The sequence below is a fragment of the Dunckerocampus dactyliophorus genome, chromosome 3 (genome assembly GCF_027744805.1).
Source record: "Dunckerocampus dactyliophorus isolate RoL2022-P2 chromosome 3, RoL_Ddac_1.1, whole genome shotgun sequence".
NCBI classification, from domain to species: Eukaryota; Metazoa; Chordata; class Actinopteri; order Syngnathiformes; family Syngnathidae; genus Dunckerocampus; species Dunckerocampus dactyliophorus.
In genome coordinates this window covers 28,523,274-28,667,452 of record NC_072821.1, presented here as the reverse complement: position 1 = coordinate 28,667,452, position 144,179 = coordinate 28,523,274, and the positions used below count along the sequence as shown (strand labels likewise).

The 144,179-nt window shown below is 39.9% G+C and overlaps 6 protein-coding genes and 1 long non-coding RNA gene across 14 annotated transcripts; 3 read left to right on the top strand and 4 right to left on the bottom strand.

The window, feature by feature from the left end:
• Positions 1 to 124: 124 nt before the first annotated feature.
• mex3b (mex-3 RNA binding family member B) lies at positions 125 to 7,656 on the bottom strand. The gene is made up of 2 exons (XM_054771986.1): positions 7,139 to 7,656; positions 125 to 5,822 (listed from the first exon to the last, which is right to left on the bottom strand). The coding sequence occupies exons 1-2, from the start codon at positions 7,356 to 7,358 to the stop codon at positions 4,525 to 4,527; spliced, it is 1,518 nt and encodes a 505-aa protein (XP_054627961.1). The 5' UTR covers positions 7,359 to 7,656; the 3' UTR covers positions 125 to 4,524.
• Positions 7,657 to 23,497: 15,841 nt separating this feature from the next.
• efl1 (elongation factor like GTPase 1) lies at positions 23,498 to 56,285 on the bottom strand. The gene is made up of 22 exons (XM_054771906.1): positions 55,860 to 56,285; positions 54,501 to 54,568; positions 54,179 to 54,263; positions 53,067 to 53,200; positions 50,552 to 50,689; positions 50,140 to 50,351; positions 44,533 to 44,656; positions 41,683 to 41,762; positions 41,474 to 41,610; positions 41,275 to 41,397; positions 40,177 to 40,276; positions 38,913 to 39,046; positions 38,324 to 38,487; positions 34,324 to 34,459; positions 33,906 to 34,037; positions 33,068 to 33,215; positions 28,530 to 28,659; positions 27,630 to 27,756; positions 27,202 to 27,406; positions 25,687 to 26,192; positions 25,400 to 25,584; positions 23,498 to 23,717 (listed from the first exon to the last, which is right to left on the bottom strand). The coding sequence occupies exons 1-22, from the start codon at positions 55,948 to 55,950 to the stop codon at positions 23,529 to 23,531; spliced, it is 3,348 nt and encodes a 1,115-aa protein (XP_054627881.1). The 5' UTR covers positions 55,951 to 56,285; the 3' UTR covers positions 23,498 to 23,528.
• Positions 56,286 to 57,973: 1,688 nt separating this feature from the next.
• LOC129178213 (lamin-L(III)-like) lies at positions 57,974 to 89,203 on the top strand. 4 transcript variants are annotated; one of them, XM_054770223.1, is made up of 12 exons: positions 57,974 to 58,573; positions 60,541 to 60,697; positions 62,478 to 62,603; positions 62,697 to 62,867; positions 62,954 to 63,079; positions 66,717 to 66,937; positions 67,024 to 67,246; positions 68,958 to 69,062; positions 70,592 to 70,708; positions 71,763 to 71,858; positions 71,940 to 71,996; positions 74,059 to 75,507. In XM_054770223.1, the coding sequence occupies exons 1-11, from the start codon at positions 58,200 to 58,202 to the stop codon at positions 71,973 to 71,975; spliced, it is 1,752 nt and encodes a 583-aa protein (XP_054626198.1). In that variant the 5' UTR covers positions 57,974 to 58,199; the 3' UTR covers positions 71,976 to 71,996; positions 74,059 to 75,507. The 4 variants fall into 4 exon arrangements, with proteins under 4 accessions (XP_054626198.1, XP_054626199.1, XP_054626197.1 ...); XM_054770224.1 differs by having other exon boundaries at positions 71,940 to 72,000; XM_054770222.1 differs by lacking the exons at positions 71,940 to 71,996; positions 74,059 to 75,507 and adding an exon at positions 86,823 to 89,203.
• On the top strand, positions 77,908 to 80,511 carry gjd6 (gap junction protein delta 6). The gene has a single exon (XM_054770227.1). The coding sequence runs from the start codon at positions 78,172 to 78,174 to the stop codon at positions 79,318 to 79,320; it is 1,149 nt and encodes a 382-aa protein (XP_054626202.1). The 5' UTR covers positions 77,908 to 78,171; the 3' UTR covers positions 79,321 to 80,511.
• Positions 84,526 to 105,857, bottom strand: sh3gl3a (SH3-domain GRB2-like 3a). Of its 2 annotated transcripts, XM_054770228.1 has the most exons (11): positions 105,642 to 105,857; positions 103,616 to 103,684; positions 102,040 to 102,112; positions 101,779 to 101,922; positions 98,206 to 98,339; positions 96,427 to 96,585; positions 96,130 to 96,233; positions 91,258 to 91,382; positions 89,891 to 89,923; positions 89,445 to 89,501; positions 84,526 to 87,078 (listed from the first exon to the last, which is right to left on the bottom strand). In XM_054770228.1, exons 1-11 carry the CDS (start codon positions 105,684 to 105,686, stop codon positions 86,876 to 86,878), a joined length of 1,146 nt encoding a protein of 381 aa, XP_054626203.1. In that variant the 5' UTR covers positions 105,687 to 105,857; the 3' UTR covers positions 84,526 to 86,875. The 2 variants fall into 2 exon arrangements, with proteins under 2 accessions (XP_054626203.1, XP_054626204.1); XM_054770229.1 differs by lacking the exon at positions 89,445 to 89,501.
• A 3,132-nt stretch (positions 105,858 to 108,989) lies between these two features.
• LOC129178888 (histone-binding protein RBBP7) lies at positions 108,990 to 126,944 on the bottom strand. 4 transcript variants are annotated; one of them, XM_054771543.1, is made up of 12 exons: positions 126,781 to 126,944; positions 125,780 to 125,924; positions 121,386 to 121,531; positions 116,892 to 117,068; positions 116,699 to 116,814; positions 115,850 to 116,010; positions 115,659 to 115,785; positions 114,033 to 114,110; positions 113,202 to 113,278; positions 112,862 to 112,919; positions 112,481 to 112,591; positions 108,990 to 111,218 (listed from the first exon to the last, which is right to left on the bottom strand). In XM_054771543.1, exons 1-12 carry the CDS (start codon positions 126,794 to 126,796, stop codon positions 111,150 to 111,152), a joined length of 1,281 nt encoding a protein of 426 aa, XP_054627518.1. In that variant the 5' UTR covers positions 126,797 to 126,944; the 3' UTR covers positions 108,990 to 111,149. The 4 variants fall into 4 exon arrangements, with proteins under 4 accessions (XP_054627518.1, XP_054627519.1, XP_054627520.1 ...); XM_054771544.1 differs by having other exon boundaries at positions 116,892 to 117,065; XM_054771545.1 differs by lacking the exon at positions 126,781 to 126,944 and adding an exon at positions 120,590 to 120,671 and having other exon boundaries at positions 116,892 to 117,065; positions 125,780 to 125,926.
• On the top strand, positions 126,477 to 140,708 carry LOC129178890 (uncharacterized). The gene is made up of 3 exons (XR_008569863.1): positions 126,477 to 126,503; positions 130,444 to 130,652; positions 140,633 to 140,708. It is a non-coding gene; the product is annotated as an uncharacterized LOC129178890 (long non-coding RNA).
• The last annotated feature ends 3,471 nt before the right edge of the window (positions 140,709 to 144,179 follow it).

Here is a 144,179-nt window from a genome sequence, read left to right as displayed (position 1 = left end):
ACCAGTCCAGGGTGTACCCTGCCTGTCGCCCGAAGGCAGCTGAGATAGGCTCCAGCAATCCCCCGCGGAGGAGAGGAGAAGCGGCATAGAAAATGGATGGATGGCCCTATAATGATTGGGCTGATATTTATCGTGCAAGCCTACAACAACAAACGATTAACCAAATACCAAAATAGCTGTTGATTAATTGCATAATCAATTAATCACCGATTAATTGTTGCAGCTCTACATGATACACATCTATTTGAAGGCCAGGAAAATTTTGCTCCCCTCGCTTTAGGGTTAGCGGGGTGAGGGGTCAGGGTTAGGGTAAAGGTTAGTATACAGGCGAAATTATGCTACGGCAACGTCAGTACGTCTTGATTCATTTAGCTCTTGACGTACAATTCTCTACTAAAATGCTACGGGCAGCATTTTCCTGATTGACTAGCTACTTTTCGGTGTAGGCGATATTTGCATTGAACAAATGTAACGACATGTTGGTGTGGTGACATTGATGTTCTGAATTCTGTTGTTCACGAATGCACCTCACTGTGAATGTTATTTGTCACGTAGCTGCGAGAGTGGAGAGGAAGAGACGTGTGTGCGAGCTGACTTGTGTCGGAACTGCACTACTGTTGGCGTGAAGGTTGGTGATAAAACTGAAAAAGAGCATCAGACTGGGTGACTATCAGGGTGCTAAGTATTTTGTAGGAGTACCCGCCTCAACTTGCACCATTTCTTTTGTTATGGTGGACATTTTGGCGGTTCCTCAAAAGGGAAAAAAATGGAAGTGATGTATGAAGAAAAGCCGACCAAATCACAGCTCAGCAGTCCGTGTTGTCGTCAATACAATTTTTTGGGCGTGCACGTCAAGCTCGGTCGGATGTAGCATAATAAATATCAGTTCGCCTATAGGGAGAGGATGCAGTCTCCATGGCACTTCACACAGCCCTGACCCACTTGCAGCTTCCTAACACCTGTGTGAGGATGCTGTTTGTGGACTTCAGTTCAGCTTTTAATAGAGTGTGCCCGGACAAACTGACATCGAAGCTTCATAACCTGGGACTGTCCACATCGCTGTGTCACTGAATTGGGGACTTCCTCACCAAAAGGCCTCAGAGGGTGAGAATGGGAGACAGGACATCATCCACACTGGTCCTGAGCACATCCCAGCCTGCACAAACCCATCTGTGAAGTTTGCCTATGATACCACCGTAGTGGGTCTCATATCGGACAATGATGAGACCCACTCCAGCACGTTATTCAGTGGTGTTCAGATAACAACCTTGTTCTGAACACCAACAAGACCAAGGAGGTCAGTGTGGACTCCAGAACGACAGAGCACACTCCGCTCCTCATCAAAGGGGGATCAATGAAGCGTGTTCACGAGTTTCTGGGTATCCACATTCCATCTGACCTGACCTGGTCCCTGAATACAGCTCACCTGGTGAAGAGGGCTCAACAAAGACTCTTCTTCCTCAAGAAGGTGAAACGTGCTCCTGGCAAACTTCTACAGGACCACAATAGAAAGCATCCTCTGTCTTGGTCAAACAGTGTGGCACGGCAGCTGCACAGCTCAGGACAGGAAGCATTTATACCAGGTGGTGAAAACAGCACAGGGGATTGTGGCAAGTCCTCTTCCAGACCTGGACTCGATATACACGGGCCGGGTCCAGAGGAAGGCCCGACGTATAGCCGCCGACCCCACCCACACAGGAAATAGACTGTTTGTTCCGCTTCCCTCAGGGAAACGGTACAGAAACATAAAAACTCTGACCTCCAGACTCAAAAAGTTTTTATCCAAGAGCTGTCCAATCCATTTCCCCCTTTCCACTGGACTGCACTTTACACTCATCCTACTGCTCATGTGCACTAAGATTGTTTACATATTTATATCTTCTTAGTATGTTTTTATTTTATTTGTACATAGTGTACCTTTTTTATTTACTACAGGGACCCAATCTTCACCGTCTGAGCAGCCTACGACCCACAGTAACATGAGGAGCACAGAAGATAGCCACCTTGCAGCCAGACTATTAGAAACACGTCTTCCTGTCTGGCTGCTGGAGTTCAGGAATTACACGTTTGTGGCAATTCCACGAGATGCCAACACTGAAGAGCAACCACCAAAGTCTGGAATAAATAGCCACCTTTCCGATGTACCGTTTCTTTATTTGACTCGTATAGAAATACTTAAAAAAAACAACAAACAAACAAGAAACGCAACAACAAGTAGCACCATTACTTATCATGTATACTTTAAAATGTCAGAAAAATAAAACTCTTGATACATTTTCAAATCTCAGGAAATATTACCCATGAGGATAAAGGCCCTTTATCATAAAATAAAATATATTCTGTTCTTAAAATTTGCTCAATTAAGCACATTTACACTAAAATAACTACATATATGTAAACAAGTGGTAAATAAAGGTATTAAAATAGAAATACTAAAGCTGTCGTGGTGCAACAGAAGCCTGTCATTCCCACGAAAATGTCATTCATAGAAAGTTTGAAAAAGCATACATTGTTTCTTTGTCTTCACCTTACTAAGATTTGTACATTTGGATGTGTTTAGAATAACAATATAGCACAAAATATGCTTTCTATTACTGAATATAAAATATGCCAAGTGAAGCATATTCAAAAGCCTAAAAAAAACACAATCATCCCATCACAACACAATACTCTCAAATTCAATACATAACTTCTCTTCCTCACCCGGGTGTTATTAAAAGAATACAGTGATCAATTACTAAAAAATAAACGCCATTTCAACGCAGCTACAAAAAGTTCACTGAACTCAAAATATCTGTAAACATCTTCGCAATAAGAAATACAACTTTCAAGTCAAAAGAGGATCAAATACTTCTATCTTGTTGGCGTTACGTCAAACCTTTGAGGAAATGCATTCGATACGTGAGCGTGTGGGATAATACTCCCTCGTGTGGTTTGTAAACAGGAGCCCAGCTAGTTTTGTATGTCCGACCATTAGCTTCGTGTGCTAACAGTAACTGCATCCTGTGACATCAATATAAGGTACAAGCCACGAGAGTTGTTGATTATTGTTTAGACATATTTAAAACATGCATTTACAGGGTGCAAATATTCCCCCAAGCTACAGTACAGTCCTTTATTCAGTTCAAGACCCAAAAGGGCAGGGGTGTCCGACATGGGCAGAAGAATGCAGGGGGGGACGCTTTTGATGATTTTTTCCGCCCACTGTGTTCAAGGTTTTTCTTTAAATCACACTGTTTTTTCTTATTATTATCATCAGTATTAAACTTGAGGAATGAATGGACTTTCATACAAATAGTAAGACTGAAAACAATCCATCAAGTCAAAAACATGGTACGGGAAATGGAATGTCTTGACTGTGATTGCAGTATTTCCTAATTGTGGTGGTGGTTTGCGGAATCACCACTCCCGAGGCGAATTCAGTAATTAATTGGTTCCAGAGCCGACCATGATAAGTGAATTTCCACAAATTAGGATTCCTTCTTGATCAATTGAATAGTTTTGTAGTTTTTACTGTTTACAACCTTCTAAATAGATTTTTTTAACATTATTAGAGACCTTTAGAGATGAAATAACACCCCTATAGTCACCTTTACACTCGGATTACCTAATATAGTAGACATAATAAGAGAAAATAAGACATAAATAAGACTCGTGCTCATGTGTCTTGCTGTAAATGTGTTCCTGTGTTGGACAGGAAGTGACGTTGGGGATTCACAGTTGAGTCTTAGCATGACGTGGGTTACAGCCGCAACAGTAGATTACAGATTATTGTGTCTGTTGTGAGATCATTCAAACCCGCAATATAAATCTGTTGTTCCGTCTGGTGCTTGTGTGTCTCATCCAACATTACAGTAACATTACTGACACCTACTGACCAGGGTAGAATACTACACATCATCACAACATCTTTGCATGTGTCTTCTAAATGCCTTATACTTTTAATTTGACTTCATTTAGCCGTTTTTACGATTGAATGATTTGAGTTTAGTCCAAAAATATGTACAATTTGCTTCAATATTTTTTTGCTAAAACGGTGATAGAATGAAGACATGAAATTGGAATCATGAAGCAGCGAGGGATTACAGTACTTTGCCTTTCGTGACCGCTTACATTTGATTACCGCGTAGTCCAAATGTAACGCTGTAAACCTACGAGAAACCCTGCTTTCCTGTTATTGGATGAAGTACTTAGTGGAATTTCTTTTTCGCTGTCTTGCCCCGGCCCAATAAAAAACATGAGCCACGATGGCAAATGGCCCCCGGGTGTAACAGGAAAGCTCAAAAGTACATTGGTAACCTCACTCCTTGACGCCTTGAGAGAGCCGTGCTGGACGAGTTGGACGACTCTCACCTGCGGAGCCAGGTTCTATCCCCGGGCGTGCGCAGGGGCAGACCAGTTGGGTTACATTTGGACACCTCAGCAAACGGGTGTCTGGTACTGCAGCCTGGAACATAACTGCACGTAATGCTATGTACACTTGATGATTAATAAAACCATATCAAGATCTTTTGTTGTCAGGTGTTATGAAAATATACGTATGGCCTGAGTGACGCTGGTTTGGCAGATGGGGCATTTGGGCTGGCTTCTCTGGCAGATGCGGTTGGCACATTCCATACAGAAGAGGTTGTGTCCACACGGAACCAGCGCTGCAATGACCTCGCTTTCGAAGCACACCGAACAGTCACGACTGCTTTTTCGGCTGCTAGACGAGGTAGAGGAGGACGAGGAGGAGGCGGAGGAGTCGTATGGAAGGTGAGTGGTCGTCAGAGAGGCGAGGGTGTTGCCGGGAAAACCCAGCAAGTCTCCAGCCGCCGCCCGTCGGGCTAGCAGGTGCTCGGTGGTACCAGCGTGGAGGGGCGGTGACAGTCTGGACTCTCTCTGGTCTCTGTTAATCCGTCTTTGACTTGCCATCACGCCATTGGCGTTGCTGGGGTAAAAAGCGGGCGTGGAACTCGGAGAACTAGTCGAGGAGGGGGCGATTCGGTTTTCATACTGGGACCAGAAACTCCCAGTAGGGGTTGGCATGGTTTCGAGGCCTGGTGGTGAATCAAAAGTCAGGTCGGTGCCGTCAGAAGAGATCACCTCATTTCCATAAATGTTGCCGTTTGTGTTATCACTGATGTTGTTGTTGTTGTTGTTGGTTGTGTAGCTTAGGGTGGGGCTGGGGGGGCTGTAGTCTGCCATGCGGGAGCCAAAGTAGGAGTCAGTGGACGCGCTGCCGAGGGAGGACGACGAGTCGTTGCGGTATTTGGAGAAGGGCTTGGGCATCATCCCAGCGCTTGGCTTGGACCACGAGGTAGGGTGTCCCTGCAGGTCAAAACCAACATCTGTCCCATTGGCATGGAAGTCATTTTCATCCTGGAGCTCGATGACGCCTCCTGTTCTCATGGCAATGTGGGCTTCAATCTCCTCACGGGCTCGGTCCACATTCTCTGGCATCCCCGTCACCTCAAACACCGGCTCCTTGTCCCGACTCGGAGTCACGATATAAGTGTGGGTTTGCTGCTGGATGCGCTTGATGGTGGCGCCCTTGGGGCCGACAACAAGACCCACGACACGGTAGGGTACCCGCACCTGGATGGTGGTCTGTCCGGGGAGGTTGGGGGGGGCAGGAACTGGAGTAGCACTCCCATTCAGGCTGGTGTTTTTGTTTCTGGAAGCTCGGATCATGGAGAAATGCTCTGCCGCTGAGATGATCTCTCTTCTGGCCATCGCCACATCCTCCCTTCTGCCCGTCACCACAAAAACTGGCTCCTCACCTCGGACTGGGGTCTTGATGTAGGTGTTGGTCTTTGCTCGCAATGCTTTAATCTTGCAGCCTGAGAAAGGGAGGAAAGTGTGAACGTGAAGTTCCAGAAATCACAGCTACACCATTTCTTGACACACATGCTAGCTGTGTTTCGGTACGTAACGGTACGTGTACTGGTAGTCACAGTACACATTAAAAGTGAGGGACAGGAAGTGTTTATGACATCTACTCGATAAACAAATACAGTGCAGTCTGGCCTTTGGCTAACAATAGTGCCAAGGAGAAGCCAGAGCTTGAAAAGCCTCTTCCGTGTTTAAAGTCTCCTCTTTGGGAACACTTGGCCTTCCCGCTGAAATACGTAAATGGACAATGCCCCAATGCCAAGCGGGTAAGACGGCGAGCGGGACTATAAACTGGAACTATTAATACTACACGTCAACCAATAAGAAACTTTACTAGAAATAAAATAATCTTAATGTAGCACGTTCATAAAAGAAACACCTGAATCTTTTATATATGATTTCATTTGGATTTTTTGGGGGGGAGAATTGTATTTATTGGAGAATTATCTGACAGCAGTTTGTGGGTTTTTTTATGCTTTAAAAAATCATTAAAGTTGTTTACACAAAAGCTAAGCAGCTTTGTTTTGCCTTTTGTTTGTACCCAAAATGAATCGTCACCTCAAATACCAAACCGTGATGATGGTGTACTGTTACACCCCTCGTGTTTCTTATTCTTATTGTTGTCTCTCAAATTGTTGAAGGCCTCAGGAATAGTTTTCTACTATGAATATGTATATGAAACACTGCAAAACATGTAGCACAGGCAATATCTTTACTGATTCACAGCAATGTAAACGCTAAAGCTTTGTGATTAGGTCATAAATTGGTAGCACGGTAGTAAAGAATCCATTACAAGTCAAATGATGACGGATATCGCACTAAGAAAACACAAAAATACTACTAACTCATGTCAAAGATGGGTTGCATATATGATACATTGTTCATACTGGGCATATTTAAAATTCTGTATAAAAAAAACATTCGCCTGCTTTGTGCTGAGGTTAGATCATAAATGTTGGCCCACTTTGATCATCCTCCTCGTTTCGATACCATGCTGTGCAGTATCGCCCACGTTGTTGTGTTAATTAGACTAGCTAGTCTGCCCTAAAAACACATTAAGTGAAATAAATAAAAATATAAAACAATATAAGGTGTTTAATGTTAATGTAAATATTGTGTTTAAGTACACGACAAACTTCCGGTATTGGATGGATGTGTCCAGAAGAAGACGGAAGTTGAAGATGCGTTGACTTGCTTGTCTTGGGGAACAACGAGATGCGTTCAAGTACCACCATGGAGTGAATAAAAGTGTCTTCACACGTACCTTGCCTGCCCACAATCTCGGCCACATGCTCGGAGCTGGGCACCGGGACGCACTCTGTCATGTTGACACTTTTAGTCCGGGGCTCGTCGTGGTCGCACAGCGGGTGGTCATCGGTGTCCAGCCCGAGGAGAGAGAGCTGGTCCAGGGCGACCTGCAAAGCTCTCTGCTCGTCCAGCGCGTCTCCGTGGAGGCTGCCGTCGGTGAACAGCGAGCTGGGCATCTTCACCGACGAGGAGGAGGAGGAAAAGCAGCTTTTTCAAGACGAGAATCAAACAATAAGAAATGTCTCCTTCTGGAGGACAGGAGCACTGTCAACATCCAACCCTTTGTCTTCCACAGGAGTGCGTGAAAAGTCCCGTTACAGTCTCAGCGATTCAGCAGAGAAAATGCGTCTTTCCTCAACTAAATGCAGTAAAATAATACATGTAGTCCAATAATACATGTGGTAAAAAAAAAGATAGAAAACATGTAGTAATCTTCTGTCTGAGTCCTTCCACAGCCAGACTGCGAGTCCTGGACATGACGTCATCGCCCGGGCAGGGACTATGCGGCGCTCTGTTTTTTTCTTTCTGTAAGGTGATTGGTTGTTGGGCGGGGCTGGTGTAATATTTCTGCAAGGTGATTGGTTGTTACGTTCATATCGGGCGGGGCTTGTTCTAATTGGACGCCCATTCTTTGTTCTCTTTGTTTCTTATTGATTGCGTCTATGTTTGCTTGGTACTATAGTGGTATCCGAAGTGCGGCCAAGGGGCCATTTGTGGCTCACAGCATATTGTAAAATTCCAATTAAACAAGAATATTACAAAAAAGAGAGCAAAAATAGGGGGGGGGGGGGGAGAAAACCCCTAAAATGTTGATAATAATAACACTACTAACGCACTTTGTCAGCAATCATATTTTTAAAAAATAAAAACATAATTGTTTTAAATTAATTAACTCTTAACTAAATTGAACTTTTCTAGGGATAATATATGTACTTATGTGTATTGTATATGTCCAGACAAACAATCATTCACACTCACATTCATACTTATGGACAATTTTGAGTCTCCAGTAAACCTCACATGCATGTTTTTGGTACCCGGAGAAAACTCACGCACGCACGGGGAGAACATGCAAACTCCACACAGAGATGCCCAACGGAGATTCGAAATTCTAACATTTTATTACATCAAATTTGTTATCTATTGTACATTAATGATTTTTGGATAATGTATGTATTTTATGTACATATACTATATGTCTACAATTTGGGGTCGCGCAGTACAGTTTAACAAGAAAACTACAAAAAACAACAGCAAAAATATGTCCTATACAGCTTTGTGCTTGAACTCATCAAGTCCCTACAAGCGACCTTTTGGAGTGGTTGTCATGTGACAGTCATGTGACAGTCCCAGGATATGGCTTCCCCAAAATCCCCATCTGCATTTTTACGAGGGGGTTCTTGGTTACGGGGGGGATGGTGGGGGCGTCAATTGATCGCCACAAAGAGGATTTCAAGGCTGTCCGTCATGCAGCACAAAGGCGATGCTAATGAAGGCTCATTGAGAGCTTGTTAATATTTGACACCTCTCATGGCACCCAAGCCTCCTTCAGCCAATCAGAATTCATCTACAGAAAATGTGTTCCTGTCGGAAAGTCGCAAGCAGTAAAACAGCAGAATAGAAGCCAGGGCACAAGCAAACTTTTACATAACAACTACTGGCCCGCGGGCCTAATCCGGCCTGGGAACGACGTCAGACCAGCCCCCCGAGTCCATTTTAAAATGTGGCCGCGACTACTTGGCAATATCTTCTTATATGGCACGGTGCTCCTGTCAGATAGAGGATCTTTGACTAGTGTTTTTGCAGTAGGTGCTTAAAACCGGATTACTCCTGTTGTATAGAGGATCTTTGCCTTTTCATAGGATCTTTGATTAGCGTCAACAGTTTGTGTTTTATGATTTATGATTTATTTATGACTACAGTAGATGATGCATTTGAAGGTGTGGCATAGAAATGCATTTTTAAGAATAACAGTGATCTTTGTTTTGTAAAAATATTGAGCTGAATATGTATACTGCATATATGTACTGTAGGTGCACTGTGTCATAAAAAAAAAAGGTTGGGTGTGTTTGGTTCTTGTCTTCTCGTCTTTTCGCTGATGCCACCTCCCAGATTTCCCAACATCTCTCCTGCCTGTCGAGCCGTGCCTCCTCCTTTTCTCCTCCCCTCTTTGGTGCAACGCTCTTCCACCCTCCCACCCCCCACTCCACATGACACACTGAACTGAAGTGGCATTGCTTCCTGCACTGTCATTGGCTGCCTGCCAGACGCTGGCTGAGCCGACGGCCCTGAATGCACCACGACCTCCTCCCGCATGGAAAGCACATGCATCCATATCACGTCGCATCTTCTTCGCGTGTTTTTATTCCCTGCAGCTGCCCTGGAAGCACCACATGGTGTGCATGAGCGTATCAGTCAGTTGTTTTGAAAGAAATGTATTTGATTTGATGTATTTCACTAGTATTCACACCAGTGCTTCTGTTTATCCACCTTACAGTTGGCTTTACAAGAGAAGGCCAACTTAAGAAAAGAGTGTATATACTGAATAATGCTACGTTCACACTGCAGGGTATGATGCCTAATTTGGATTTTTTTGTTAAAATCCAATCTATTATGTGGGCGTTCACATTCCCCCAAAAATGTGACTTGTCAATGTCAATGCAGAACATCTGGGAAGTGACGCGCATGCGCAAAAGCGCAAGGTCACACGCTTTCCCAAGTGTTTACGGAAGTCAATTTGCACTCCCCTTGGTGCATTTGTGGCAGTTTCAAGGATTTTGTGCAATGGGAATCAACATTTTGATAAGATTAAGAGGGAAGACGGCAAGACTTTTGGCTTCACACTGCAGGGTTGATGCCCTATTCAGAATTTTTCTAAAATCCAACCTTTTTTGTGGTCGTTCACATTACCAAAAAAATGCGACCTGTAAATGTGAACACGACGCGTCCGGAAAGTGACACTTCACTGACAACTTTTTTCCAGTAGATCAGATACATATAGGATTGATACAGTATGTATACATACGAATGAAGCCGGAGTCGCATTTGAAGAAATCGGAATTGTACTGACCACATAAAAGGTCGGATTTTAAGAAAAAACTGAATTGGGCATCCTACCCTGCACTTGGATCAAGGATTTTGGAATTACAATTTGAGCTACGAACTATGCCGATGCCCCTCAAACGGACGGACTGGCTGACTGACGTCGACATAACCAAAAGCGAAAATAGCAACTGCTGCTAATTTATTTGTGACTTTGTCCACAGACAAAAGGAGAATGACTCACAATAAAGGAATTTTATACCTGTCAACACTTGCATTAGAAAATAAGGGACATTTTCCTGGAAAAATAAGGGAAATTCTGATCTTACACAAGAACTGTCGTCCAAGCGGACTGGAAGCTGTGCTGCTATGGCAGAACCGGAGAGGATTTTTAAAAATAGGGGATACTATTAGAACAGGAGGGTGCCGGGTAAGAAAGGCAAAATACGAAAGGTTTGACAGGTATTGGATTTTTCAATTTCAATTTCATTTTTATTTAATTGAACTTTTTACATTGAAATTTTAAATGTCAATACAATTTCTGCATATATTTATTTAGATTTCAAAATAAGTCTTTCTGTAATTCTCTTGTATGTCTTGAAACCCAAAAACCAACAGTAAGAAACACCCAAAGTCCAATAAAACATAGCAAACCCCCACTCTGCTTTGTACCAAAGCCTTGTGTTCTTGGAGCGTCTGTGACACAGTCCCTTGTAATGACATGTACTGTATATCAGTGCAAGTAGTTCTCAACTGTTTTGGCTGTGGGACCCACCATCATCTGTCAATGACAAGCGGAAATTGCGGAAATTGTTTTAACGTTAACTTCTCAAGTTTCTTATTTACTTTATAAATAACATTTTTACATTTCAAATTGAAATGTAAAAACATTGTTTGCAATGCTTACGTGGCTGCCGAAAGGGTGCTAACTTTTGATCGTGTTGGGTTGAATTTGAGGTAGTGCAAAATAAGACGTTGTCAGCACAAGACAAGTTTCATCAGCAGTTCAGCAACAATACATTTTTATCTACAAATTCATAAAATGTTTGAAAAAAAGTGCCTGTAAATGTTTTGAGTGCATGGTCTGCAATGCATCTTCCAGGGAGTTCAGAGTATTTGCACATGGACTTGGATGAGAAGTGAAACAAGAAAGTAAAAATCAGCGAGACCAGTTGCTCTGATTCAACACTCAGTAGGTAAGTTTAATCATAGGAGGACCATTTATTCTGTAGACCACCACTGTGCCTGGACCAATAGATCAAATTGGGCATTAAACAGTACCATCATACTGTACCTGGTAGTCTTCATCGTGGGCCGAATTTCCCCATGTAACACAATGTGAGCTTACGCTTTATGCCGTTCTCTTCTCCAGTAGATACCGAGCTGTTTGTCGGGCGGACGGCGCCTGAAGTCCACACTCGGCCTTTCCTCTCCCGCTCAAGCTTGACCGCGTCACCCATAAACATGGCTTGCACCTCGTGGTGGCGTAGCAAACGAAAAGCACAGACGCGAGGTGAATTTGCGTAATTCGGAGCATTACACTATTTTTTTTGGCAAAGACCTCGTCACCCACTCAAAATTGCTCGGACACACCAGTTGAGAATCACTGCTCCAGCTTAGGTCAAACTCCATTGCACCGTGGGCCAAAACTCAAAGCCTACTTTAGGTTTGTGGGCTGAACTGGACTCCGACACCGACACTCCAACACTCCGACTTTGGATCTTTCTTACTATTTATCCATTTTCAACACTTGCATATTTAGAAAGTGCTTCTTAACTGATGAATGAAGCACACTCATATGCACACACAGATGCTCGTTTGAAGTTGCCAACATGACAGGACGTGCTCCAATAATCCAGGCTGAAAACATAATACCGGTAGTTGCTATGGTCAGATTTTCACAAAAAGGTCTCATTAGCACGGACAAATCGATAAGTAAGCAGCCTACAAACCTTTGATCCCGGTTCCCCGTGCGTGCAGTGCTGGAATTGGAGCACACAATATAATGCAGCCTTGTGGTTGCGTGTTTTTACGTGGACATTCATTTTTTTAAAACTTCAATCGTGCGCATGAACCTACATTTTATTTTATATCGGAGTGGGAGAATGTGGGGGAGTGTCAATTTTTTCGTGTCCGTTCGTTCCTGCTTGAAATTTCTACTTTGTGATAGTCTGCGGATATGCGACTATGGTTGTTTTGGTGTGGTTGTTCGTCTCGATTTTTGATCGACCGCTTCTTCTTCATTCTCTCAACATCCGGGCAAAAGCTACAGTATTTTATATCAACACAAAACCATCACAATCCATGAGACATGAAACCTGGAAGAGTTTGCAGCTGTAGAATGGGAAGGATAGGCTTTTCCCAGCATGCTTTGCTGTAGTTAAAATGATCACTTTTGATTGTCTTATGCCTTTTTAAAGTGTCATTTTGTACAGACTAGGTGTAATAGTTAAAGAGTCTCATAATGTTGATCTGAATCTGGCAACCTTGTTAAAAATGGTTGTGAATTTTGTGCTAAACACAATATTGTTTCCACTTTTAAAATTAAAATGCCAGAGGAGAAGTTTATACCGGAGGAGTTGCTTAATTACGCAGATGGATCAAAGCACTTTGTTCATAAGGTCCATAAGGCGGGCCGACTCATTGCTATTTCCAAATGGTTCCATGGGTCGGATGAAATTGCAGCGCGGGCCGGATTTGTACCTCGGTCTTGAGTTTGGAGCTTCTTGAAGTGCATGACCTCCTGGTTTGTGGATGAAGGGTGGAAGGATCATCCCAACGGCGCTCCATAAAGGCCCCAGACAGAATGGACTTTGTCATGTTTCCATGGCGGAAATCACATCCTAATGGATTGGAGGATGGCACCAGTGGGCGACTTCCTGCCGCGCGTTGCTGGAGCACCAATGTGCATTAGCGTGTGAATGGAACATCAGTGTCATGTGATGCTTTTTTGGCAAGATGTCAAATCATAATGGAAAGATTACTAATGCATCCATTTTCATATTGTATGGGTGCATTATGTACATGAACAAGGTTAGCTTGTACAGTATTCATAGAAATACATCACACAGACAGTCATTTGTAAACAAAACATCTTACATCTAATTGCTCAACGCTTCTATGGAAAATACACTCATGTCAAATGTGGTATTCTTCCATCAGATGTTTGTTATCCAGGGAGAGACAAATCTGGGCCAAACTATGGTTTAACTAGCTAAAACAACCCAGTCTGAAAAGGTACTGGGTAAGGTTGATAATCCTTACAAGGTATTACCCACTTATAACCCACTTAAGGGTGAATGAGATCTGCGATTTACTGGCGACCAGTTCGGGGTGTACGCCGCCTCTCACCTGAAGTCAGCTGGAATAGGCTCCAGCATACCCCTGCGACCCTAGTGAGCATAAGCAGCATAGAATATGGATGGATGGATGGATGGGTGAATGAGATTTCACCCATCCTCTTGAGGAGTTGTGGCAACAATGTGGCACCCGAGGACGGATCCAGGTCGTAGGTGAGCGTCTTGGTCAGTGAAGCATCCATGTGTGGGCACTGGGGGCAAGGTGGGTGGAGTATAATGCCGTGACTGTGATGGAAGAAGAGCGATATGAACCGCGACCCTGTGGTTACCGGACGACTTGCTGTATGTTCAAGCAAGACCACGGAATGTGCTCGATGTCTGAGTCGAGCAGGACATTAAAAAGTCCTTCCCGCACTCAGAAAAGCTTGAAAAGTATCCTCCTCAATTTATCCATGACCACCAATGTAGTGCATTTGATCTGTTCCACTGGAAATACGACTTTCTACTACTTTCTTACTTCTTTTTTTACTACACGGTCGAACTAAAACCATCCACTAATCCGTTTAATGGTAGATGCTGTTTGTAGCGTGATGTTGTATTGTGTTGTGCGCCTTAAGCATCCAGCCGCTGAGTTGGTCAATAACTGCTTTTGGTTTGGACATTTTCTCTACTTGTTTGTATTTTTACTTTGGTGAGGACACCCTTTGTTGAAATAAATATTTTTGTTATTCGGATCCTGCCTCTGCATCTTGGGTTCCAGAACCGGCTCACGCCGTTCTTGACAAGATCAGTAGAAAATCGAAATGTAACGCGTATCATGGACACTATGCCATATTTCTTTTTGAATCAGTGTCACTTTTGTTATTGTCTGAATATTGACAAAAAATGTAGAAATAAGCCAGAAATACTCTGAAGTTCACATTGTGCGGACGTCAGCATACCTGCAACATTACGTGTGGATACGCGGTTTACGTTGAATGATGTGTAACGTTTTGCCAGAGTTTGGTCAAAGTACATGTTTTGGTGCACAAAGAGGTGTTACACTTGGGGAATCACGGCGGTTGAAACGTAAGTTCCACCGTTTTGTGTTATTTATTTAATTGTCTTTGTCACAAACTTTTTCATGGCCCAAAGTGACGATGAACAAATGGGCTGAAAGTGACATCAGGTAGTGTTTCATACACAAAAGGCACGGAGAAACTACTCAATCGTGTAGAACACAACACACACAGCGCGCCGCACCTCTCCCCACTGGGACAAAGAGACTGAATGACTGACAGGAGGGTTCGCTCGCTCTGTTCATTCCGCTATAGAACCGACGCGCCCAGGCGCCCCATTAATTGTGGCTTTTTGTCATCTATGATTGGTCCTGGAAGGCAGCCCCCACAAAGAGTGGGTATCTACTCTACATTGTATTGGTAATAAAGTTACATATCATGATTATTTTTCGAAAAAAATATAGTGACATAGTTGCTAAATTGGCACCACTCATTTGATGCAACACAATATGAACCTCTTAAGCCTTTACATGGATGATCTTCTGCTATTGTTCAATCAAAAATGTATTGTAAAAGTATCAAGCCAAAGCGTATTGAAATGTTTCCTGACTGAGGCATAAATGCACGATGTCAGGTGCAGTGTGGGAGAATAGAGGATGCAACCACAATCATCTTTTTTTCCCTCCACTTTCCATTTTAACAGCACTGTGAGCTACATTTGCAACCCCAACCTCCTGCTTCCTTTCTGTATTCAATGGCCTCCTACGCACCCACCCACCTACCTAACTGCCCGAGCACGCACACACACGCACACACACACATATGCAGGTACAGTACTTAGAAAAAAAACACATACTGAAATCCCGTCTGGCGAAGAGTAATGATCCAGAAATGAGAATTGATAGAAAAGTCTCATTGAACATCAGTTTGATATTGTTTGATATGATTAGAGTTCATTTTCATTTATCCTGGAATTTATTTATTTATTACGAGACAGTTTTTTCCATGTTTTAATCTCCCGAGATCCTGTGACTCCCTTAATAAATGGACAAAGACAAGTTAACAGGCGCATTTCCTGTGCACATATAGATAAAGTTTCTGATTGTCCCCCTAAACGATTCCTAGATCCCCGCCTGTAACATGCTAAGGTGCCAGGTCAAGAGAGGAAGTGGAGCTATGCCAAAAAAACAATCAATAAAATGCTTGACGTGCCAAATATTCTGCATCACACAGTAGCCAAAAGAGCCTCTGGTATGATCTACCTGTACACCCAGTGTGAAGGTTGGACTTGGAGAAACAGACGTGGGTGTTGGGGTATCACAAGGGAGAATCCACATTGCCACCTTGCCTGGGGATAACAATCTCAGCTCGTCTGAGCTCATTTCTTTCTCCTGCTTTCAGACGTGGGATTGGAGAGAGCACAGACAGATAGGAGATTGGAACCCTTTGGCATTTTATTGAACATTTCCGCTATTTATCCAACATCCGACACAATCATAGCGTTCAAAATGATGTACTACCATCATCAGCAAATTAGACAATACGCACTTAGTGCACCACTCAAGCTTATGTGGAATTTCAAACGCATTAACAACAAAACATTTCACCTTAACGTATTGATGTATGATATTTTCTTACCTTTTCAAAGCTTATCTACATAAATTCACCTAAATATTTATTATAGGTGGCGCTGAAGGTGTCAGAATGTTCAGTATTTGAACTTGACAGGGACAAGTACTATTAATCTCTTGTTGGTGATCATGATTTAGCATGTTGGCCACACAGTCACAGCCCGGAGATCGGGAAGACCTGGGTACGAATCTCCGTTGGGCATTCCTGTGTGGAGTTTGCATGTTCTCCGCGTGCGTGCGTGGGTTTTCCCCGGGTACTCCGGTTTTCTCCCACATTCCAAAAAAATGGATGTCAGGTGAATTGGCGACACTAAATTGTCCATAGGGATGAATGTGAGTGTGAATGGTTGTTTGCCCTGCGATTGGCCGGCGACCAGTCCAGGTTGTACCCCGCCTGTCGCCCGAGGTCAGCTTCGACCCTAATGAGGAGAAGCGGCATAGAAAATGGATGGATGGATGGAAGATCTCGCAGGATTAAAACATGACGAGATGTCCCGTGGCCACTAATTATTCCCGCAATAAAGGAAAATGAACTTGATAATATAATGATAATACAGTATATTGCCATGTGCATGTGTGTCTGTTTTCCTCGTCTCTCGCCTCCAAACAGGCAGGAAGAGATTTTACTCTGTGCATTGGTTTCAGCACCTCCATAGAACAGCGGCATGAACGGAGTGTGCCCTTTTGTCAGTCATGCAGTGTCTTTGTCTTGTTGGGTGGAGGCGGGGCTGGTAGCATACACATAGAGTGCAGACGAGCGTAATGTAAAAGAAATTAAATGAATTTTCATATATTTTTTTCATTGTGCTTTTCTTAAAAGTAACGTTAAGATCTCGTCTCGTCCTCGTAGACCCAATCTTGTATCATCTCGACTCATGGAGTGTCTTGTGACACCCCTAGTAACCGGAAATGTCGGAACCAAAGAGACACAAGATTGCGAGTCAGCGCTGTGCGTTGGGCCCTGTGATTGCTGCATAAACGGAATCGACTGTTAAATGCGGAATCTCATGGAAATTGATATAATGTGAATGAAATGCTGTCATTGTGAGGAGAAAGAACATTGGTGTTGGGAAATATATCAACAGCGGATTCCTCATTCGTGACGGTATTTTCTTATCAACACAAACCTGCCCCTCCCTGAAGCAGCCACCTGATAACACTAGCCTCAAATCAACTCATTAGCCTGTACCGTTTACTTAATTAGCTGAGCTAACGTTTTGCACCGTCGTTGTTGTAGTAGTAGTAGTCGTAGCAGCAGTGACACTGGCAGTTGCAAAGTTGGATGCTTTGCGGAACAAAAGCAACACGTCCACGTTTTTTTTTTAATGTAAAGTGCAAATAATTCAATAACTCGTACTTGAATAAGCAGTCGGTGCATCGATGCGTAGCAGTTACAAACCAATGCACAGTTTTCAGGACAACACCTTTCCTCATTCGGCAGTTACTCCATTGGTGTCCAAAGTGTGATCTGGGGGCCATTGGTGGCCTGCAGCTCCGTTTTTATTGGGCCGTAGCACATTGTAGAAATGTAATTACATTTTTAAAAATCCCCAGAAAAGATGAGGAAAATAGAGATAAAGGCATTATGCAAATATGCAACTGTTAACAAATAACACAAAGCTCTGTCCTTAATTATTCTGTACGTTTTGCACGTTGAACCTTTTATAAAATACATTTTAAAAAGTGCCCCGTGCATCCTTTGACCTTTCTGTATGCAGCCCTCGGTGAAAAAAGTTTGGACACCCCTGATGTAGCGGTACAGGTATTTTTAGTCAGATTTTTCGGTACCAAACTTGTGTCTGTGTTGCGTTTATTGCGTCTACTCGGTGAACAAATACAGTGCAGTCTGGCCTTTGACTTTTGATAGTGGCAAAAATATTCAGAGCTTGAAACGCCTCTTCTGTGGTTAATGTCTTAATATGTACAAGGATAAAGACAAGTGGATAATTGAAGTCATTAAAGCTGTTTACACAAAAGCTAAGCACTTTTAGGTTTTGCATTTTGTTCCCTTACTGTACCCGAAATGAAACAACCGTCACCTTCTGAGGTAAATAGCAAAATGTGACCAAGGGTGGATCCCCGCATATTTGTGATTCAGTATACCCTGCAAATTTGTGGATTTGTGGTTAAAAACTTGTGTTTTTATTTTAATTTGGTAATTTACTCCTCTCTGAGCTACAAGCTTGTCATTGTGGAGGAGTTTGTGTGTCCAATGATCCTAGGAGCTAAGTTGTCGGGGGCTTTTATGCCCCTGGTAGGGTCACCCATGACTAACAGGTCCTAGGTGAGGGACCAGACAAAGAGTGGCTCAGCAGACCCCTGTAAAGAAAAAAATAATTGGACCAGGTTTTCGAGAGGGGCTGGACTTTATTCCACTCTGGCGTTGCCAGCAGTGAGAGGCGACGGGCAGGGGTGGTAATTATTGTTGTGTGATGCTCGTGGGCTGTACGTAGGAGTTTAACCCGGTGAACTAGAGGGTAGTTTGCCTCTACCTTCGGGTGGGGGGGATGGGTCCTGACTGTTGTTTGCAATTACGCGCCAAAGTCCAGAATTACCCACCCTTTGTGGAGTCCCGGAGGGAGTACTGGAGAGTGCTCCCTCAGGGGATTCCCTTGTTCCGCTGGGAGACTGCAGTGCTCACGTTGGGAGCGACAGTGAGACCTGGAGAGGCGTGATTGGGAGGAACGGCACCCCCCCGGTGTGAATCTGAGCAGTGCTGTTATTGGACTTCTGTGCCCGTCACGGATTGTCCAAGACGAACACCATGTTCAAGCAGGTGAAACAACAAGCAAAGGTGAATCTGAGAGAAGATGGAAAATCAAAGAGAACCATTGCACAAACATTGGTCGTAGCCTCTACAACCATTTGGAATGTCGTGAAGAATAAAGAAACCACTGGTGTGCTAAGTAACAGACGTGGAACAGGTAGACCAGAGCAGTTGATGACAGAAACATTGTGAGGGCTGTAAAGAAAGATGCAGCAAAGACATCAGCATCAATGGCTACACCGGAAGATGCAAAGCACTCAAGCAAGAACAGGAAGTACAATTAGTATGAATAATACTGAACGCTGAGTAACGCTAAGTATTTGAAGAGATTAGAAAGTAATTGTAAGAATGGGTTGATCATTTATTGTCAGCGTTGCTTGCACATAGCATACAATGTAGTCGTTTTTGAGAACAGCATCGTAGTTGCTGCTCGCTGGCTTGTCCCACCATTATAGTCGATGCTCCCCCTCGCCATCCTCACAAGGCTTTGTCTTGTATCCCCCAAGCAGCGACTCCTTTTCCGCAAAATGTTTGCAGTCGACCTTCACACAAGCATCATGGACTGGGTGGATCTCCATGCAGTCCACATAAATGCTGCCAGGGCCATCAAAATCAGCCACAGAGTCACAGCTGGACTCACTGTCAAGGAATTCATCCCACCATCTAATTTTATTGTTGTCGCCCTTGTCATCTTCATCATCCTCACTTGACCCCCTGCTGGATCCTCCAGTGAGGTCCTCTGACGGAACCTCTGTGTTGTCTTCCATGGTGACAACGTTATTGTTGGTCGGGGTGTTGCTGGATTGCTGGATTGTGAGCTGCTGCAAAAGCTGCCTCCTGCCACCAAAGAAGCCATCCACCAATCCCACATCCACCAGGAAGCCAATGGGCTCCAAAACTCCATTCACAACCGGATTGGCTGGCGGTGCGTCTCCATTGATAATTAATCTTGGATACGGGTTTAACTGCGGGCCTGCAATATTACATCATAACTACTTATTATTCATAAAGGTGAGTTTTCTAATAACGACTTACCCTCTGCAAAATTGGTGCTTCTGTCACCTCTTCCATCCATTTTGACTAAAATGTGAAAAAAAGAGATTAGCTGAACGTATGGCAACGCAAGAAGTAAGCTAAGCATGCGATTTCTGGAGACTGATACTATTTATCTGCGTGGGATTTGAATTCCACAAATGATACTTTCCAGTTCACTTCACCAAATTAAGACAATCTAACACTACTTCACAACTGCATGGTATCACCATGGAATGAACCAATGAGCTGATCGGCTTACAGGCTGACTTCCGAGAAACCGATCGGTGAAACTGTGGATTGCCTGTTTCCAAAAGCAGAAATACTTTCTTACATGTTGCAGATACTGCAGCATGGTCGTCAAAATGGATCGGCTTGAATGAGGCGATCTCACGGCCCTTGGGGGTGATGTCATTACTCTTCGTTCTTTGATGATGTCACGACAACGCATGATCAGCATTTTGTTTTTTGTAGTCGTTACGATGTCACTGTTTTGTCATGTCTTTGTGATTCATTGGTTAGAAATGGGTGGAGGGGTACGAGCACATGTATATCGTACTTCTTCTTGAAAAGCACCTAGTTAGGGCCCATGATGGATGTACGCATCCTTAAATTGTTTACTTATGCTTCAGAAGGACAGTGTTAGGATTAGGATTAAGAGTACACCTAGGGTTGGGGTTAGAGGGCTAGGATCAGGGTATCTTTAAGTTGTTTACTTATGCTTGGGAAGGACAGTAACGGGATGGCACGGCTCAGGTGTTCAAGTGGTCATCTCCAAACCTGAAGGTTGCAGGTTCAATTCCCGTGATCATGTCAAAGCACCCTCGAGGAAGATACTGAACCCCCAGTTGCTGCGTCATCAGTAGATGACTTGAGGTTGTCAGAGAGCTATGAGTGCCTTGAAGGTAGAAAAGTGCCAAGCGGCTACTCGGCTGTAACACTTCATGTTTTTGTAATCTGTGTTTCCTGTCCGGTACAAAGGCGTACTGATTTCTCACATGGTGCACATTAAGTGAGGGACAGGAAGTGTTTAAGGTGTCTAGTCTGTAAGCAAATGCAGTGCATCCCATCCTTTTGCTAGTGGGAGTCATGGCTAGCGATAGCCAGAGCTTGAAAATCTTCTTTTTTCGTTTGAAACACTCGGCCTTCCTGGTGAAATACGGAACTGGACAAAGACAAGTAGATAAGGTGAGCAGCTTGCCGCCATTGTTCAGTAGAGATGAGGAACAGGTCTACAATATGGAACTATTAATGCTGCACTTCAATAAGGAACTTTGTCATGTTCAGTGTTTGTCGCTCTGCTGCCGCCTGTCTGCCATGTTGTTGCAGTGCATGCTGTCCTGCAGAGGCGGAGCCTTTGGTGCTCACCTGCTACTGATTACTCACCTGGCCTTCATTAGCAGGGCGACTGCGCTCTACTGGCACCAGATTGTTCCTCCCTCGTGTTTGTTGGCGTTCTGGCCTTTGCCTTCCTGTTTGTGAGTATTTTGTCCTGCTCGGCTACCCTCAGCAGCACTTTTTGTTACCCACCTGTTGTGTAGTTTTTTTTCCCTGCTATATTTTTTTACCAGCAGCACTTTTTGTTCTCTTTCTATGGCCGAGCCATATATTTTGGTTATTTGGACTCTATTTTTGTATGCCTTTTTACTCTTCAGATGACTCTTTTGGTATTAAACCTTTTGTTCACTATTTTTGTGTGCTTTCTCTGCATCCTGGGATCCAAACATTATGACACTTTATGTGAGGGATTAGAGTTAAGCAGGGGGATGGCTGATGGAAATAAACAGTCACAGAACCTGGTGGGTTTAGTCGGGAGGCTCGTGTTGTGCCTTCCAGAGGGGAGTTGCGCAAGCAGCCTGTATGCTGAGTGAATCTTGGCAGATATTAGTTGAGGCCACCGGCGATGCGCTGGACGGTTTTCACCACCTTCTGCACCACCTTCCAGTTGGTGACAGAGCAGTTCCCATCCAAAATGTAATGATTGGTAGGGATGAGCGAGTATACCACTATCTGTATCTGTATCTGTTCACCCGTCTAAATTATCAGTGTCTGTACCATGAGTGGGCGGGACATAAACCGGAAGTGGGTGTGGTTTAATCAGAAATTGGTGGGGTTTAAATCTGTACATTATTATAAGTCTGAAATTGACATGGATTGATCAGAAGTTGCTATATTGTTTATTATTCAACTATATGTGTACTGTGTATGTGTGTAAGTCACCTGTAAGACTTATCATTTACTTGATCTGTGATCTGATCTTGATCTGTTACTTGATCTCTGATGATCTGTGTGAAGTTGGTGATTCATGCAAACATCCACTGATGGCAAATCTGTCAGCCTTGTTCACTGTATTTTTCTCAAAATACGAGTTCAGTAATACAAGCCAAGTTTTCCAACCAAAGTTTTCCAAGTTTTATCACTAGCCAAATAAGAAGCAAGCAAACGAAAAAAAAGTGACTGACACACGGCCCGTATACAGATGTCTTGTGAAAAGCACCGCGTACGTTACAAAACAAGTTTAAGATTGCAACGTGTTGAGAGAGGTGTAATATTTGACCACTCTTATGTGTATAATGTAGTATGATAGCCATACAGGCACAATGTTTGATGCAGCTCCTTTACTTACTACTGTGCAGGTGTACCTAATGTTGTGGCCAGTCAATGCAGGTTACTTACCACTGTCTGTGTACTGATAACTGAAAATGAACAAACTTCTTATAATGTAGGCAGCACGCCTGTTTTATGACGACTTCATGGAAGGAGACAAAAATACATTTCAAAGGAAAAAAGCGTCATGCTACCACAATTGAGTTGCATAAGTGATTGACGCAACACAAGCCTGCACAGCGCTGTCTTGTCAAATGCACCGCGTACTTTACGAAACAAGTTTACCAAGTAACTTTACATACAAACCGAAATAGAGGCGAGCTGGCAACGCCACACAAGCTGTTTTCAACTTGCCAACTGCACCGTGTATGTGAATGAGGCAACCATCAACTCCTCTGTGGCTGCAGCCCGCAGAGTCTGTCTCAGGAGGGGCGGTCGCTGTGTGCGACTGGCCAATCACAGAGCTTGAAGAATGAATGCATAGTGAGGATTTTCTTTCATCACGATTACGGATAATGACGAGACGTACGCGTTTCATGCTCGCATTCGGCAAAAATGCATTATTCGGAACGGATACTCGTTAGGATGCTCTCGATGGTGCCGTGATTGAAGTTCACCAGGATGTCTGAAGACGTTTGTTTACTCCGAACCCTCAGAAAATTTGACTTAAGTCATTCTTAAACCTTGAAATGAAAAGATGGCAAATTAAGTAACTAACCAATTAACAGTCTTCCCCCAGTCCTGTTGCTGCAAAAGGCAATGACATCCATACCAAAATTCCATCCAATGTTCATTTATTATTTGCTATTAAATACATGACTTTAAACAAATAAAATATGTGTTTGCTTGATTTGGTTGGAGTTCTTGACTGCAGGATGGACACTGACAGATGAGTGCTCCTGACATGGTGGTCCCTGCAAACGTCCCCCCCCCCCCCAATCCGGTGTGTCAGAAAGATCATTTTGTGTGCTTATTTGTTCTTGCTTAGGGTTCGCTGTTTTTCTGCATGTTCAACTATCTTTTCCTCCACAAAGAGGCCCTTTCGGCGGCGGACAGCGTTCATGTATTTGAGCGCCTGGTTGGTGGAGTCGGCTTTCTCTCCAAAGTGCAAGTATTCTTCCTCAGTGGTCGGAACCCAGTAGGGATCGCTGCTGATCACCTGAGAGAAAGAGATGCCACAGTGTGTGATGGTACAAGACAACAGTGGACGTTTATGCTAAGTTTAATACGTTTTAGTTCAAATCAATGTCCTTTTTCATGGCATCACGCGGGCATGTCCATGCACCCTCTAAACACTGAGACTAAAAACTACTACGTTATGCGCTGGCACATGAATATAAAGACACTGCTGTTTCCAAAGTAACCTGAACAGGCTACTTGCATGGAAGCAGTAATTCTACCTCTATAGAAGTGATATAATGATAAAGACGTGTCATTAAGTAATGAGATCACTCCTCTCGACTATGAAAGCTCTGATGGCTGCGGACATAGAAGACATTTTCAAGAAATGGTGACAAACTGAGCAGCGGTCGCAGGTTTTATTCACAGGAAACCACGGAAGACAATTTACTGTCGAAGTAGATGCAGCACAGGCGGATTACAGGAAAAGGAGTCTGTTTCAAAGTTGTTGCTGTTCATTGACGTGACATGACGTAGTTACGCCTGAACGGTCCTACATGTTCCTTGTTCAGCGATTTCCTGTGGCAGGATGACACATACTTTCCTCTTTGGTTTAAGTCAGGGGTGCTCACACTTTTTTAGCCTGTGAGCTACTTTTAAAATGACCAAGTCCCAAAGATCTACCTACTACTATAAAAAAAAATATGAGTAGGTATTTATGTACGTTATACACTGTATATGTATATCAGGAGTGCACGCACTTTCTCAGCATGCAAGTACAAGTCAAAATGATCTACCTCTTTCTATAAAACATATAACATATGAAAAATGTAACCAGTAAACTCTGAAATTCTATTGTAAATATTAATGATTAGTATTTCACATTCACATTTTCAAAGTTTACAGGTAATCAAAGTAGTTGCTATCACAATTCACTTCAATATGGAAATAAAGACAATTCCACATAACTCCTAAATAGTTGTGTACATAACCTGAGTACTGCTAATATGTCGGTCAAATTAGCTATGTAACGTTCATTAGGGCACACAGTTCATGTATTACATCCACTTAGCATTTGCTATCAAACATTACCCATATACAAGAATTTAAAATGATTATGCAAAGGACAATGCAGCCCAAGTCAAGGCAACATATTGAAAAGGTTTCACCAATGGGCACATTTTTACTTTCATCATGAAATAATAGTTTAAGAAGCGAACGTGTAGAAAACACTGATTTCTGTAGGAGAGTTCATGACGCGAAGCAAAGACAGTAAACAATACACTTTTTTTCTACGTAACTCGCCGCTACAAGTGAACAGATAACTTTTGTTATAGATATGGACGTCTTACCGCAGAGTTAGTTCATCCATAATCACAATAATAAAGATGAAAGTTGCATCTTCGTGTGTAGCTTGAAACGCTGCGGGGGAGCAAGCCCGAATCAGGAGGGGAGCTTAATGTCAGCTGACTGATGTCATATGACAACTATAAAGTGATGTTTACGCGATCGACCCAAATTACCTTGGCGATCTACCGGTAGCTCGCGATCGACGTAATGGCCGCCCCTGGTTTAAGTTAAGCAGCTCGTGCTAAAGCTTGCTCCTGTTGTAGAAAAGTTATGTTTGCTCCCCGGATAACTTAGCTTGACAAACCAAGAACAATATGGTGCGAGATCACTCACACTGCAAATAAATGAATCAGGGGCTAGTAGGTTAAATACCTCCCAATGACTGAAGACCAGCTGCGGGCTGGCCAGTCCACTGGTCCTCTTGCGAATTTCGTCTGCAAAGCCAAAACTCTCAGCGACAGGAAGAACAGCCTTGATGATGAACATGTCTGTCCCTTCCTTCATTTCTTCGTGGAGGACGCGTCCCTCTCGTTTTCCGAGAACACCATATACTCGGCCTGTGAAGTGAACACACGAAGGCCAGCATTTGGTGAGAATCATGGTGTCATGCAACATCTGGGGACATTCAGCAAAAACACCACCAGTGAGCAACAGCTTACCCAGAACGTCGGCCGTGGCCATGATTTCACAGGTGTACATGGCGGCCATAAGTCTCTGGGGTTGTGCCTGGAAAGCATGGCGGCATGCCTCCTTCATGGCAGCAATCAGCTGGCCTGACACGGGCCCGTAGCAGTCTGCAGAGGAAGCCTCTTGCCGGCGCTTGCCTTGACTCTGCGCTGATGCATCAGTGTTCTCTGGTGCTTTGCTAGCTCCCAAAGCCTCTTGGGATGTGGCATTTTCTTCTGCAGTGTTGTGCTGATTTGGGAAGTTTGAAGACTGGATATCCCATCTCTCAATAGAGAAGCAGACCCCCATCAGGGGCTCTTCACACATTGGCCCTGACAGCGTTGCGAGCTGAAAGCCGCTCACGATGCTGTTGTCCAACTCACGTACGATCCGTGCCTGAGCCTCCGCTTCCCCAGATTTATCTTCCCTGCACAGACACTGCCACAGAGAGGGTCGCCGATAGCCCTCCACATTGTTCAGCAGAATGTTTGGGCCACACCTTCAAGCAGCGACAAGAGAAGCTTTTACTCATTTTCCAAGGTCACTTGGCATAAAAACAAAAACAACACAGCTTTTCTTGCATGTCAGCAACACTTTGTAAGTGTTGAAAATGTGTCCTATACGACTTTATGTGACTCATTAAGTCCCAAAGTGACGTAGTAATCCCTCGTTTATCATGGTTGATTGGTTCCAGACCAGACCGTGATAAGTGAATTTCCACGAAGTAGGTTTCCTCCCTTCCAAATCTGGTTTTAACATTGAGCCATCTCGACATGACTTAGTCATCTTTACACTTGTATTACCTAATACAGTAGACTTGATAAGAACAAGTACGACATTGAAGACATAAATAAGACTCGTGCTTGCGTGTGTTGCTGTAAATATGTTCCGGTGCTAGGGGAGCTAAGTCGGGGGGGCAGACAGGAAGTGATGTCAGGGGTTCAGAGTTCAGTTTAGCTTGGCGTGGGTTGTATTATCGTATGGATTATTGTGCCTGTTAAAAAAATAAAAAAAACAAAAATAAAAAAATACAAGCCTTTTGTTACGGTGATCAAGTCTGGTGCTTGTGTGTCTCACCCAACGTTACAGTAATATTACTGACACCTAGTAACCAGTGTAGAATATTACATATCATCATACCATCTTTAAATGAGTCTTCTGAATGCCTTTTATTTGTATTTTTCTTCATTTAGCCATTTTTATGCTCCAAATGCTTTATTTAGGCAAAATTTATGGTAACATTTCTTTAAATAGGCATGTCTGTTTTACTAATACTAGGCCGTATACAACCACAAACAGCATGATTTATTTATATATTTTTGAAAAAATATGATAGTGTGAAGCTGTGAAATCCAAAGCGTGAAGTGGCGAGAGATTACCGTTTATGAGATATTTCAGAGTGACAGTCATGTGATTACGGCAAGATATGGCTTCCCCTAAATGGCAGTATAAGCTTAAATGACTTCTGTTGCTATGTATAAAATACAATAAAATGATCCGTGCCAAACCTGCGAGGTCCAAAAGCCCAGATGTAGTCCACAGCATTCCTCCACTTCCTCCCTTGCAGCATGCTCCCCAGCTGGGCCTTGAGATCAGCGATGGCTTCCAAGGTCCTGACACTGACGTCTAGATTTCTCCCCTCCTTCAAGGACATGTTGACTTGTTCCAAAGTCCGAATCAGCACTGAGCTATCTTCCAAAAGACGAGTGACCTCTGAAATGATAAGGCAGAACTGAGACATCTTTTGCTCCTTTCCTCACTGCGCTTGCAATCTTCCCAGATGTTGTGTGTCAACATCGGAACATGTACTTTTTCCACTGTGGCTATAATTACGTTCACATTTTAACATGCTCTTATGTGTTAAAACGACTCTTCACTTCAAATGAGTGAGGGCTATGGAAAGCGAACCGATACTTGGTGTGTCTTCATGTTTTACCTGGTGGCAAGGGGATTGCCCGAACGCTGACAGTGGCCAGTTTGTTGGGAGTGGTGAGCGTGACCAACCCGCTGGCATCGACATGAAGTGTCTCTGAAGAACAGCCATGAGAACCTTCCTCCTTTACCTGACATGTACGTAACACATAGGATTATCACTATTGTGTTAAACAGCTTCATTTTAACAGAGAGAGAGACAGAATGTGTAAAAAAAAAAAAAACATGAATACATTAGATAGGGGGTAAAAAAGTGGCAACAAGTGGCTTAATAGTGGTACAGAAAGCTTGCTGGCAAGCACAGAGGTCAGACATTTCTTGTAGTTGCTCAGCAGGGTTGCCCACATCTCAGGAGGGATTTTGCTCAGAGAAACTCCAAAGCAACGTTCAGACGGGTCTGTACGTACCTTGCGGGCACTGCAGGATCTCAATCCCTGACAGCAAAGTATCTTACTAATGCTTTTCTTGCTGACTGTGCTCCCAACTCCCTTGATTAGCCAGCTCCTCCCATGTCATTCTGGGCTGCTCTGTCACCTTTCTCACATTCATCCTTCCCCCACCAGGTGAAATCTTGCACGGAGCTCCAGAGCGAGGGTGATTGACTGTTATCCTCAATTTCCCACCAAGCTTCTTGTTGATACTCTTGTAGTCCATTGCAGTCTTGTGCAGGTCTACAATCTTGAGGTCAGCTCTTTGGTCTTGTTGTGGAGAGGTTTGAATGGGCGAGAGTGTTCTGTGACTTTGTCTTTTATCCAAATACTGAGTTGAGTTTAGGAGTATGTTCCTCTCCCCTACCACGGGCAAGACCAAAGAGCTGATTGGGAATATACAGTGTGTATATAGACGTGGCCCTTTTAGTGGCTGACCGCTGCTGTGCACGATAACGACGAGAAGGTTCACTCACCTGGTGAATGATGGCAACTTTTTGCTGTTTGCCAAGATCTTCATTCACCATGTCCACTCTGGGAGGGCGCACCACTGTTTCTCGGAATGGAATAATGGGCTTTGATGCGCTGATCTCGATTTTCGCAAACCTGTAAAAAAGCAGTTGCTGTTACGGATGTGCTTATTGCTGGCAAGAATTACAGTTGATGAAGTTAATATGTTCACCCGGAGCGGGACAATACTAAAATTTATGAGACCTAAGATCTTTATTGTCACTTTAAAGGCTGACTTATGGCCAGTTATCAGTCCTGCAATGGTGCCGTCGTCAGAAAACGTGAAGATGGTGTTGGTGGGAGAGGAGGGGTCTGAGAACACACCTCTGTGGTGCTCCAGGGTTCAAGATGAGAGGTATAATGTTGGGGCAAACACCATCTTGGATATTTCTCTCACTAATAGTTCCATTTAATAACTGAAATCTTAAATGTGTACAAAATATTCATTATTTTTCAGAAGCACACTTTTAAAAAATAACATTTTAGAATGTGTGGTCGACCTCTTATATTGTTTTATACCCACTGTAAGCAAACCAAGTGTGTGAATGCCCCTTAGTATACAATGTCATTCTGCACCAAAAATAATTCTATTCTTATTTGAAAACATTTAGCTCATTCAGGACACCCAGACTCTATTTTCTACTTTCATCAAATTCAGAATTTTCCTGAAATTCCACATTTTTCAAACAGAAATGCCCTTTGATCTTAACAATTCTTACTAATTCCACATTTCTCAACTGTCTCAAACCATTCCAACAACAAAATATTAAAAACACTCATTAAAAACATTCAGGCTATCTATTTTCCACACTGGAAAAAGTTCCTGCTTTTTCTGGAAATCCACATTTTTCCAGTTCAAAAATTCCCACTGAAAGGAATGTATTTGTAATTTCACATTTCTCAAACCATTCCAGCATCAAAACATTCAGGATAACAATTTTCCACACCCACAAAATTCCTGTAACTACACATTTTCTGTACAGCATTTCTGTTCAGCTTCAGCTTTCATACGCAATTTCTACACAAATCGCCTTCTTTAGTTGTTGTAGTGGTGACTGGATCCCTAATTCAGATGCTGCTTGTCTGGCTAGCTTATAGGCTTTATTGAGCTACACAGATGCTTCTTTGCTGACCTCGGGGTCACTAGGCCATTCTTACAAAGAGCTGTTTGTCTGCATGAAGGTGGCGCAGACAGGGATTAGACAGCATGAACTCAAACGAACACATGCGGGGACATGGCTGTCCTGTCCATACATTTCCTACCTTGTTCTCGGATTTAATATTTGTCATACTCATGACAATGAATTCTAACTTTAATTTGGTGAATACCAAAATCTATGAAAATGGTTCAGGTGTGTGAAGTATATGCATTCCAGAGCATTTGTAAGGGGGTTAGAGAGAGAGAGCAAGAGAGAGACAGACAAAGGTCACAGTGGAAGAGCTGCAATCTTTACGCTTGTTAAGACTGCTGACCTCAACTGACAGGCAACGGGGTCAATTTAGGAGGCATCAGCCTTCCTGATCCTGCAGTCGGCCTTGAATCCATACAGTACAACCAGCCACCCTGTGACCTCAGCAGACCTTCAGACTCTTCCTGTCCTCCTTTGTTGTCTTTGTGCGTCTGGTTTGACTCTAAACATGGCGGTGGTATTTACACTAAGCCTTGTCACCATTGCGGACAAAAAGAAATTGCAACTTGTTGTTGGGGAGATGCTTGTCTGCTTCCAGACTACTGTCAAGGTGCCCTTGTGCAAGGTATCAGTATAATAAATACATGTTTAAAATGAATTAAATTAACCTAGAATTTCACAAATACATAATAATAAAAAGTAGGGGTGTAATGTGACACATTTTTTATACAGAACCTTTGGTTTGTTAGAGTCGTTTTTTCAGATAAAAATGAATAAATCATGCATCACACTGCAGGGTATGATGCCCAATTTGGATTTTTTGTGAAAACCTGATTTTTCATGTGGCCGTTCACGTTACCAAAAAAAAAAAAAAAAATACGACTTGTGAATGTGAACACAAAGCTTCCGGGAAGTGACGTGCAAAAGCATGACATCACATGCATTTCCATGTATTTACGGAAGTAAAAATTGCTGCAGTGTGTGCTCTACTTAAGGCGTTTGTCGTAATTTCAATGATTTTGTCCAACGGGTGTAAGTATTTTCTTAACCAAATGATTCTGCGTAGGAGATTATAAAGAAGGACGGCAAGAATTTTGGCTATGGCAATTTGTGAAGAACTTGCTGCAACGTCTGGAGCGTGTGGGTGGCTGTCGGAGCCAAGAGTGGTGGGATATCGCCCTTAACCGCTTCACTGACACTTTTTTAAAAATCATTTTCAGATGAGAAGAACTTTTCCTCCATCACTGAGGATTCACTGTACTGAACAATGTATGCAAAAGTTCTTCTTGTCACCTGAAAATGATTTTGCTCACAGCACCCCTGTCCCGCCACTCCTGCCATCCACACACTCCTCCGAATACATGTTGCAGGAGGCCTGTCACGATAACAAATTTTGCTGCTCGATAAATGTACTACAAATTATCGTCGATAATCAATATCATCGTTTTTTGACACCATTTTTTTCCATTGTCATGAGGTGTAAGTCACATTTGAACCACTAGATGATACTGAAGTATAGTGTACCTGTGTGAGCCACATTAGCTTGACATAGAGGTTGCCTGTATAGACCCTGTCTCTGTTAAGAAAAAAAACCCCACTCCAATAAATGCACACGCACACACACAGACGTACTGTAGTTATATAGTGTATCGTTAAACTAATGTAGGGGGTCATATTTGAGCTGGCCCACATATCTGTAGTGGCGGAGTAAAATGCAATGTTGCTGATTGTCCTTAAACACGTCTTCTTTCAGTCGGTTATACAGTTCAGGAATTGCTGTTTGTGACATGTGCATGTATGTTCTTCCAGGCAATTCGTACTGTTTGTCAAACATTTCTAACATTTCTCGATATGTTGGCTTTTCAGCCGTATTGAAAGGTTGCATTTCTTTTGCAATGTAGCCAGCGACATTGTCTGTGACCACACACCATTTTGTGCTGTTTCATTTTATATTTACTTTGCTGACCAAACGCCTCAGTAAGCGTTGACTGTCGGGACAAAGGCTCTGCTGCACATCCACACTGGGAGCTGTGGCATTCGCTTTTGTGCCTTCATTCATTTTAGCATTTGCTTGCTAACTTGCTTGCTAGCTAGCACTCCGTCTGCGTATCCACTCACTAGTAGGAGGGTTCACTCTCTCCGTTCATTCCACTATCTATATGACCAATGCACACAGACAGATGCAGAGTGAACCCTCTTGTCACCCAGCCTGTGTGGTACAGCGAGACGAGGATAAGGAACAGGCATATATGCACATGTCAATTTATCAAGGCCGTCAAAATGATCAACCTCGTTTTTTTTATCAATCGATTAATCGGATATCGGGACAGACAGTTGCAGCAGGTTGTCCAAGAACTGCCATGGCCAACATTCTTGCCATCTTTGTTCCTAATCTCCTACGCGGAATCATTTGGTCAAGAAAATATTGACTCACATTGCACAAAAGTCTTGAAACTGCCACAAACGCGTTCAGGAGCATACACTAGTGATGTGTGGATCGATACTGAAATATCGATACTTCCGATACCAGATCTTCATGCGCCAAAGTCGATTTTGAAATGAAAATATAAATATTTGTGCTACTTCAGATGTGATTTTGTCCTGTTTTTCTGTTGTATATTAGATTGGCTATATCGTAACTCGCCCTGCTACCGCAATATACTGTACTTGTCTTGTATTCTTTATGCTATGATTTGAAATACTAGCACACTACCTTTTTAAATTTAACAGACTCATTAGGTGCATTTCCACAAAGTATTGGTATTGGATCTGTATCGCCTGAATTTTACCCAGCGTTGGATCGGAAATTAGATCAGTGTTATCACACATCAGTAGCGCATACACTGCAGCAATCCATCCATCCATTTTCTATGCCGCTTTTCCTCACTAGGGTCGTGGGTATGCTGGAGCCTATCCCAGGTGACTTTGGGCAAGAGGCGGTGTATACCCTGGATTGGTCGCCAGCCAATCGCAGGGCACATATAGACAAACAAACATTCACACTCACATTCATGTCTATGGACAATTAAGATTCTCCAATTAACCTAAAATGCATGTTTTTGGAATGTGGGAGGAAACCGGAGTGCCGGGGAAAACCCACACACACACGGGGACATGCAAACATGCAAACTCCACACAGAGATGCCCAACGGAGATTCGAATCTTCCCGATCTCCTGACTGTGTGGCCAACATGCCGCTGCAGCAATCCTATAGAAAGGTGTGCTTTTGCGCATGCATGTCACTTCCCAGACACTTTGCGTTCACAACCACATAAAAAAAAAAAAAATCGCACCGCAACCTATGCCTAAACAATGTGTGCGGTGCATAAGACTCTAGTGGACAAGACTTTCTGATGACACAGGGTGGCACTGACCGGTCTTTGAGGTCGTCAAGGCAGCGCTGGAGATGAACCTCTCCCGCCGTGACCAAAACATGTTCCCCCGTCTCCTGTATTAGCACTTCAGCACAGGGGTCTGCCTGGTTCAACAGTCGCATCCCACGCACCAGCTTTGGCATCTCACCTTATGCATACAGAAAAAGAACAAGGACATCGATATATTGTAGGTTGTCCCTAGGCCTGGGCAATAAACCGAAAATGTACCGTTACTGAAATTTACTACGATAACCGACATCATGTTGCTCATGTCGATAAATTTGGTGTTTTAATAAAAAAGAAAAGAAAAGTATTTTTTGTCTGTTTTGACTGTGTGTGCTGGTATGCTATGTTCATTCCCCTTTAAGACGAGGTACAGCGTGTGTAGTCACGTGACTCCACCCAACCAGCCTGAACAAGAAGGGAAACAGACAATGAGGGAACAGGTGATGGTTGAAATGAAGAAGCGGTTGTACAGTGCCAGCATTTCACTTGCATATGCGCCTAGAAATAGACTGTGCGAGTAGAAAAAATAAAAAGGGAGCACACGTGCGACTACATTTTCAGCCCTTTAATTCGCATTTTGCTCCTGAAATAAGTCCATACAAAGTGAAACAAACTAGAGTTACATTCTGACGCATCTGTGTATAAAGAGTAGTTTAGTTGTATCAGGCATTAAAATGAACAAGAAACTGAAGAAACAAGGGTGTTCTAATAATTTTTTTACATAACTGTATATGCATTTTTTACTTTAGGGACCCGCTGTACAAATAAGAAAAAGGGAGGAAAAAAACATGAAAAATACTGTAATTGTGTGTGTGTTCTTTGAAAGACTTACTTGGGTGTTTTGGTTCTATCGCTACTCGTACAATGGGCGAGGCTTCAAAGTTGAGTGGGGTGAAGGGTGGGCAAGCTGGTGAAGTGGAAAGGGTCGCTGACTTCAAAACAAACTCCTCCAAACCTTTAATGCCTAGAAAAAGATGAGTGCAATCCCAAATTAAGTAGTGAGCAAACACAAATACAAACTAAAAGCACATGCAATAAAAGAAGCACAAATTCTTGTATGACTGGATAAAGCACCACTGCATATACAGTACTGAGACGATGTTTTGAATTCAAATAACCTTCATAAAATAGGTGGGGGTTTTTTTTCAAACTTTTTTTTAAAGAGAAGAAGACTTAGTGTTTAGCAGAGGTTCCTATGCTGTTTGCCTCATTCAACAGGCAATAAAGAGTGAGCCAATATTCTACTGTACCCAGCACATTGCCGGCGGGCACCTCCTCTTGCTCTTCCAGTTCTCTGCCCATCAGCAGGTAGACGTTTTCAATGGAACAACAGGACAGATGAGGAACCTCAGGCACGCAATCAGAAGCACTGCATCCTTCTGGCAGCTGGGAAACGCAACATAAGCAAAAAGTTGAGGGGCCTAGGTAACTTAACACAATATTTTTAGATGCAAGAATAAAAACGAATTAATAAGTGTCAATTTAATGATCGTGTTGACCTGGTTGATAATGTATAAGACAGTATTTTTCCCAAGACAACAGTTAAAAAAAAACAAAAAACAGGTTGTCTTATACGGGTGTGCTCATGGCAACAGCATCTTTAAAAGTATATCTTTGAAGCTTTTTCGTCAAATCTGAGCTGTGAGAAGTAGCAGGATATATTAATAAACAATGAGTAATCCCTCGTTTGTGGCGGTTAATTAGTTCCAGACCTGACCGTGATAAGTGAATTTCGGTGAAGTAGGATTCCTTATTTATAAGTTGAATATTTTCATAGTTAGAGCATGGAAAACCTGTTTAGGACCCCCAAATAGGCTTTTTAACATCAGAGCTCTCTAGACATGTAATAACACCCCTATAGTTACCTTTACACACCCATTACCCAGTATAGTAGACATAACAGAAACTATGACATACTGTATAAGACATAAATAAGACTCATGCTCGTGAGTGTTGCTGTAAATGTGTTTCGGTGCTAGGGGAGCTGATTTGGGGGTGGACAGGCAGTGACGTTGGGGATTCAAAGTTGAGTTTTAGCTTGGCATGGGTTGTGGCCGCATCATTCAAACCAGCAATGTAGGCCTGGCAATCAAGTCTGGTGCTTGTGTGTCTCACCAAACATTAGCATAACATTGCTGACATCTAGACAACGTCTTTGAATGTGTCTTTGGTTAAATTTTTTTTTTTACCAATGATAGGCTTTATTCAACCACAAAACAGCATGGTTATTAATTAATATATTTTTGAAAAACACTGATAGAGTGAAGCTGTGAAATTCAAAGCGCAAAGTGGCGAGTATATATAATCCTCCATCTTGGCGGTCAAATTCATTCAGCAGAGCATAAAAATGTCTTGCACTTGACTTGCTTGTAAATCTAGCTCTAGCCGGCACTGCTGTTTGTGCATGTCAAAGTCCCCCCCCCCCCCCAAAAAAAATGCTGTTTTTTCCCTCTATGGAAGGACGGCAGTGACAAGCACCTTCCAGATCATACACGCCCCCTTTAGAATAAAGTGAGTATTGCACGTGTCTGCTGTAGGACATTTCTATGTATTATATTGTGGGATTAGGAAGAATAATGATGTCACACTTTCATGAAAGACATTACACAGGCTGTGTAAAGTCATGGTGTATGATAAATGCTTCTGCAACATTATATTATTGGCCACATGCTGACAAACAGAAACTGGCAGGTGCCCTGATGCAACTAGTGCACTCAAGACGGTAGGCAGGGCTTACACACTAAGATGAGAAGAGACGCTCGCGGCAGCATCATCTTAGGTTTCTGTCCTGTATCTGATTGATTTTAGAAAATGAATAATAAAATGGACAAATATTTATGTTATCATTATTTGTTTTTTTAAAACATTTTCATCATACCTGCCTCCTCTGACTGCACATCATTGTCTACATTGTCTATATCTATACACACACACACACACACACACACACACACACACACGCATATCCAAACATACATACATATATATAACGATTAATCACCATTTGCAACTATGTCTGAAATATGCCATTTTCACTGTTTTTTATTAACACAATGATAAATGGCAGTACACAATTATATGTATATATATTTATATAACATACTGTATGTTTATTAAACGCTCTAAATGAAATGAACATTGATATCAAGCTAACGCATACACTCCTGATCAAAATCTTAAGACCACTTGAAAAATTGCTACAATTTGCGTTTTGCACATTTGGATCTTGATGAGGTTTTAAGTAGAGTTACAATATGCAAAAGCAAGACGTAATTTATTGAAAACAATAATTAAACTGAAATAGGCTGTTTATCAGCTGATCAAAAGTTTAAGACCATCGCTCAAAAAATAACAAAAAACTCTCCAAACCAGAACAAAAAATGTTCTCAGTAGGACTCAGTAATGAGTAGCTCCACCGTTCTTGTTCATCACTTCAAAAATGTGTTTGGGCATGCTTGATGCGAGTGTTTCCAGGAGGCTAGTGGGAACATTGCTCCAAGTGGTGAAGATGGCTTCACGAAGGGCATCAACTGTCTGGAACTGATGGCCATTTTTATAAACTTCCCTTGCCATCCATCCCCAAATGTTCTCTATGGGATTTAAATGAGGGGAACATGCAGGATGGTCCAAAAGAAGAAGGTCAAGCGAGCATTGTGAACTGCAGCGTTGTCCTGTTGAAAAACCCAGCTGTTACCACACAGACAAGGGCCCTCAGTCATGAGGGATGCCCACTGCAACATCTGCATCCGTTTGACGACCCTGCACCACCTGAAGCTCCAGTGTTCCACTGAATGAAAAAGCACCCCAAACCATGATGGACAACCTCCACTGTTACGGGTAGAAAACATCTCAGGTGGGATCTCCTTGTCATGCCAGTAACGTTGGAAGCCATCTGGACCGTCAAGGTTACATTTTTTCTCATCAGAGAATAAAACTTTTTTTCCACCTTTCAATGTCCCATGTTTGATGCTCCCTGGCAAAGTCTAAACGGGCAGTTTTGTGGCATTGAAGGAGAGATGAGGTCTTTGAATTTGTTTTTTAAACCCTTTTCCCGTAGATGGCGTCTGATGGTTATTGCGCTGCAGTCGGCACCAGTAAGAGCCTTAATGTGGGTGGAAGACCGCCCTGTGTCTTGATGGACAGCCAATCGAATCCTCCGGCTCAGCGCAGGTGTGATTTTTTTGGGTCTACCATTTGACTTTTTTGTTCCATAATGCTCAGGATCTTTCAAAAAACTTAGAATGACTGATTTCCTGCACCCAACCTCAGCAGCAATGGCACGCTGCAAGAGGCCTTGCTTATGCAGCTCGACAATCCGACCACGTTCAAAAAGAGAAAGCTGCTTAGCTTTAGCCATCAGGAGGGCATGACAGTGTGAATGCCTGACAGAAAATTATCATTTTGAGCAGCTTTTGGCTTTTATAGCCTGTGGTCTTAAACTTTTGATCAACAGATAAACAGCCTATTTCAGTTTAATTGTTGTTTTCAATAAATTACTTTTTCAAAATGCTTTTTGTCTCTCTCCCCCTTCTTGTTTTTGCATATTGTAGCTCTACTTAAAACCTCATTAAGATCCAAATGTGCAAAATGCAAATTCTAGCAATTTTTCAACTGGTCTAAAGATTTTGATCAGGAGTGTACTACACACCATAATATACTTTCACTCTCTTCAATTCTTCTGAACTAGGCTATGGGCTATGAGCTGGAGTTACAGGTATTTAGAACAATTTACAATGCAGCAAGAATAGTAAAACTAAAACTTTTATCCTCCACAATTAAACTGCACCATCTGAGCCATCTGTGTGGAAAATAGAACATTTCTTGTGTAAGGTAAGTGACCCTTATTTTTGTTCAATGTAGCAGTCAGACAGGATTTAACACACGCACCACTGTTATTGTGAGACAAACACATTTTGATAATAGAAAGCTTCCAAAATAATCCACAAAGTCAAAATGAAAACGTGTCATTTCATGAATGCGATGGTTTGTAGATGAGCAGGTGTTATATTGTAAATGTAAGCGTGTGAGTTTGATGATTTTGTTTCTAGTATTTTTAGTGTATTTGATGTAAACTGCCAAACCACACGTTACACAAATGTAACGTTCCAGGAAGATGGCAGCATTCCAGCCGGTATATTATTGTCAGATTTCAAAAACTGCTTTATGTTCTGTTCAATAATTCTTTGATGAAGCAATAGTTCACCTCAAGACACGACATCATCATGACAAGTATTTTCTAGGAAGGCTTACCATGGCCAGACCCTGCGCAGGATCATATTTTGGTCCAAGTATGAATATTCTCTGTCCTTTCTTCACCACCCCGCTGTACACCCTGGCAAATGCGATGAAGGTCTCCTTTTTCTCCTCTGCCTCCCCTGGTGTGGACTCCTCCATAACTCCAGTTTCCATCTCATCTGCCAAAAACGAGAAATGATGAAAATGTTCCTCTGAAAGTTCACTTAGAAGTTAATTTATACAGTATTATTTTTCTGGATTTTCTCTCGCTGTTAAAATGAATCTACCATGAAAATGATGTGGTGCTCATAGCTTTGGAAGGGAGGAAATTTACAACATCAGCAGGGGATCAAATACTTATTTTCATTCTGGAGTAGAGCAGTCAGAGCTTCCTGACAGGAACCACACTTTTCCTCTTGCTCTAATGCTCAACACTGCCCCCGGCTGCTCAAATTAAACTCAAACGCAACTGTCCTATCAACCATGTAAAATTTAAGAGGAACAAAAGCACATGACCTATCCAAAATTGAAGGAAGACGTTTGTTGCAGATGAAATCACATGTACAACTGGACATCCATGAATGCTGCCCCCCACCAAACAAACCCTTGTTGAGTGCTTCTGGCTGACTCTGGAGTGACTTGTCTTGATGGTCTTGTGGTCCTGATGCTGCCAGCTTTTCAGCGTGTCTTTGTCTCGCCACTTGTCTGCGCTGAGCAATCTCTTCCTGAGTCAACGGCCTACATTTTGACAAAAACAAACAAAGTTGCGTCAAACAAGGAAAAAAGCAAATGTATTGCCATAGCAACTAGAAATGCATGGCTGCAGACGACCGCCGTTTTCACTCATCAGAGAGGCAGTCATGTCACAACACGCTTTGCATTATAGAAGCACATAGCGGTCTACCAAATTAAAAAAATAACTCATGGCAAAACAGCAGGGTGGTGTCCGTGTTGCTCTCGCTGCCACATCGTGTCTTTGTCAACAATCATGTCTTCAGTGAAGGTAAAAGTAATCTAAAATGTTCATTTATCCCTTTCATCCATCACTTATATGTATTTATACACATTTAGAATTATTTTATGCATGTAAAACTAAAAAACTGTGTTTTGTGTTGACATTTCTGAGACTTGTGGCATACAGTAACTGTGTTAGTTAGCGAAGAACTACAGTCAACCGCTGATGATATCATATGCGGCCGACGGAGCTGACTTCCGCTCCATGTTTCCATGTGTTAGCAAGCTAATAAACGCTTAAGGACGTTTTGTGATGAAAATACATTAAGAACACAGTTGCACTAACGTGGCGTATTAATAACACGACAAGGCGAGTGCCACATTGCACGCTAGCCGGAAAATATACACAAACTGAGGCAAAATTTTGGCAATTTTTACGTTAACTAAAAAACACGCTAACCGAGGTTCCACTGTGTAGTTTTTGTGTCATGTTGATACCATAGAGTGAAATTCAGCTTGTAGTCCCTAATTGAATGGTGTTGTTGGAGAAGTAGTACTGTTTGGGTGTTTTGTTTCCTCTTTAAAGAAGAAGGGAAACAGATACGTGGGATTTGTAATCATGTTTAGGGAAAGGTGTTTTCATTGTTTGAATGGCTTTGTTATGCCTTTTCATCTACTCTTTCTGCTTCACACATTTTGTAATGTTGGATCAGATCCAGTTCATGTAGTTTATAAGTCATATTCCACTGGGGCAAAATGTTGGTGTAAAATTCCGACATTAACCAAAAAACACGCTAACCGAGGCATACGCTAACAGAGTTTCCGCTGTAGTTAAATTCAACACCAAATTTTCAAATTTGATCAGATTTGTTTCAAAAGGTAAAATTAAGTAAAGGTTAAACATTCACACTTACCTTTGTCTGTTCTGAGGTAAGGCCTTTGTGTCCACAGCAAACATCTTGGATACAAAAACTATCACAGGAGCATTTTCATTGCTGGAGCATTGGAGAAATGCTGGGGGGAAAACACAAAGAGTCAAACAAAAACAGGAAAAAAAAAACCCAAACCATGTGGTCACTAGGATAGAAAATACACATTTTGGCCCAAAGCTTTAACCTCTTAAAAGCACAGGGGGCAGCGAGGTTGCATTTGTGTTGCCATGGTAACTTCTAGGCCATGCTTATACCCATATACACATGCTATACAACTACAATACATCCGCAAGAACGTCAGCTAAACAACAAAACCAATTTTATAAGAACAGAAGACAATTTAAGCTAAATAGCTAGTCACTAGGACCTGTGGTTGCTCACGCTCAGGAAAACACTGCCCCCTAGCTTTTTGGCAGAGAACTGCAAGCTAACAGAATCAAGGCACTGTCAGAGGGGTTGTTACTAAGATGGTGCTGAGAAGAACGTGGTGGACCTGCACTTGATGACTTGAACAGGTTGTCAACATAAACAGGGTGAACTTAAACGGGCTCCACTGTACTAATAATACATTTCACATTTTGCCCGCTGGTTGGGGATCCCTGTTTTGAATCAAAATATGTTTTAACTCAACATATGATGATAACGATGATTAAGCCATTAGGTGTGATGACAGGCTGGTGGTTTCTGGTCTACGGTAAATATTTAAAAATAATAATAAACAATAAATTTACAGCAACACACACAGTAAGGAGTCTTATTTATTTCATATTTTCTCTTATCATTTCTACTATATTAGGTAATACAAGTGTAAAGGTGACTATCGGGGTGTTAATTCATGTCTAAAGGGCTCTAATAATGTTAAAACCATATTTAGAAGGTCATAAACAGGTTTTCTATGCTCTATGTAAATATTAAATTTATAAATAAGGAATAGTACTTTGTGGAAATTCACTTATCACTGTCGGGTCTGGAACCAATTAACTACAATAAACCAGGGATTAATTAATAACCAATTGCATTTTTATATTTGATTAAAGAGGAAAAAGCATAATTAAAAAAAAGGGACGTAATCACACGCACCATTTTTCAATTCCTGCGTCCTCTCCGGCAAGGCATCAAACCGCCGCACTCCTACGCTCATCAGCTTCTCCACCCTCTCTGCTGCTATGTCCAACGGACTGGGAAGCTTGCGACATACCATGGCTGCAGTGTCAAAGGAAAATATTCATATCACAAACACAGCATGAAAATGGAGAATATTCCACAAGAAAAAGCATACAGAGGACAGCGTGAGACACAGGTAACCACTGGCTGCATATCGCAGACAGCAGGACTTTGGGGTCGGAGTGACGAGAATCCCTGGCCATCACCTTCACTCCGAGTGATGCCACCACCTTCTCAATCTTCTCCTTGTCTCTGTTGAGGAAAAGAGAGTCAATGAGGTACATGCATGGCATGGATGACAGCAAAGCACTTTTTTGGACGCACCTCCGGGTAACAACTGCATCATATAAACTCCAAATGTTATCCAGCACAAGCTGCACAAAGACAGGCTTCTTGCCTTTGGCCTGGAAAAACAGGAAGATAGAAAATACATTAGGATATGTGAGAGTGGTGGAGACCATCAATACTCATCCATGCATCTCTACATGTATCCTTTTTAGCTGTACTTTAGGGGCAGAAGTTTGAGCAAAGGAGTTTGGCTTATTCCTGAACATCCAAACCAATTTCCTCCATCTGAGACCTTCTTCCAGACCCCAGCAAAGTGGTGAGATACAAATAACGTGTACAGTAGATACCCGCTACTCGTGGGGGTTGCGCTCTCCAACCGCGAGTAATTGAGGCGCCACTCTAATTAAGCCTGGGTTATGTCTATGGCGCTACTGTACATACTGTAGCATCACTTTGCTCTAATAACTACTGTCTATTTGCAGTGAATTAGCTTCATATTTTTAGTAGGGGTGAAGTAACACATGTATCCGTATCGAACCGTTCGATACGCACTATGAATCGAACGAACTGTAACCCAAGTCACAGATGTCACCCAGGAGATGTCGCAACATCAATCAGCTGACATCAAAGTCCCTTCCTGATTCGCTGTTGCTCCACCTAGCAGGTGGTAGCATTGTTATTGTTGCTGTTGTTTTTTTATGGTGAATTGAAAAAGTCTTCTTATGACTTGAGTTTTTTATGTATTGCCTTGGCCTCGGCTGTATTGTCATTTGGATAATTGTTTCAGTTTGTGGGAGTAATGAACGCTATGTAGTTTGAATGAAATAGGGTGGAACCTTGGTTAATGTTAATTCGTTCCAGAAGGTCTGACTCTAACCAAAACAGACGCTAATTGAATAAATTTTTCCCATAAAAAATAATGTAAATCCATTTAATCTGGTCCAGAAAACCAAAAATGTTATCACAAAACACGTTTTTTACAGTTTTACAACTATAGCTTGACAAGTATAGCTTGACATGCAGAAAATAATTCTAAATGAACAAAACACATACAAATGATGAATGAAAAAAAAAATGAATTAACATTTAAGGTTACTTTTACGTTAATTGAAGACTGTCTCCAAAGACACAATGTGGCAGTGAGATCAACCACAACTACCTTCCTGCTTTGACATGAGTTGTTTCTTGAATTCGATAGTGTTTCTCACCTCAATACTGCAAAAAAATGGAGCTAAAGAAAGTTGCAAATGGAGCTAAAGAAAGCTGCAAGTGGCAGCATTTTGATAAAGAAGGTGAAAAACACTATTGAATTGAAGAAATAACTCACGACAAAACAAGAAGGTGGTGTCCCTGTGGTGTCTCGCTGCCACATTGTGTCTTTGGGAACAGTAGTCTCCAATGAAGGTAAAATAACCTTAAATGTTCATTTAGCCCTTTCTTTCGTAATTTATATGCATTTTTGTTAACATGACATTATAGACGTTCGCTAGCTAATAGGATTCTCACAAGGAAGAACATTTCTGATAAAAAAAAAAAATATATATATATATATAACAATACAGATGGATTCATGCAGTGTATTAATTACACGACAAAACGAGCGCCAAACTGTATGTTAACTGGAGAATGCACGCAATGCAAACCGAGGCTAAATAATGGCGTAACCAAAAAACACGCTAACCGGGGCAGACGCCGAGGTTCCACTGCAGTTTAAAAACATTTACTTATTTAATCTTCTGTATCTTTCATTTGTCTCCTTGGGGAAGTAAACAGCAAGTCACAAGGATGCGTTTAGGTACCAAAATGTGGTAGTTTGATTTGATGAGCAACGGAATTCGATCGGTATCAAAAGTTGCAAATTCGGTGGCCATCCCTACTCACGGTACAACCAAAAATAACACATGTAGAAGACACAATGTAACTGCACCACATGGGTTCCGCAGATATTGAAATAAATGCTTACACACTAATATACATGCAAAACAATATTATTTTGTACTAATTTATAACCAGCAAGGTAAGTTGGGTAACGAGGCGAATGGTGCCTTTTAGAAATGTGAACGAGCTTACTCTATCTCCTCAAGTGTTTCACACACAACGAGCACATAATACAAAAAAACAAACACACTAGAAAAACACTCAGACAGCTCAGACCGCCGCCAAGCGTCATACAGTAGTTACACCCATATTGTGATTTACACCATAAATATTAGTCCTACATTTATTTAATCTACATATTTAGATTACTGGTGTTAAACGTTAGCATGCTAACGCCTAGCATAATAGTGGTAAGTGTTTATATAAGAGTCTACCTACAAAAATGGCTCAAAATGCAACTATGTTAATGTTAACATGTCAGCAACGCTAACATGCTAGATAAAATTAGGGCTGTTAAATGCTCAAATTTTGAAAATCAGATTAATCACAGCTTTCACATGAATTAATCATGATTAATCACCATTTGCAACTACTACAAAGTATGCCCATTTTTACTGTATTTTATTGAAAGAAAGATAAAAGGCAGGACAGGATATATTTGTGTGTATTAACAGCTCCAAATTAACAGAAAATTTAAAAGATAGCACACATGTCTGAAAATCTAATGACCTAACGCTAGTTTATTTTACAGCAGCATAACATTTGAATCACACTTGAACAGTGTTATTATGACCAATAAGGGGTTGCATTCAAAGACACCACGTAAATTAAGTTGAATTCACATTTTTGGAGTTTATTTTCTAGGATTTTCAAGCATTCTTAAATGCAGCAAATTGTACTTCGGCATTAAGAGTTGCAAAGTGAGTGATAAGAATATCCACTTATTGTTTTGTTGAAAAAAAAAAAACAGAGCGCGGGTTTAAGTGAAATGAATGTTAGTGACATTACCTGAGCTCCCTTCATGATCTTCTTAGCTTTTGCATTGAGGTAGAAATCTCCCCAGAGGGTTTTGAGAAGCACACCTGCATTGATGCCCATCCTCTGGCTGTAGATGTGGGCAAAGTGTTGGATGCTGCCAAAACACATCAATGCACTTCATGAGTGAGGACTTTCCATTAAAACTGCAAAAAGACACTATCTATTTCTCCAATAAAAGTTCAAAAAGTATTGTGACACATTTTTTCTGTGGTTCAGTAAGTGGACTACTTTTGGATTCATGGATAATGATGTAAGACTTTGGAACTGAGTCCTGCAAACTAACACACCTAAACTAAAATTTTTTAACACAGCCCACCTAACTTTTACTAATTATTTTTATTGAAACACCAAAGCTGTAGCAGGATTTGCAATTTTTTAATTACCATAAGTCATGAACCATTATTTGTGCAATCACAATAATTCAATCTGTTTCTGAGATGCTGCACTTTCATTACGGTAATCCAAGGGACAGCAGCTCTGAGAAGACAAGGCTTTAATACAAAGCAGAGTGGGGGTTTGTGAGTCTGTGTGACGAAGATGAACGGAGAAGCAAGCTTTATGTGACAAGGTTCTGCAGAAAAGTTGTATTTTATCATTGCATTTGTCGTTCACCGTGCTACTTGTAGACCTGCCAACCTTGGAGAAATGTTATGAGCACATTGTAAATATATGATTTCATGAGTAAACAGCAAAATTTTTTGGAAAATTAGGTTGCGGAAAATAAAAAAAAAACAACAGCAGCAGAAATGGAAAAAGCAGCTGTAATTTTACGACAAGGGTGCCCAATATGACGATGGCGAGCTACCGGTCGATTGCAAAGTTAGTGTGGGTCGATCGCATAAACGGCACTTTGCAGATGTCATATGACATCAGTCACCTGGCATTAAGCTCCCCTTCTGATTTGCTGGTGCTCCCCCGTGGTAAAGATTAAGTGGCGAGCAGACGCCTCAAGCTACACACAGAGATGCAACTTTCATCTTTATTATCCTGAATACGAATAAATATTTTGACTAACATATTACCGGGACTCATGTTTCGTACACAACAATTGAGGATTTGTGTGGAATTATCTTTATTGCCAAATGAAGTAGGGAGATTGTGCAGTTAACATTAGCCACATACCACTGATTAATAAATGAGCTCAATCATGAGCAGACGTTAACTTTGGATGTCTCTATTGTTTCACAGTCATTTTTATTGGCTACACATTGCTCCCTAGCCTGTGTAACATTTGCTGCTGGTCCCGGTTCCCCTAAGTCTGGTGCTGCTTGTAAGACATGCGTGTCTGTTTTACTCATCTCATGCCTTCAAACAGGTAGAAGTTGAAAACCCAGCATTTCGAGAAATGCTCCAAACGTTTTACAAACAGTACGAATTGCCTGTGATAAAATACATGTTGGAAATGACTATTCAACAACTTTACAGAGTGAAAGATGACATAAAGGAAATATTGCATTATTATGATATATTATTAGATATTATGATCATAACATTAGTGGTTTATTTGGTGTCAAAAATGCTTACAATAATATTATTTAGCGTCACTTTGTGGGACAATAAACATTTCAAACCGGGCCTGCATTGTTTTGTGATTCAATTCAATTTAAAAAGTTTGTTTGTCCAGTCCAGACATATTTTCATTATATTAAAAAAAAATTATGTTAAAATCTCGTATACAATCTTGTGCATCGTCTCGTCTCGTCTCGTGAGTCGGGTGCCATGTGACACGTATCAGCTACTTCGATTACCAGTAAACTTTGAAACTGTGAAAGTGAAATAGTAATCATTAGTATTTTGAATAGTAATTTCAGAGTTTATCTGTGAGATTTTACATATAGTCATGAAAAAAAATGATTAGACCACCCTTGTTTCTTCAGTTTCTTGGTCATTTTAATGCCTGATACAACTAAAGGTACCTTTGTTTGGATAAATATAACAATGACAACAAAAACAGCTCATAATAGTTCAAAGCTATAGCTATTCATGTAAGAACTTAAGTGATTTTGGTTATCATCAAGAAAACCATGGAAGTTGCTAGATGTCAGCTCTTAAATTAAACTCTTATGAGCTATATTTGTTATCATTAAATTTGTCTAAACAGTTGTACCTTTAGTTGGACCAGGCATTAAAATGGATCAATAAACTGAAGAAACAAGGGTGGTCTAATCATTTTTTCCATGACTGTACATTGGTGTGAAAAAGTGTTTGTCCCCTTCCTGATTTCTTTTTTTATGCATGTTTGTCACACATAAATGTTTCAAATCATCAAACTAATTTAAATATTAGTCAATGAGAACACAACTGAACACAAAGTGGTGTTTTTTTTTGTTTTTTTTTAATGAAACCTTTTATTATTAAGGGAGAAAAAAAATCCATACCTACAGTACATGGTCCTGTGTGAAAAAGTGATTGCCTCCTAATCCTAATAACTGGTTGGTCCACCCACAGCAGCAACAACTGCAATCAAGCGTTTGCGATAACTTGCAATGAATCTCTTACAGCGCTGTGGAGGAATTTTGGCCCACTCATCTTTGCCGAATTTTTGTAATTCAGGCCACATTGGAGGGTTTTCACGCATATGCCAAAGCATACAATAGGATTCATGTCAAGACTTTGACTAGGCCACTCCAAAGTCTTCATTTTGGTTTCTTCGGCCATTCAGAGGTGGACTTGCTGGTGTGTTTTGGATCATTGTCCTGCTGCAGAACCCAAGTTGGTTTCAGCTTGAGGTCACAAACAGATGGCAGGACATTCTCCTTCAGGATTTTTTGGTAGACAGCCGAATCCATGGTTCCATTTATCACAGCAAGTCTTCCAGGTCCTGAAGCACCAAAACAGCCCCAAAAGCCCTGTCCCACTACCACCACCATATTTTACTGTTGGTATAATGGTCCTTTTTCCTGAAATGGGGCATTACTTTTACGCCAATTGTAATGGAACACACACTTTCCAAAAAAGTTCAACGTTTGTCTCTTCAGAGTATTTTCCCAAGGGTCTTTGGGATCATCAAGACGTTTTATGGCAAAATTGAGATGAGCCTTAATGTTCTTTTTGTTCCGCAGTGGTTTTCTCGTCTTGGAACTCTGCCATGTAGGCCGTTTTTGCCCAGTTTCTTTCTTATGATGGAGTCATGAACACTGACCTTAACTGAGGCAAGTAAGGCCTGCAGTTCTTTTTTTTTTTCTTGGATGAGTCGTCGCTTTGCTCTTGGGGTAATTTTTGTTGGCCGGCCACTCTTGGGAGGGTTCACCACTGTTCCATGTTTTCATTCATGCATTTGTGGATAATGGCTCTCACTGTGGTTTGCTGGAGCCATAAAGCTTTAGAAATGTAATGTTCAGTTATGTTTTAACAGAGGGGACCATCACTTTTTCATGTAGGTTTGGATTTTTTTTCTCCCTTAATAATAAAATGTTTTATTTAAAAACTGCATTTTGTGTTCAGTTGTGTTGTCATTGACTAATATTTAAATTTGTTTGATGACTTGAAACATTTAAGTGTGACAAACATGCAAAAAAGAAGAAATCAGGAAGGGTAAGGTTTTGTAATTGGATTCTAACAAAAAAAAGGTTGCAATTTTTAGAATAAGCTCTCAATATTATGAGGAAAGATAATGCCATTTTGTAGCATAGAGTTTAAATATTAAGGATTTATTTATTTATTTATTTTTAAATCATAATATTATGACAGAACACCACCAAACTAAACTACGGAACAAAATAAAATGGGCCCTTGCCCAGCGCTTATGCACCTCAGCATAGTTTTTGTGTAATTCTGTGAATAAACCAATAAAACACCAACAGGCAATCCGAACAGGCTATCCCTCCTCCTTACACGTTTCTCACCCAAAAAATGTAATAAGAACACCATCACTGGCCAGCATAGCGGTTTCAGAGAACAGATTCTACAAAACAATATAATTATTCTTCACAATTAAGAGTTAAATGAGTGTGAGTTTCGTTTGACCCGAAAAGGGGGAGTGGCGTTCATGGCTGTCACTCACTCACACTCACACACAAGTGCGTAATGTGTGCACACATTCACATACGTGCAGTCTCAGAGAAGCTCACGTCACCTTTTCCTGCGTGCGAGTGTCATGTGGGGTGTGGCTTGCATGCTCTGAGGAGGAAGAAGGCGGGATATAGTACGTTCGAACACTTGCGCCCCCATTGCAATACCTAACCATGACAGACAGCACCTTTAAGTCCTCCATCCATCCATCCATTTTCGATGCCGCTTCTCCTCACTTGGGCCGCGGGGGCATGCTGGAGCTGACTTCGGGAGACAGGTGGGGTACAGCCTGGACTGGTCGCCAGCCAATCGCAGGGCACATATAGACAAACAGCCGTTCACACACACACATTCATACCTATGGACAATTTAGATTTGCCAATTAACCTAACCTTTAAGTCATTACATTTGGAATTTAACGCAAAAATTTCAGTGAAAACATTATACAGTATATGTTTATTATATTAATTAAAATATTATAAATGGGGTATCAAATGCGACCAGTCCAGGGTGTACCCCGCCTGTCACCCAAAGTCAGCTGGGATCGGCTCCAGCATACCCCCTCGACCCTAATGAAGAGAAGCGGCATAGAAAATGGATGGATGGATGGGTTATCAAATGATTAAGAATTTTAATCAGATTAACCACAGTTTTTCAATTAATTAATCAGGATTAATCACAATTAACAACTATGTTTGAAATATGACAACTTTTATTGTATTTAAATGAGTGATTAGGATTGTGTGTGTTTGTATGTAACAGCTCCAAAAGAACTGAATATGTTAATCAAGCTAAAAGATACCACACAAGTCTAAAAACCTATTTGTCTAAAACTAGTCTCTTTAATAGTAGCAGAACATTTGAATCACACTTTAAACTGTGTGATTATGAGCAATGAGTTGCATTCAAAGACATCACGTAATTTAAGGTAAATTTACTTGTATTCAGTGTATCTTCAAGCATACTTAAAAGTAGCAAATTTTACATTCGAAGTAAGAGTTACAAAGTGAGTGATAAGAATATTCACTTCTTTATCGTCCCACTTTTTTACACACACCCACCCACACACACACACACAGGCGCATTATAAAGCTGTTTTTGTGATGTTCGGAGTGTCACTGAATGCATCTCACGTTCGTGTAATGAAAATGAGGAAATGTCGTTCCCATGATGAACGGACTAGAGACGTGTGTGAGTTGGAAATACATACAGTATATGGTGTTGGAATTGTACTGCTGTTGATGTGTTCAGGTCAGAATGAAGTTATAAAAGAGCATCAGACTCTGTGTGACAGTGTAGGGACGCTCCACTGTGCTTCCGTCTGCCATCATAACAGAGAGGCGTGCTTGCTCTGATATGCATGCGTCAATTACACAAAAAGAATTTAACGTGTGAATGAAATAAATTAGTTATCGTCGTTGACGCGTTATTTTTGACAACCCCCTTATAAATACATTAATAATTAATATATCATAAAATTATTTATATATTATAATAAATATATTATAAAAATAATATAGTTATTATATTAATTACTTCTCTTTTTTTTTTTACCCAGAGCCTTACCTCAAGCCCCATCCATCGATAGCGCTGGCAAAGACCACGTTCCCTTGGTCAGGCGAGAAGTAGAGATGAGAGTCATCAGCTTCCTCGAGCCCTGCACTCCAGTCATACACTTGATCTTCTGTCTGTGTTGCACTCCCTTCCCCTTCTTTTGTCTTCTCTGCTTGCTCCTCCAACACTCTGGACGTGAACAAGCTTCCTGTCACTGCATTCACCTGCAACACACACACAATTACATTCCCATATGCATTTTTAGTGGGTGCAATACGTGTATTATCAGACTTAAAGTTGAAAAAAGACAGACGTTAAACTGAGAGCGTTACAACAAGCAAATGGCATCGATTCAAGCCCAAGAGCTGCTGCTGCTGCTGCTGCTGCTGCTGAGAGGGTATCAATTCAAACGCTAGCTTGTCACCTGTTCCAGGATCTTCTGTAAGTGGCCGTAAGCTTCCTGAGGGGTGAGCTTCAGCTCCAAGATGAGTCGGTCAATTTTATTAATGACCAGAACCGGCCTGATGTTCTCCAACCACGCCTGTCGCAGCACAACCTGGGTCTTTCCAGAACAAAGAGACAACACGACAATTTAGAATTTGAGTCCAGAAACACATGCAGATATAAAAATTAAACACCTTCATAATCCTTCCTGTTTTTGAAACAGTGTCAAAGGGGTTCGATTTTTAAAGGTTTTAAACTGTACATTTGAGCTAAATTTCGCTAAAATACCTAATTTTTGTGCATGTTAGCTGTAATAAATAAATATTAGCATTACATTTCTACAGTCATAAAGTTTATATGGTGCTATTACCATTTTAGATCATGCATGAGTTGTTCATATCTTTGGAAGAGGGTAAACTTGAAAAATCAGCAATCCCCCCCCACTGTACTGTATAGTTATTGCTTCAGAACAGGGGTGTCCAAAGTGTGGCGCGGGGCAATTTGCAGCCCGCGGCACATCATAAACACAATATTGGCCGATAATTATCAGCCTGATATTGGGGAAAAAAAGTGATATTGGTCAACATCAGTATCGTTTGTTTCCCACAATGAGAGCCGATATAGAGCTTTTACCACCAATGTGCAACTGCAAGATATTTAATCACGTAGTTAATACTGTGACGCTCCGAAGTCTGTGAGAAAGATGTACATCTTTATTTAGCAAGCAGAGTAACAATGGAGCTCACAATGAACTTACCAGCCACCATAGAAACCGCGGGGTGGTTACCATTCCATATATCGTTCTAGCTAAAATAAAACATAGCTAAAAAAAACATTACACAGCGACGTAATGGGTTGATAACAACAGACAAGACACTACCAACGGATAATGCTGAATAATCAACAACTATGTGAGCTCTAAACATGTCGTTTACAACAACAGTATAGCAAAGCACACTGGGAAACCTAATGTCAACGTCGCCGCCATATTGGATGTGGCAAGGCTGTGCTGTAAGTGAATAAAAATAAATGTGCTTGCGTTCATAAAGCGCATTTCTACAAAGAAATTTAAGTTAATGCCTCTCGTTTATACATTCACACATGTAGTAATATACACTCCTGATCAAAATCTTAAGACCAGTTGAAAAATTGCTAGAATTTGCATTTTGCACATTTGGATGTTAATGAGGTTTGAAGTAGAGCTACAATATGCAAAAACAAGAAGTGGGAGTGAGACAAAAAAAATTTGGAGATTGTAATTAAAAAGAGCCCATCCCAGCTGACTTCAGGCAACAAGCGAGGCATACCCAATCGCAGCAATATCGGCATATCAGTTATCGGCAAAAAAGCCAATTTCGGACATCATTCAAATAAACCTCAACAACAGCAAAAATTGAAAAATTTGCAGTAATTTTACAAGAGTAAAATCAAAATATTAAGGAAAAAAAAGCTGTAGTCTAACAATAAAAGTCATACTTTTACAGGATTAACGTAATATTATGAGGAAAAAGCAGTCGTAATATTACGAGAGACAACCAAAACAACAAATAAAGTTGTCATTTTGGAAAGTTAAGTTGATAAAAAAAATACAAATATTTTGGGAATAAAGTAAAAATTCTGCATTATGGGAATAAAGTCATAATTTACGTGACGAAAGTTGAAATAATTGGAAATGGGAAAAAAACAGCTTTAATTTTACAAAAATAAAGTCAAAATATTATTTACAAAACGTTGTGTTCTAACAAGAAAATAAGTTGCAATTTTACAAGAATAAACTTGAGGAAAAATAAAATGTGAGTAGTACAGAAAAAAAAAAAAATTAAGTTGCAATATTATGAGAAACAAACAAAACAAAATAAAGTTAATTTTTTTGTAAAATTAGGTTGAGGAAAAAAGTAAAAATATTATGAGAATAAAGTCATAATATTACAAAAAGAAAATGTACAAAGACTATTCAAGAAGAAAGTTGAAATAATTGGAAAATTTATTTTAAAAACCCAACAAAAATCGGAAAACATGAGCAAAGACTGAAGTTCATACTAATAATAATTAAAAAAAAAATTCTTGAAACTTCCTAGCATATTCCAAAATGTCAAAGTGGCCCTTTCATCCTTTCATTTTTCAGTATGTGGCCCTCAGTGGAAAAACTTTGGCCATTCCTGCTGTAGAGGCAGATGGAGGCAGCCCCCCAACAGTTTAGTTGTTTTTAGTGCAAGGCTGGCGATCAGTCTAAAAGGCACCAGAAAGCATGAGGTCTACACATTTTTACACAAAAAAATTCTCATCGGATTTTAGGGTTTTGGATGATTTTAGGTCCAATGTGTGACTACATTGTGTCAAAATGAAAAAATAATTGAACAGTCACACACCAAAGGATGCACTTGAAAAAAAGGAAGCAACATAAACAGTTTTGCAATAAACTGTAAAATAAGATAGAGGCAAACATAAAAGTACATAACAACAAAGCACCCTGGACTCCAAAGGGTAAAACTTACCTGAGGACATACTCCCTCCACAGCATCAACAACAACAATGGCACCATCACACAGCCGCACAGCAGTGGAGACCTCAGAAGAGAAGTCAACATGGCCGGGAGAGTCAATCAAATTCAGCAAGTAATCTTCATCACCTGAGAGGACAAAAAAATTATTACAAAAACAGCCAATCTCCTCTCCCCTAAGGGTGAATTCAGTTTTACAGTAACCTCTGGCTTCATTCTATCATGGTTTTTGAAAAATATATTAATAATTATTATATATATATATATATATACAGTGGTGTGAAAAAGTGTTTGCCCCCGTCCTGATTTATTTATTTTTTAAACAAAATGAAGGCTTCGGAGTGGCCTAGTCAAAGTCCTGACCTGAATCCTATTGAGATGCTGTGGCATGACCTTAAAAAGGTGGCTCATGCTGGAAAACCCTCCAATGTGGCTGAATAACAACAATTCTGCAAAGACGAGTGGGCCAAAATTCCTCCACAGCGCTGTAAGAGACTCATTGCAAGTTATCGCAAATGCTTGATTGCAGTTGTTGCTGCGAAGGGTGACCATGTATATTTTTTCTCCCATGATAATAAAAAGTTTCATTTAAAAAGTCCATTTTGTGTTCAGTTGTGGGCTTCCTCTGCATGTAATTGCAAGAAGTAACGATCACGTTCATGCTAACCTACTTTTTAAAGTGTCACTTCACAATCTTGCTCTCTTGTTATCATTACAATAATTATGGCTTATGGCATGTTGTTTCATGTTTAGAGGGTTCTAATAATGTTAAAAAACGTACTTAGAAGGTCGTAAACAGGTTTTCAATGCTCTAACTACAAAAATATTCCATTTATAAATTATGAATATTACTTCGCGGAAATTAAATGATCACGGTTGGATCTGGAAACAATTAACAGCAATAAATGAGGGATTACTGTATTATATTTCATCTGATTTCACAGTGTCCAACTTACAGTTTAACCTTTTACACAACATCACAAAAATGAATACACCCCCAAATATTTTATGATATCTTTTGATGGGACAATACTGGAGAAATGACACTTGTAGAAAAATTGACTGTCCCCTCAAAATAACTCAACATACAACCAGAAATGATCATACCTTCTCTATGGTGCAAAGAGATGGCGCTAGACTTCATTGTAATTCCTCTGATCTGCTCATCCTCTCTACTGTCCAAATACCTGAGCTGGAAGATGAGCACATCCAAAAATGACGTGAAACACCACATCAAGTTAGGATGAGCTAACAAAAAGTATGACAACGTGATTCACAGGGAACACAGAATAGCCACACATTCAAATAAATGTGTTGTTCATAAATGTTCAAAAATAGACTATTTCCAGTCAATAATTCCATATAGTCAGTGCACACTTGCTAACAATTAAAAGAACTTGATTTAACCCTTTTATGCAGTAAAACATACCTTCCCTGCGAGCCTACTCGATATAATACCATTGCTTGCCACTAAGCAATCCGCCAAAGTGGTTTTGCCTGAGGAGACACAGCAAAAAGAAGAAAGAATAAGCTTCATTTATCCAAAAAAATATTACAGCCTATGTACTGACGTTGGCAGAAAATTATGAGTTTAACATTCCAAATTCCAAGGGTATGTCACCACAACGAGATTCGTAAGTCTGCGGACTTGACGGAAAGTAATATACAGTATATACTAAAAATATACATTTCTTTTGTGTTTTTGGATGTAAATTTTGTCCGGGGGCCATTTACGGCCCTTGGCACATTAACACAAGAAAAAAAAAAGAAAAAAAAGAGCAGTAATTTTACAAGAATAATGATGAAATATTAAAAGAGTAAAGTCATAATATTAAGATTTTAAAAATTGCATAAATTGGAAATATTATACGAAAAAAGTTAAAATAAGAGAAACAAAACAAAGAATAAAGTTGCAATTTTTGGAAAATTACATTAGGAAAAAGTTATCCATCCATTTTCTATGCCGCTTCTCCTAATTAGGGTCGTGTGGGCATGGTGGAGCCTATCCCAGCTGGCTTTGTTATATTATTACAAAGATAAAGACAAAAAGGTTGCAAGAATAAAGCTATGTTACATTATGAGCAAAAAAATATATGAACATTTGGAGATTAAAAAAAACTGCGCAAAAAAATGTAATGTAAAGAGAAAATGTTCATATGTACACTGTCACTGAAACCAAAGCTGAATTGCAGGCTGTTTTTGTCTTTAAATATAAAAATATTTTTAAAAAAACAGTATACAGCCTATGGTGGAAAGTTTGGACATCCTGGTCTGGACATATATTATACACATATACTAAACATACATTATAAAAGAACTTATAAAGTCAAATTAATTTAATAATGACTTAATAATAAATAAAATATTACTAAAAATAATTATACATTATGAATACGAAATGTACCATAGTAATGCAGTGAAATATAGATTAAGTACATACAAATTAATCCATGAAAAAAATATATATATATTACTTTTAAGGACAAGAGGCATAAAAAATGAATGAATATATCACTTATATATTTTACATGATTGCAAACATTTTATAACATATACATGTTCCGGTGTGTCCAGAGTTTAGGGACACCCTGTATACTTTTGAGAAAAATAAAGATACCTTTTAAAGTTATTTATAATTTTTTTTATTCGACTGTCGAGACCACGTTTTAGGATTTCTACGCATTAGCAGTAGCAGCAGGAGAAGTAGTAGTCTGGTTTGCAAACATGTGACAATTAGTTTCTTATAGGATATAGGATACCGTGTACAGGTACTCTTAGTTGTACTCACCGTGGTCAACATGTGCCAGGATGCAAAGGTTCCTAATGTTGGCAGGATTTTTCTGTAGTGAAGTGATCTTATCCAGGCTGGTGTGCCCCATGGTGAAAACAATTTACGCAATGGCAAAGTGTACGATGTTGTCACAGTACGTACACGACTTGTAGCATAATTGCAGACTAAACTAGCAAAACCCGAGGTATTGACAGACTGTCAACAACGACAGGTAATGCTAACCTGTTGGCTAGCTTGCTAGCTAACTAGAGGAACTACAATGAGCCAGGGATAAATGTTAAAAAGACTAATTGTAATAAATCCACACGACAACAGCACTGCTGTATAGCACACAACTACGTCCGATGAAGTGAAAGAGCTGAATAAAAATGTAAATGTCATCAATTCACGTGGAGCACAACTCAAGTTGTACTTCCGACTGGAAAACGTCATATAACGTTTTCAATGCCCATTGGATGACAGTTGTGTTGCATTCAGAGCAATCTGAAAAAAAAATAACTTTACTGCTGCGGTTTTTTTTTAATCCAAAGCAGCTGTTTATTTTATCTATGAATAGTTCATTAGTAATTTCATTAATGAATTAGTACTTAATGAATGTGTTATATAAAACCACTTGTTCTCTCTTTGTCCGACAGCGAGTGTTCGAGCAAAAGCTAGGAAACTTTTCAAATTAACAGTGAATGCAGCAGCAGATACACAAGAGAGTAACGTCTGCTGGGCAGCGTTGCCAGATGTACAATAATGAGCGTATTTGTAATTCACCCACTGTACAATCAATAATTCTAAGAATTCCCCAATGTAGAATAATTTCACCCATTCAATACATGGCTATTCACAAACACAAACAAGATACAGCCTGCAATGCACCAATAGGTTGTGCATGCTTTTTACAACCAGGCGGGGCGCTGTTCTGCTAGTGGCAGTTTTTTTCCCACAACAGTGTTGTTTGTTTAATTTATATTTATATTTAATGTCAAAGTAAATCTGCATCATAAACTTTACCTGACAATAGTGTGTGTGGTTATGTTTTACTGTAGCGGATGGTCCTGACGAGCATCAAATCGGGTAAATTTTCCACAAAATTTTAAGATTCTGGTAGGATTATTGTTTTCCCATGGGGCAACACCGCTGCCGGGTGACGAGATCGCTGGCTATTCAAAACGGGGTTTTAAAATGTTCTATACTTTATAACGTATATATAATAACGTCATTATGGGCCAGTTTAAGAAACAGTACAGGCAAGGTGCAGCATATGGAAGACGGAGGCTGAGAGGATTTCACTCATCTTTATTTAATAAGTGTTTGCTTAGTGTGTATCCTGCATTTATTTATACAAGGCTTCTTTTAAAATGTTTACGTTATTTATATATATTTACATGTATTTTAATGCAATTTATTTTACATTCTTATACTTTATTTACAATGCAGTTAAATTGACCTACATACAAAATAAATAAAGTCTTATTCCATTTATAGATTTTTCTCAACCATTTTGTAAATCTAATACTAATACTATATAAATACTACATAGACCAGTGCTTCTCAAATAGTGGGGGGCCCCCTGAGGGGACGGGGTGAACTGTCAGGGGGCGGGTGAGACAGGGAGAACTTTCAATATTAGTGCGGACCTGCCAACATGTATGAATTTGTCTACTCAGCATGCCATATGCCTCTTGAATATGCTTGTATGCTTCGCGATGCTCTCCCCTTTTGTTGCATTTCGCTGGTTTCAGTTGTGTGTGCAGTTCAAACAGTACAAATAAATATATAATAATATAATAATAATTATCAGTTTCTCAATAGTATTTCAAATCGGGGGAGAGGGCATAAAACAATTATTTCGACATTATCATGACAGAAAATAATTGAGAACCACTGACATAGACCAACATGTTTTTCAGTGATTTTATTTATTTTTGGGAGGGCGCGGGGGGTAAAATATAATAGTTGCGATAGATTACTTGAAAAACGTTTCTTATCTACAATTACCAAATCCTTGGTAGTGTGATTTTTTTATAGACAACTTAAGGTAATTTGACTGGCTTTTCCAATTTATTGTGAATATCCCCACCCGGAAGTGCACTATCACATTCATGCCGTCACTTGACTGGGTGACATTCCCGTCGTCACGTGTGATTTATTTCAGCTGCGATGACCACCGGTTTTAGAAGTCACCTTAACGAGGACAGAAGATCATACCCAAACCTTGCAGAAGCGTTTTTAGCTATTTACGAAGACGTCCTGCTTCCCTGGCTTGATGCCTTTAGCATGACTATGCAATATTGAAAGAAGGACATTTTTTAAAGAATATAGTTCAAGTGCCTGCAGCAGTGTAGTATGGCGTCGGCCACCTCCACCCCCGCAGTGTCCAGCAGTAGCGCCAGTCGCTCTGCCAGCCGCCGCAGCGCCGCCAACATTACCGCATCCACCAGCCCCAGCTACAGGACCCGCATCCAGGAGAAGGATGACCTGCGACATCTCAATGACCGCCTGGCCAACTACATCCAGCGTGTGCAGGAGCTGGAGAGTGAGAGGGCTTACATGCTGCTGAAGCTGGAGGAGAAGGACGAATCAAAGAAGAACGTGCGGCGGCTGTACGAGGAGGAGCTGAGCGACGTCAGGAAGTCTCTGGACATTCTGGCAGCCGAGAGGGCACGTCTTCAGGTCGACTTTGGAAACATCTCAGACGAACACAGGAAACTCCAAGCAAGGTAGCTAAAATCAGACAGATGTTCTCGTCTGGGCGCACGGTGTGTTTAATTTAATGTAATTTATTTAATTACACTTTGTCTTTTTAGTGAATAAGTGCGTTGTAAGTACGTCAAAGTGCAGTACACTACCAGTACCTGGATGTTGTAACAGACCAAAAGTCGTGTGTGCAGTAGTGATGGGAAACTCCATTCCTTTTACTGAATCAATTCACTCGAGTCCCTCGTCACGCAGCACAGAAACTTGCAAGTTCCACCCCCTTAACGTATCCTGCATCTTGTATCCTGATTGCCTTTTTATCATTTAGCTAGCAGTAGCAAGGGTCAGTAAGTCATGAGTCATCAATCAGTAGGAAAACTTGTGAGTTTTAAACTACTCGTTCCTGACTCTAGCATCTCTGGTGTGCAGTGATGAACAATTACCACCATAGACATAAACGTAAACGCTGCATCCAGCTTCAACGTCGCCGCCATATTGGATGTGGCAAGGCTGCGCTGTAAATGAATACAAGTAAATGCATTTACTTTCATAAAGCGCCTTTCTACAAAGAAATTTAAGTTAATGCCTCTCTTTATACATTCACAGACGCACTAATATACTTGGGAAACATTTAAGCACCATAAACAATGTATTTGATCTTCTCAGATGGCTAAGGTAAGAACTTTATTGATCCTACACAGGAGTAATTCACATGACATCTGCTATAGAGCACATTTTATATATATATAAAACCATCAAAGCAGTTTAACACTACAATTTAAGAAATAGAAATACAGCTTTTTGAATTGGGGACCCACTGACTCACTACATTAAAAACCTATCAACATCACTGGGCGGCACGAGAAATGAAGGAGCAGATGTTTGGGAATGGAATACTGGAGTCTAGAGCTGTAACAATCAATGAAGCAATGATTGATTATCTAATAGACAACTGTTTTTGTATTCGATTCATTGTTATTGATTTGAAAATGTAACTATCCTCTGATTTCTGCCTCTCAGATGTCAATATTCAAAAATTGCCTTAGTCATCCATGAACGCAGGTCTATTTAGTGTTTTACGCAAAACACGTAAACTTTGACTTGAGAAAACACTGATCAACATTTTTTCCCCTCTTTTCTGATATGTTGCATTTCAAGGCTTTGCTTCACGTCCCAAACTCTACTATAGAAATACACGTACGTTGGTTGTGGTGGAGGAGGAGGAGTTATTGAAAAAAGGACAAATGGTCGTCGTCGTCAGACTCTTTTAAAAGAGGTAGTGTTCTGTGGGTGGTGTAGAATTAAGCAGGCCTATTAACTCTTCATAAACTAATCACACGCTCTGTCCGGGTTGCATCGTACAGCTACAATTTAGCTTTCCATTTAGCGTTCTCTCCCCAGCTTCTAACGCTTCCTCTGTTGGACCCATTAGCAGTGTCACAGTGCCCTCTACTGGTCAAGCATGTACAGTAGCAGTATAAATACTGATTGAGCGACTACAAGGCAAAATAGAATAAAATATAGACCAGTCGGCTTGTGTTTGTATCCGCGAATGTTCGCTATTTGGGTGTTCGTAAGTTGGGGACCTAGTGTACTTTGATAACCTGTAAACTTTGGAACTGAATGTGAAATACTAATCATTTATTGTAGTAGTTTCAAAGTTTACCGGTTAGATTAGTGTGTGTGTTTTATCATGTCAACTCATAACGTGCATGCTGAAAAGGTGTGTGCACCCCTGATATACAGTACATATACAATGTACATAAATAATCATTTATAAATATAGTAAATATATATTTTGTGTGTTTTATAATGGGAGGTAGATCTTTGGGACTTCTTCTATGCTGCTTATCCTCATTAGGGTCGCAGGGGTATGCTTGATCGTATTCCAGTTGACTTTGGGTGAGAGGTGTGGTACACCCTGGTTGGATTGTTTAAAAAAAAAAAAAAAACACGTTAATTCATCCTAACGGTGCATTTTCCTCCTCAGGAACCAGAAGAAGGAAAGCGATCTGGCGAATGCACTGACTCAGTGGAGACGGGTTGAAGCGGCGCTTAGTGCAAAGGATGCAGAGTACGCAAAGCTTCTGTCAGAGATCGGAAGACTCAATGACAACCTGACTGATCTCCAGGGCCAGTTGGAAAACGTAAGATCCAATGAGAATAAAGTGATCTGTGCAATTCCAAGTAAAGTAGTACCTCGCATAACGTAAACCTCCTTTTACGTAAATTCCACTGAACGAATTTATGTAAAGTTTTTGCATTGTATTACGTAAGAAAAGCGTCTTTTTTTTTTTCCAATCAACTTTTTATTAATACCTTACAAATTACACTAACAGTGCATCAAACCATGGGCATTGAAAAATAACAGTTGGATAACGAACAAATAAAATAAATCACACAGAAATCGAGATTAAAGAAATAAAAACGTAACAGAAAAGTGATAAATAAAAAAAATAAAGATAATAATAATAATAATAGTAATTAAAGTAAGTTACACCAGGGGACATGAGCAGTGAAAATTAAATTGAATTAAGGATATTGAAGTGGGAGCACAGATTTATAGTCTTGATAGCTTTCTTATTAGCAGAGGATATTGATTTGAAGTACAGCTTCAGTTCTTTCATGAAAACATAAAAAAGGGGTTTCACTTTGGCAAATTTAAAGTCGGTGCAAGTTCAGACTCTCAGAATACTGTACACTTGGTGACGCCTTTCAGTTTTATTCATTTACAGTAATCTTATTTATTACCTTATTTTATATTGGAATGTTACTCTATTATGTTTATGCTAACGTTTTCTTATATTTTCCCAACATATTTGGTGGACTTTGAATATTTTGAAGGGCCAAAGGGGTGAGTTTGGGAAGATCTTGGAACGGATTAGGCTATTTACATGTATTTTACGCTTCGTATAACATAAAATCCCTATAACATAAACTTCTCGGAACGGATTATTTACGTTGTAGGGGCGTCTACTGTATTCTGGTTTCAGCCAGATTTGCCAAGGTCGAGTACAGATAATGTACACGTCAATATCAGAAAATTAAGCATTTAAACCGTTAATCTCAGGGCATTGAATCCATCTAGCTTGTTCAGGTTGTCTTAGACAACTCCTCATCCAAGCAGGCTTAGTCGGTTCATGCTGGAAAAAAATAAGACAGCCCTAGTTGACTAGTCGGTCTCAAGACTAGAGACTAGTCTTGATAATTGTATATTTTTTTGCCTTCCCAGTGTGGCCCTAATAGACATGCTCAAGACGAATCTAGTCAGAATAGAGCTATCCTATCTAGTTGTGAGCATGTCTAGAGCTGTCCTATCTAGTCTTGACAATTTTATTGTTGTAGATTTATACACACACACACACACACACACACACACACACACACACTGATAGCTAGCTAGCTAGCTTGGCCGTAATAGACCTGCTCAAGACTAGTCTAATCACACTAGCGCTATCTATTTATTGGTATATATGTTTATGTGTTTATGTTTCTTATGTTCTTATTCTTTCATTTGTTTTCTTTCTTTTCTTGGGAGAATGAACAGAATAAGATTTTCATTGCATGGTATAACTGCTGTTGTACTATGCACATGACAATAAAACTCTCTTGAATCTTGAATAATCAGACTAGAGCATTCTAGTTAGACTAGGGCTGTCCTACCTAGTCTTTGAGCATGAAATGATGACACGTCTTCTAAGACATCTTGAACAGTCCAGTTACCATCCATTATACCTTTGCATAATGTACTGTGTATATACAGTATGCCTATATTATTCATATGATCTGAGAATGCAATGACCTGCATGAATGAGACCATTTTGGACATCATTTAAATGTTCAAGTACTGTTTTCCCTGTTGTGCAAATGTCACGTCTGATGGAAGTCATGATTATTGTGGTGATGAGACCTGTGTACTGTCACCAGTCGCAGGGAGTGCTTGCTGATGTCAAGAGCCAGCTGAGTTCAGAGCTCTTGAGGAGGGTGGACGCGGAGAACCAGGTCCAAACCCTCAAAGAACAGCTCGAGCTCAACAGGAACATCAACGAGCAGGTAAACGCACAAGACATGAAACCTGTCCCATGCCCGAAAAGTGAATTTGCACATTTTACCTGTCTTTTTTTTTTTTTTTTTTTTTTTCCATAGGAAATCTTGGAGCTCCGTGGTCGACATGACAGCCGTTTAGTGGAGGTGGACACGGGGAGACGGAGAGAGTTTGATATGAAGCTGGCTGAAGCGATGCATCAGCTTCGACAGGACCACGAGTGTCAGCTGCAGCAATACAAAGACGAGCTGGACAGGACCTTCAGCTCAAAAGTATACACTTAGAAATAGCCATCGTGTACTTGATAATACTTTATTTTTTTTTCCCTCAATATGAATTTATGACATTTTCATTGTAGTTGGAGAACGCCCAACAAGCAGTACTTGACAAAGACATCGTTGTTTCAGCTACCAAAGATGAACTGGAAACCACCAAACTAAAAGTGGAGACTCTCAGCTCCCAACTTCATCAATACCAGAAAGAGGTAAATGCTCACTCATATCCCGTATAGATGGACCTTTGCTTACGTATAAGTTCCGTTCCTATGACTGCGATGTAAGTGGAATTTTGGAAGTGGGAAGTACCTAAATGATGGCTAAAATGAACACCTAAGCCACTCACTGTACACAGAACACATGAAAGACATGCTGTATAAAATACAGTAATGAAAAGATTAAATAAAGAATGAAATTAAACTCTAATGAAAAAAACTATTATCCCAGTGGTTGTTTTGCACACTGGAAAGGAGGGAGAGATGGGTTTATTGGGAAGAGGAAGTCTCAGTATTGAGAGCACTAGACTGCTTATCACGAGAGGTGTGGACTTGAGTCACGCGATTTGGACTCGAGTTACAATTTTCATGACTGTGATCTTGCTTGACAATATCATCAAAGACTTGCAACTGGACTTTTACTTGACATAAATGACTCAGGACTTGATTAGAACATTGATCTGACTCGAAAATATTTAAGCTTTTTAGTGAGTGATGAGCAAAATGTGTCCTGATTGAAAGTATTCAAATAATGAGAAGGTCTTAAGTCATTTTCAGCAAGAATCTGCCTCATTGAATGCATCTTCTGTATTTACATACAAACAAATGAGGGTGCACATTACATTTTTGTACACGGACTAAAGCCTGAATGCCAAGTTGGCACTCTTTTTCTGACCAAATCTTGTCACAGTAGTCTAAATTAAAAAATAAAATAAAAAATATTCTAAATGCCTTCATTGTTTTTGTCACATTCAATAGTAATAATAGGAGTAATAACTAACATTTAATAGTTACATTTTTAAGATGGCATTGTAATAAACGCTAAACAGTGCTTATGCAGGGCTCCAGACTGGGTAAATTTTTCATCGACTTGGGCATGTGCGACCTGATAAAAGCATGCGTACCATATTGAGTGTATAAGAGAAGCACTTTGTCCCATATTACCATGAGAATGAAAAATAGTCTGTAAAATGTGGAGTCAATTAACGACGAAGCCTGTCGATGCCAGCGTGTGTGATTGGTCACCTTTCTATCTCATTTCTGTTCGACTTTTCTGGCATTTTTGTTTGCACACATTGCCTGGCCTCACTGGTGGCAGCTAGCATGTTTTCCGCCTAGCCTCTGGTAACGCAGTTCGGAGCTCGTTGTTGTCCCACGGGGAAGCTGCAAGTGGCTATCAAGTTCATTGGATTGGTGCCAGCTTAGTTTTTCAACAACCTTGCTCTCATAATTATGCCTTGTCAAAACATTAATTGTGTCTCGAAGTTGTTTAACGTAAACATGTAATGTACCCAGCTTTAAGATAGTGACGCTATCACAGGGGTCTCCAACAGGTAGCTTGTGAGCTAGCAGTAGCTCACCATCTGATGTTGAGTAGCTCACCAAAGAATATTTGCTTCAACTCTTAGTATTTTTCTAACTGTTCAATTCATGCCTGTATTTAATGACAAATGGCCACACTGAGTGGTGAACTACTTCGTAAATTCATTATTCAAGTATATCAGTAAAAACGGTGGAAATGAGGAAATGTGAATACAGTAGTACCTCACATAACGTAAACCTACTTTTATGTAAATTCCACTGAACGTAAAGAATTTATGTAAAGTTTTTACATCGTATTACGTAGGAAATCCCATATAACGTAAAGCGTCAAGTCGGTGCAAGTTCAGAAATTCGATTTGAATAGCGCGCGCGACGGAGAGAGGGAAACATTTTCCATGACTAACAGAATACACTTGGTGACGCCTTCTGACGCTTCACACTCTCATTGGCTGATTATCGGGGCACCGCCTACGCTCTCATCTCATTGGCTGACTTATACAGCGCGTACGTGAGTTTGTGTGAGAGACAGGCTTCTCCCTTCAACCTCCCTTCCTCATCGTAGTCGCCCTTAAACTAGTTGATTGTTTTTGTTTTTCAGTTTTATTCATTTACAGTCATCTTATTACCTTATTTTATATTTGAATGTTACTCTACTATGTTTATGCTAACGTTTTCTTATATTTTCCCACCATATTTGGTGGACTTTGAATATTTTGAAGGGCCAAAGGGGTGAGGTTGGGAAGATCTTGGAACTGATTAGGCTATTTACATGTATTTTACGCTTCGTATAACGTAAAAACCCGATAACATAAATGTTCTCGGAACGGATTATTTACGTTGTAGGTGCGTCTACTGTATTTACTTGGCAAGTCGGTTTTGGTGTGTGCCCCTAAACTTTCTGCTTGCGCTCCTAACATTTTAAGTCAGGGGCCACTGTGCTTCCAGTAAAACAAAGTTAGTCCGGAGCCCCGCTTATTACTTTAGGACTCAAATTTTGACTGACTTGACTTGGACTTGCGTGTCTTCAATACTTGAGACTAAAGACTTGAGACTTGCAAAACAGTGACTTTCTCCCGCCTCTGGTTATCACTGTCCCCACTTTTGAGTGGCTTGGACTTCACTGTCTCTTTTCTGCCTCACGCTTGGGAGGGGGGGGGAGAATCTCTACCATTAGGCCGTTTATTGGTAGAAAACCTATCACATGTGCCCCACATTGGTAAAGCTTGATGCTTTCACACACATTTACATGCAACACAATATTTTGTACCAATTCAGAACCCACAAGGCATGCTGGGAAGCCCACACACACACTTCTCCAACATGGTCCCCAGCATGCCCTGCATGAGATGAATATAAAATAGTATTGTGTTGCTGTATATTAGTCCATCCATCCTTTTTTGATGCCGCTTAATCCTCACTAGGGGGTATGCTGGACCCTATCCCAGCTGACTTTGGGCGAGAGGCGGGGTACACCCTGGACTGGTCGCCAGCCAATAGCATACACAGTAGACAACCATTTACACTCATTTATACCTGTGGACAATTTTGAGTCGCCAATTAATCTAACATGAAGGTTTTTCGAATGTGGGAGGAAACTGGAGTACCCAGAGAAAACCCACGCACAGGGAGAACATGCAAACTCCAACCAGATGCCCAACGGAGATTCGAGTGTCAGCCTTTTTCTTTTAGTTCTTGTAGTGCAGTTGCATTGTGTGATTTATTGCAAATAGATGGCACTTCCTCAAGCAAACTGGTGGAACTTACAGCAGCACCATAGACATCATAGCCCAGGCTTTATTAGAGTGTCAAAAATAAACATCTATATGGGCGTCTCAATTTGCAGATTTTCACCATTCGCCAAAAGCGGGGATCTACTGCATGGGGGCGGCATGGCTCAGGTGGTAGATTGGTCGTCTCCCAACCTGAGGGTTGCAAATTCAATCCCCCGTCCTCCCGTGATCATGCCGAAGTATCCTTGGGCAAAATACCGAACCCCCAGTTGGTCCTGATTCTGCGTTATCAGTAGGTAAATGTTCAGCGTCGAAGCGCTTTGAGGCGCCATGGAGGTGGAAAAGAGCTATACAAGTGAAAGACCATTTACTGCAATTGTTATATTTATATTGGATTTTGTTTTTATTTTGGAAATTGTACTAAATAAGATCACTGAATTGATTATATCCAAAGAGGAAGAGATGTCTTTCAAAATAAGTCACCCATGAACTATTGAGTGTTTTCGCCAGTGACCCACCATTAGAGATTCTATGGCAGGCTCCCAATGTATGTTACACTAACTCATCTCCTCCTGTAGAAAATGGCATTAGAGGGCCGCTTCCAGGATCTGGACAGGACTCTGGACCGTGAGCGGGAGGTTTGGCAGCAGAAGATGAGTCAGAAGGAGCAGGAGCTGCTGAGCATGAGGAGCCAGATGTACAGCCAGCTGGAGGAGTACGAGAACCTGCTGGGTATCAAGGTTGCTCTAGATATGGAGATTAAGGCTTACAGGAAGATGTTGGAGGTGGAAGAACAGAGGTACTGGATCAAGCTTGGTTCATTTTTTATTTCCCAATTTAATTGAGCATCTCACCTGGAATTTTTTTGTTTTTTTTGGATGTCAGATTGCATCTGTCTCCCAGCCCCTCCCAGCATGTGTCCATACCTCGCACGCATGAACACGGTAGCAGCCGCAGACTGCGAGGCAAGAAGAGGAAGCACGACGGCGCTGCTGGCAGCTCACCCGCATATAAAATGTGCAGTCATTCGACTGAGCTTGGCGCTGTTAGCATAGCCGACGTGGACGTGGACGGGAGATACGTTCGACTGAAGAACATCACAGAGATGGTATGGACGCCACGCATCTTTGATGCTGGGAGGTCAGGGGTGTCCAAACTTATTCCTGCCTGCTTAGGTCGACATCGACATAAAATGTGAGATGGAGGTAATGGTGCGGTTTAGGGATGCCCCGATCAGGGATTCATGCTGCTGATTCTGGTACCAATCGTCCGATACGATCACATGGATTAACTGTAAATTTCAATTTATGGATGAGTGCTGTTGGCCAGGGGTGCCGTATAAAGGGGAAAGTTAGGACCATTCCAAGGTCCCCTGATTGTCAGGGGGCCCAAAAAATAGTAATTATTAAAAATAAAAAGCAGGACTTCCATGTAGCACGTAGGTGGGCTCCAAGTAAGAGCAGTCAGCAAACCCGGTGTCTCCACTGCGGAGAGACTGGTCAGCTAATCTTATTTCACTGAATTATTTTTCAGATTATTTGGTTTGCATTTAAACTGTCACGCACGGGCAACTGTTGTCCAGCGTTTTGGCTGCCTCAAACTCACCATACTGTCTAGCATTTGTTCCTCAAATGCCGTATTAAATTAAAGCTTTTTAAAGTGATACCCCCACCCCAAGGTATTTTTCATGGCATGTTTTTCAGTATGGAAACTTTATCACTCCCACAAATGGCAAGTTTAACATGGCAGACATGTTTTTTTTGGCTTTGGCACGCCTGCCCAGTGTGAAGGAAAGTGGGAAGGGAACTCTTCCCTAAGACGTTGGAGCAGGACATTACACAGCACACGGGATCGTGACACGCTACGCAGTAGTACGAACCAGAGGTGATCGCCGCTGAAAGGCATTTATTGGCATATGCCGATCATTGGCTTTTCCACGGAAATTGGTTGATAGAGATCGGTGGCTGATCGAGCGGAGCATACCTAGTACGGCGAGTGTGCGAGCTCTTCCACATCCTACGAAACAAGTCTGACTTGTGATACTAGAAAGCAAGGATGTCCAAGGTGCGGCCTGGAGGCCATTTGCGACACACGGCTGTTTTTTTTCCCCCACCTACATTGGTCCGCAGCATATACTAAATCTAATTTAACAAGAAAACTAAAAGAAACACCGGCAGAAATTGAAAAAACAGCTGTCATTTTACAAGAATGAAGTCAAAATGTTAAAGTGTAATTTTTACGAGAACGTGATATGAGGAAAAATAACATCATTTTTGTCGCATGAAGTTAAAACTGTACAAAATGTTTTTAAGTCGTACTATGGAAAAACAAGCAAAACAGAAAGAAAATTAAGTAACTTTCAGGGGAATAAAGTATTACGAGAAGAGAATTTACAAGAAGTTGGAAAATTTAAAAGGAAAAACGAGCAGAAATGGGGGAAAAAGTCATTCCAACAAGGGAGAAAAGTCACAAAGTCTTCATTTTTGGACAATTAGGTTGGGTTGGGGAAAGTTATGGGAATAAAGTCAAAATATGGGAATTACAAAAACAAATTTATGAAGATTAAGGAAAGTTGAAATATTTGGAAGATTTAAAAAAAATTGGGGCGCAAAGAGCGACGTTGATACTACATACATGCTTTCACCTATATCACAAAGCTGAGTCTTTTTTTTTTTCTTGAAATATATAACTTCTTGCATATCTACGTGTAACTTTACGAAATATCAGCATGGCCCTTTCATTTTTCAAAATGTGGCCCTCCTTGGAAAAAGTTTGCCCTACTGTAAAGTGTTTTATATATTTTGTTTATATTTTTCCAGGATCAGTCGCTTGGTGGCTGGATTGTTCGAAGGGTATACACAGACTCTGAAATCTCTTTTCACCTGCCTTCTTCCTGCACCCTGGCTGGCGGGCAGACACTCACTGTGAGTATTTCAATCAATGCTAGAATACTTCTAGTGCTGTCACATTTGAACATCATGTTAGCATATTTCGCTGAAGAGAAGCAAAATGACAAACCCACAGCTCCCCACGTCTGTACACAACTGACCCAATGTTTGACAGAGCTCCGGGTGTCATTTTAAGACGAGTAGCGAAGCGAGGTGGACGTATACGGGGCGGGCTCGCCTAGCTAGGGACGAGTCAAAGGTGACATCGTGTCCACGAGGAAGGAGGTTTTTCCCTTCATGACAACCTCAGAATTTGAATTCCCCTCAATGTTCAGTTTGGAATTGGAGCAAACCAATTTTTGGAAGAATTTGCCCCAAGCAAAACGCCAGCGATTTAAACCGCCGCCACGCATGGCGTCAAAGGAGAAAGGATTTAACTCCAAGTGTGAGGAAAAGTGAGTCCGTAGAACCAGAAGTCTGTTGTAGAGATGCTAACTCAGTGCATTTGACTCCTGACATAACTATTTCCTCTCGGTATACAGCTTTGGGTGTGCGGGAGGTTGACTCTCAAACTGGTATGAATACCGCTGGTTGTCTGTGTAGTGCAGGCACGTCCAAACAGTTTCCACTGAGGGCTGCATACTGAAAAATCAAAAAACCCCACAAGTCATTTTAATTTTGATTGTAAATGATACCAGGGGTGTCCAAAGTGCAGCCCGGAGGCTATTTGCGCTTTTTTTTTATTGGCCCACAGCACATTTATACGTTTTATACGTTTTTTTTTTTAAATATATAATGAAAAATGGCCACATATTAGCATAAAGACAATGGCCGCACGTACAATTTTAAATGTCAGTCATAAATAAAACATAGTTAACGGCTCTAATCGTGATGAAAGTTGAGATCCCTGCAACCTGGACATTGAATTTGCTTTAAGCAGGACAGATTTCTATTAGATATGTATTTCTATTTTATTCTGTTAATTTTGTTATCGTAAACCAAAAAATGATTGAAAATGCATTTCCCATGTATTCGTATGACTCCCAAACATGCATCAAACATTCAGGTTTGTGTCAAATGGTGCGAAAATCTTTTCACACAAAGGCAAAAAAAAGACAATCTGCTCAAACGTTTATTTTTTTTAATGATTACTTATTTTCCAGGGGCCCTTGGAGTTGTCTAATGGGGCCCCTGACTCATCACTCATCATCCGCCAATCTCACAACACAGATGTACAGTATCTGTATAGGAATCGGCAGCATAAAACCCTGATCAGCGTGTCCCTATTAAATAGCAATTAATTGTCCTAAATCCTGCAGTACGTAGTTTGACTTGTGGCTGTTTCAGTCCACTTGAATTGGTTCCAAGACTTTCTAGATTGAACAGAGAGGATTTGGCGGGGGGGGGGGCTAATTTGACATTTAAATTTTTATTTTATTTAAATTATTTTAGCTATAATGTGTTGATGAAAAAATGGTGGTTCTTTTTTAAAAAGCATGCTTTGAGGTAGTACTTGGTGTGAAGCGTTTTAGAAGTACTAATGGGTGATGTGGGTGTGGTTTTAGATCTGGGCAGCAGGTGCAGAGGAGGAGGCTGATCCTGCGGACCTGGTTTTGGAGGGCCACAGGAGCTGGGGCCCCATTAATGAGGTCCGGGTGATCCTCCTCAATCCAGACTTTGAAGTAAGTGAAGAGGACTGAACTCTGACATGCATCCACATCCTGTCAAAGTAATGACTGATTGGATGATTATTATTATTATTATTATTATACACATTCTATTTATTCTTATTCAGCCCCGTATTTTTGGAGTTTTTTTTTTTGGGACATCCAACTACAGTACTTCTACATTTCTCAGACCAGTCCAAAGCATTCCAACATGAAAATGTTCATTCAGGAAACCGTGGCTGACATATTCTTAATTTTTTTTTTTTTTTTTTTTTTTAATTTCACAACAAAATTCCCATTAAAATGAATATTTTCCTACACTAGCATCAACACATTTAGACTAACCATTTTCCATGCAGCATTTCAGTCCAGCTTCAGCATGTAGAGTATGTACTGTACAGTCGTCCCTCGTTTATGGCAGTTAATTGGTTTCAGACCCGACCGTCCTTGATAAGTGCATTTTCGTTTCGTGGGAGTCTTTTCATAGCGCATAGAAAGCCTGTTTACGACCTTTTTAAATACAGTTTTAATATCAGAGAGCTGTATACACGAAATAACACCCTTATAGTCACCGTTACACTCCTATTACCCAATATAGCAGGCATAATAGGAGAAAATAGGACATTTAAGACAAATAAGACACAATATAGACTCACATGTTGGCATTGGGACAGGTCTGTTTTTTTGCTTCCTGTTGTGTACAGTAATTGTGGCCTCTATTGCCCCATCAATGTAGCATTACTGGCCCCTAGTGACATTGTAGAATACTACATATCATCGCAACGTCTTTGAATGTTTCCTGAATTTCTTATATTTTACATTATTTAGCCATTTTTGTTTAAATGCTTTTATATATGCAAAATATACATACAGTTTGCTTAAATGTGCATATTTTTGACTACAAATAAGTCGTATTCAACCATGAACGGGCATGATTTATTTATATTCTGGATTTTAGAAAATCTGAGAAGCTGTGAAATTCAAAGTGCAAAGTTGTGTGAGTGCAAATAGGACAAAGACTATTATTCCTAAATACAACATTTAGGATGCTGAAATGTTATCCTTGCAGGAGATGGCTGAGCGCCGGGTGTGTATGCAAAGCAGGGAGGAGGAAAGTGGCTTGGAATTTGCAGAAAGCAGTAACGTGCAGCACTTTAGGACTCAGGTAAACGGAAGCTTGGATGTTTGGGTTTTTTAATGCAAATGTGAATCTTATGCCATCGCTGATATTTTGTTTTCTGTGAAGCCAAAGAAAAAGAAGAAATGTTGTTGTGTGTCTTGAGGACACATCGGGTGTTGTGTGGTAGGTGAGCAGGTCTTCTCTGCCTCTGCTTTGCTTACAAGTTGCATGGCTTTTAAGTATTAAGGCAATCAAAGCTTTATTTGGCTTGCAGTAACATCCTGTACTGGCACAACTCCCATTGCTGAGTGGAAGCACGCCGTTTTCACTGATGTGTCCAATGTTACGGTATATCCAGTACATCAAATATTTGAGCAACAATCACAATGGCCGAAATTCTGTTGTATTCTTTTGGAGGGGAAAAAACTTTGACAAAGGACTTAAAAATTCCTACGCTAACAGCAGCACTCAAACACCACACATGCTTGTTTTCCACCAATCACAAAATGCACAGGCGTAGAGCCACACATTTTGTTCTTACTCTACAGAGAGCGGTCATGCAACTTAATTCACATTTCGTATGGGCTATAGATATCATCCATCCATTTTCTATACCGCTTCTCCTCATTAGGCTCGCGGGGTTATGCTGGAGCCTATCCCAGCTGACTTTGGGCGACAGGCGGGGTACACCTTGGACTGGTCAGGCTATAGATATATACTTTATATATCGTATACTTTGGACACCCCCGATATATACGCAGCACATTGTAAAATTCTAAAACATAACATGAAACTGCAAAAATGGCAGTAATTTCACAAGAAAATCTAATATATATATGTGTGTGTGTGTGTGTGTGTGTATATATATACAGTATATATATATATATATATATATATATATATATATATATATATATACACACACACACACAGTATATTACAAGAATAATGTAATAGGGTGAATAATGTCATTTTAGTAGCATAAAGTTGAAATATGAAGATTAAACTTTTTTTGTTTTGTTTTTTTTAAGCCGCTATATTGGAACATTTTTTTAATTTGTAAAAGTAGTTTGTGGAAATAAAGTAAATATGAGAATATAGTCATAATTACGAAAAGAAAATTGACAAGAAAAAAGTTTAAATAGTTGGGTGGGGGGGAAACAAAAAGAATAAACTTGTAATATGGGGGGCGGAAATGTCATTTTTAGTAAGAGTTAAATATTTAAAATGTAAAAAAAAAAAAGTAATAAACTATTGTATTTTTTGCAATATTAGGTTGGGGAAAAAGTTATAACATGGGAATAAAGATGAAATATTATAGGTTTATATTATGAAAAGAACATTTTATTTTCAGACATTTTAGTAGCTTTAATATTTGGTCAATTTAAAAAATGGCAAAAATGAGGGAGCTCATACTAATTTTCACCTACCACAAATTCCGGTGTATAAGCAGTTACTTTTTAGTACCTTACTAACGGCACTAAATTCATCACACAGCAACTTACTCAAAAGGTGTATATACAAACATGTCCCAATACGAGTTTTAAAAAATTACATTTTCCCATAAGGCATTGCCTGAGCAATCGGGCACTGCAATGACGTCAGCACCATTTTCTATGCTTTCTGTGCTCCTCCAATGAAATGGTTTTCTCAAAGGAATGCATTATGCGAACACTTTAAAATGTTGGGGTTTTTTCATATTACACTTGTATTGATACATGTTTCTATATTTCTGAGGTATAACGTTTCTGTGTGATGTTTTGTAAGATGACACTGAGTCAGGTTGTTGTTGTTTTGAGTTATGACCTCCTGCAATTTCAAATGGGTTGACAAGCTCGTGAGTTTTTTCATAGCTCATGATTGGCTCCTGTCAAAGAGCTGCCTGGTCCTCACGGACTCGTGCGCATAACAATATGCCACTTTATGACGTGGACACGTGTGGCTTATATAATTTTTTTTTTTTTTTTTTTTTAATCCCCGCTGTTCTGAGCAAAACATCTTGCTTTGTTATAGCTGACAAAGCACTGTAGTGTAATTTGTAATATATCATTAATGAATTTATTGTATTTTTACAATAGGCTGTGCATTGGACACGGCTGGTGTATTTGTAGACTGGACGGTGTCCATCAGTAACATACTGTTTTGCTTTTCATTGCTAGCAAGCGTAGTGCTATAGCTGCAGCATATCAAATATATATATATATATATAACTTTTTTTTTTTTTTTTTTTTTTTTACCCCTTCAGGGTCTGTCCAAGGATGCCAGTTGTGTTGTCATGTGATCCCTGAAGCTGCTCCACCAGAACAAACCTGTAGTACTACTGAAATATCTTATCTTATAACCTCAACTCCCAGCAAGCCACTTGTTTGAAGCCTTACTGTAAAAATTATTCAAGTCGAAACCTTCAATGTATGTGTGAAATGAAACTATTAGCAGAATAAAGTTTTCTAAACTAATTTTATATCCGTATGGATTTTTTGTGTGTGCGCGTGCATGCGTTATATGCTGGTGTCCTCATTCTACAGCAGAGGTGTCCAAAGTGCGGCATCGGTGGCAATTTGCGGCCCATGGATGTTTCTTTTTGTGTTTTTAACTAGCTGGTGGCACATTCTAAAGTTCATAAGAAAACTTAAAATCAGTAATTTTACAAAGTAGGAAGTGAAAATATTTTGAAAAAAGGTTATATAACAAGAAAAAAATAATTTTATGAGAATAAAGTAATTATGATGCGGGGGACATTATTTTAGTAGCACAGTTGAAATATTAATAGTTTTAATATGAGAAGCAAAATTAATAAAGTTGTAATTTTTGGAAAATTAGGTTGTGGGTATAAAGAACAGTCAAAATACCTTGGGAATAAAGTCATAATTACGAGAACAAAAAACAAGAACAAAGTTGAAATACAGTAGCTGGAAAATGTAATAAAATAAAAAAAGCAGAAATGGAAAGAACAGCTGGGATTTTATGAGAACAAAGTTAAAATATGAGTAAAAAGTTATTCCAATGACAGAAATCACAATTTCACAGGAAACTCTTAACACGGGGAAAAATGTTTAACAGAGTTGAAATAAAGAAAAAAGACGTGATTTGAAGTTGCAATTTTTGGAAAATGAGGTTGCAAAAAAAGTTGTTGCGAGAATTAAGTCAAAGTAAAGTCATAATTCCAAGAAAATTCACAAAAAAGTTGAAATAATTGTAAAATTTAAAAAGAATAGAAGCTGTAATTTTACGAGAAAGTAAAAATATTAAGAGAAAAACGTACCAAGAAAAAAAGCCACAATTTCAATAAATTTGTAACAAGGAAAAATGTCATTTAAGTAGCATGGAGTTGAAATATATTTTTCTGTTTTTTTTTTTTTAAGTCGTAATATGAGAAACAAAGTTGGAATATTTTGGAACATTAGCTTGTGGAAATGTCATATTACAAGAATAGTAACGAACTCATAATTATGGGGAGCAAATTTACTAGAAAGATTTGGGAAGAGCAAAGTTGAGACTAAAAATATGCTTTTTCACCTCTCACAAAACTGAGGTGTGTATTTGACTTCTTAGCATATCTCCATACATGTGTTGCTATACAAAATATCAGTGGCCCTTACGTTTTTCAGTATGTGGCCCTCGCTGGAAAATGTTTGGACACTTCTGTTCTACAGTAACTGCAGTATTTTCTGTGTGGGAATATTTTTTTTTTATATTTGGGGGGCGGGGGGTGAGTACAGTACGTAAGCCAAATGTTAGTGTTGGTGACATTATTGTAAGAAAAGGACATGCACACGAGCTTCATGGCTGTGTACAGCAAGGAAAGCAGTCTGAGTGTTTTATCTTGAGAGACACTGATTTGATGCTAGCAGACTTTCCAAGTCTTTTTAAAACACAGATAAGACAACTGGCAAGTGCTTGGAGCTCAGCAGTCCAAACAAAAGCTCAGTAGACTTAGGAGGCTTATTCCTAACACTAAAAACACTCAACACAGTACTGCATGGGCATTTACAGCATTAAGTCAAGTATTTCAGTATTATGCAAATGTAAAGGCATAAGAATGTGTTGAAAAAATGATGTTCATTTCAATGGGAATACATGGGCTGGAAAAATGTAGAATTCGGGAACAACCGGAAAATTTTACAACGTCAGAAATGGATAGCCTGATTGTTTTGAATGAAAAGCAGGGATGGCCAAACTTTTTCCAGCGAGGGCCACATACTGAAAAATGAAAGGATGCAAAGGCCACTTTGATATTTGCTAAAGCAACTATGCTAACAAGTTGAACACGCTGCTCAAAAAAATAAAGGGAGCACTTAAACATCACGATGTAACTCCAAGTCAGTCATACTGTCCACTTAGGACAACACAGACTGACAATCACTTTCACATGCTGTTGTGCAAATGGAATACCGGTAGACAACAGGTGGACAGCAAGACACCCCAATAAAGAAAGAAATTAAATTAAATTAATGTTTGTGTGATTTTGTAGTCAGCACATTAAACTACGTAAAGACCAAACGTGTTACTTTAGTGTTCCCTTTATTTTTTTTCACCAGTATGTAGTAGTAGTAGTAGTAGTAGTAGTAGTAGTAGTAGTAGTAGTAGTAGTAGTAGTAGTAGTTGAAGAAAACACTGCATCTTAACTTTGTGATATACTGGAGGTGAAAAAGCGTATTATTAGTATCACTTTGCTCCCTGCTCGTTTTCCCCCCATTTTTGCTGTTCATTTTTTCAAAATATTTCAACTTTCTTCTTAAACTTATTTTTCTTTATGCCCATCATATTTGGACTTTATTCCCATAATATAACTTTTTCCCAACCTAATTTTCCAAAAATTACAACTTTATTTTGTTCCTCATAATATTCTGACTTTTAAAATGCATTTATTATATATATTCTGATGTTTTATCTTTAATATTTCAACTCTATGCTGGTAACATGACTATTTTCTCATAATATAACACGTTTATTCTTGTAAAATTGTGACTTTTTTTCTTGTTAAAATACTTAATTTTTTTTTTACTTTATTCTCATAATTTTTTAAGTTATTTTTATTTGCCTGCTATTTCAGATTTCTTCTTGTATATTTTCTTCTTGTAATTATGACTTTATTTCCATAATATTTTGATGTTATTCCTATAACATCACTTTTTCCCCAACCTCATTTTTCAAAAATTACAACTTTTTTGTTTTTTTTCCCATAATGGTATGACTTTTAAAATGTATATTTAATATTTCAATTCTGTGCTACTAAAATGGCATTTTTCGGCATTCTTGTAAAATTGCGAGTTTTTTCTTGTTAGAATAAGACATTTTTTCCTCTTAATGTGTTTTATGGTATTTTTGTAATTTAGTATATATTTTTATTTATTTGTCTACCACTTCAGCTTTGTTCTTGGACATTTTCTTGTCATATTTGACTTTATTCGCATAATATTTGCACTTTATTCATCTAGTATTTGAACTTTTTCTGCAACCTAATTTTCCAAAAATTAAAACTATTGGTTTATTGTTTGTTTCTCATAGCTACTAAAACGAGTGCTATTATTATTCTTCTTGTAAAATTACATTTTCTCTTAACATTTTAGCTTCATTTGTAAAATCACTGCTGATTTGACATTTTTTATCTTTCTAATGTGCCGCGGGCCGCACTTTGAACACACCTGATGTAAAGGTTTTCACACGGGAATGGATCGAATCAGTTGAGAAATGTGGAACTAGTTTGAATTCTTAAAGTCAAAGGGAATTTGTGTTATGACAAATGTGGAATGATGTGGAAAAATGGGATTTTTGAGGGGAAAAAAGCCCGAATATCCTGAAAGGGCGGAATGTTTTCATGTAGGAATGGTTTGAATTGCTTTCGAAATGTGACAGAAGTCAGTCTGTCCATTAATGGAGGAGCAGATTAGCTAATCAGCAAAGAATGTTCTATCAGCGGACGCTATCATGGGTCCTCCACTGGAGGACCGGTGGTGTCTCTTGGTTTTAAAATGGACCTGAAAGACAAGAGCGAAGCGAGCGTGCCAAGTGACTCATGTCGAGTGTTCATCCTTATCGCAGTAAGATGGGATGGCGCTCGTGCGACGGCTTCACCTCTCAGAAGGAAGGCTGAGATAAAGAACATTCAGGGAGGAGAAGCAGTGGCCTGCCAGCCCAGTCAGGAAGGTCCTCCCAGCGTAGATTTCTGTAAAAGATGACAGTTGGTAGAATTCAAACTGAAGACAACCTCAAAGCAGGAGCGTTTTGGTTGGCGTTTCTTTAAAATTCCAGCAGTTCTGAGCAGTTGGAGGTCAGGAGAGGTGGATCTAACGGGATCAGACTGTTCTTCTCCAAGCAGCCGGTCCCTCCTCGAGGTAGCAGGCTGCCACAGGCCACCATGACGGAATGGACCTTGCTCAAACGTCTCTTGGACGCCGTGCACCAGCACTCCACCATGATCGGCAGGCTGTGGCTCACCGTCATGGTCATCTTCCGGCTGCTTGTTGTCGCCGTGGCGACGGAGGACGTGTACACCGACGAGCAAGAGATGTTTGTGTGCAACACGCTGCAGCCGGGATGCTCCACCGTCTGCTATGACGCCTTCGCGCCCATCTCGCAACCTCGCTTCTGGGTCTTCCACATCATCAGCGTGTCCACGCCATCGCTGTGCTTCATCATCTACACCTGGCACAACCTGTCCAAGCTTCCCCAAAAGACCAGCCAGTCACAGGGGCAGGAGCAAGAAGACTTCTCGGGGCAGTTGGGTCGGCATGGTGGACGGGAGGCGTATGGTCGGAGCTGTGACTCGGACAGCTGCTCCATCAGCTCGCATAAGCATCTCGGGAGCAGCCTGGCAGACGTCCTTAAAGGCGCTACAGCCGAGGGCTTCCCAAAGGGAGACCCCAAAGACTTTTGCACCCATAAAGACGGGAGTGCCGAAGGACACGCCGTCTCTGGAGGGGTCCTGTCCAAATGTTACATCTTACATGTGTGTTTGCGTGCGCTTCTAGAAGTGGGATTTGTGGTGGCCCAGTGGAAGCTCTTTGGTTTTCAGGTGCCGGTTCATTTCCTGTGTTCCGCCGCCCCGTGCAGCCAGCCGGTTGACTGCTACGTCTCCAGGCCCACCGAGAAGACCATCTTCCTGCTCTTTATGTTCTGCGTGGGCGTTTTCTGTATTGTGCTCAACTTGCTGGAACTCAACCACCTGGGCTGGAAGAAGATCCGTCAGGCAGTGAAGATGAGAGAGGGCGCCTCATGGGGGCGCCGCCCGGGAAAGAGATGCGGGTACGAAACCTTTCCAGCCGACACGCCCTCCATCACATCTTCTCTGGGCTTCAGGGATGTGACAAGTACTACTTCACTGCCCACTTTGGACCTGGTGATGGGCCACCAAGCAGACTGGACATGTGGTGTGGACTTCGGCAGGATGAGGGACGGTGAGGCGGTCACAGAGTTCAGGCTGGAGCAGCCAAAGAAGCATAAAGATCAAAATAAGAAGGAGAAAAAAGCCTCAAAGCTGAGGAGTGCTGATGAGGTTTGGATATAACCTCCTGTTTGGCTCGACCCACTGGTGGTTGAACTCTGAAACGCTGCCTCAAACTCATAAAGGCTGCAAGTTCTTTTTGCAGCCTTTCCTTTTAAGGTCTATCGCCACTGACATTTGGAAAGTGTGGATAAGCAAAAGCAAAAATCTCTGCTTTTGTTCAGTTTACGGACTTTGGTTCAAATTTTGGACCAAATTTTCCTCGCAATTTTATGCTGAATTCCAACGTGTTTGAGGATGTACCATCTGTGTCAGTGAGTGCGCTATCTTAAGAGATGCAAGCATATTTTAAAATACAAGTAAGACAGCTAGCAAGTGCTTGGAGCTGAGTCGTCACAATAGCAAAAATTGCAAATAAGACGCTCAAAAAATGTCACTCTTTCAATGATATTCAATCAGCGTATGTTCTTTGTTCATTTCAGAGTACAGTACAGTACAGTCATCCCTCTTTTATTGCAGTTAATTGGTTGCAAACCCAAGTGCGATACGTGAATTTTCACTAAGTTAGAATTCAATATTAATAATCTGAATATTTTTGTAATTAGAGCATAGAAAACCTGTTTGTGACTTTCTGAAGACGGTCTTTAACATTAGAGCCCTGTAGACATGAAATAACACCCCATAGTCATTAACACTCCTATTACTCTTTGTTTACACCAGTGTGCAGGCTACGTGATCACTGCAGCGACACAAGCCAGCCGCTACTAGCAGCAAGCTACCGAGCTAACTAGCTAGTTTCTTCACTTATTCTAAACGAGTGTTTCAAATGAAATGGGGAAGAAGGATAAGGTAAGAAGCCAAAATCTTACCACTTCCACATGGAATGGGAGGAGAATTTTGTTTCACTCTATCATGTCGGACATGATAGTGATGATGCAGTGTGAACGTAATGTAATATAAACGTCATGTCTCATCAGTGTAACATTACTGACACCTAGTGACCAGTACATTACATACTGTATAACTTGTATTTCAATATTTTTTTGACTAATAATAGGTTTGAAGCGGATGACTAATCCCTCGCCAATACGCTCCCTGAATTTTGCAGCTTTACTCTCACGTTTTTTCAAAAATATATGAATAAATAAATCATACTGTTTTGTGGTTGAATAAGATCTATTATTGTTTTTTTTAATGCATATTTAAGCAAATGTTACAGTACTTTTTTCTAAATTAAGCATTTTCAAGCATAAAAATGGCTAAATGAAGTAAAATGCCTGCAAATATAAGGCATTCAGAAGACATAGAGACATTGGGCCTCATTCACGAACATCTTAAAAGTCTTCTGTCTTCTGTACTTAAGAAGGCGTGGGTTGGAAACTGCGCCACATTCACGACACGTTCTTAAGTAGGGATAATCGTTCGCACCGGTGTTCTTAGGTTGATGAATGCCAACTGCGATGCACGTGCATGTGAGCCGTAATTTGCATAGGTCACTGCCTATTATTTCCCATACAAGGTAAAAAATGTGCCGTGCGCAACAGGCAGCTGGAGGCGGAGATGGCAACGCGCAAGGGCAAGACTGAGAAGCAGCTGGACAACAAACGAAAGAAAAACTTCAATTCTACAGAAATAGAGGTGCTTTTACAAGGAGTGACCGAACACAAGACCACCTTATTTTCACGTGTATCCACCGGTCATCAGGCCATCCAAAAAGAGTCGGCATGGAGCACCATTGCAGGAAACATAAATGCCGTTTCCACGGAGAAACGCACCACCGCAGAGGTTAAAAAGAAGTGTTTTGACTTAAAATAGACTCAAAAAAAAGATTAGACTGCACCGGAGGGATCTGGAGGAAACGGGCGGTGGGCCATCAATCAGAAACTAAACCATTTCGGAAACTCTAGAAAATATTTACACAATCATGATGGAAAAATAAAGTCAAAATACATAGTTTGTGTGTGACAATGTATTTTTTCTGTGGTTCCATTTGATTAGACGCTGCCTAATTAACACAGCTCTAATACATAGAGCCACCACGTTTTTATTGCGATGTTATTCTGATGATCCTGCACACCTGCAAGAACAGAGAGGGAAGCCTGAAGCCTGAAGCGGGACATCAAATATTCGTGGCTTTCAGCAAATAAATCTACATGATCCCTTTACATTCTCTCTCTTCGGAGCGCACGTCCAGCCAGCCTTTTTTTTTTGATGAATTGGGATTTGAATATATATTTCTCCATGGAGTATATTTTAGTTGTTTTGATGATAAATAATTGTTGGGATATTTTATTTGCACTACATTTTTTGGGATCAGGTTGCAAAATCCATCATGAGGGCGATTGCGCATTGAAAGTGCAAGCTTTGCTTGTGCGTAAGAGTCCTCCTGAGCGTTCGTAGAATTTGTTTTAGATCTAAGAACTGTGAGTTGAGAACACGTTTCGTGAATGCCAAAAATCTTCGTAAGAAGGCTTTAAGAACACATTTGTGCGTAAGAACGTTTTGTGAATGAGGCCCAATGTCTTCGAAAAATTATCAGCAGGTTTGGGAGTTGGGTTTGTGTCCATCTTCAGGCCGAAAAACTACAGCTAGCTCATCTTAATGGTCCCAGCCCACACCAGTACCCCACCTCCCTAACCACCGACTGATGTTTCAAAAAGGAGCACTGTTCCCGATACTGGTCCATCAAAAGCCTTCTGAGATTTACGGTCCGGTCTTGACATTTCAACTGGGTCTTGTGGTGGTGGGCTTGCAGCCTTGCCTCACTGAACACCTCCTACTCCAGGAAGGTTCTGGCACTGGAGGGTAATGGGTTCCTAGCTGTGCTTCTGAGTCGCTTCTGAGTCATCTTTGGCAGCTAATTTGCTCGTTTCTGCGACCTTGATGATTATTTGCAACAGCACGTCTGACGGTTCTGTGATCATGCACCAATATCTTCACGATTTCAAGAATGCTGCATTTCTCTGTAAGACCTGTTGGCACTTTTCAGAGGCAGTCAAATGTCTTTTTTGGCCCATTTTGCTTGAGGAAATGAAGATGCACACCTTGATCTTAAGTCACACCTCTCTTCAATACACAAATACACATCAGCTGATGCTCACATCCGATAAGCAATCAGGTTTACGTAGCTTGTAGTTGGAAAAGATGCATAAAAATGATGACATCGTCAAAGTACTCACTCATGAATAATTGTGCATACAGTGTATAGAAAAAAGTGGATGCTTGGGAGTCCCTGGGCTCTTACACTTTTCATATATTTCAACAACAAACTCAATGGCAAACATTCACATGTGCACAATTTTCTAAAGTTGCCTCAAACAATTGTGGACATTTGATTAACTAGAAATAATTCACACGAGAAAGAGTGGCGTCACGTGGCCGCTGTGCTGGTCCCAGTCTTTCAATTTACAATACGAGGAAATCGTGTGCAATGTTTGCTTCATTCATCATGGCGAGATGGAAAAGTCCTGAACAAATCTTTAAAGCAAACTTAAATGTCCCTTCATCAGGAGCTAACCTGGACAAACAGCTAGTTTTGCACAAACATTTTCTAGACTAAATGCCAACAGCTGAAATAGTCTTTTTACTGTATATAGGCTGTCAGCCTAAAGTCTGGACATGTTATATACATACAAGTCCCATAAATAAATTAAATAAGTAAAAAACAATTACAAAAAAATTATAAAAATCAATAAATAAAAACATATAATACATACAATATACATAGTTGAACACATTGAATGGGAGTCACGGTGTAGAACTTACAGACATTTTACTTTTGCCTCTCACAGCAACTATGGTGCATTTAAGGGCCGCCGAACAAAGCGTGAAATCTTAGCGCTTTAGGAAAAAAGCATTAGTGAAGCAGAAAGACATAAACATGTAAAAATCGTGGGTTTGCTGCACATGTACTTTACCTGTATTGTCACACATTTAGAAATGATTATCAATTTATGGTGAATGAGACGTGTTTTCTCTGGAAAAAAAAAAAGAGACTATTTTTTGAGAAATAAATAAATATTTTTTGACCAAATCTACGAATATGCGAGGTTGTGAATAGTGAATAACAAATGTGCAGGGATCCACGATAGAGTGGAACCTTGCTTAGTGTCATTAATCCGTTCCAGAAGGTCCAACTCTAACCAAATAAATTTAATAAATAATGTAAATCCAATTCATCCATTCCAGAAAGCCAAAAATGTTCACACAAAAAACTTTTATAGTTTTACAATTACAGTTTTACAAACATAAAAAAATTCAAAATGCATATAAAGGGATGAATGAACATCTAAGATTACTTTTACCTTCACTGAAGATGTGATTGTTGCCAAAGACACGATGTGGAAGCGAGTCGGAGCTGACTTTCGCTTGTTTCCATGTATTAGCAAGCTGCTAACGAGGACGTTTTGTGATAAAAATGCATTAAGAACACAGGTGCACTCATGCAATGTATTTTTAACATGACAAGACGCCCGCCATATTAGATAGATACTTTATTCATCTCCGAGAGATTTTTATTTTATTATTTTATTTTATTAATATAATATTATTATTATTATTATTGTACGCTAACCGGAAAATGGATGCATGGATGCATATATATATATATATATATATATGTATATATATATATATATATATATATATATATATATATATATACGGACCCTTTCAAAAAAATTTGAATGTCATGGAAAAGTTGTTTAATTTCCATAATTCCATTCAAAAAGTTAAACTTTCATAGATGATAGATTCAGGGCCCACAATTTAAACAATTTCAAGTGTTTATTTGTTTATTTTTACATAATTTGGGCTTCCAGCTCATAAAACCCATGAGGGGCACCAGACCCAACAACAAAGAAGAGCTGACAGCAAGCATCAAGGAAATCTGAGCTTCCATAACTCCCAGGCAATGCCACAGGCTGATTGCTTCAATGCCACATCGCATCGAGGCAGTGATTAAGGCAAAGGGATTCCCAACTAAGTATTGAAGATTGACATATCGTTTTGAAAGTACCATATTTTGATTGATTTGATGTGATCCTAATTTCTTTCTTTTTTTTCCTGCAAAAACTGAGAAGTAAATGGGGATTTCGTCACAGTATTCAAATTTTTTGAATTCCTGTTTTCGTGGGTTTTAAGAGCTGGAAGCCCAAATTACGTACAAATAAACACCTGAAATCGTTTAAATTGTGGGCCCTGAATCTATAATCTATGAAAGTTTAACTTTCTGAATGGAATTATGGAAATTAAACAACTTTTCCATGACATTCTAATTTTTTTGGAAAGGGTCTGTATATATACACTGTATATATATACATATATATATATATACACACACATACAGTATATGTATGTATTAAATTACACATATTAAATATGATATATTTTTGATACTCGTATGTGTCCAGACTTTAGGGACGCCCTGTAGTACAGTGGGAAATACACGTGAAAAGTGCAACACTGTATATAAGGAAAAAGAAGATAAGACAGACTCGATAAAAGGTGCACATTCTGAACAACGCTAAAGCTTCAGTAAAACAGTAAGTGACATTTCAAAGAGCACTTGTGACAGTGTGACAAGGCAGACAGTATTTCACACAGAGCAGCTTTCCAACACTTCATCGTCAGGCTCTGTCTGCACGTACTTTAAAAAGGCAGGTTTTTCTGGCCTTTCGTCCATAAGTAAACAAATGTAGCTTTTTTTTGTCCTTAAATGCAGCTTTTGGAAAACTCTGGCCAGGGCGAAGATTTTCAAAAACTGCTGCTTCAGTGTGTGTGTATGGACGGGTGAGTCCAAAGTCCAAACGTTTTTTTGGTTTGTGTCATAAGAAATGTGTGAAATTGTTTTAAAAACGTATTTAACCACAGAACATGAAGTTATTGACATACGTGTGTTGGTTTCATTCCATGCAGTGGTACTCATCACACGGGCGATTAAAAGAAAAACATTCATGATGTTTTCTGGGCTCAATATAAATAAACGCTGATTTTAAAGATGACGTACACGTGAATGTACCTGAATAACTCACACAAGGCTTGGGAGAATGTGATGTGCTCACATGACAGTCAGGGTTAGGAGGCAGCAATGCTCTCCAAGAACTAAAACTGGAAAAAAAAGTAAAAATAAACATGTGAGGTAGCTTCATTGATGAACGTTCTAATTCTAATCATATTTTCCCAGCCTTAGTGGGCGACAAGGAAAAATGCAAAAGACTATGTAAAGGGACTGTTTGCCTTATGTGTTAGAAGACACCAAAAGACTCCACATAGCCAGCTGCCGTTTGACGCCCCTGCACAACCTTACAGTACAACCATCCATTGGATAAAGCAGCCCAGATCATGATGTGCCCCCCCTCCACTGTGCCACCTGGAAAACATCTCAGGTGGGATCTACTCGTTATGCCAGTATCGTTGGAAGCCATCAGTACCGTCAAGGTTACATTTTTTCTCATCAGAGAACAAGACTTTCTTCCACCTTTGTCCCATGTTTGGTGCTCTTGTGCAAATTCCAAACGGACATTTTTGTGGCGTTGAAGGAGATGAGGCCTTTGAAGATTTTTTTCCTTCTTAAAACCCTTGTCCCGCAGATGCCGTCTGATGGTTATTGGACTGCACTCGGCACCAGTATCAACCCTCATTTGGGCCGAGGATTGGCTCGTGTCTTGATGGGACAGCCAATCGGATCCTCCAGCTCAGGGCCGTTGACATTTTTTTGCGTCAACCACTTGACTTTTTTGTTCCATGATCCTCAGGATCTTTGAAGAAGTTTAAAATGACTGTCTCACTGCATCCAACCTCAGCAGTAATGGCACACTGCAAGAGGCCTTGTTCAATGCTGCTCAACAAGCCGACCGCGTTCAAAGAGAGAAAGCTTTTTTGCCTTTGCTATCAAGAGATCATGGATTTGAATATCACATTCTTCTAACACGTAAGGCAAACGTGTCTGCACAGTCTGTGTTGCTTCTCATGTATCCTTTAGTTGCTTAACATACTGTTAGAATTTTACGTCCACTCATCAAGGGTTTGAATGTCATACAGTATTCTTGACCAAGGGTACTTGGACATGGTTACGAGGGGACTAAGGACTTCAAGTCTACCACCTGAGCCATGCCAGGGAGGAGGCCCTGAGGTAGACCTATAGGACATGCTGGAGGGATTATGTGAGGAAGATCTCTGTGTGACTGGGAAATGTGGACTACCCCTGCCCCCTTGACCTGGACCCAGATATCAGAAGAAAATGAATGGATATTTTTAACGCTAAAATACAATCCAAATTGTCATGCATGAATTTAATTTAAATTGGTGGTCTAATCAAGTTGTTCAGAACTGGATATTGTGATCCGAGAAGAGGACACATTTAATTACTACCTTTACGAGACTAGCGACAAGAAGACAAAGGGACTCCACATCCTGGGTTAAGGCTCGGCTTTCACTTGGCTTCAAAAGCACAAATAGCAAATGAAAAACATTCAATCGTAAGCTGGCCTTGAGACAAAACTGCAACTTCCCCGCATGGCTTTCAAATTCAGAAGAAACAAAATGTGCATTGTGTGTGTTTTTAGGACCAAGTGAAGTCGAGGACAAAGGCTGAGGACCAGGACTTGAAGAGGTCTTACTACTGTGGCAGAGGGACGATGACCTCCACGTAGTTGATGGGAAAGAAGCCAGAATCCCCGTGGATCATGCCCTCATACCAGTTCTCATCGATTTGGTTTGTCAGGATGATGACGTCTCCTTCTTTAAAGCCAAGCTCTCTTTCGTTCTCTGGCTCAAAGTCATACAGAGAGCGACAGCACGGCTGATCCAGCACCTCCCATTCTGCGGCCAAACACAAAATGCCATTCATGATCAGTTTCATTAAGGTGTATGGCTATGACATAATCACAGTCCAATAAGTACCTCCATTTTGAGGTAACGGTTCCTTTTATTTTGGGTACAGTAAGGGAACAGATTCAAAACATAAAACTGCTTCGCTTTTGTGCAGCTTTAATGATTTGTGGTCAAGTACCACAATAATCTCTTACACACAAAACAATACTATTTTGTACAAATCTATAACCCACAAGGCACGATGGGTAACTGAGTGCTGATGAAGTGTGCATGTGGACTTCCCAGCATGTCCTACAGGTTATAAATCAATATATAAATCAGTCAAGAAGCCAATGCTGCATGGATATTGGTGCGTAAACATCTATTTTGATACCTGCATAATCCTGCAAATAAAACTGCACGGTGCTCCACACAGCAGCAAGCTTGCTAGCTCAGTATGTCCGCGGTGTGGAATTATTTTATTAACTTTCGGATTGTAAATATGCAATGTCCAATGACCGTAAAGCACTGTGACATACTGTATGTACCACTGCACACACAGGCACAGACTCACATGTTGTTGTAAATGAAAACTCTGATATTAAAATACGTCTAGCTGACATGACCCAGGCGGAACAAACGTCTAACATGTTACCAACTTACAGGGGCAGATGTACACAAGACTCCTGGCCACCTTCCGAAAACACAGGTGTGCAAGTCCAGGTGCTGAAGGAGTGACCACGGTGACGGCCAATCACACATTAGCAAAAAACGGCTGAGCCAATTGATGAGCTTGTGGGCAGTCTAAAGGGAAAAAGGCTTCAACTTGAGCAGCCGTGTTCCGCTTGGTCCTTATCGCCTTTTAACCCTCAATGCACACGATGCATCATGTGTGTGCATTTATTACATGGCATGACTGTAGTTTAAGGGAAGAGCTGCTGCCTATATCAATATCGGTTGATATCAATATCGATATCACTTGATTGATATGGGTAATGAGTTGTGAAAAGCATCAGATATCGGGAACAAAGCCAATATCCAGCATCTCCACGTGTGTGCCAAGATCTTGTATTGATGACAGGAGAATGAGACCACTGTGCCCACAAGTTTCCTCACCGTTCTTCCACTTTTTAATCATGCCTTGGAAAGTTTTTAACCCTATTTTAGAGATTTCAGCAATCTCCTTAGATGCCTGTTAATATTCCCATTCATGCGGGTCACTGTATTCTGTCTTAGAAGACGTTTCGCCTTTCATCGCAGCAGGCTTCATCAGTTCATGGGAGAAACACTAGTCTGACTCGATAGGACAGAATGAGAATCTCCTTTGATGTTTTCTCATGCTTGCATGCGTGCCTTCTGAAACAGATGAACATCTTTTCCACGATCACTGGATGTGTCTTTCCATGCGCTTGTTTAACAAATGAGAAGCTCCCTACTGAATCACTTGGGTTTAAATACGTTGTTCCCAGCTGAGACATAATCACGCATGCTATCACCCCCTACATGACACTGTGGGTTCCCTTAGCAGCTCCTTCAGCAGCAGACTGTTACGCCCACGGTGTAAGGAGAGATTCCGCAGGTCCTTCATACCGACCGCTGTCGGGCTCTACAGCACCTGCACCACTTGAACCATGTGTCACTATGTATTCTTTACTTGCGTATCTTGCTTGCTGCTGTAACAAGCAAATTTCCCTGCTGTGGGATAAATAAAGTACAATACAATACAATACAATACATTATCCAACGCTTGCTTAGTTCAGGCAGTGAACAAACAACATGCGATTATAATGACATTGACTGGAATGAGTTCCGTCAAGTTGAAGGTGCTGATAGCCAGCTTGATGAAAAAAAAATAGCTTGAATGGATAGTACAGTGGAACCTCGGTTAATGTCATGAATCCGTTCCAGAAGGTCCGACTTAAACCAAAACCACGAATAATCAGAATGTAAATCCAATTAATCCGTTCCAAAAATGCCAAAAATGTTAACAAAAAACAAATATTTACAGTTTTATAATGATAGTTTTACTTGCAGAAAACAATTCAAAATGTATATAAAGGCATACAAATACAATTGGCTGGTCCTGCAGCTAATAGTCAGGTGCGACTGATATATCAAAATATTTCCCCGCTGTGGGGGGAAATATATAAATATTTGCAATAAAAGTTTGGCTGGTCCTGCAGCTAATAGTCAGGTGCGACTGATATATCAAAATATTTCCCCGCTGTGGGGGGAAATATATAAATATATTTTGATATATCAGTCGCACCTGACTATAAGCTGCAGGACCAGCCAAACTATTGGGGGAAGTACGACTTATTCTCTGGAAAATACAATATTGAGCAGTGAATGTAGGAGGAATGTGCGTTACTCACGATGACTGGTAGTAAGACTTTCAGACCATGAGAGTGGACATGGAGAAGTATTTTCAGCTGTGAAGGACGTGAAGACACATGGAGATGGAGGTGAGCCACACTGAATTCATGCATGTTATCATTTCAGGGCTTAGTTAAAATTCCACCACCAGTCGGAAACAGGAAACGTTAAATGTCGGGCTGTCAGCCACAACAATTTCATCGTTAACTTGCAATGAAATGTTTTTCTCATGTTCTGTTGAACTTAACCCAAAAGAAGCCATGGTGACACGCATTCAAATGTGTCCTATACAGCTTGACTTGAACTCATGAAAATGTCTTGTCCACTTAGTCTGTGCTACATGAGTCTGGATTCTTACGGGTTAAGAACGTTTGAAAAATGGCATGGATGTTCAGAGTAGCGCATCTGGAGCACTGGATATGACACAACAAAGAATGATACTTACTTTTCACGTTGACTGTGTGGCTGATTTGCATATCTGGGGGGGACAGAAGCTGCAGTGAGGTATAATAATCCATCTACCTTTGTAATAAAAAGTATTGTCAGCATAGCAGGGGGTGTCCGACCACTGTATACTATTTGAACTCATCGTAAGGCAGAGTGGTGTGTTTTGCAATTGGCCTTCAAAATAAAGGGTGTAGTGTAACTGATGTTTAACCACTGTGACAAATTCTAAATAAAATACGAAATTAGAAACCGTAAACATGATGATGTCATGTCTGGAAACAAACATGATCTAAATGATGTGCTATGGGGCACAAAGCGGAGCCGACTATATAAAAATGTCTAACCCTCCTACTAACTTGACACTGACGTTCTCAACATTTGCAATAAAAGTGACTTGTAATTAATTATTAGATTAGCTCCGGAACCCTTCCCTTCCCTTCTCTCTTCAATTGCAGGTTTAATCCCTGAATATGCCTCACACCTTAACACATTTTAAGTATAAAATGATCCATGAACAGATGGAATCGTAGTCACGACGTAAAAGTTGTATAGTGCATCACTTCTGCATCTCGCAGCAACTATGATGTGGTCAAGGACAGCCAAATAAAGTGCGAAATCTCAGCGGGTGACGGGAAAACATTAGCAGCAAAGCATAAAGGCATAAACAATAGGGGTGCAAAAACACATGTACAGTATCTATCTTGAACGGGTTGACATCAAAGTCCCCTGTTGTTTTGTTGCCACTCCTCCGCGGCAAAGATGTAATCCCCGCAGGTGGAAGCAATCAGCGGCAGGCGTCTCTAGCTTCATGCAAAACTGCATTTTTCATCTTCCTAATCTTCCCAAATTGTGATAAGTCAATGGTAAGATGCATAAGTACATACAATAAAAGTCCTCATTGCATTTGTAGCAGCTGGTTCCATGCAAAACTAAAAAAAAAAAAAAACCCTGAACTACATTACGCAAATGTGTTTTTGGACATTTATTTGTTATTGTTGCTATTGTTTTATGATAAATTGAAAACATTTTCTTACGGCTTAAGTTTTTAATGTGTTACCGTGACTTCGGCTGTGTGGTCATTTGGAGAATTGTTTTGGTTTGTTTTAGAATTGTAATGTTTAATAGCAAACTGGATGTGTACAAATGTAGAGTGTGGAAATAATCAAACTCTAACTGCAATACAAATCGTGAATTATCTGTATCGTTGCGACCTTAATAAACACGCACTGTATGTGCATATATGCTACACATTTTACCTGTGTTATTATTGATCAATTATTATTATTATAGTATTATTATTTATAAACTATTACAGACTTAGAAAGAGAATTAAAAAAAACGTTCAGACCATGCAAAGACCCATACCTGTCACTTTAAACGTGGAGTTGTTAGAGAGACCATTTTGCCGACTGTTGTCCAACGTTTGGAGGCAACCCTTGATGGATTTTGGTTTGAACTCTCTCTTAGGTCGACTGCTGGCTGCGGATATTCTAGGGTGAAGAGATAATGGAAGGAAACATTATTGCTCGTGAATGCAAACACGCCTTAAAGACAATATCAACCTTAACCGCGATGTTGAGCGCATGAAAACAGTCAGTGATGGTTGGAAGGAGTCCAGAAACCTGAAACCGAAGTCGTACATAGACCAAGGACCTCCTAGGTGGTGAATTTACCCAAAGTGCACAAAAACAGGTGTCGAGATGGTACGGATCAGATATTAACCCCTTGTCTTGGTCGTAACTAGTTATTTTGAAGGCGCATGAGTCTGAAAAAAATAGAAGTTAACCTTAAAAATTCCTTATTTGTCAGCGTCCGCACTTCAACACATTCAGCTTTTTAGCTTTCAAAAGAGCCCAAATCCAAGCATCTAGTCCAAATGCTTGAAGGATAGCTTTACTTTGAGTATGACTTTTTTTTTTTTTAGGAATTAGGAATTATTAGGGGAGGTGTCCAAATGTTTTCCAGCGAGGGCCACATACTGAAAAATGAAAGGATGCAAGGGCCACTTTGATATTTTGTGAAGCGACACATGTAGATATGCTAAGAGGTTTCTATATATTTCAAGAAGAAACCGCATCCCATTTTTGAATATAAGTGAAAAAGCCTGTTATTAGTATGAATGTCAGTCTTTGCTTTTTCTCATGTTTGCTTTTTTTCCCCCAAATATTTCAACTTTCTTTTTAAATAAAATATTTTGCAAATTTTCTTTTTTGGAATATTATGACTTTATTGCCATAATATTTTGACTTTATTCCTGTAATAGTATAACTTTTTTCCCCACCCAATTTTCCATAAATTACAACTTTATTTTGTTTGGTTTGTTTCTTATAATATTATGACTTTTAAAAAATAACATACAGCGGTGCCTTGGTTAATGTCATTAATCCATTCCAGATGTTCTGACTCAAACCAAAACGGACTCCAACCACAGCAAATTTTCCTATAGAAAACAATGTAAATCCAATTAATCCACTCCAGACACCGAAAAATGTTTACACAAAACACATTTTATAGACAAAAATGATAGTTTTACATGAAGAAATGATGCAAAAATAATTACAAATGATAAATGAATAGACAGCTTAACATTTAACATCACTTTTACCTAGTTTTGTGGGACCCCCCCCCACAAAACTATCAATTAACAAAATAACAAAACATATTATTCTGCTGCAACCACAATTTGCAAAAATGTAAAAACAAAAAAAACAAACAAAATATAAACATTCTAGAAGCAATAAACATGTACCTAAATGTTTAATATAAAAAAGTAAAGAAAAAAACAAAAACAACCGCTTGCAGCAGTGACGTTTGCAAAAGTGCGCCAGCGAGAATGTCTTATGAGGTGTTTGGTGACCTATGCTATGTTTGACTACGGATGCCGCGAACAAGCTACGGTAAGTTTGAATGCTTAATTTTTGTTGTTGGAACCAAAAATGAGTGTTATGGATGTAAAATGAGACAGGCAGAAACACAGAATGTCACCCCCAATGCGCCGCCAGGTTGATAGACTGTTACGCGGGAAGCAGAGTAGATGTGTGTGCACCGCAGCTGATGACGGGGCCACTCCAATCACATTTACCGTAAATTCCGATGTATAAGCCGCTACTTTTTTGTCTTTGAATCCTGTGGTTTATACATCGGTGCGGCTAATTTATGGCTAAAAACTAGATTTCCCATGATGCTTGGTGTGGTCATGTTCTAATTCCGTGACATCTCCTATACTTCAGAACTACTACTAATCGTTTAAATATGTATTCGAAAAACCCTGTTACTAAGATAGTCCATCATAAGGGTAAAAAAATTAAAAAAACGCAGACATGCCACCATTCCCAGTCCACAATGCATTGTGCAATCATGTGCAAGTATCGGGAGATTTTGTCGTGGGCGCATGATCCAAGATTGTAAACAAACTGGACAGTATTTTGGATGCTAAACAAGCAGGCGAATGCAAGCCAAGGCCGAAAAACATGCTAACCGTGGCAGACGTTAAACGAGGTACCTTTATCTTTTCTTTAATATTTCATCTCTATGCTATTAATTTTACATTATTTTCCTCATTATATCATGAGTTTATTCTTGTAAAAATTTTGACCTTTTTTCTTGTTCAAATAAGATTTTTTTCTCTCAATATTTTGACTTTATCCTCGTAGAATTACAACTGTTTTTTCCATTTCTTCTGTTTTTTTTAATTTTTCAACTCTTTCAACTTTCTTCTTGTAAATTTTTTTCATACAGTAGCATTATGACTTTATTCCCATCATATTTTTTCCGCAACCTAATTCTCAAAAAAGTACAACTTTATTTGCCATTTTCTCATAATATTACAACTTATTAAATAACATCTTTTTTGTTGAATAGCTCAACTTTATGCTGCTAAAATTACATTATTTTTCCTCGTAATTGTCTTTTTCTCATTAGAATTTTGTAAAATTACTGCTGATTTTTCCATTTTTGCTGTTTTTCCATTTAACAAATTTTCTTGTTAAATGATATTTTACAATGTGCTGAGAGCCAATAAACGGCCGTTGGGCCAAACTTTGAACACGGTTGAAGAATACGTGAATAGCTTTTAGAAATACTCCTCATGCCACATTTACGCTACCGCTGCATTATTTGACGACTATTGTGCCTGATGTTGCAAATTACTGTTGAACATTTGCGAAACCACCCATCCATCCATCTATTTTCTATGCCGCTTCTCCTCTTTAGGGTCGCGGGGCATGCTGGAGCCTATCCCAGGTGACTTCGGGCGACAGGCGGGGTACACCCTGTACTGGTCGCCAACCAATCCATCCATCTTCTGTGCTGCTTATCCTCACTAGGGCTGCAGGTATGCTGGAGCAAATCCCAGCTGACTTCGGGTACACCCTGAACTGGTCGCCAGCCATTCTCACTCACATTCACACCGATGGACAATTTAGAGTCAACAGTTAACCTAACATGCATGTTTTTGGATGTAGGAGGAAACCGGAGTACCCGGAGAAAACCCACGCACACACAAGAACAACATGCAAACTCCACACAGAAATGCCCAAGGGAGAATCAAACCCCCTAATTTGTGAAACTAAATGACCAAATACAGTTTCTTCACACACATAACACTTCCTTCTCCATGAAGCAAAAACCTAATTTATATATACAGTGATGTGTGACTCCGCCATACATCCTGTAATCTTTTTTTTTTTTTTTCTTAGTCTTTCTATCCAGGTTCAACAAGAAACAGTACACCCCCTTGCCGAGTCTCTACTCACTACTGCCACCTGCTGTTCCAATTCAACCCACTGACAGAATGGCTCAAACTCAAAACATGCAAAATAATCCGAACATTAATTGCGCATGTTGGCTTCCCAGCATGCCTTGCAGGTTATGAAAATAAAAAAATAGGTTTAAAATAGCAGTGTCCCGAACAACTTTTTCACTTTGATACCGATATTGAATCCTTAAAAATGGGCCGATAGTAATATCGATCCAATATCAGCACAACTCACACATACTTTTATGACTTATTTTGTAGTGTTGAATGTTAAAAAATGCTTCAAGTGATATTGCTCAAACAAACAGAGAATAAGCATGTGGAGTATAATTTTATTCACAAGGTAGTGGCAGCTAGGCATCATATAGCAAGGTTTGAGGTGCTCAATGAAGAGTATAAACCCGACTTTACTCACCACCGACAGGGGCTCGCCCTTTTCTGGCTTTTCTAACTCATTTCTAGCTAAGGACTTTTGGCCAACCCGTGGGAGTGCCCCTTGTGATGCTGCTTCAAATGCGTAATGAGGTTAGTCGTATTAAACTTCCGGCTCTGTGCCACCACAGGAAGTAAGTTTTGCAGTGCAACGTCTTTCTCGGTGTTTAACAAAAAATACTGGCACATGGCCGACATCACTCCTACACCTTGCTAAATCTGACTAAATCCGGTCGGGAATGGACTGCTTGTATCGGAGTGCCAATATCGTAGATCTTAGAGGCAGGCCGATAAAATCCCGTCAATATTGGATTGGGACACGCCTACTATAAAATCGTACTGTTGTACTGTATATTAGTGTGTAAGCGTTTATTTAGATACCCACGTAGTCCGTGTGGTGCAGTTTTTGTGGTGTGGTGCAGCAATTGTGTGTTCCACATGTGTTGCTTGTGTTATTTTTGGTTGCACCGTGAGTGAGGTAGGCATTTGGCTGGTAAGGGATGGGATATGTTCTTCTACTTGAAGCACAAAATGGCAGCTGTTCACACAAATAATTTTAAAAATTTTGGAGGTGGCCAACGCTAAAATGCAAATAAGCAAGTATCCACTGTATACATTCCTCTTATTCAATTCAGTACGTTGACATGCACACATTAGTGGGATTACTGTCAGTGTGTTCTCTCTCCTTTCCTTTGCAAAGTCAGTTTACATGCACAAGCTAAAATTCTGAATCACTATCTGGTTGATCCGTGTGTGGGTTGCTCCAAAAGAAGGTAAGTGTTACTGGTAGAAGTGGATAAGATAGCAGATAGCATGTCTTATGTGTGCTTGGAAAGGTTGTAATGTGTGTTTAAATGACATCCACTTTGCTTCTTGTGGTTATGCTGCTCCCCAGAGACAAAAATGATTGACTGCTCCTGCAGTGTCCTAAATACTTTCACGGCTACTTGGAACTACCACGTAAACGGCAGATCATAGCAAAACATGAAGGTGGTGTCCGTGTCAGCATCAAAGTATCACCTTGAATATTATCTATGCAAATTCCTCACCTCTCCTGCAGCTTTCTACTGAGATCCTTCAGGACTTGAAATGACTGTTGATGGTACTCAAAGGCTGCGTCAATCAGTGCTGACAGCTGGCTCACCTGTTCCATCTGTTGGCAAACACATATGAGTGCAAACGTGTTCAAAGTATATAAAAGAAAGTGTGTACAGTATGAAGTGAAGACCTGTCATGTGTGCACTGTAAATATATGATCTCTGGCCCCTGTTCCATGGTATGAGTTGATAGAAATAATAGAAATATGACGACGACTCATTCAGTGTTGCTGTTGTGTGCATTCTTACATCATTTTCCAAGAAGTTAAACATGCTCCGCTCAGCTACATCTTTGCTCTCTTCAAATTTCTCAACGGCTTGGCGGATTTCCTCATCTGGGATTCTCCCCTGACGCTTCTTCTTGTAGTCAAAGTCTAACCGGCGTCCCTCAAGCTTCTTCAGGTGGTGCTGTAAAAAAAAAAAAAAAAAAACAAACGAGGACACATCCAATCTTAAATATTACAGCGGAACTTTGGTGAGCGTCATGAATCCATTCTAGAAGGTCCAACTTTAACCGAAACGTACTCTAACCAAGCAAATTTTCCTCTTAAGGAACAATGAAAATCTGAAAAAAAAAATGTTAACAAAAAACACATTTTTATAGTTTTACAATTATAGTTTTACACGCATAAAACAATTCAAAATGCATATAAATGATGAATGATTTTTTTGTTTTTTTGAATGATAACAATGACACAAATGCAGTGGTGTACGTACAGTATAACAATTTTATAGACAAATTATTACACATACATACATTTATTTATTTATAGTTGCAGCAGTGGGGGGGGAGCATAATATTTTCTTCTTCCTGGGGGGGCGTTACAGAAAATAATTGCAAAGCACTGAATTAGGTTAATTGGGGACTCTAAATAGTACATAGGGATGAATATGAGTGTGAATGGTTGTTTGTCTGCATGTGCTCTGCGATTGACTGGCGACCAGTCCAGGGTGTACCCCGCCTCTCGTCTGAAGTCAGCTAGTGAGGATAAGCGGCATAGAAGATGGATGGATGGAAACCATAGCCATCGTGAGTAGACAAAAAAAGTGAAGCTCAAATTCAAGCCATTCAAACATAAGGATCCCAACATCAGAGTGGAAAAAACAATATGTAGGATGATTACTTATCTATTTATCAGTGCTCATGTGAAACTTTTATCAAAATGTGACCATGTAAAACCCATTTTTGATCTGGAATTACAAAAAAATTAACCAAGTAATTGTTAAATGTTAAATATTTCAAGTCAATAATAAGATAAAATGGTTTATGGTTTTTAAGTGTGCAGGAGTAGGGGGTACGTAGCTTCAGGTCAAATGTCTGAAAGGGAATGCGACTGTAAAAAGTTTGGGAACCACTGGTGAACTATATGAGGTTACGAGTGTAAAGGTGACTATAGGGGTGTTATTTCATGTCTATAGAACTCTAATAATGTTAAAAACTGTATTTAGAAGGTTTTGTATGTTCTAACTATGAAAATATTCCATTTCTAAATGAGGAATCCTACTTCAAAAAAATTCATCTGTCACAGCCGGGTCTGGAACCAATTAACCGCAATAAATAAGGGATTACAACAATGACTATTTCTTTTCTTTAGCCTTTCTCCCTGGTTCTTTGGACCGCGTTGCGAAGAAGTAGTCAATGATCACACAATTAAAAACATTTTCAAATTGTATTTAAAAATAAGAGCAACATATTAAGTTACAGTGCTGGCGCAATGAGCAAGATCGAGGAAAGAGCCCAGAATGAAACTACACAGAGTCTATATAGCAGTTGCTCCGCCCCTCTAGTAGGCAAAAACCTGTGTGCCGAGAAAGTGAAAGTGAGAGTTAATCTGGCGTGAGTGAGAACAATGCATTTGTGTGTCTCCCTGTTATTTCCCATGAGTCATATCTAAGTCACTCCGATTGTGCTAGGTGAGTACATGTATTATGGAGGGTGAGTGTGTGTGTTGTAAAGGCCTTCATGATAAGCAATTGGACTGACATGATAATATCTAACACATGCAAGTAAAGGATTGTCAAACATACCATGATCTCTTTCACATCCTTGTCCTGTAGAGTCTGCAGGGGGTCAATGAAGTTTTGTTTAACATTTATGTCCAGGGAGTCCTTCACATCTGCCATCTGCCTCATCGCCTCACCAACGTCAACTAGCGCACCGCCTGTAAATGCACACAGAGGCAATTGCGACACGAGTGCAACATGCAACAGGACACAAGAAAAGAGTACGGTAGTCACAGTGTAAGTTACATTTCTTCTGGATCTGAGGCAACAAAACGTAAAACCCGGCTATCAACATGTGACAGATGTACAGTGGGAATATAAGTCGGAACTTACAACTTAATGGAAAAAAAAATTTACTCTCACACTGAACTCACAGACTTTCCTTTTCCTTTACGCACTGCTATGAGACAAATCTGCCTCACGCTTGGGGGACATAATGGAGGTTAAAAAGTGTAACAAAAAAACACAAGTGATGTTGTTCTTCCGAGCATTCATGGATGACATGACCACGCTGACCTCTACTGCAGCATGCACCAGGGGACCACTAAAATCAAGCCCAATAAGTCACGAGGCATCTCAATAGTCAAGGGAGCGCTTAAGAACGTACAACCCGTCAAAAGCCTGGGCAGATGGTACAATGCAAGCCTCAGGGACAAAGACCAAGTGCAGATATTAAGGCAGGACATCACCACCAGTCTGCACACCATCAACAAGACAATGCTGCTAGGGAAGCTCAAACTCTGGTGCCTACAATTTGGACTTTTTCCTAGGGTAATGTGGCCACTCACGATCTACGAGGTCCCAATAACAATGGTGGAAAAGATGGAGTGAAACAGAACTTCGTATGCGAAGAAGTGGCTTGGCGTCCCACGCTGTCTGACCAACATCAGCATCTATGGCAAAGGCGTCCTTGAACTACCCATCACGAGCCTCACTGAAGAATAAGAGTGCCCTAAAGTGAGACTACAGATGACAATGAAGGACTCCAGAGATCAGACCGTCAGAAATGCTGCACCACCTCTGTCAATGGGAAGGAAATGGACACCATCCGACGCAGTACAGCATGCTACGTCAGCCCTGAAGCACAACGACATTGTGGGACATGTCCAGCTGGGAAGAGGAGGATTTGGCGTTGCAGTGAATAAACCAACTTGGCACAAAGCTTCAACCTCACAAAGGAGGAAAATAGTGGTATAGGAAGTGCCGTCGGGAGGAGGCTGAAAGAAGCGCAAAGGCTGTCTCTGAATGAGGTGGGAAGGCGTGGAGAAGAGAAAGCTCACCTGGAGGCAGCTCTGGGAAATGGATGCAAAAATCATCAGCTTCATCATAAGAGCGACATATGATGTGTTCCCATGCCCAAAAAACCTTCACCAGTGGTATGGAGAGGACCCAACCTGCGCCCTCTGCCCAAATTCAGCGACTCTCAAACACATCTTGACCAGTTGTAGGACCAGCCTCACACAAAGCCGCTACACCTGGAGGCACAATCAGGTCTTCAAGAGTCTGGCAGCAGCCCTTGAGAGCAAGAGGGACACCATCAACCTTGCCCTTGAGTGCTGCAAATTCCATCTGTGCCAACATTCGTTCGAGAGGTACAGAAACAGCCTAACCACCCAGCTACCAAACCAGGAACTGGACAGCTACCCGGGATTGGAAGATGCTAGCTGATATTGGCAAGCAACTAATCTTTCCCCCAGAGGTTGCAACAACCACCCCCCAGGCCAGACTTGGTGCTATGGTCCCCTTCACTAAAGGTGGTCTACATCATAGAGCTCACAGTCCCATGGGAGGATTCCACCGAAGAGGCCCACGAATGAAATAAACTGCGCTACACAGATCTGGCAGTAGATGGACAACAACGAGGATGGAAGGCTGAGGTCTATCCAACTGAAGTAGGACGCAGAGGCTTGGTGGCTTCTTCTACCATCAGGCTTATGAAAGACCTTGGCATTCATGGACAGGCTCTGCAACAGACAATAAGATCAGTCTCTGAAGCGGCCGAAAGAAGCAGCCAGTGGCTATGGATCAAGCGCAAGCTCCCTTGCTGGGCTCAAAGCAGAGGGGGGCACCTGGGACGCCAGGTGTTGCCGATGAGCTTTCTGGGGGTGTCATGGGCCTATCATCGAAACACCAATGAAGGAGGGTACCCACCTGACGAAGAAGTTTTAAACCCACCCCCTTCCTTCCTGCCATTACTCAAGGGTGGGGCATGAGGGGAATGGGGGAGGCTGAGTGATGACCCGGTGGGCAGGGCCATTTGTTTTATCCCCTGACCTTACTGCCTAGCTCATCTCCCTCCACTACCAGGCACTACGCTACTCATGATTGGGCATGGGACACAGGCTCAGGCTTGATCACCCTGTAGTTGGCCGCCTTTGATGAGGGTGTCTTGTGCTGAAAGTCCGAAACACCCACTGATACAAAGTTACAGTACTGATGATGTGTCCCAAAATTGACATCCGTCCCTTGGCTGGGATAAAGTTCTCACACCACTCTCAACATCCACGCCTCATGTGATTACCATCTATTGGCACAAAGGACTTTTTCAATCAAGTCCTATGTATTTATGAACTTCCTCAATCCAGCATGCGCAACTACGTATTACTCCGCGTATGTGTTACTCTGCCGCACGCATAGAACTACATAGAATCCCTCGCCACTTCTCGCTTCAAATTTCACTTACATTCGTCAAAAAATATGCATATTCAAGAAAATCTTATGGATTTTTTTGTCTAAATGAAGCATTTTAAAGCATAAGACGACGCATTCAAAGACGTTGTGATGATATGTAATATTTTACACTGGTCACTAGGTGTAGGTAATGTTACTGTAATGTTGGGTGAGACACACAAGCACCAGACTTGCTCGCCAGAACAACAGGCTTTTATTGCAGCTTTGAATTATCTCACAACAGCCACAATAATCCCTAACACGGGCTACTGTTGTGGCTGTAACCCACGGCAAGCTAAAACTCGCTAAACCCCCGACGTCACTTTCTACCCGCCCCACCGGAACACATTTACAGCAACACACATGTGAGCCTTATTTAAGTCCTATTTTTTCTCATTATGTCTGCTAAATTGGGAAATAGGGGTGTAAAGGTGACTATAGGCATGTTATTTCATGTCTAGAGGGCTCTAATAATGCCAAAAAGCATTTTTTGAAGGTCATAAACAGGTTTGCTCTAAGAAAATATTCCTATTTCTGAATAAGGAATCGATTAACCGCTATAAACAAGGAATTACTGTAGTTCTCGTCTTATTTTTGTGCAGTATTAATCATTTATTCATGGGAATGCGTTCTTAACCACGGAACTTGGTCAGACCACCTTTACTTTCCTGAAGGGAACACACAACAGTCTGTGGGCGTCAGAATGCTTACTGGTTGGTCCGGGATCAAATATTTATTTCATTATTTCACCCAATAGATTACAATTCAATTATAATTGTGTCAAAATAAGTCTATCATGAACATTGGGATCGCTCATGTCTTTGTTAGGGGGTAAACTTAAATTAAATTGTTTTCCCCACTGTAAGAATGTGATGATGTTAAACAGGATTGCTAAGAGTTCGGCATGATGCACATGAGCACTGATACCAAAGACAGAGTCCTCTCCAAGTTCATGGCCGAAGTGCAGCATACAGTCCCCGAGCAGGCCTTCGGTCTGGGGGTAGCCGGTGATCTTCACCTGACCTCGGATCTTGGACACTGTGTTCAGCATATTCAATTTTGCTCTGGAGGCTGAAGAGGAAAACATGAAATGGCATTTTTGACCACTAAAATATAATATAATACTCACAAATATAATAAAAAACTGACAAAGACCCATGAAAAGGTTGTTATGATGGATTGGTTTACCTGGGTTTGGCTGCAGGTATTCTGTCGTTCTGGACAAGAGGTCAAACACTGACTTGTGCGTTACCTCAATTTTCTGGTTGAAGCAATACAAACATGTTAAAGACACTAGAAAGACACATTTTAGTGGACGTACACCATCCAATCAATCAATACAACCCGCGTAGGTTTTATAAACAATTGATCGCTACATCAGTAAGTAAGATGCAAAATTAACTGGTGGCCTACATATCAGACAATCAGGGTATTGCCACAAATACCGCACAGCTTGAAAATGTACAACAATATACATTACAACAATATACATTTTTGCTATTTTCTGAGAAATCACTGAACATGGTAAAAAGAACTATTCATGTCAAATGAAAGCTTCTTATACGTATACTGTATGTCTTAAATATCTTAAATGCCTTATATTCTCTTGTTATGCCTGCTATATTGGGTAAAAGGAGTGCAAAAGTGACTATAGGGGTGTTATTCGTTATTTACAGGGCTCTAACAATGTTAAAAACAGTATTTACAAGGTCGCAAAGAAGTTTTCTATGTTCCATCTATGATTATATTATAAGTAATCCTACTTTGTAGAAATTCACTTATCAGGATCAAGTCTGCAACCAATTAACTACCATAAACGAGGGATTACTGTACAGTCAAACCTGTCTATAGCGGCCACTAAAGGGAAACGGCAAAAGTGGCCGCTCTCGGCGGGTGGCCGTTATAGACAAGTTGGCGGCCATTTTGAATTTGTGTGAGCACATATTAACATGTCTGTGATTAGAAGCTTGTTGTGTTTGCAGATACATATAATTATACTGTTACATGTTGACCAGTAGAGGGCACTGTGGGACTGCGGATAAAAGTTGTAAATAACTACTAGGTTAATAAACCGCTGTTAATAAAGCGATTCAAGTGCATCGGCATCTCCTTCCCCACAACAAGCGGCATTACAGTATTGACCAGTGCACATTGTCTCACACAAGGAAATAAACGGTGTCACTGTCTGCAACAAGCTCCAAACAAGACGGCTTTTTTTATGTGGAACAACTGACAGTTTGTGTGGATCTTGTGAATGATTGTGACTGAGCTAGGACTCAGTAATTAAAGTCTACACACGACGGCTTCATTGATTAAAAAACGAAACTTTTTCGTTCATGAAGCTTTTGCTTGAGTTGGCATTTTGGCCGCTAAATGCGGTCAGATATTGACCAAGGGATACAAAATGGGTAGCCGCTGGCCGCATTAGACAGGTGACTGCTATACACAGGGTCTATAACACGCAAATTTTCTGCGGGGGATTTTTCAGTGGCCGCTATTGGCAGGTGGCCGTTCTATACAGGTGGCCGCTACGACAGGTTTGACTGTACTTTCTTAAATGGACAGGTCTCATTTGTGTGTTCCATGGACACACTCATTGTTAGTGTTCTACACACAGTGTAAAAGAAACTTTACAGGGTTATCTCAGATGAAGAGTGATGGGACTACCACAGTAAAAGTCATTGCGTTTGAAAGATGTATTTGAAAACAGAGGATACATTTCTACCGACAGAACAATCTAAACACTGATTTGTCTTGAACTCACCCTCTCCATCTCCATGAAGTCATCGTTCAGCTTTGTCCCCTCAGCCCCACTGATCTTTTCACTGAGAAGCTGCAACAGAATCATGAGTTTAAACCTTATTTAACAAAGAACATGAAGTTATTGACATGCAGGCGCGTGTGTGCACTTTATAACACGCTCGAGCGATTAAAAAAAATTCATGATGTTTACTGGACTCCGTGTAGGTGTGTGCTAATATCTCACCATATTGTAGTGTCAAGGGGAGTTGCCACTAGCGTACCCAGCATACCTTGCAGGCACTTTGTAAATTACAGTTAAAGTTACCATAAAGCACCGTGTATATAAACCGCACTTTTTTTACACTGGTAAGAAGCAAAAAATTGGGGTGCGGTTTATACACGATGACAGGTCTGTGACCAGACGCAGAAATTGACGAGAAGCCCAATTTAGAATAGCCGTCTGTGGGTCAGACAGTTGCTTTGACTTTAGCTGTACAGTTGCTGAAAATGCTTGAGTATGCAACTAACTTATCTGACGGCTGTCTGTATTTTCACACAGTGAAACGATCTCTATATACACTGAAGCTAACCTAAGCTTCCATTAAAACATTGCAGATGTAAAATACAAATCAACGTTGGAGTTTATTCAAATTCACACTGAAGCAATGCAATAAAATAATAATAGAGAAAAAGAGAAGCAGTGAAAGATAAGATATCAAAACATCTCTGAAAATTGCAAATTTCTTTATTTTGATTTTTTATTATTATCATTATTATTATTATTATTATTAATCTGTGCTTAGCCATAATATTAAAGATTTAGATGCTGAAGTTCAGATTTCTCCTTTCTTCTTCTTTTTGAAATTGCTTAGTACCTTTACGCATGTTGATTTGAGATGAAAGAGTTGGCAAGCATTTATGAACTCAACATTTTTTTGTCCCCGCCATGAGCCTGAAAATGGGGGTGCGGTTAATACACGGGTGCGGTTTATACACGGTGCTTTACGGTATATGTGCGCATGTTGCAATGCTGTGTAAGTGCACAGTAGTTGTGTTGTTTGCGTATCAAATTACAATTGTGGGGCGTGACAAAATCTTTCCAAAAAAATCCACATTTGAGAGGCTGAAATCAGTGGATATTTACATTTACAATAAAAAAACGATTATAATACCAAAAATAGTTGTTGATTAATTGGATATTATATGATAATTGGCATCCTTCCATCTATCCATTTCCTATACCGCTTCTCCTCTTTACGGTCGCGGGGGCATGCTGGAGCCTATCCCAGCTGACTTCGGGTGACAGGCAGGGTACACCCTGGACCGGTCGCCAACCAATCGCAGGACACATATAGACAAACAACCACTCACACTCACATTCATACCTATGGACAATTTAGAGTCACCAATTAACCTAACATGCATGTTTTTGGAATGTGGGAGGAAACCGGAGTACCCGGAGAAAACCCACACATCTCCAGACTGTTACTGTGTTGGCCAACATGCTAACCACTACACCACCGTGCGGTACAAAATATCATTACATGTAATAATTATTTTATATATTTATCTTAGTTGACTAAATTTAAAAATATATATTTTTAAAGATATTTTATATTTAGCCATCCATCCAGTTTGTATGCCGCTTAACCTAATTAGGGTTGCGGGGGTTATGCTGGAGCCTATCCCAGCTGATGTCAGGCGTGAGGCGGGCTACACCCTGGACTGGTCGCCAGATATTATATTTCCATCCATTTTCTTTACCGCTTCTCCTCTTTAGGTAAATTGTGACAACTACTAAAAAGGAAATATGCATGTGATACATTTTAAATAAACATTTAAAATATGTATACGTTGATATTTTCATTGATATTTTTCTTCTATTTTGAAAGGAAGTTTGCTGAAGCGAATAGAGCAGGAATAACATGCAGTAATGAAGCAAAACAATGCCAAAGGACATCGTAGAGACTTGACTTGTTATCTTGTTGAGTAAATGAGACATTTATTGACAAACAATTGTTCTAATTGTTGATAAGACGTTTCCATACCTGACTGGCTTTGTGGAACTGCTTCTTCAGCCCGGCTACAGACATTTTTCACCAACGCCCAGGCGTCTCCCCTCTCAAAATAATAGTCCGTAAAACACCCAATAAGAATAATTATCAACAAACCAGTCATTAATAAGCAAAAAGCAACATTATTGTATTCATCAATTCCAAACGACCCAGGCTACAGCAGGTTCAAAGCTAACATCAAAACCTCAAACCAACATGGCCGGAAGTACTCTGATTAAGAAAGTAAAATTACAACTAGACATAGTAGTAGCGTTAATCTTGTCATTTTGCGCCACATTTTGCAATGACATATCCTCCTATAATCTCTTAAAACAATCTTTTGCGGAAAATAAGAAAATGTGTAATTTACTTAATCAAAATGTTGCTATCTTGTTATTAAACCATTTCGTTTTCAATCAAATCACCATTAATTTAACTTATCTTCAAATATTGAAATAGTACAAAATATATAATAGTAATAATAGTATAGAGTATAACAATATAACAGTAATAACAGTATAATAATAGTACAAATATTACTTGCTGTCAAATATTCGTCTTGCGTGGCACCAGCTGTGGCGTAGCCTTACGTTTTCTTTTGAAAGTTCCAAGTGGAAATCATGTCATGTTGTCTCCTTTCATTTCCGGAATCATCCGGAAGTCGCCGTTTCCAACAAATCTCATTGGCGGAGTCTGCTAACTGTGCGTGCAGAGAAAACATCCAAGAAAAAGCTTTTAAATCGCATATAATTAAAATGAATGAATAAGGTTACCTTGAATTACAGTTATTATGGCTCTCATAAATAATCAGATAATAATGTCCAAAGTGCGGCACACAGCGTGTTCTTTTTATTGGTTTAAAAAGAACAATTAAACAAGGCCCGAATTAAAACATAACAAAGGAAACAAAGAAATACTGTAAATGGCCCAAACACCCCAAAAATGCCACCTTATGTCCCGTGCCTCATGACTTTGATGCATGTTGCTGAAATAACATAACAAATATAACAATTTCAAAAGGGTCTCTTTGTCAAAGCCACACAAAAAGTGACACATTTGTTCCTTGTGACAAAAAATCTCTCGATGAATACCACTGAAAATACCATTTTGGTTCCACATTTATCTTAACACAAACTAATGCAATCTCTTAGGTTAAGATTTCAATTTGGACTACTGGCTTTTCTTTTTTTTATCATTTCTTGTTTGCCAAAATGTCATTTGTTGCCAGGATACACATACTCGCAAGATTTAGTAGGTTTTTGAGTAAGATAAAGCCCTCAGAAAAAAAAATAAATAAAAACAATAAAAAAAATAAATAAATAAAGCCCTCAGAATGGTTATTTAGTTTCCACAATAATCATTAACATAATACTTGTAATGAATAATATTCCATCCATCCATTTCCTATGCCTCTTATCCTAATTAGGGTCACGGGGGTATGCTGGAGCCTATCCCAGCTGACTTTGTGCGAGAGGCAGAGTACGCCCTGGACTGGTCGCCAGCCAATCGCAGGGCACATATAGCAACCATTCACATTCACATTCATACCTATGGACGATTTAGAGTCTCCAGTGAAACTCCAGTGAGCATGCATGTTTTTGGAATGTGGGAGGAAACCAGAGCAAACGGAGAAAACCCACGCAACGGGAGAACATGCAAACTCCACAAATACATCACATAAGTCACATATTCGCTCCTCGTGACCAAAAATGTCCAATTGAAACCCATAGTATATATAGATCTGTTTATTTTAAATTAGAAAATTATTTAATTGTAATTAGTTTTCAATTAGTTGTTTCTTTTATTATATATAAATGTTGTATACTATATTGCATATTATTACTACAATTTAAAAATAAGACTCGTGTGGAAAATGTACTTATTCCTTTAACCACATGAGGGCGCTGCATTCATACATACAGTCTATTTGTACTATAATACAAATAGTATTTGTATTATTATTTTTGACCAGAAGGTGTCTCGAACGTTCCTTTTTTTGGAAACATCTGAAAAGAGTGCTACACTTTGATCATCATTTAATAATACTTTACTATGTATTGATAAACATTATGATGGAGCCCAAGACCAGCCCAGTTTTTCATGGTTCAAATGGAATAAATGAGCAGTGTTCAGGGTCACATTGAGACTGTATTTGGATATCCAAAAGTCATTCCCATAATATTGCACTTAAACAACTTTAAACTCATTGATGTAAAAATCACACTAGTCAGGAATTATTTATAAAAATGGTGGATTCAAAAACTAAGAAAAAAAAAGTCATTAATCGTCTATTATATGACTCTCTGGACTCCTTGTTGGCTTTATATGGTTTTAATATAGCATTTGGATAATCAGAAATGATTTACTAATGAATAAGAAGTGTAAATGACAACTCCAAAAAATAAATTCAACGTCTACAGATATTTCTATTACGTTAAAAATGTCAATAAAATGTCACTACAGTATCCCATCGCCACTTCGCGCTTCAAATTTCACAGCTTCACTCTATCACAATTTTTCAAAAATCTCTTAATAAATCATGCTGCTTTGTGATTGAATACGGCCTGTTAGTCCAAAAAAGGCATATTTAAGCAAATATATAATTTTAATTAGAAAAAAAAATCCATATTTTTGGCCTAAATTAAGCATAATCAAGCATAAACGTGGGTACATTAAATAAAATACAAATATAAGGAATTCAGAGATGATAATATGCAGTATTCTACACTGGCCACTAGGAGTCAGTAATGTTACATTGATGGGACAATAGCCACCACAAGAAGTACTGGACAGAAACCTAAGAAAAAAAAGAAAAGAACCTTTCCCAATGCTAACGTGTGAGTCCATATTATGTCTTATTTTCTCTTATGTCTACTATATTGGATAATACGGTTATAGGGGTGTTATTTCATGTCTAGAGGGCTCTAATAATGTTAAAACCTGTATTTAGAAGGTCATAAATAAGTTTTCTAAGGTCTAACTAAAAAAATATTAAATTTATAAATAAGGAATCCTACTTCCACTTATCACAGTCAAGTTTGGAACCAATTAACCGCCATAAACGAGGGATTACTGTAGTAAGGTACTGCTTGTTATTTGTGACCAAAATCATGACTCATAACTGTAATGTCATGCTTAGCATATCACATAGATGGTACATTCTCCATTCTCCTAATATGCAAGCAATGGCTTGGTTATGTCGACGACCGCTTATGTCGATGTGAGTCAGCCAGTCTGTGGGGCGTCGACTTAAACATAAAAAGTTTATGGTGCATAAAAACTAAACTAGTGCACTAAGTAAGGTGTTTTAAAAAAAGTGAGGACAATTGCATTTTGGAAAAGTTACAAAATCTTTATTGTAATTTGTTGGTAATGGGGTGTGGATGGGGTTGGGGGGGGGGCATTGCAGCTCAACTCTGTCACACCTGTATACCATGCATTTCCTTCACGACGGAATACAAAAACACAAAAATGGTGTAAAGTGAAACTAAAGACGATTCTACGGAGCCTCTCGATTCAATAAAAAAGGTTTAGACTGGTTTTCCCCAGAGAAATTAATTCAACCAGTCATAAGATGCAGTATTATCATCTGCAGATAATACCAACGTTCACTCCTCTGTGGCCTTACAAACAGCATTTCCATATAAAACAACTCTGGTCCCAGTATTGACCCCTGGGGTACACCGCAAACTCACTCCAAGCATGTTGAAGTACATTATGTCGTACAGTATGTTCTCTCAACAAACTGCTTTTTCTTTGTTCCATCAGAACCACACCCTCCTAATTTATTATGATTCATTGGATCCAATGCTTGGTTGTGTTGCTAATTTCCTGTTATTTCAATTAGTGCTAGCTCGCTCCATCGAACTGTTTGGGTGGGATGGGTGGATCGATCCAAATATTAATAGCGAGAGAATAAATTGTTGGATACTGAAGGGCTTTGAAGTACAGTAGATCCCCACTTTTCGCTGCGTTTATGTTACGGGACCAGCAGCGAGTTGATACGCCCATCAAAAGATCTATTTTTGAAACACGGCTCACTCCTCCCTCTTTCAAACCCTCCTGCTGGCTTGATGTTCGCATTTTCCTCCGATCTTTGATCAACATTTATAAAAAAAGTGACTGTTATAATTATTAATTATATTCAGCTCCAGAACCCCCCATTCTCTCTTCAATTGCCACTGTTTACTAGCAACACAAAACAGGGTTAATGCCCAAATATACCTCACACCCTTACTAAACACAAGTAAAAAATGTATAGCTACTCACCACTAATGATTTATAATGCAAGATGAACGCATGGAACGGGAGTCACAGTATAGCCTTCAGCCTGGTTGTCAGGCTAGCAGGCTAGAGAAGCCGCGTCTACATAATCCACACTCCTTGCCGTTGTAATTCCAGTGAGGATTTACCATCACATATTAACTTGTGTTCACCTCGCTGCAAGATTTGAGGCCGGACTGACTGTGGAAGATAGTGTTTCCATACTATGGTGCCTTCAAGGACTGCTGAACAAAGTGCAAAATCTCAATGCTTGACGAAAAAACATGATCAGAGAAGCATAAAGACATAAACCTGTATTATCATGTATTTGTAAGTTATTACCCACTTTTATGGTGAATGAAATGTGTTTTCTGTGGAAACTGTTTTTGGAAAAAATTAATTAAAAATATTTTATTTCTTTTTTCTTACCCCCCCAAAAAAGCAGTGAATGCTGGATTGCAAATGTGCGGGGATCCACTGTATTTTGAATGGCAGCCAATAGTTTTTGCTTTTCTTTACTCATTTTGCACTACTGACTTTATTTTGCTCAAACAATTGTTTGTAAAAAAAAATAAAATAAAAATAAATGGTACTATTTTGTTGATATTGTTGAATTGTCTTATATTGTTGTATTTAAATGTTGCTAAATTGCTCACAAATCTTTTTTTAAATATTTCTGTTTGCCTAAAATGTGTTTTCGGATTCTAATCATCAACAAATTATAGGTTAAATCATAAAATCATTCAATGAGCTTGAAAAATGTCAAGTAAAAAGTATCGGTATCAATACCGTCACTCTATTTACATGAAATCGGATCAATACCAAAATGTGCAGTCGTGGCCTGCCCCTGGTCATTGCTTGTTGGCCCAAAGTTCGCACAGTCTGTCTTTCAGGATATCTTTTAATACATAGCCTACTGTTTAAGTATTGTGGAGAAACGTCTGGAAAACATTTGTTCATCTTCTGGATCACTGAATACAATCAAACAACAGGCATTTGTTGAAAGCAATCATTTGTGTCTGCTCCTGCATTATCATAATGTGAAAAAATATCTATTTAAGGTCAACAGCACATAAAAAAATACAAATGGCAAGTTTACTATGAAAATATTGCAATGAACCAAAATTAAAAGCCCTACAAGTGATTGATGTTGCAGTGGAAATGAGGCAGAGGAGAATGACAGGTTAGGTTTGGAGCGAAGGACAAGGAGGAGTTTGAAAAGAGACTGTACAAAGTGACTTATGATCCCTGGGCCTCCAACTCTGATGCTGGGGTGTCTGGCTCCTCATCATTGTAGATATTCTCTGCCTAAAATGAGAACAGCACAAAACAAATGAAAAATAAAATCAAAACATTTCAAACAGAAGGTAAATGGTTCACAGCGATATGTAGTGGGTAACTGCTTCGACCATAAAAATGTCTCGTGCTTCCCTAGTCAAACTTGCACACAACTATGGTGCGTTCAAGGGCCGCCGAACAAAGTGCAAAATGTCAACATTTGAGAAAAAACATTATCACTGAATCATGACGTCTTTTTTTGACATATCTATATTCTGACATACTTCTAAATTGTGTTTTCAGCCTATTTCTGAGAAAAAATTACAAAAATGTAAAAAGAAAATCTGAGAATTTGGGGGACCGTGAATGCTGAATCGCGAATGTACACAACAAAATTTAAAAAAAAACAAAAACATGATTTTCCATTTTTTTCCACGAATGTTTTTGAAACGACTAAGCATCTTGTCCAAACTTTTTCCAGGGCGGGGCCACATACAAGAAATTAAAGAATGGTGGGGGGCTACTTTCATACATTTTACACATTTAAGATGTTGAAAGCAATCCACTGTAGGTCAATGTACAGTCATCTTCTGTATAAATGGAATATTTTCATAGTTATGGTATAGGAAACCTGTTTATGATCTTCTAAATACAGTTTTTAACATTATTAAATCCTCATAAACATGACATAACACCCCAATAGTCATCTTTACACTCCTATTACCCAATATAGTAGACATAATAACAGACAATAAGACATAAACTACATCTAGAGTGAGGTCTCATGATGGTCACAAACGGCCGTCGCTACATTCTGCTCTTCGCCATCTAGGGTGTGGTCTCTCGAAGCTGCTAGCAGCTTTTGGGGCCTGAGCACTTCCTTTCCACCGTATACTTCATCTTATCATCATCACACATGAATTCTATGATTGTCAAAAGTTTGTCGAGATCAAATCAAACACTAATGTAATGAAATATATCATAAAAATGAATGTAAACCCTTTCAAATGCACTATACTTTATTTATCATGAATATATATATCATGACCACAAAATCATTATATTTTTGAAAAAACGCAAAATTCAGAGCGCGAAGTTGCAAGGAACAACAGCATGCTAAACTGAGTAAAACATTTTAGTTTGTTGTTATAGGTGACAAAGCAAATTAGTGTAATATCTAATAATATACATGTATCTCTTTAATATTTATTTTATTTTGACAATTAGCCGAGAGCCAAAAAAAAAGCAGCTGCAGGCCGCACTGTGATGTGGTGAGAGACAGATGTATTTACCATCTGCCAGACTTGCATGATGTTGTCTTCAGAAACGGAACAGATGACCCAGGGCTCATTAGGGTTCCAGGAAAAGTCTGAGATCTTGGCTGTGTGGCCACCATGGATGAACTAACGGGAGGCAAGACGTGCATTAGACAAAGAAAACCACACACACTCCTCAAATTGATATTCACATTTTGTCAATTTCTGACAGAAAATGACATCAAACTCTCAAACTTTTGAGTTTTCAATAAATTGCAAATGCTCAATTTTTTTGTCTGCATAGTATCCATCCCCTGGTCCCCCCCCCCAGTGGGATACAATCATCACTGAAATGAATAAGCATTACATGACGACTTCAGGTCAGCATTGTATGGTCATCTTTAAATCAAATCTCACCAGCAGCTCTGGTGGGCCATCTTCAGCATCTTCAGCAGACTGCTCCTCCCCGATTTTACTAAACAAACAAACAAGTGTGTTTTAGTGCAACATAGTTTCTTTCATCGTGGCGGAGTGTCAGTACACTTTTAGTGAAATCCATGGTGGTTGTTTACGGGGGGAAATAAGTTTAAATAATAAGTTATTTGGTCCTCTGCTGATTTTGCAAGTTTACTTTTACTGACAAAGTTATGGCAGACCAACTGTAAAAACGGTTAAATAATGGTTAAATTAAAGGTTATAAATACGCATGGTAAGAATACCATGCAGTATTTTTACCAAATTGAATGAACACACTTACCTTAGATCCCACACATTCAGACGCCGATCAGTGCCACTGGAGGCCAGGATTGTCTCATTGTGAGGAGACCATTGCACCTAAAAGATTTGATGACATGAAGTACAAAAACCCATATACAGTAAGCAGCCTGAAAAAAAAACAATCATATACTGTATATACAATCATATACAACTTTTTTCACACGCTTCGAACCCTGTGGCTTAAACAATGATTCAGTTAATTTATTGCTAAAAGAGCTACAGTTCCCATGATGCTGACAGTGCTGAACCAGAAAGTAGTGCACTTCCGCAACAGAAGATAATATCACATGTTTTGAAGTCTTATGCAGTGATCGTATTTTGTTCTGACAAATCTTTAAGTGAGTTTGGTCAAGGGTAGAATTACTACAGCTTCTGCTGGGACTTCATATGCATTTAGAATTACTTTAGCCGAGTAAAACTATAATTGTAAAACTATAATGCTGCTCAAAGGATACTTCATTCATTTTCTACAGCGGCTGTCCTCATTAGGGTCAAGGGTGAGCTGGAGTCTACCCCAGCTGACTTTGGGCAGGAGGCGAGGTACACCCTGGACTGGCTGTCAAATTCCTACAGTCTAATATTGGAGAAGTCCGGAGCTTAGTTTTGCGCCAGCATGGACAATTCCGACTGACAAGCTAAAATAAAATAAGTTTGCCAATAGGTCAACATCTTTCCATTGTTTGTAAAAATTCTTTTATTTTGTTTGCCCAACCAGAGTGGATTGTAGTAGCTGCAACTCAAAAGGGACACATTGTAACCTTTGTTCAGCAAAATAAAAGCTTTTCTTAAGGAAAGCAATTGCAGCACTTACCTGAAATATTTCATCTTTGTGGGATTCAAAGGAATGGAGCTTCAGTTTGAGGTTCCTTAGGTCCCACAGTGCAACAGTCTGTGACAAAACAAAGTTTTCATGATAAACACATTAACGGTACGGTATATCTTAAGATTAAACACGCTAAGACGTTACAGGCCTGATGACAGTACAATTAGGAAAGAGTTTGCACTGGTATTGCTTTTTGGAAAGGGTTGCCAGGAAAAAGCCTAAATTGCCGCAATGGGACAGTAAGGGTGCTGTGGTTAAAAAAAAAAAAAAAGCCTGTAAATCTGTGCTTCAGACATTTGAACTGAGGCCATGTACACCTACTCTTGCACACTTAAAAAACAGAAACTTTTTTATCTTAATGAACTTATGAATTGAACGACACTTAATATTGAACATAATTACTTGGTTAATTAGTTTTATAGTAATTCCAGGTCAAAAAAGTGTATTTTGCATGGTCACATTTTGATAGTTTCACATGAGCACCGATAAATACATATATAGTCATGGAAATTTTTTTTTAGACCACCCTTGTTTCTTCAGTTTCTTGTTCATTGTTAATGCGTGATACAACTAAAGGTACATTTGTTTGGACAAATTTAACAAAAAATTGCTCATAAGAGTTACAATGATATACGAAGCTATTCATGTAAGAACTTAATTGATTTTTGGTTATTATCAGGAAAACCACAGAAGTTGTTACATATCAGCTCTTAACCTAAACTCTTATGAGCTATATTTGTTATCATTATATTTGTCCAAACAAATGTACCTTTTTTTGTACCAGGCATTAAAATGGATCAATAAACTGAAGAAACAAGGGTGGTCTAATCATTTTTTTCATTACTGTAGCTTTTATTCCAGTCTGATGTTTGCATCCTTCCGTATGCATGAGGTGAATTTGAGCTCCACTTTTTTGTCCACTCATGATGGCTATGGTTTAAGTCTGCAAATGAATTTAACACCAAATTAAAGGGGGAAGTTTAACAATCAATGATAAAGCAGTGTCCGAAGTACAAAAATACATACAACCAACAATAAAGCCTTTTTTTCGGGGGGAATCCCCGGTCACAGTGACAGCTTTCCACCGCTGCGCCGTACGGAGATTGTAACACATTGAACATTGAACTCTTCAAGATTAAAAAATCTTAATGCACAAAATAATCAACAAACTTACTCATTTGCTCATATATTGCAAACACAGCAATGCACAACTTCATTCTTCTGTCACCTTTCTGCTCCATGCATTGTGAGGCATTCAGGCGCACTCGTAATTGTGAGTGTTAAGCGCTAATGGGGCTCGGCCCATCTAAAAGCACCCACAGACAGCTCAGTCTTGTTTGTGATATTAAAAAAACGGCAAAAAAAATTGCGACTGAAGAAAGTTCATTTGTTTTGCTTTGTTTTTTACTCACTTTTTGCGAATGTGTCATGGCCAATTATGCCAATTCAACAATTACATTATCAGAGACTGACAATATCATACTGAAAGCAATTGCTGGATTCAAGTAACTATGAACAACATTTGCAACCAAAGCATGAGATGTGTGATGAGATTTGGGTTTTATTGTTCTTAAAGACCGAATGAAAGCATGTCCAGTGCATTCTTTTCTCTACCTTGTCAGCAGAACCAGTGGCCAGAATGAACTCGCTGTAAGGGTTGAAGCTCAAACAGTTGACCTCTGCAGTGTGTGCATCTACAGCGTGACTGGCTTTGGATGTGTTGTTAGAGCGAGTGTCCCATCTGGGGGAGGACGCAGGAAGGGGGTGATCAGATGCAGCAACAAGTGTAAAAAGTGTCTACTTACATCATGAGTTTCTGGTCATCAGCCACAGAACCAAATAGGGATTCATGAAGCAAATGCCAGGAGACATCCTCTACAACAGCTGTGTGGCCAGTGAAGATGGTCTTGGCATCCACGATCTTCCTATCCTTTGGGCCTGACCCAATGTCCCACAGACAAATGGTCTGTGGAAAATACAGGGTGGGAAGCATATTGTTAAGATGAATGTGGCCCAAATTAAGTCGCTCCTCCTTTTTAGCATTTGAATTACCTGTGCAACTCTGCAAACTTTCTAAGGAACTGACAACTTCAATAAACCAACATCTGGCAGTTGTTACTTAAAGCATGCATTACTGCATGCTTTAAGTGTGATACCAGGCTACTGTATATTGACAGACCAAATAAAAAAAAAAAAAAAGTTTGACAGGTTTTTACTAAACAAGGCTCTTCCCCCAGCAAGCCTCAGTTTGTTGGCTACGCTACCCTGGTTCTACCTGCTGATGGCAGACGCCACCAGCAATCTTGCACGGGGATCGATCGCGTTTATTAATGAACTTTTCTTGGACTTGTCTTTATTACCTGAGTGAATGGACTGTGGAGGAAGCAAGCGTGTTTTGACTTAATGGATTATTTTCAATCATTCTATTCATTTCTATGAAGACTGTCCCTGAAGAATGTCCCTGTCATCTGTCCTTCCAGGACCTCCTATGAGGAGACATCTGCCCATAAGTGTATATAATGCATGCAATGTAAAGCTTCACTTCAATGCTGATACTACTAAATACAGATCTCTGATCACTACTGATAATCAGACATTAGCAGTCCTCGGTACTGAATCAAAATTCAATGATATCTGATGTTGATGCCACTTACATGGTCATCAGAGGCGCTGAGTAGGTTGCCACTCAAGTTGGGATTCCATGACAGGCCATAACCTTCTTTTTGGTGGCCTTTCAGCCTCAAGTCTGGGCTACATTCTCCACTGGGATCTGAAATACATTGTTGCATTACTTGATGAACTTTTACGTGTATTTTACACGCGGTCAAAATTATTACACACACCCACCTGGCTTAGATGGGTGTTTGGTGTAGTCAAAGACCAGGACATCAGAGGTCGGGGTCTTTGTAGCAATGATGCAAGGACTCTGGGGCATATAACGAGCTCGGTTGACCTCTCCCTCGTGGTTGATCTTGATCTCAATCTCTATTTTGCCACTTACTGAACCAAACCCACCAAACTCTGTAAAATAAACAAATAAATCAGCACATCAAGTCGGGAAACAAACACTTTCAAGAGTTTAATTTTGCTTGAGACTTGCTACTCACTGCATTCTACTTTGCAATTCTTATTGAAGGTTCCACTTTTCATTTACATAAACCCCAGATGACGTCAAATACGTTTGAAAAAAGAACTTGCAAAAACAGTGTTTAGTTCCTTTACAGAAAAGTACAACAAGTCACGTGCTTCCTGAGACATGCTTGAGATACCGTCCATTGCGATTTTGTGCTCAGCTATACAAATAAAATTAAGCTTCAAGGTCAACTAAACATCAACTATGTTGCCATAGAACACTTTCTGTGTTTTCTGTGTTTTATGTTTTTAATGTTTAACTTCTTAAACCCTGGACTTCAGAGTCTTGTTAGAAAATGACATATCCAAAATAAATCACATTTTTAGTAAAGTCTTTGATGGTTATCAAAATTATAAATGAAAAAAATCAAATAAAAAATTGCATTAAAATTTAAAATGTACTTATCTTTCCAACCGGATACGAGTTAATGAAGATGCTTGTTCACTGAGTTTTAGTGGTAGGAGAATGATGCTTGTAGCGTTGGAAGGGCTAAGAGTTAGCTTTCAAAGGCTGCCAAGTTTGTTACATTAGTGTTTGTTTTATGAAATAATTCATGACGTATGCCACCCTCTGACTGTTTACTTATTTATGACAATTGTCCCATTTAAGTGCTTGTGGTTTGAATTGTCTTCTATGTTTCTAAAATTGGTTTGGTTGAGCTTTTAGCTGACGTTCTTCCGGTTACGTGGCCATAAAGCACGTGTACATTGATACATGCATTGCGTAGTAGTTACTGGTTTTTTTTACTATTTTTGTAAGAATTGCTTGTGAACGCTGAAGAGCTGAAATGCTGTCTGGAAAATGACGGATTATGAGAAAAGTGGGCAGTTTTAGAATGTGGAAAATAGTTAGCCTGAATGTTTTGATGTTGGAATGGTTTGAAAAATGTGGAACAATCACATTCAAGAAGAATTTTGGGGCCAAAAATTAAATTCTAAATTGCCAAAAAATGTTTTTTTTGAGACTACGAAAAACAGATTTCTTGAATGAGCTGAATGTTTCGGCGTTGGAATAGATTGAAAGCAGTTGACGAAAACGGAAGTAGTAGAGTATTCCCTCGCTCTGTCACGGTTCACCTTTCGCAGATTTGCAGATTTTTTTTCAGTGCTTCTTTTTTCTTTTTAATCAGTGTATGAAAGCTGTTACAGGCCGGGCTTGGCCCTTTAAGAAGAATTGCATTGTGGGAAGTTAAGTGCCTATCTCTTCGCTCTCTCGTCTGTCTGCACCTCCCATGGTTTTCTGCGTCCCGATTGGCTGTAGACCATTGTCAACCAATCAATCTCCTTCGTGCCATCCTGCCATGTCTCCTGTGTCATTGCTAGCCTGCCTGCTTGCTTGCTTGATAGCTGTAAATGAATCATCGGTTCGTCTGCAGCAAGATGTTTTAACAAGGATACAAAAACGCTACAGTACAGTGGAACGGCGCCGGGACAAAAAGGCAAGGTCACAGGAGTGAAATATGCGTGAGTGACTTGTTAATTTCTTGTGTTGATCATTAACCCATTGACTACTAGCCATGTTCAGAGCAGAGAGCTCCATAGTGCCATAGACTCTCTTCTTTCATCAGAAAAAAAACTTTCATTCTAGCCTTTTTGGGTCTTTAGATATTGGCGGTAGAACATAGGGTAGTTTCAGCAAAAACATCTGATTTTGACCAAAAAAAAAACAGAGAAAACGAGCTTTTTCTGCATAGAAGCAAATTCAAGCAGAGTGACGGTGGGGTCTCACAGACAATCTGTCGCTGCCGGTTTTTGAAAGCGTTTAAACAAGAGAGAAATGCGAGAAAATGTTATTGCCTGTCTGGGAAAGTGTATAAAGTGTATGGTGAGGGGTTTTACAGCCTTAAAACATAAATCATTGTAAAAAAAAATTACGTTGGCTACTTTGCGGATTTCACTTATTGCGGGCTATTTTGGGAACCTATGAGGGAACACTGTAGTAAGAAGTAGTCAAAATTCTTAAGATCAAAGTGAATTTGTGTTTTGCTTTGCTCCTCACATGGCCAATTGCATCCTTACAGTGAAGCGTTGTGGTGCCAGCATCACACTGAGGGGATGTTTTTTAGTGGCACCTTTTTCATTATGGGGTTTTGTGTGTAGAATCTTCAGAGAAAACTGAATTTACTCCATTTTGAAATTTTTTTCTGCAAGGATCCATTTAAGCTTTTAAGTGGAAAAACTATGAATTTACATCATTTGTAGAGCACTTTTTGGGTCCCTTAAGTAAGCATTGGTCTCAAAGGTCCCAAGTACTGTATGTGTTTTTTCTGGGGGGACTCTGGATAGTTAAAAGGGCAGAAGGAAAATAATTAAAGTCTTTGTGGCTTTCAGGGTTCAACCAAGTCCTTCTGTCATTTATAGCAGAAGTGCCTACCACCGGGCCACGGCGAAGTACCCGTCCATGGGCAGGACTGAAGCAGGCCGTGGAAAACTTTAGGTGCAATGATTTAAAAAAAAATGTAAATGTAAATAACTACATCAATTTTGATGTAAATGAATATCAATTTTGGAAACAAAAGCTACAGTTCCCATGATGCTTAGAGTGTCGATTCAGGAAGTAGTGAAGTGGACACTAATATCACATGTTTTGAAGTGTTATGCAGCAATCGTGTTTTGAGCTGACAAATCCTCAGTAAGTTTGATCAAGTGTGGAATTACTACAGGTTATGCTTGGACTGCTTGGGCCGCTCTAACATCTCACTCATTGGCGCTAACAAACTTGGCGCTAGGACCACTACAATGTTTATAGTGTGTATTTCTGTGTAAATATCCCATGTTACAACGTGGACAACTTATAAACAAGAGTAGCATACAGTACATACCGTATGTACAAAGAAGATTTCTCTTTAAATTTGGTGGGTGCGGCTTATATTCAGGTGTGCTCAATAGGTACATTTTTCCCGTTCTTCTTTCACCTCATCATTGCTGGGGATGAGTGTGAATGCATAAAGGTGAGGTTAGATGACGTTATGTGTGTGTTGAGTGCTAGTGTTCGTATTTATTTGATGTCAAGTTAATTCATGCTAGCATACTGTTACCCACAACAAAAAACGATATGATCATCTCGTATAATAGTAAGTCTGTATTCATTTTGTGCAGTTCATTTGCTGTTGCTGGAAGATACTTCTACACTGAAACTCTGAATTTCAGTGCAGTCAGACAAGATGTAATGCACAGCGCTTTTAACGTGAAGGCCGGAAGACCGTCGGTTATATATCTGTGGATTAGAAAAGGTTGGGTCCACTGACATATATTTTATGTATAGTATTGGCTCAAACAACTCCACACACGACTGCAGCTTTCTTATGCAGAATCATTGGGGGTGAATGTAAATGTGCAGATTACATCAAGATACCACAAGAAAAAGACAAAAGTATATTTTAAAAACCTTCTTAAATGAGTATTTTCCATACCGTGCCAACTTTTTCTGACTTGATTTTGTACTAATACTACCTCTGAGCAACCTTCAGCACAGCTGAACGTCCAACATACCTGCTGAAAGAAAAGAAGAGTGTTAACTCCTAAAGAAAATGTATGTAGGAATTGCATGTGAATGCTGAAGAGATAAAGCTGAACTGAAATTCTGTACGGAAATTGTGGAATGAGGTGAAAAGTGGGAATTTTTGGAATGTGGAAAATTGTTAGTTTGCCTGTTTTGACGATGGAATGGTTAGAATGGGCTGCGAAATGAGGAAAAATGTCATTCACATCAATGGAAATGTATTTACTAAATAAATACATTTATTTATTTACAATGGGAGTTTAGGCACAGAAAAAGTGGAATTACGTAAAATGCAGGATTTTTTTGGAATGGATAGCCTGCATGTCCCGAATCAGCTCAAGATTTGATGTTGGAACATTTTGACTTGGTTGAGAAATGTGCAAGTAGTGTCAAAAAATGGGGCAGAATAAAAATAACAAATAGAAGAATTCTGATGCAAAATAAAAGTTCAGCATTCACACTGTTACAGACATTGTACATTTGTGATTAAGCCAATGACTATCATGGTTGAACAATACCGGGATGGTTATTACAATATGATAAAGTGTTTTTGTGGCGTTTGTCTGGACATGTAATATCTCTTATTGCAGCAAGGCTGTGACGTAACCTCATGTATGATGTAATGGAATAAAATGTACATATTCTATTCTTATTCAATTCACTTCAAATCAAAGTCTTCAAATTGTGCTGCTTTGAGGAACACTAACCTCCTTTCTCACTGTCGTAATGCGAGGCATCAAACTGGGCATCGTCGTTGGGCACTTGGACGCTGGCAATGACAAGGTGGTTCTGCTCATCTGATGTGTGGGTTCCCAGAACCAGTCTGTGGACTGCGTAATCCTTTCCCTCCGGCCTGAGTTCGATCACACAAACAGTCTTACAAACATTGTAGCCCATAATAGATAGAAATACACGATTGCAGATAACAATACAGATTGTGTTGCAACTGTTGAGAAATTATTCAACCCTCATTGTATATTCTATCTATTTTCAAAATGTACATTTAAAAAAATAATTTGAATTTGCAGCCTGCCACAAATAAATTTGGAGCTTCCTGTCTGTCCGTGCTCATAAACACATTATAATGGGACTGTGTGTGAATGTAGCTTGTCGTTCAAACTCTGTAAAGTAGAGGGAACAGGAGCTGCTTCTTAACACTCTTGTACACACCTGGGTCTCATCTATAACGCATGCGTACACACAAAACTGGGCAGAAAAGGTGCGTACGGCGTTTTCCACACATCCTACATGGTCCATATAAAAACCTGACATGAGAATGTGCGTACGAGTCCACCAGCTGGCGCACACACTTTTGGAGGCATGGCAAAAAGTGACACACATTTTAAGCGGTAAAGTCAAGTCATATGTTGGAATGAAAAACACATTACACTATATACATTGGTGTGAAACGTGTTTGCCCCCTTCCTGACTTTTTTTTGCATGTTTATCACACTTAAATGTTTCACGTCATCAAACAAATTGTATTAGTCAATGAACACAAAATGCAGTTTTTAAATGATTTTTTTTTTTTTTATTATTAAGAGATTTAAAAAAATCCAAACCTAGATGGCCCTGTGTGAAAAAGTGATTGCTCCCCCTGTTAAAACATAACTTAACTGAGATTAATTGAGATCTATCAGTCTGGAAAAGGTTATAAAGCCAGTTCTAAAGCTTTGGGACTCCAGCGAACCACAGTGAGAGCCATTATCCACAAATGGCAAAAACATGGAACAGTGGTGAACCTTCCCAGGAGTGGCCGTCCAAGCAAAATTACCCCAAGAGCGTAGCGAAGACTCATCCAAGAGGTCACAAACATCCCACAACAACCTCCAAAGAACTGCAGGCCTCACTTGCCTCAGTTAAGGTCAGTGTTCATGACTCCATCTGAAGACACTGGGCAAAAACGGCCTGCATGGCAGAGTTCCAAGACCAAAACCACTGCTGAACAAAAAGAACATGAAGCCTTGTCTCAATTTTACCAGAAAACATCTTGATGATCCCCAAGACCTTTGGGATAATACTCTGTAGTCTAACGAGACAAAAGTTTAACTTTTTGGAAGGTGTGCGTCCCATTACATCTGGCATAAAAGTAAGGCTGCATTTCAGAAAAAGAACATACCAACAGTAAAATACGGTGGTGGTCGTGTGATGGTCTCAGGCTGTTTTGCTGCTTCAGAACGTGGAAGACTTGCTGTGATAAATGAAACCATGAATTCTGTTGTCTACCAAAAATCGTGAAGGACAATGTCCACCCATCTGTTCGTGACCTCAAGCTGAAACCAATCTGGGTTCTGCAGCAGGACAATGATCCAAAACACACGAGCAAGTCCACCTCTGAATGGCTGAAGAAAAACAAAATGAAGACTTTGGAGTTTCTTAGTCAAAGTCCTGACCTGATACCTATTGAGATGCTTTGGCATGACCTTAAAAAGGTGGTTCATGCAGGAAAACCCTCCAATGTGATTTAATTACAACAATTCTGCAAAGACAAGTGGGCCAAAATTCCTGCACAGCGCTGTAAGAGACTCATTGTAAGTTATCGCAAATGCTTGTCTGATGTAACCTGTAAATTGTGCTGCCTCTTGGCCACGACACTCTTGAAAAGGAGATTTTTAATCTCAATGAGGTTCTCCTGGTTAAATAAAGGATAAATAAAAAATAAAAATAAACGGAAAGAGACCGGATGTTTTTTTTCCCCATGCGTCACTGTGTATCTGACTCCATGCGTGCCCATCTCACAGCCGCTGTGAAAAACCAAGTGCAGCAAATGAACTCGGCGCTTGCCATCATTCTGGGAGGCTTGACAAAGGAACTCCAACCGCTGGACATCGGTGTAAACACGGCGTTTAAAGTGAAGTTGCGAGCGGTGTGGGAGGGATGGATGACAGCTAGCGAACACAGCTGCACTAAGACTGGGAGGCAGCACGTTACACCACAATTTTGTGAATGGCTTGTGGATGCTTGGGCTAACGTGTCTGATGCACTGTTGTTCGAGCTTCGCAAAAACCAGCATAATTTCTGAGGTGCCGCACGGCAACGAGACTGACTCTGACTATGACAAGAAAATACTGTAGCGGTAGTGTCTTGTCTGTTTTTGCGTTGTTTTTAGTTGTGCACCATGACTGAGACTGTTGTGTTGAGTGATGACCATCCTGATTTCAAGTGGGTTTGATAAGCTGAATGAGAGTTCTACTCTTAATCTGTCCAAAGAAATAAAGTCGCTTCCTCACGGACTTTTGAGCGACACGGTATGTTTTAGCGTGCATACATGCTGCATATGTTTGACCATACCTGCGCCCAATAATACGGTGCACCTTGTGTATGTGTTAAATACAAAAATAGCACCTGTAACTGAGACTGTGCCTTTTAAAACGGTGCGCCTTATGGTCGTGAAAATATGGTAATAAAAAAAAAAGTCACAGATGAAATGACTATACTAAAAAGACCCTAAGTAAAATTAACAATGTTATTTGGTAGAGGTGTCACATGTGTGATTAAAACGTGACAAGATTTCTTGTTTAGAGAAGAGTTGTCTCGCGAAAACAGGACAGCCAGAAGCGAATCAGACTGTGAGCCATTGCATAGCTGCTATGACTGATAATACTTGTACATGTAATATAGAAGTGGCAGTGCGCGAGGCATTATTGGTTAGTATTATTATTATTATTATTATTAGTGTTTCCAACCATAAAATAGAGAGGGTAGTCTGCTTTCTTAGTACTGCTTCTTATAATACTATTTAAGATGCTCTTATGTTATTTTTATTCTTAACCAATAATTGACTGTAATATTCCCTCTTACACACTCTCAAGATTGTTGTCAGCTTATTTTTATAAGTCTTATATAATTTTTCTGTTTCTATAAGTCTTATATATTTTTTCTGCTTCTTTAGTTTGTTGAATGATACATTTCCTTTATAATGTATTATTTTTCTTGCAGGCGTTGTTTAGTCCTTTTGTCATCCATGGCTGGTTGTTTTTCTTTTGCTTCTTGGATTTTTCTTGCCAGGGACAGTTCTCATCTTAGAGCTCCATATAAGTGCGTACAAAGTGATCATATGCTTCATCCACATCTTTTGAACTGTTGACACTCTCCCATCTTCTAGATCTTTCCTGAAAGCGCTGATGCTATCCTCTGTGCGCAGTCTTTGAAAAGTCTTTTTAGCCACCACCTGTCTTTTATTATAATGTTCATTGTAAATTATAAACACTGGAAGATAATCACTGATGTCACTGATTAACAGGGCACTGGTCACAAGCCACTGGTTAATATATTACCGATAAGGGTGGCACAGTGGTCTGTTATTCTGCTTGGTCTAATGATTTTAGGATATAGACAAATATAAGTATTTAGTGTAGTACAGTAGTAATGTAAGACAGAGAATGACCCGGATAAGGTTGAGCAGCATGACAATGTTGACAATAAACAATGTAAGCTAAGCACATGTCTCTGAATTGAATTGAATTGAACACACCATTTACCAGTTGAAAAGAAAACTCAACATTTCTCTTAGGAGGCACAGTTTTTTCCATGAGCATGGTGGAGAGGTGACTGTCGTGATGCCTGTGTGTCTTATTTTCGGGTGAGACTCATTACACTCAGTAGCGTCCAGTGTTGTCCCATGCACGCTATAAAAGCCAAATTGAGTTCACACCTTTGATTTCAACTATGCTTGCGCATCCTTCAGTTCAAATTTACCGCTTGAGTCTGCCATAACGTGGCATTTCTTAGGTTTTTTTTTTTTCGTGGATTGTGATGTTTTGGTGTTGATATAAAATACTGTAGCTTTTTCCTGGGCGTTAAGAGAATGACGGGAAGGTGGTCGATCAACAAGCACTTTACTGAAACAAACAACCACGCCAAAACCACACATTCACAGCCCCGGGAACTATCAGAAAGTAGACATTTCAAGAAGCAGGAATGAACGGACACAAACAAGAATATTTTTAAAAATGCACATTTCCTCACATTTCGAAAAATTGTCCATCTACACAAGGTTTTAAAAACAACTCACACTGACTGTCTTCTTCTGGTGTGACTGTAATGTTGTCAGCGTCTACAGATGGCAGTGAGTACATGCAATGCAATAAAGCAGACATACCTTGTGACATCTGGAAGCCACTGGACAGTCAAACTGGGCCACTCCAGGGCATGGGTCATCACCAGGTCGTACAGGAAAGGCGTATTTTTCTTCCAAATCTTGTACTCTTCATTGATGACTCTTTCCTCCACAGCGTCGTCATACACTGCAGCAGGGCACAATGACAAAGGTTATGCAGTGTTTCACATACATTCATTTATTTGTGGCGGCCACAAATGAATTTGGACGGCCAAAAAGAGATTTGGCGCTTCTCCCTCGCCCATAACACATTACAATGGGACTGTCTGTGTACCTTGTCGTTACAAAGATGGCACTGTAACGCTGCTTCTTAACCCACCTCATACACACCTGGTCTACCAGAGAACCCTGTATATATCTTTATCTATAATACTGTTAAATATTGTGTCTTAACTTTTTAAAGACAGATATCCCTCAGGTCTGGCACTGCTGGTAGCTCAGCTAACACCGACAGCACTTCTTTCATGCAACTGTTTTGGGAGTTTGTGTGTGTTATTGGTATTTGCAGCATTTTTCTTTTGCATGTGTCTTTCATTCTGCAGCGTTTATTGTCGATTTTTTTGCGCTGCATGTGTTTTATGGGTATGTGTTCTTGGGTTTGTGGATTATTTCTGTGTTTGGACGTTGTTGCGCCTTTGCCCCTGTCGGCCACCGTAATTAACTGACTACTGTGCATACCACTGTAAGGACAATCAACCTAATTACAGTAAGTACTGTGTGATGAGCTTACATGTAGGAGAGGTTCACAACATCGTTTCAGGAAGAGCAGCGTGCTAACTACTTGTTTCATCAAACATTATGTCATAATATGATATAATGATCTTAAGAAGAAGTTGTTTTCTTTACGTCCACTGACTTCAGAATGTGTTTACCCAGTGCAGACAGAACTAGCATGTGATGCTAACGCCCATACTGTATAACGGCCGGTGAGCGTGCTAAAGTGGCAACGATGAACCAACAAACTCAACAGTAAATTAACCTACCTTCTTTATCGGCCATGTTCTTCTTCGATCACGCTACTGGGTGCAAACTAATTAGGTGTGTACCATTGATTAGCTCTGCCGCGGTATGTTTTACGTGTGTTATTAGTGTTGCTATAGTATACCCCCTCAATGCTACTAGCCCACACTTCCTATTCAGCGCGGAAACTGCCCAGAAGAGCTACTGCGCACGCGTGAGAGCGCGCAAACGAAAAGATCAGCGTTGCGCGATAACTGCGCAAACGCAGCTTTAAAATTGCACAGGCGATGCTACAAAATTTGGCATAAGTTACAGTAAGAAATAGTATAAACATCTTGTGTTTACATGGTATATGGAATAAGAATAATGTCTGATATCAATTACCCTGATTCAGTTCATCTGTTGGTTGGTGTGTTATGCTGCTTTCATTTTTATGCTACTCCTAAATCTCGTGGAGATTTTTGAAATTTCTCATGTCACTACTTTAGGAAGTCCACGTTGGCAACTTGCTTGATGTCCAACGGCAACCGCTGCTCAGTACCGTTTATTGTTTCTTCTTGAAAATTGCAGCCAGAAAGTGTTTTTTTCGAATCGAATGTAAGAAGTCTGAAGATACTTTGTTTTCCTGGTTCCTCTGCTCTCGCTACTTCATGGACTGCTGTTTAGTGAACAAAGCACAGTTCCACGCGAGATTTTTCAATATTCATCAGATTACAGTATATCCAATACCCACATTTTTCATTACTGTTTGCTGATAACCATTAGTGTGTAACCGTTTGAGGGGGGCGTGTCTCTATGCGGCTTTGAGCAGTGTCGGAGGATGGGGTGCTGAAGCTGACCCCTGACCAATCACAACAGAGCAGGCGTCGTTTGGGAGGCGGCTGCTGAATCTGAGCGTGTCGGCACACAACAATACACACAACTTGATATATATGAAGTATTTTAATAAATAAACTTACTATAGTGACCTGAGGGTATATCATTTTAAAAGCCCCGGAAATTATCAGAATAGGACCACTTCAGACAAATGCAATTGTTTTTGAGCTTCTCATCTGCCTGCTGTCACTTGCAATCATTTATTTAACCCAAACAATTCATCAGCAATTAGCTGATGATTGCTTAAAAAAAAAATATATATATATATAATTATTATTATTATTGTTATTAATGGCCATTCCATTGAATCGGTGCAATTGTGTACCCAGGAAATATCATTTGTAAATGCACAATTTGATTCACTGTACAATACATGTTTTAATGGAGCAAAGTTTCCTGCACATTGATGGGATTGCATATTTAATAAATAAATAATACATTGAAAAGATACTACCTTGAATACTGGAAAAAATAACATTTGTCACCTGTCCGTGATTCCTAAAATTACATTTTGTCATGTAATATAATAATTTAAATCCTTCAGAAATATTATAATTTCTTTTGTACATATGTGTGTTAGTCATTTTAAGTTTATTTTCTGGGGAAAAAAAGTCAAAATTCACACTTGAGTGGTGTCCCTGGGTTTCAGTCTGTTAACCTTGCACATTACCCCCTGAAAATGTGGATTATTGATTGGATTATGTGGATTATTAATTAATACACCGGAAGTTTCATCATTCAGATCCTCTGCAGGCAAATAATTCACTCACTTATTTTTCTGTATATTCCATGACATTTCATCTATGACTTGGGATTCAGTTTTAGGGTTTGGTTTGACCCTTGAAGGATTAGGGATAGAGGTTAAGGGTTAGGAGTTAGAGGTTAAGGTTCATGTTCAGGTTAACCCTTGAAGGTGTATCTATATTGCAGTAGTTGGTAGTCTTCGATTGCTATTCACTGGTGTGCAAAAAGCACATGAAACTGGCTGCTAAGTAGTGCATTGCCAACTCACATGATCCCAAACAGCAGCAGTCATAACACTGCCTCAAAGCAGACATAGCACTTTACAGCCACAAAAGCCCCTCTGGCATGCACAATTTATCATATATTTCTCACTTTCACACTGTTCACAGTGAGCCCTTCAAATGGCATTAATCTTCATTTGAGAGCCGGCTCTCTGACACCAAGCCTGATGCAGCTTGTAGCATCCTAAAGGGAAACCCCAGCACAAAAATGGAGGCAATTTGCTTTACGGCTGAAACCCTGCGCTCTGAATACATTATCTAAACGCTCATCTGACTTTGCTTTGCTACTGCTGCCCCTCAGCAACGACAAAAGGGGTGTCGGGGGCTGGGTCAGGAGCCCAGTGGTACCGTGATGGCCAGCCAGAATGAATATGTGAAAAAGAGGCAGACATCCAGTAAATAATAGTTGCTATTCTGCCCCTCGGCAAGTGGTGGGGGTGAGCTTAAAGGCGGCAGGGGAGTGGGGGTTGACTCCATATGATGTGCCAGGGCCAGACGTGGCACCAAGACCCAGAGCTGTCACCCCTCCGGAAACATCACCCCCGCCTCCACAATTTGTGTACTTAACACTTCATTTGGCACATGACAGGTGCTTATTTCCTTGTGTCGGCTTTTCCCTATTGCAGAGATGCCTCTGAGCCCAGGGTGTCTGTTACGGGTGTCTGTCCCGCGTGCTTGCTAGCTGATGAAGCGGGGGACTTCACCAGTGATACTTCTCATATCCACTTACGCTATACATTTTCAGCCTACTGAGCATGGCTTGACTGGGATTGGCTTGGATGACTCCATAAATAAGAGGAGCGTAACTGTACGCCATCAGCACGGTTTTAAGGTCACCATTCGAGCTCATTTTGAGTTCTGTAAGGAAACAAAATGCAAAACTTCTTAGCTTTCGTGAGTGATGAAATGAAACATAAAAACGTGCAAACTGCTAGCAGGTAAAAACAAATTCAATATGAAATAATATATAACAGTATAATAATAATATACAACAAGGGTGTCCAAATGTTGTAGATCAATATATGCTACGCTCTCTGAAGTAAACATCAACGTCTTAGTAGTGTCGTAGTGTGAAGTAGGAGCGTAGTATCTAATGTTTAGGGTCGCAACAATACCGAAAATTCACAGCTCGGTTTGATTCGATATTTAGTGTGATGGTTTGATATTTTTTCTAGACAAAAATACATTTTTATGCCTTTTTTTAAACTCGTATTTTATTGAAATGACCAAAATTTGTTTCAAATTAAATGTATCTTGTGCGGCTATACCTGCCTCATTTTCTCCTGTGCATGCTTACAAGTTACCACCACATGAAAAAAAATATAAGAAAATACATTTAAAATAAAATAAATAATTCACATTTCAATTCAACATGGCAATAAAGATAATGACATATAATTCATCAACAGTTGTGTTCATACTGTAGATTTAATAGTATGCAGCATTTATTATTTCCACACTTCATGTGCACATCCAGTTTGCTATTAAAGGTTACAATTATCAAATAAACCAAAACAATTATCCAAATGACAATACAGCCAAGGTCAAGGCACCACATAAAAAACTTACGCCATAAAAATATTTTTTCAATTCATCATAAGATAATAGCAACAATAATGAGTAAGTGTAGAAAAACACATTTCCATAATGGAGTTCGGGGCGTGTTTTGCATGGAACAAATGCAATGAGGACTTTTATTGTACGTATAAGCATCTTACCGCTGACTTATTTCATTGGCAATTTGGATAATAAAGATGAAAAATGCAATTTTGCATGCCATTTCAGACGCAGTGTGTTGCCCGCCACAACAGGAGTTACTGATTGCTTCGGCCTGCAGATTCCATCTTTGCCGCGGAGGAGCAACAGCGAATCAAAGAGGGAACTTTGATATCAGCTGAATTCAAGAAATAACTCACAGCAAAACACAAAGGTGGCATCCATGTTGACCTCGCTTCCACATCGTGTCTTTGTTCATAATCACATCTTCAGTGAAGGTAAAAGTAACCTTAATGTTCATTTATCCCTTTCATTCATCATTTATATGCATTTTGAATTGTTTTCTGCTTCTAAAACTATAAAAAATGTGTTTTGTGTTAACATTTTTGGTTTTCTGGAACGGAAGAATTGGATATACATGATTTTTTATGGGAAAAATGTATTTGGTTAGAGAATGTTTCGGTTGGACCTTGTGGAACGGATTGATGATGTTAACTAAGGTTCCACTGTATTTTTAAATCGAAAAGGATCGGCCCACCCCTACTTTAAACATCCACTCATTTCTTTGAACGAAAAAACAAACAGTAATCTCTATTACTGCATTTGCTTTATTTCTAAGAACAAATGATCTCTCTGCCTGTTAGTGGAGTTACTTAAGTCTGGAGAAGATACCTTGCACGAAGAGAGTGTAAGATGTTTACCCTTGAAAGTACCCACTCTCCCCTCCTTGTTATAAATATTTGAAAGTCCTGTTGCGCCTGTGTCTTCCTTTTTGTGCCCTGGAGGACTTTCCTGGAAATTGTAATCACACTTGTCATGCTTAAGTCCTTTACGTCTCGTTGTCAAAGTCACGGTTTCATCATTCACAGCAAAATCCCAAGGCTGCGGTTGACAATTAAAAACAGGAATGGGACTGGTCCTCGTTTTGTCCTTGTCAATCACAAGGAGGACTGACTCTTTTCCTGCAGGCCACAGGCAAGACTGCAGGGAGCGATTGTCAGGTGGCATTACTGTCCCGCTAACGCTGCTAAAAGCCAGCTTTTTTACGTGACAAAAAATGGTGATGCATTATTGAATACAGAGATCAGGGAGCATTTCTACAAGGAGCTTGAGCTCTGTTGCAGGGTGATGGGGAGATGGCAGTGAGGCTTTTCTATTTTCCTCACACATACATGCGTACACGTGTGCTCGTTGACAATGATCTATACTCTCCTGAACCTTCGTCTGGTAAATAAAGTGCAATATTTGAGGTCAAACAACTTTCCTTATGAGGAACAAATATACAAGCTTTGGTTGACCTCAAGTTCAATACTGACATCTGCATACTACAATAAAACTTCGATACACAGTAATCTCTCATTTATTGCGGTTAATTGGTTCCCGACTGTGATATGGGAATTTTCCTCAAGTAGGATTCCATCCATCCATCCATTTTCTATGCCGCTTATCCTCACTAGTGTTGTGGGGATATGCTGGAGCCTGTCTCAGGTGACTTCTGGCGGGAGGCGGGGTGCACCCTGGACTTGTCGATGAAGTAGGATTTGTGTACTTAGAATATAGAAAACCTCTACGACCTACTAATATACACTTTTAAACATTTTTAAAGCCCTTGACATGAAATAACACCCCTTTAGTCACCTTTATGGTCCTATTACGCAATATAGTAGACATAATAAGAGAAAATAAGACATAATATAAACTCACACATGTTAGAATTGGGAGAGTTCCTTGTGGTTGTTTCTTTTTTTTTTTTTCTTTTTTACTTTCGGACTTCTCGTGGTGGTTAATTAACATTACTGACACCTCGTGACCACTGTAGGATACTACGTATAACGTAACATTAACATGATGGGTTATCGGAATGTCTTGTATTTGTATTTTAGTCCATTTTGGCAATTTTTATCCATGCAAATGCTTGCTTTAGGCAAAAATACGTAAAATTTGCTTAAACATGCATATTTTTTGACTAATAATAGGCTGTAGTCAACCATGAAACAGCGATGATTTATTAATATATTTAGAAAAACAGTGACAGAATGAAGCCGTGAAATTCAAAGCGGGATGACTACTGTATTCCTCATATTCCTTACAACAAATACATGATATCACTTCACTTAGCATTCTTTTGTCTTGTGTGGAGATAAAATACTGTAGCTTTTACCCGAACTTTGAGAGAATGATGAGAAGGTTGATCAACACTCCATCCATCCATCCATCTTCTATGCCGCTTATCCTCACTAGGATCGCAGGTATGCTGGAGCCTATCCCAGCTGACTTCAGGCTAGAGGCGGGGTACACCCTGGACTGGTCACCAACTGAGTGCGACACCCCTGATTTAATTATTAGCTTAGCTTCAGCTTCAGAACCCTCCCCTTCTCTCTTCAATTTCAGATTTAATGCCGAAATATGTCTCACACACTTATTAAACACATTTAAAGTATAAAATGTATACTTGTTCACCACTAATGAATGATAATGATAAGATCATCCATAAACACATGGAATAGGAGTCACAGTGTAAAAGTTATAAACAATATTAGTTTCACTTTTGCGTCTCACAGCAACTATGGTGCATTCAATGTCCACCAAACAAAGTGCCAAATCTCATGGCTTCAGGAAACAGCATTATCATTTAATCACAAAGATATAAACATGTAAAAATGGTGGACTTTTTGGGTGAATGAGATGTGTTTTTGGAGTCAACAACAGTCCTTTTTGTGGAAAAAAAAGGGGTCTCACTTTACAATAAGGTACACAAAAATACAGTAGTTACTGAGGAACTAATGAGGAACTAATGAGTAATGCTTAGGGTTAGGGTTAGGTAGGTTCGTTCCTCATTAACTACTGTAACTTTGTGTACCTTATTGTAAAGTGTTACCAAAAAATGTGATGTATTTTTTTGAAAAAAAAAACCGCTCATATTTACAGGGCCATGAATGCTGAATTGAGTGTTACGGGCGTATTAGTTTCATATGGCGCATATAGGCGCATATGTTTCTTCTGTTCTTATTCATTTTCTTGTGTTTTCTTTCTTTTTTGGGGGAATGAACAGAATAAGAATTTCATTGCAGTGTATAATGACCTGTCTCACTATGCATATGACAATAAAACTCTTGAATCTTGAATCTTAGTTGCAGGCGGAAAATGCAGAGTTTCGCCATTCGCTGGTGGTCCTGGTACGTAAGCACCATGAAACGTGGGGATTTACTGTATAACGTCAACAAAAAACATACATTTGTGTCTCAACTTTTGCTATAGATATTATGGGTATGGATGGATCGTAGCGCACAGTATGGTGCTGGTGTCACCAAGAAGAGCAAGCCATCATTGCAGGTTTTTTGTGCTAAATGTACTTACCTTGTCAATGAGTTGGCTTTGAAGGTTTGTTGTGGAGATAAACATAACCCTGATGACTTCTCCACCGTGTTTGTTGAACACTTCTGAAAACACGGACTCTCAATAGTGTATCCTTGTCATTGCGGTGACAGCAGTGAAAAACATGCTTTTCACTCCCTTTCTCTCCAAAACCTTTTTTCTACATCTGTTTTTACACGTTCTGCGTGCACGTGAACTCAGGTTAGTCAATCTTTTTCTCTATTTTGTGCCATGCTGACAGCGGTACAGGAGTTAATTGTTCCGTGGTGTGTTTGGCTTCCTGGTGGAGAATGGATGAGGATCAGATGGAGGTCAGGGTTCACAATGACATGCGTTTAGTGAGTGCTGGAAATGGAGAGGACGCCATTGAACAGCAGGTTGAATAGGAGTTCCACCAAAGCACTTAAACCTGTCTGTACACTGCAGCCAATAAAAGGCCATGATAGTATTTACAATGAATACAAACTTTGACACTTTGTCAAATGTTGGACTCACAAAGAGGGTGCTGTTGTCTCCAATAAAGTAAGCAGACAACAAGTCACTGTCAATACTTGAAGAAAACTTTCAATTCAACCTGCTGGAGAAAACTCTAACAATCATATTCACTTTGTAAGCAAGTAAACATCTGGATTGTAATTACAGTTGAAGAGTTAATGTCATTTTGTGGCATCCACCACAATGAAGAACACACTAAACTTCCTTACATCCTTACAACTCCTTACTTCAAGCTTCATTCGATCACAGTTTTTCAAAAATATATGAATTAATAAATCATGCTGGTTTTTTGGTTGACTACGGCTTATTATTAGTCAAAAATGTGCATATTTAAGCAAATTTTACATATTTTTTGATGAAATAAAGCATTTTCAAGCATTAATATGGCTAAATAAAGTAAAATAGAAATATAAGGCATTCAGAAGATGCATTCAAAGACATTGTGATGATATGTAGTATTCTGCAGTGGTCACTAGGTGTCAGTAATGTTACTGTAATGTTGGGTGAAACACACAAGTACCAGACTTGATCGTTGTCGGAACAAGAAGCTTTCATTGCAGGTTTGAATGATCTCACAACAGGCACAATAATCCCTAACACAGGTTGCTGTTGCACAATTTACAGCAACACATTTACAGCAACACACACGCCACAAGTCTTATTTATGTCATAAATAGCTTATTTTCTCTCATTATATCAACTTTATTGGGTAATAGGAGTGTAAAGAGACTGTAGGGGTGTTATTTCATGTCCAGAGGCCTGTAATCATGCTAAAACCGTATTTTCGTAAAGCCGTAAACATGTTTTCTATGCTCTAAATACAAAATATTCCATTTATAATTAGGGAATTCTACTTATTACAAATTTATTTCTCACGGTGAGGTCGAGAACAAATTAACAGCGATAAACGAGGGATTACTGATCATAAAATTGTTGTGAAGTTGTAAAAAATGCAATGATGTTTTTGATTTCTTCCCTGCTTATGAGAAATTGGGACTGATGTGTGCAAGTAGTATTGATTATACAATAATACAATCATTTTGTTGCATTTCACTGGTTTCAGTCTGTGAAACCTGGATTATGCTCCTGTGTCGAGACATTAGCGTACACTACATCGGATCGCTCCTCCCCCTCTAGTGTAGCGTGACATGCGCCTCAAAAAAGTATCTAAACTCAGACTGTAAAGGCTGTGATTGGTCGACTTGCAGAACATTGTTTCCTGTGTGTATGCAGCTCGTTCTGAGAGTAAAGCCTTTTTCTCAATTTTGGATCAACAATGGCAATAAAAAGTAACGTATCGATTAGTTTCAACGGCAAAAACACTCCCCTTCTCTCTTTAATCACGATCATTCACTTATTAAGAAGGAAGCAAACATGCTAAATGCAGTAATTCCCCGTTTATCGCGGTTAATTGATTCCAGACCCGACCGTGATAAGTGAATTTCTGCTCAGTATGATTCCTTATTTGTAAATTGATTTTTTTTCACCATGTCGTTTACACTCTTATTACCCAATATAGTCGACGAGAAAATAAGACATAATATTGACTTAAATGTTGGGGAAGTTCCTTGTTCTTTTTTACTTCCAGTTTCTGTACAGTAGTTCCTGCGGTGGCTATTGACTTCATGAATGTAACATTACTGACACCTGGTGACCAGTACAGAATACTACATATCATCACGTCTTTGAATGCATCTTCTGAATGCCTTATATTTGTATTTTATGTCATTTAGCCATTTTTATGCTTGAAAATGCTTCATTTAGACAAAAAATACGTCAAATTTACTTCAACATGCATGTATTTTTTTTTACTCATAATAGGCCGTATTCAACCACGAAACTGCATGATTTATTATATCAAATAAAATAATATAATGTATACAGTGGTGTGAAAAAGTGTTTGCCTACTTCTTGATTTCTTGTTTTTTTTTTGCATGTTTGTCACACTTAAATGTTTCAGATCATTAAAAAAAATGTAATATTAGTCAACGACAACACAACTGAACACAAAATGCAGTTTTGAAATGAAACTGTTTATTATTAAGGGAGAAAAAAAATCCAAACCTACATGACCCTGTGTAAAAAGTGATGGCACCCTGAACCTAATAACTGGTTGGGCCACCCTTAGCAGCAACAACTGTAATCAAGCATTTGCAATAATTTGCAATGAGTCTCTTACAGTGCTGTAGAGGAATTTTGGCCGCCTCATCTTTGCAGAATTGTTTTAATTCAGCCATGGAGGGTTTTCGAGCATGAACCGCCTTTTTAAGGTCATGCCAAAGCATCTCAATGGGATTCAGGTCAGGACTTTGATTAGGCCACTCCAAAGTCTTCATTTTGTTTTTCTTCAGCCATTCAAAGGTGGACTTGATGGTGGGTTTTGGATCCTTGTCCTGCTGCAGGACCCAAGTTGGTTTCAGCTTGAGGTCAAGAACATTCTCCTTCAGGATTTTTTGGTAGACAGCAGAATTCATGGTTCTATTGATCATAGCAAGTCTTTTAGGTCTTGAAGCAGCAAAACAGCCCCAGACCATCACACTACCACCACCCTATTTTGCTGTTGTTATGAAGTTCTTTTTCTGAAATGCAGTGCTACTTTTACGCCAGATGTAATGGGACACACCTTCCAAAAAGTTCAAACTTTTGTCTCATCAGACCACAGAGTATTTTTCCAAAGGTCTTGGGGATCATCAAGATGTTTTCTGGCAAATTAAGACGAACCTTAATGTTCTTTTTGTTCAGCAGTGGTTTTCATCTTGGAACTCTGCCATGCAGGCCGTTTTTGCCCAGTGTCTTTCTCATGGTGGAGTCATGGACACTGATCTTAACTGAGGCAACTGAGGCCTGCAGTTCTTTGGATGTTGTTGTGGGGTCTTTTGTGACCTCTGGATGAGTTGTCGCTGTGCTCTTGGGGGGATTTTCACTCCTGGGAAGGTTCACCACTCTCCATGTTTTTGCCATTTGTGGATAATGGCGCTCACTGTGGTTTGCTGGAGTCCAAAAGCTTTAGAAATGGCTTTTTAACCTTTTCCAGACGATAGATCTCAATCACTTTCTTTCTGGGTGGGCGGGCAATCAGTTTTTCACACAGGGCCATGTAGGTTTGGATTTTTGTTCTCACTTCACAATAACAATCACAAGAAAAAGTTTCATTTAAAAAACTGCATTTTGTGGTCAGTTGTGTTGTCATTAACTAATATTTGAACGTGTTTGATGGTCTGAAACATTTAAGTGAGACAAACATGCAAAAAATAAGAAATCAGGAATGGGGCAAAACACTTTTTCAGACCACTGTGTAAAATATATTTTATATGTCTATTATAAAATATATATAAAACATATTTTGGAAAAATCATGATGGAGTGAAGCCACAAAATTCAAAGCGCAAATTGGCGAGGGAATACTGTATAGCACTTGAAGCAAAATGAATAACACTATAGTTGTGTGGTGGGGGTTTTGGTGGGGATGGGTGCTACTTACATTTCTTCAAGGTCGTTAGGCCTGCCATTCCGGGGATGAGAAAGAAAAGGACAGTAAGGGAAAATGTAATTTTTATTTTCATGCGCACTAAAATTGAATGCTGGTTTGCATATGTGGCACCTATGAATTGTTGCAGAGGTGGACGCTTAGAGTAAAAGTAACACTGAGTGTGTGGCTGCAAGTTTTTGTGCATGTTAGCATCAGCCAGGGCAGAGAAAGGACACTGTGGGTGAGCGGGCAGGATGAAAGTTGCCCCCAGCTGGGTCGGCTGTACTGGTTACTGTGGTATGAACGCTCAAAGCTCCTCTTCAGACCCCCTGGCTTGCTTCGGGACAGCTGACATCAATGAGGAAGTCCAGCATCTCATGGCATTATTTCAGCCAGCTTAAGCATCTTGAAAGTCTAAATGACGCTGCTTATTTGTCTGGGCTGCTGCTTTTGCTTCAGCGTGAGTGTGGGGTGAGTAGAGTCAGGAAATCATGGGGGTATTTAACAAGGCTTGGGTAATTGATTGTGGCAGATCCTGCCAGCAAACAGCAGGTCCACAGCCGCCGTCCCTGCGCCCAGCAGAGGGCCTGCATTGATGTGGATAAGGGAATTATATCTACTCTGGTGACTCGCACAGGATGACACTCCAAATTCAATGAAAGCAATCTACTGTATGCCCCATCATTTCACATTGTTTCAGCAAAAAAACTCATATTTCATCAAAGAACATTCACAGAGCAAGGTGTTATGTACTTCTCAGTTTCAGTGTAAAGCTTTGATAACATTCTATGTGCCAAAACCAAAAGTGAGTACACCCCTCAGTGAAAATGTCCAAATTGGGACACAAAGTGTATGAGGGGTGCAAATGTATGCCATTGTCACGGTTCGGTATGTGCCTCGGTTTTGAGGTCATTCTGGGTCCAGCAAGGGAACAAAATGCAAATCATATAAGTGCTTAGTTTTTGTTTAAACAGCTTTAATGATTTTTACAATGAAACATAAATTCAAATTGATGGCAGGTAATTTTTCTCCAATAAATACAATTCTCAAATAAAAAGTAAAAATATAGATGTACTGTATTTATGCATACACATATACATACGTGTATACACATATACTGTACATATAAATACATACACATATACTGTACATATAAATACATACATATATATATATATATATATATATATATATATATATATATATATATATATATATATATATATATATATATATATAGTTTGCATGTTGTCCCCGTGCGTACGTGGGTTTTCTCCGGGTCCTCCGGGTTCCTCCCACATTCCAAAAACATGCATTTTAGGTTAACTGGCGACTCTAAACTGTCCATAGTTATGAATGTGAGTGTGAAGTGTTGTTTGTCTATACAGTATGTGCTGCCGACCAGTTCAGGGTTTCCCCCACCTCTCGCCAATAGTCAGCTGGGATAGTCACAAGCATACCCCCGCAACCCTAATGAGGATAAGCCACATAGAAAACAGATGGATGGATGGATATTGTACATAAAAATTGAAGGGTGGGGGGTGGGGCACTATGATACATTTTGTACATTAAAGACGCTAAACGCAATCCAATGTAGGTCAATACATGTTAAACCATGCTCCCTCAATAATTGTGCCCCTCAAACTGTTATTCCTTCACTATGGCTACGTTCACACTGCAGGGTGTGATGCTCAATTCAGATTGTTTGTCCAAATCCGATTTTTTTATGTGGTTGTTCACATTGCCAAAAAAAACGAGACTTGTTAAAGTGAACACAAAGCGTCCGGGAAGAGACGTGCATGTTCAAAAGGATGACGTCACATGCATTTCTGTATGTTTACTGTAACGGACTTCTCAGCGGGCTCTCTAAAGGAGCTGTAAAAGAGCTGCAGTACATCCAGAATGCTGCTGCTGGAGTCCTGACTAGATATAGGAAGTATGACCATATTATTCCAGTACTCTGGTTTTTGCACTGGCTTCTTGTCGCTCAGAGGATAGACTTTAAAACAGTTCTGCTTGTGTGCAAGCCTTTTCATGACATGTTAGAGCCATGTGAACCATCTCGGGCTCTGAGAAGCTATGAGAGGGGTCTCCTGCGCGTGCCCAGAGTCAGGACTAAACACGGTTAGGCTGCGTTTCAGTTTTATGCTGCCAAAATTTTGAACAGTCTACCAGAAGATGTGCGACAATCCTCAACTTTGGCCATGTTCAAATCCAGGCTGAAAACATTTCGATTCAACGGTGCATTTAGCAACTTAAAATATTTTATCTGCACTAATTGTTGGTTTTATGGAATGATTTATGGAATTTTATGTTAGGATTTTAAAATGATTTTACGTTTTATGGAATGATTTTATGAAGTGGTTTGACCCTTCTTTTCTATAAAGCACTTGGAATTACCTTGTGTACGAATTGTGCTTGGTAAATAAACTTGCCTTGCTTAAAGATTGCTGCAGTGTGTGCACACTCTACTATCAACGACTTTGTGGCAATTTCAAAGATTTTGTGCAATGGGAGTCAATATTTTCTTGACCAAATGATTCCGCGTAGGAGATGAAGAAAAAAGGGCAAGAATTTTGGCTATAGCAGTTTGTGGAGGACTTGCTGCGATGTATAGGTCAGATATATGCGACCTAACTGTTCAGACTGCAGTTGATAAGATATAGCACATACCGGATTCACATCGCGGATCGCCATTAAAAAAAAAATCGGAATTGTACTGTTCACACTGACATGAAAAAATCAGATACAGGTCACATGTGAGCAAAAAAATCGGAATTGACCTGCAGTGTGAACATAGCCTGTGATACTATTTAATCATTACATTTTTGCAATACTGTAATAATTTCATTTCATTGTTAACAATAACAATGACAATAAAGATTAAATTCTGTTCATTCATGTGTTTTGTTTGGATCAGCACTCCCGAGACTTGTCTCCATGCCAACAATGCACAGACAGCCTGATGACATCATAGATGAGTGGCGGAGCTGGGGGACAATGACTTCCAGGTGGGAGTTGATGCTAACAGGCATGTTTTGTAATAAAGTCATGATAGGAACACAGTTGGAATCACACAGCGTATGAAGTCACCACCGTGTGGATTCTTTGTTTGGGCACTCGATATGCAATGATACACTGACAAATGGACTACTTTGTGTTACATTCTCATTCAGTTTTGCCAAATGAATGTGCTGCACAAGGTACCGTAGCAATGTGTCATCTAAGTCTTGAGAGATTTGGTGTTGGGTGTGTGATCCAAGATGGCTGATTGATGCCACAAGATTCTACGTACCAAAGGGTAAAATACAACAGTTTGTTACACGCAATGTTGTACGATAACTGAGAATTTCCGCCAAGTAGGATTCCTTATTTAAAAATGGAATATTTTCGTAGTCCGAGCATAGAAAACCTTCTAAATAAGGTTTTTAACATTATTAAAGCCCTTTAGACATGAAATAACACCCCTATAGTTTCCTTTACACTCCTACTACCCAATGTAGTAGGGGTGAAACGATTCTTTGGAATAATGATTTAATTCGTATCACGATTCCTGGTTGCCAATACAATTCAAGGACGATATTGGCTCATTTAGAACAATATAATCCGAAATGATTCAGTAACTTTATATCAATTCAGTAACTTTTTAGCCAAAAATTAAACCAGTCTGACTGTGAAATAAATACCTGGATACTGGACAGTGCAGGTGAAGTTTCCTAGATCCCCGCTGTTTTTTGTAAGCGAATCAGGTATAAATGAATTATGGATCTAAACAAACAAGTAAACAACAATTTACATTTACATTTACATTTTTTCGCTAATCAAAAAGTCCAGGGATGAAAATCAAGTGTCATAATTTTCCTTGCACTCGCAGTGCAGCAGACACTGTATTCTTTTCCACGCCGCACTACAAATTGCATTTACACAGTAATTATAATTAACATAATTAACATATTTTGCACCATCAGATTTTAACAAAACGTCATCTGCAGATTGATATTCAAGTGAGTTGATATCCAAAATACCTTTTATCTTGTCCTGAAGCTCCGATCCATGAGTTTGAAAGGCTTAAAGTTGGACTTAACTTTTGAAGCACTCGTATGACTCGATGTGGTCCAACACTATATACTGTAAATATAAAGTATGTACTGTAAGTATAAATCCAGTTTAAAGCACGGCAATGACATCACGGGCAGACTGAGTCGAAGTGTAGGGCGTCTAGAATCACTCCTTACAGGACAAAAACTCATGAACTTGTGCTCTTTGGAGAGTACGTGTCGGCTGGGGTTTATTCAACTCCACATGAGCCAACCGCACTGGAACCACAACAGTCGCCTTTACATGACGTCTTCCGTGCGCCCCACCCAACAGGCCTGACTCATCAACTTACGCAAAATCAAACTGCTGCACAAGTAACAGTTAACGTCTTTAACATTAAAAGTGCTAAAAAATGACCATCCATAAAAAGACTGACATGCTTAAATCCAATGCTTTATTTCTTCATATTGATGTAACCGATTGATTACCTTTAAACAGTGTTAGATCGATATATGATGTCCGGAATGGCAACTTGCTGAACACAAATCGATGTAGTTGGATCATAGGAATATAAATCGATACATAGTGGATGAATCGTTACACCCCTACAATATAGTAAACAGAATATGAGAAAATAAGACATAAATAAGACTTGGGAGGTGGGGTAGGAAGTGATGTCGCAGGTTCAGATTTGAGTTTGAACTTGGCGTGTGTTACGGCCGTAGTGCCTGTTGTGAGATCATTCAAACCTGTAATAAAAGCCTGTTGTTCTGGTGATCAAATCTAGTGCTCATGTGTCTCAACCAGCATTACATTAACATTACTGACACCTAGTGACCAGTGTAGAATACTACATATCATCACATCTTTGAATGCGTCTTCTGAATGCCTTATACTTGTATTTCACGTCATTTAACCATTTTTGCGATGGAAAACTTTTTGACTAATAGATCATATTCAACCACGAAACAGCATGATTTATTATTTAATATATTTTTGAAAAACTGCGATAGCCTGAAGCCGTGAAATTCAAAGCGTGAAGTGGTGAGGGATTACTGGATAGCCAACTTATAAGTGAGAGCCTTGTGAATATTGCTAGTTCAAAATATTGCTTGAAATCATATTCCAGTAATTGCACTAATCTGTAAAAGCTGTACGGAAAATAAACATTTTTTACCTAATTTTCTTGTTTGGCTATGTATATTAATTGCTTCTGTTGTTGTCCACAATCTATTTGAATGGAAAAACCTTCCTTATCGTGTCAAATGTTGTTGTTTGATGTAAAATGTGATTGTGGTTAATTAATTACAAAGCATCTAAATAATTAGAGAAGACATTTCAATCCAATTATCAATTCTAATGCATTATTTACTTTGACATGAAAATGAAATAAAAAATGATTCTTTTCATATTTTTTTTTTACTTATCTAAATGAAAAGGCATGTATTACGGGTTCCGATGACAAATACAGCAAGAGCTTTTGTAAACTGTAAAATAATGACGCAGCATCAGGAGTGATGATGCCACATCCTTCTTAAGGAAACTGCACGGTACACACAAACACTTTTCTCACATACACACGTACACACACAACCTGACACTAACCACCATCCCCCCTCACGTTTGCGGGTAATGGATTTTTATCAGGGCAACAGCATCAGGGCAGATTTTGACGAGTCCCAAGGCTGCTCTACAATTCCTTTTGAAATCCCTTCCTTTAGTAGTCTTGTTCAAGTAGCCCGAGGCCATGGCCCTCTGAGATCACAATGTTATTAATACAAACATGTCAAACCGCATGCTGAAATCCAATACAGTGGTGCCAAAATGTCAAGGTGTCAAACTCCTAAAATATGAATTATGCTATAATATTCCTAAGCACGCACACCAAATATGCTGCAGTGCATAAAAATCTGGATATGTTGGAGAAGTCCTTTAGATTTCAGTCTAATGCCACCAATGGCGCGAGCAGATGACATACTGATGTTCAAGAACAAATGCGAGATGCTTCCTGGGCTGTCTTTGGGCTGTGCGGTCCTGAGTCTCCACGTTTTTGGGGTGATGAACCTTAAAAAAAAAAATGCATTCATTCAAAAAGCTGCATCCGATAGGACAGCTGTAGTCTGGACAGAGGACAACTCTTTACAATGACTTGGATGAATGAGAATATTCACACACACCATTCCAACATGAAAACATTCAGCTCATTGAAGGCATTCCGACTAGCTCTTTTACCCATCCCAAAAATCCCCACTTTTCCCAAAATTCCACATTTTGAATTCCCTTTGATCATAAGAATTCTTACTTCAGTAATCCCTCGCCACTTTGCACTACAGATTTTTCGTCTTCTACATTTTGTTTAAAAATAAAAATGCATATTTAAGCAAATGATGAATATTTTTTGTCTAAATGGAGCATTTTCCAGCATAAAA

Coding starts and splice junctions, on each gene's coding strand:
- efl1 (XM_054771906.1), bottom strand. CDS start 55,950: ATGGGGCACACCAGCCTGGATAAGATCACTTCACTACAGAAAAATCCT. Junction 41,398..41,473: donor TGTGTCTCACGCTGTCCTCT/GTATGCTTTTTC, acceptor TTGACACTGCAG/CCATGGTATGTCGCAAGCTT. Junction 34,460..38,323: donor CTGCGCAGGGTCTGGCCATG/GTAAGCCTTCCT, acceptor TGCGTTTCCCAG/CTGCCAGAAGGATGCAGTGC.
- LOC129178888 (XM_054771543.1), bottom strand. Junction 116,011..116,698: donor TCAGCGCCTCTGATGACCAT/GTAAGTGGCATC, acceptor TATTTTCCACAG/ACCATTTGTCTGTGGGACAT. Junction 113,279..114,032: donor ACAAAGATGAAATATTTCAG/GTAAGTGCTGCA, acceptor CAAATCTTTTAG/GTGCAATGGTCTCCTCACAA.
- LOC129178213 (XM_054770222.1), top strand. CDS start 58,200: ATGGCGTCGGCCACCTCCACCCCCGCAGTGTCCAGCAGTAGCGCCAGT. Junction 58,574..60,540: donor CACAGGAAACTCCAAGCAAG/GTAGCTAAAATC, acceptor TTTCCTCCTCAG/GAACCAGAAGAAGGAAAGCG. Junction 62,868..62,953: donor ACAGGACCTTCAGCTCAAAA/GTATACACTTAG, acceptor TTTTCATTGTAG/TTGGAGAACGCCCAACAAGC.
- sh3gl3a (XM_054770228.1), bottom strand. CDS start 105,686: ATGTCTGTAGCCGGGCTGAAGAAGCAGTTCCACAAAGCCAGTCAG. Junction 103,685..105,641: donor AGTTCCACAAAGCCAGTCAG/GTATGGAAACGT, acceptor ATTCTGTTGCAG/CTTCTCAGTGAAAAGATCAG. Junction 102,113..103,615: donor ACTTCATGGAGATGGAGAGG/GTGAGTTCAAGA, acceptor TGCTTCAACCAG/AAAATTGAGGTAACGCACAA.
- mex3b (XM_054771986.1), bottom strand. CDS start 7,358: ATGCCCAGCTCGCTGTTCACCGACGGCAGCCTCCACGGAGACGCGCTG. Junction 5,823..7,138: donor CGAGATTGTGGGCAGGCAAG/GTACGTGTGAAG, acceptor TCCCTTTCTCAG/GCTGCAAGATTAAAGCATTG.
- gjd6 (XM_054770227.1), top strand. CDS start 78,172: ATGACGGAATGGACCTTGCTCAAACGTCTCTTGGACGCCGTGCACCAG.